Source organism: Magnolia sinica, chromosome 7, assembly GCF_029962835.1.
Source record: "Magnolia sinica isolate HGM2019 chromosome 7, MsV1, whole genome shotgun sequence".
NCBI classification, from domain to species: domain Eukaryota; kingdom Viridiplantae; phylum Streptophyta; class Magnoliopsida; order Magnoliales; family Magnoliaceae; genus Magnolia; species Magnolia sinica.
Genome location: NC_080579.1, coordinates 60,297,726 through 60,441,904, shown reverse-complemented (window position 1 = coordinate 60,441,904; position 144,179 = coordinate 60,297,726). Strand labels below are relative to the sequence as shown.

Genomic DNA, 144,179 nt, shown 5'->3' with positions numbered 1-144,179 from the left:
AGGCCTTTGCTAACCCGTTGGCTGGTGGGTAGTAAGGTGTAGAAAATGAATGATAGATGCCAAATTTCTGGCATAATTTCTCCATGCCCCTCTTTTTGAAAAGAGTACCATTATTAGTGACAATTCTTTTTGGGATGCCATGGCGATATACTATCGCGTGTTAGATGAAATTCATAACATCTTTTTCTTTAACATTTCAAAGTGCAATTGCTTCAGTCCATTTGGAAAAATAATCTGTTGCTGCCAATATATATTATTTTCCTTCAAATGATGGTGGATTTATGGGACCAATGACATCGAGTCCCCAGGCGAAGAAAGGCCAAGAAGCTGTTGACTAATGAAGATCTTCAGGAGGCACATGTATGACATCACCATGGATCTGACATTCATGACAACTTTTCGCATAATCTATAGCATCTTTGAACATTGTGGGCCAATAATATCCCATTCGATGCACCCGATGGAATAGATTTCAACCCACTTGATGTGCTCCGCACTCTCCGGAATGGGCTTCTTGTAACATTTGATTTGCTTCCTGTGTGTCCAAACATCGCAATAACATTTCATTGTAAGATCTTTAATATAATATTTCGCTACATATAATGAATCTCTTCGATCTCTGTTTGATTTGTTGTCTTTATGCTAAATCTTCTGGTAGAATATCATACTTAAGATAATGCACAAAAGGTTAGCGCCAATCGTCTGTCGTAACCTCCAGACACGATATTGAAAGTACTTCAGCTGCTTCATTAATAATTTCTAATGAGGGAAGGAAACTTCTTTCTTTTATTGTTACTTGAAGAGGACTTCGATCCAGACAGGATAAAGCTACTGCCAGGCTAGATAAAGCATCTTCCCTTGCATTCTCACTTTCCAGTGCATGTTTGATTCCAACATGATGGAACTGTTCTAGCAATTGCTACGCTCTTTGACAGGATGGTAAGAGCTTTGGTTTTCTTATTTCAAACTCCGTTGTCAGTTGATTTATGATCAACTTGTAGTCCCCAAAAACATGCAACATTTTTATTTTAATTTCTTGAGCTATCTCGATCTTAATGATGAGAGCCTTGTATTAAGCTTTATTATTTGTGCATGTAGTACCCAATGTGAAAGAGTAAGACAATAAGTCACCCTAAGGAGTAATGAATATCACTCCAGCACCTGTTCCTGACATTCGGGAAGCACCATCGAAGTACATTTACCATGTCTTTGTCGATTCAATCATCATAATTTGTTTGTCAGGAAAGTCATCACTGATAACTTCATTGTCTGTTATTGGATGAGTTGCCAAGAAATCTGTTGTCATGCCCCAATCTCGAAAAACGGGTTCAAAAAATTCTCGATCGGTGAATCCTGCGCCGACAGCCTCCATAGTGCCCCATTGTCGGCTCCTGACACTCATGTGCCAGATTCCGATCCTGGGATCCTACAAGGAGGATTTCATTGTGATTTTTTTTTGTAATGGAGCATAACCACGAGCATAACCAAGTCACAAAACAACATCACTACATATCCACTAATATAAACATTTAAATACAATGCTGAGAGGGAAATACATATATATCGAAATTAAGCTCCAGAAAACCGTTGCACGCTCCACACTCCATTCTGGTGTGACCTAATGCCTACACGCATCTATCGTGCATAAGCTTATAGAAAGTTTAGAGGGTGGTGAAAGTGTGTGCGATGCACGTGCCAAGCATATAAATATCAGAGTAAGTGAAAATATAGGCAATCCATAACTCGTACAATATCAAAGTAATGCAAAAATAAACTGGTAAGTCCATGAGTCCTATAATATCAGAGTATGAAATGCAGATCATAATGAACCAAATATCATATATTACGAATGTAATTTAATATACAGATCTTAGCAAGTCTGATTGTCGAGACCTATATGATGTATATGCGACCCGTAGTTGAGGCCCATTGTGATCCATTTGACGGCCAGGCGATGGAGTCCATTGTCATATATATATATATATATATATATATATATATATATATATATATATATATATATATATATATGAGGCCCATATGATTAGGCTCATCTTGATGTATGAGGCCTGTTGTTGAGGCCCACCTTGATGTATATGAGGCCAACGTGATGCAGCCCATTCGATGTATTTGAGGCCCATGGGTTGAGGACCAATGAGATGTACATAGGGTCCTTTGCAATATGTGCTTCCACCATGTTTTGTGTAATGGTATTTTTGGCAGACCATGCCTTGGGAGCAATGATGGTTTGATGTCCACATTGTAAGAATAATATTGGTTAAACATCCGTATTATAACTCTCCTTAGGGCCCATTGATAGGCCCCTACTTGTTATGTGTAGGCCGTCTAGGCCCATCTTCGTTATGAAGATAGTTCATTACCTTATAACATGCTTAGTGTAACTCAATGACTCATGCCCATACACATCATATGTATGCTTGATATGAGTAGTGACCGATCATTGCATGTGCCATTAGGCAAATTATTCATGGGACTCATTGATAGGAGTTACCCACATGAGCGCATGGTACGCACAAGATTGCTGCATGACTGTATTGTGTGACTCATGCATCTTGTATATATGTGACTTGATCACCGTACGCCCTAACGGCATCAGGGTTGTGGCCTTCACAAGCACATCATGGATGGCCAGATGGGACACCGAAAATACTTGTTTCTAGCATTGTGGGCACTTAGGATATCCTTGGGTGAAAGTCCCAAAACCTCTAAGGCCAGGAGACGCCCTAACATCCAGACCGAGTGGATACATGAGCGCCCAAGTGTCGAATACCAGTAGGCCGCATCTCCTACTGTGTCGTGGTCGGTTGGGAGGGGGTGTGTAACACCCCGTACTTTTAGTACTCGGGTGTCCCCACGTAGATCCAAATTAGCTCACATATATGCATTGACCCACATAATTTGCCTTACACGTCACTATCCAATGACCCTCAATCTATTCATCTTAACCCTTAGATTTTAGACTATAACAACTCACAACATCATAATAAGATTTGAGATCAATCTATCCATTTGACTATCACAAGTTGAACTGTATTTAAATAAATGAAAATCTTATTTTTATAATCTTGACCGTGATGACATCTCATCATACACCTATTTAGTACAGTCGAACCGTATGAAACCAATGTAGGGATCAAAATCACAGGGTCCACCATTCATTGATCTACAATGTCCCGTAGGAAGATCCATCCTATTCAACTCCCAAATTTCACCTAAACGATCATTAAGACCCCTAGAGTTATCGATAATAAAATATTAGGCAATCTAATCGTTATAATGGTCCTAACTCCTAATGACCTACAGTGTGGCCCACATCATGAATTATATATATAGTGTGCAGACAATAATAATAATAAATATAAAAATGATATAAATACATGTATACACATAACAAAATAAATGAAATAAAATAAAATTATAAGTATTATATGGGCAGTAACAAATCTTAAAGAGGTAGACAACCCATAGGGCTACTTTAACTATTGACGATTGATATGGGGTAAATCTGACCACCAGAACAATTATATTCATCTGTTAAGGGTCAAGATCTGGTTGGCATGGCCCACCTGGGTCTCACCATCGACCCAAAATGGGACAGGGTCCCTAATGCGAATGGACGGTATAGATTATGATACTGACATCTCAGCGGGTCCCTACACGGTGCATGTGCACTAAAGACGCTGGTACACGAGTCACACTGGGACCAAGCCCTTTTGCAAACAAGAAATATCTCCCACCTTTCTCTCTATATTTTAAACCGACCTACTTCAACCCTATAAGGGGGCCACCACGATCGCTTTTCGAGCATTGTAAACCGTTCAAATCCTTCATGGGACCCACACAAATAAAACGGTATAGCCGTTCGACCATTCGTAAGCGGAGGAGGGAGATTGAACACCACCGTCCATCTTAGCCTAAAAACCGCCCGACCGAGAACCTACGGTGTGAAGAGAGAGAGAAACCGACTTCCCCTTTGGGAAGGGCTAAGCTCGGCCGTCCACGGTAAGGACAATCACAACCGTCCATCTCTCTCTCACTGACTATAAAATGAGGTCACTGTAGCCCTTGAATTCGCACCAAGTGAGAAGGAGAGTGCGGAGAGGAAACCCACCCCTCTGTTTTAAGCATAGGTAAGACGGGCAGCAACTGCCCCTGGAGAACCGTCTTCTCTTTCATTTTTATATTCATCTTCTTCTTCCTTATAGCTTCATGTCATATGTCTCTAAACCGGAACCATGCCAAGCAAATGGTTGGGTTCGGTCTAGCCACAGTAACGTCGGGACGAGATAAATAATGGCCGTTTTAGACCACATTACAGGCCTCATGACGAGTCTGTTTTGAGCTCTCTGTAGAGTTTCAAAACTAGCTCAGAGGGCAAGCCAATCAGTGGCAAGGAACTGAGCCGATCCATGGCTCTATTTCAGTGGGGAATCCGACCCTATTACAACACCAGTTTCGGCCCGACCTGAGCCAATCAATGGCAGCAGGGTGAGCTGAGAAACTGTTAGGCTGAACCTTTGTTTTAGAGTTTGAAAACTGGCCAACTAATGACCATACTTTCAGGGTGTATCAGTCCAGCAATGGCAGCATTTCTTGGGTTGGAGAACAGTTAAGAGAAGGCCCTGTTTTGAGTTGAAGCTGAGCCAAACGGTTACTCCGTTTGGAGCTGAACACAGGCCGTCCATCAGGTCATCAAACATCCCTATTTCAGGTTCTGTTTAGGCTGGGTACGGGTCCTGATTCGAGCTCTCAGACCGTCCTTGGATCGTCTTCAATCCGGCCTCAGGGCTGATCAGAAGATGGGCCGTGAGTGGGTCCCAAACCAGACCTTAAACCGCAGCAACCAGGCCGAGGGAAGGAGAAGAAGATGCTGCTTGTGGGGGGAGGACTATTCATGTAGGCTGATGGGCTGACTGCTAGCTTGGGCCTGCACAAATGCAGGTGGGTCTCAGTTGTGGGCTGCCCTGACCGTAGGTCCTACATTGACCGTGGGCCCCACCAACTAATAGTGGGTTGCACCATGGTAGGCCACCCCGAGCAGCATGATTTGGACCGTCCATCAGAGACGATGGCCCAGCAGCTGACCATGGGCTGGACGTCCTTCAATGACGTCTAGCGCTGGACGCCCCTTTTTAAGAACACATGTCTACGTGTGTAGCTTGTCCGCATGCACCGTCCGTCCACACAGTGGGATGTAGGTGGGGTACATCCAGGCCGTCCATCCATTCTGGCTTCGGACTTAGGGCCCACCTTGAATTGTATACGTGGAAGGTCCACGTAGAACCCACCTGGGAAAAAGAAAGAGTGGTGTACGTACACACCAGGACGTGTAAACAGTACATACTGTTCACCTGCCAATCAGTTCACGTAAACTGATTGCAAAAAGTTGAGATCTCATCAGCTATGATGAGTCTGGGAAATTTGAATGGTCCACATGAAGCAGCACCTCATAAAATCCCTTGGTTTCAAATTTTACTTTAAACCGAAACTTCGGTGGGCCACGAGGAATGCAAACAGTTTCTTCCTTTAAAATTGAAATTATTCTTGCTATGGCCCACCAGAATCTTGGACCATGGTGAAAACTCACACCCTGAGGTTTCTTGGTATTCTACATCTTATGGACCGTTCGAATTTGACACCCCTATTTACGCGGGACCCACACGTGAAGTAAATTGGCCGTGCATGCATGCACCAGGGAGTGAAGACATAATATGTCAGTTCACGTAAGCCACTGCAAAATTTTAAGATCTCCCCATGGCTGATGAATTTGGAAAATCTGAATGGTCCACTTGGAGCAGAACCTCATAAAACCCCCTGGTTCCCATTTTTACGTTGAACCAAAACTTGGGTGGGCCATGATTAATGCAAACGGTTTCTTCCCTTGAAAGTGCATTTATCTTTACTATGGCCCACCAGAATCTTAGATCAGGATGAAAATTTACCTCCTAGGGTTTCTTGGGATTCCACATCTTATGAACCATTCGGATTTGGCACCCATGTCACAAATATGAAGGTGCGCGGGTGCCTAGGTGCCTAGGTGGGCGTGCCTCATATATTTATGCATGGTGAGTCCTGCACGTGTGGAACCCACTTTTGTGCTCTGGACATAAACTATCCAGGGGCTGGATGTGATGCACCAGGACACTCGATATTTATATACGTACCATATAATATACATACTATAAACATAAATATACTATGTGATATATCTATATGTATATAATATATACATACATACCATATGGTACAAATATAATATGCATGCTTTGTACATAGATATACTGTGTGACGCACCCATATTGTACATAATGTATACATGTATACCGTATGATGCAAATATATTGTACATAATGTATACACAGATATACTATGGGATGTATATAGTGGGCAAGCTCATCTATATGGCAGTGGGCCACATATGGGGGGCCCCTCCATGATATAAATGCTTATCTGCCCATCTTGAAATGGACCTCACCAACCAGGTAACTGTATATTGTGCCCACTTATTGGGACAAGTATTATTAGGCTTGTACCCTCTCAAATAAACACCAAACCATCATGATTTGGGCCATTCGACCAACCATGGCGTCCTAGAATCTTAGAACTTATTAGCTAATGCAAGGGATTTCTTTAGGAATCTGTTCAAGTGACGCAGAAACACTAGCTTCTCGTGAGGGCTCACACCAAAGGATGCCCTACAACTTGTCTGGTGATGATTCTTCCCCTTAAGCTTTCCATCTTCTCATTAGCTTAAGTTATAGTTTTTATTTAAATTCATAATTGATATCTCCCTTTATAATCATATGTGTTAGCTAGTGGAAATTGAATTGATGTATTACATGCTTTATGATTATCCTGTATAATTGTTCATGCTTGTGGATTTCTTTTTTGTGGATTGCTTATGGAACTTAAACTAGTACATTAGTGGGAAATTCCCACATATGAATGTACACCCATACTTGGGATGTAACTTGACTAGTTGTGATCGAAATGGGCCTTCGACTTGGTGGTTATTGAGTGATGGTCTAGGTGGACCATTGATGTGGGCCTACCATCCAGGGTTGTTGTGTCCAATGGCTTTCAAGGATGGTCTTTTATCGACTGGTTTTGATACTCGCCCTATGTGGCCTACTTTGATATTGCCCTATGTGGCTTTGTTCTAGTATTTTTCCTATATGGGTCCGATGTTTTATTCTGTGCAACCATGCAATGGTAAGCCCCATATACAGTAATATGATTGGCCACTAGTCGATGGGTTTCCATTAAACATCCTAAGGTGGTAGTCTCATGAGCCGGGGATGGTGGTAATGGGACCTATGCCTACGCTGGGCCATGTGCTCCCCGTAGTGACCTTTGAGCTTACCTAAATTGGTTGGTTGTAAATAGATTAATAATGACTTGGCTAATCATGCATACATGGCATATTTCGATGACTTAGATCACTCTGCCCTGCGATTACGCTGAATATTGCGCTTATGACCAGTCATTCGATGATGATATTGACTCAGATTATCATGCCCTGCGATTACGCTGAATGTTGCGCTAATGACTAGTCTTATCCCTAGGTGACGACCCCAATGTCCGTCCGGATGTTTTTCCCGGGACATTGCCTATCTGGATGTTTTACCCGGGGCACAGACCGTTTGGATGTTTTACCTGGGTCGATCATTACATTCATGCATTCATGCATCTAACAAGACTGCATTTACTCTGTTTTGGTTGTCTGTATGTTTTATACTATTTCTTACCTAATGCGGCGGTGTGTAATCTTGAGGGGATTTCACACTGAGTTGGCCATTCATCCATCAAATATAAAACCATACAGGTAGTACAGGTGACTTAAGTGATATGCATGTTCAGACTTGATAAGGAGAAGGGTACGATCACCAGGAATGCTTGACTGCATGCTTGGAGGAGCTGTGTTATCTTGCGGCTTATATTTATATACTTTCTATTATTTTCTCATATATTAGATCATGTAATTCTTGTATTTGTAAATTTTGGAGACATTGGTTTGTATAAGTCATTATGGGCATATTTGAATGATAACGAAATTTTTCTTTATGTCGATTTGTATACACTACGCTCATTTGCTTACTCTGATAAAAGAAAAAAATATATGTACTCGATTTTGACCATCCTTTAAGGTTAACAATTAGATTTTTAGGAAACAGGTCGTGTACTCGGGTCTTGAAAAGTCAGGGCGTTACAGGGTGTGGCCTTATCCGCCCGAGTAAGGAGATGTAAGCCAGGCTGAGTTTGACTAGCTCACAAATGAGTCCTCTATTAATGAGCCGGGTAGGTATTAGCAGACTACTGGTCAAGCGGATAATATGGTCTCTTCTACTCGTTGGGCTGTGCGGATAGGGAGGCGACAAACGGTATGGAGTGTAATAGACCCCAGTGATTCTCCAGAGAGGAACCGTACTAATATGTGGACTTAATTTGAGGACTGACGTGATATTATGACACCCCGTCACTGTTGCACATGTGGGCGGGCGCACGTGGGTGGACGCTAATGTGGGCGGGTATGATGTGGGCGAGCCTGAGGCCTGAGCGAGCTACCAATGGTTAGCAAGCTACTGAGCAGGACTTATGTACTCATTCATTCATCCATTCACTATCTATTCGGGCTGGTGGTGCACAAGAATTTATTACGTGTACCTTCACTATGACCAGGATTTCGGTTGGGGCACGCGACTAACCTGAGATCAAGAGTTTACCACATTGTGTTTGACTATCTAAATTTAGGCATGAGACTGGTTTGGATAGAATTCCCTTGTGATGGATCCCATAGCCTGCAATACTGCATACTATCATCCCGACTTCACTCCAGCTTGGTCATTTTATTCGCATCGCATATTGCATTGCATCTACAGCATATGACATTTTGGATTGTTACGCTTCTGCACTTATATGGCTTAGAAGGACTTGGCGGGATCTATATATTGCATTTCATCTATAATATATAATATTTGGTTCATTTTGATCTGCATTGTGTACTTTGATATTATATGACCCATGGACTTACCAGTATATTTTCGCATTACTCTGATATTGTATGATTTATGGATTGCCTATATTTTTACTTACTCTGATATTTATATGCTTGGCACGTGCATCGCACACACTTTCACCACCTTTTAAGCTTTCTATAAGCTTATGCATGATAGATGCGTGCAGGAGGCATTAGGTCACAGCAGATTGGAGCTTGGAGCGTGCAGCGATCTTCTAGAGCTTAATTTCGATATATATGTATTTCCCTCTCTGCATTGTATTCAAATGTTTATATTAGTAGATATGTGGTGATGTTGTTTTGTGACTTGGCCATGCTCATGGTAATGCTCCATTACAAAAAAAAATCACAATAAAAATCCTCCTTGTAGGATCCCATAATCGGAATCTAGCACATGAGTGTCGAGAGCCAACAATGGGGCATTACGGAGGCTGTCGGTGCCAGATTCGGCGATAAGAAATTTTGTGAACCTGTTTTCCGAGTTTGGGGGTGACATAAGTTGGTGTTAGACCATAACTTGTGAATACCTAAGGATAACATTACATATCTTCTGATAGCTACTCTTCACTCTACGATTGCTAAGAACCTAGAATGGTTAGATCCCCGAGTTCGAATAACTTAGCAATTTTTTGATATATCTCCCTACCGTTGAAATTGTTAGGCTGCATAGTATTCCATTTTCAATCATTTTTTATTCGGTATTCGAAGATTATTGGGGTCGTCATAATGCTGAGGAGGCATCTTGGGAGTAAGAGGTTGAGATTCGTTGGCGTTATCCCTATCTCTTAAGTATATGCGTATGTCGATATGTTCTGTTCTGATAGGATTTTCCTCCCTTGGTGAGCCTTGTATTGGTAGTATTATGATTTAAGTTTCGAGGATGAAATTTTTATTAGGTGGAGAGTGTTGTAAGACCCGTATCATAGTTCGTACGTTCCTTCGACTCCCACGATCCTTCCCAATGAATTTCGATAACCTGCGACTGATAATCGATGTTCGCGCATGAACCTAAGTCATATCCTGTAAATTTGAGTCAGCTTAATCTGAGACTTGTACCATTACTCGCGGTTCCAACGCCGTGTCTTGCATACCGATCCGATACCCTGGCCAGGAGATGTGGGCTCGCGTTCAGTTCAAGGAAAATACCGCCCATTTGCAATCCCAGGAGAATTGTTATAATATGTCCCATCAATGAATCAATCACCTTATGTCAAGTACAAGACCAACCCATGCTTTCTTTCCCCACAAGTCAAGCAATCTACCCCAAAAGTCAATAAATCTCTCACCTCACCCATCACTCACCTCACATCCACCACCCATCACTCTCTCTCCTTACAACCCTCTCTCTCATTTCTCAACTAAAAATTCCAAGCAAAGTGGTGGACATCCGTGCATTTCTAAGGAGAGAAAGTGAGTGTGTGTGGCCCACTTCTCACCCAAAAATCATTCATCCTAGCCATTCATTTCTCATCATCTTCAATGAAAGTGAAGCACAAGGAGATTGGCATTCCATCGGACCAAGAAGATCGAATAGTGGGTGCTTTATAGGCTAGATTTTCATATATTTATATGGGTCAAGTGGGGCCTACCGATTTATAGTATGGATCTCATTTTAGACCCTAGGTGTGGCCGATGGCCCACCTTGATTCTCATGATCATTCCATCATGGGGCCATTCTCCATGGACCCTATCATGATATTTACTTTCTAAGTTTGAAAGAGGTCATGTAGACCTTCCATTTTGATGGAGAAAGGATCTCCACTGTTGATTTTGATCGGTGGACCCATATGAAATGGGACCCACTTGATGTATGTTGTAAATCATGCAAGGGAGGGCTCGTAGTGCCAGGGTCCCTCCATCATCACGTCTCTCTCACTCTCCTTCCTTTTTTCATTTTATGGCCCACATGATGAGTGTATGTGGTGTCTAAACCGTCCATCAAGTGGACCCCATGGCCATTTAAGCCATGCGGGCCCTACCCTTGGTGATGGGAAGACATAAATATCAGATTTATCCAAATCAGGTGGGCTACGAAATGAATAAAGGAAGGAGAGAGTGAGAGAGACACGTGATGATGGAGGGACCCTGGCACTACGGGCCCTCCCTTGCATGATTTACAACATACATCAAGTGGGTCCCATTTCATATGGGTCCACCGATCAAAATCAACAGTGGAGATCCTTTCTCCACTGAAATGGAAGGTCTAAATGACCTCTTTCAAACTTAGAAAGTAAATATCATGATAGGGTCCATGGAGAATGGCCCCATGATGGAATGATCATGAGAATCAAGGTGGGCCATCGGCCACACCTAGGGTCCAAAATGAGATCCATACCATCAATCGGTAGGCCCCACTTGGCCCATCATAAATACATAAAAATCTAGCCTATAAAGCACCCATCGTTCAATCTTCTTGGTCCGATGGAATGTCGATCTCCTTGTGCTTCACTTTGATTGAAGATGATGAGAAATGAATGGCTAGGATGAATGATTTTGGGGTGGGAAGTGGGCCGCACACACTCACTTTCTCTCCTTAGAAATGCATGGATGCCCACCACTGTGCTTAGAATTTTTGGTTGAGAAATGAGAGAGAGGGTTGTAAGGAGAGAGAGTGATGGGTGGTGGATGTGAGGTAAGTGATGGATGTGAGGTGAGTAATGGGTGAGGTGAGCGATTTGTTGACTTTTGGGGTAGATTGCTAGACTTGTGGGAAAAGAAAGCATGGGTTGCTCTTATACCTGACATAAGGTGATTGATTGGTTGATTGATTAATTAATAGGACATATTGTATAGATTCTCTTGGGATTGCAAACACGCGGTATTTTCCTTGAACTGAATGCGGGCCCACATCTCCAAGCTAGGGTATCGGATTGGTATGTAAGACGTGACATTGGAATAACGGCGACGGTGTGGTCGCAATGATATAAGTCTCGAATTAAGCCAACTCAAATCTACAGGACACGACTTAGGGTCGTGCGCAAACATTGATTATCAGTCGCAGGTTGCCAAAATTCGTCAAGAATGATCGCGGGAGTCAAAGGAACAGTATAAACTTAGATACAGGTCTTACATCTATCACTGCTTACCCTTTCACTATTTTTGGCCGCTCGTAAGTGATTGCATATTCTGAAAGTAACAACATCCATTTGGTCAATCTTCCTAATAACATCGGCCTTGTCATTAAGAACTTTATGGGATCTACTTGCGAGATTAAAATTATATCATGAAAAAGGTAATAATGTCTCAGCTTCTGTACTGCAAATATATATGCTAGGCATACTTTCTCAATAGGAGAATAATTAAATTCTCCGCCTATTAGAGTTTGAGTCAAATAATAAAGCGTGATTTCCTTATCGTGTTCATTCACCCGTGCCGATAAAGCCCCTAATGAATTCTCAACTGTAGATATGTATAAAATGAGTGGTTTACCCTTCACAGGAGTTGCCGATACTGGAGGCTGTTTCAATAATTCTTTGATTGAATCGAATGCATTCTGACAGGATTCATCCCAAACAAATTCTATTCCTTTCTTCATCAGATGAGAAAATGGCTGACATCTTCCTACTAAGTTTGAGATAAAACGGTGAATATATACTAATTTTCCTTGCAAGCTTTTTAATTCCTCCAATGTTTTTGGTGGTGGCATTTCTTGGATGGCTTTGACTTTTCCCGGATCGATTTTGACTCCTTTGTGCCTAATGATGAAGCTGAGGAATTTTCTTGATGACACTCTAAAGGCACATTTGGCCGGATTCATCTCAACTGCTTCTTTCTGAGCTGATGGAAGAATAAGTCAGATGTTCACGATGTTCTTCATGGTCATTTGATCTAATTACCAAAACATCTACATAACATTCAACATGCTTATGCATCATGTCCTGAAAGATGTTCTGCATTGCTTTTTGATATGTCACATTGGCATTCTTAAGACCAAACGACATAACTTTATAGCAATAAATTCCGAATGAAGTTCTGAATGCCATGGCTTCTTCATCTGCAGGGGCCATTCTTATCTGATTATAGTTAGTATAATCATCCTTGAAGGACATGACAACATATTTTGTCTTATTGTCAATTAATAGTTTTGTTATTGCCAACGAAAAATCATCTTTTGGACAAGCCTCATTTAGATCTCTTAAGTCGACACATACCCTAATCTGTTCGCTTTTCTTTTTTACCGAGACAATATTTGATATCCATTTAGGGTATTTAACCTCTCTAATGAACCCAACTTTTATCAACTTATTTATTTCTTGTTCAATCAGAGGAATTAAATTTGGATGAAATCGCCTCTACACTTGTTTGATCGGTCTCTTATCTTTAGAGATTTCAGACGATGCATTGCTACTGACGATTCTAGGCCTGGTATTTCTGTATATGTCAAGAAAAATACATCTTTGTTCTCTTTCAACATCTTAACATATTGATTGGCTTCTTGTTCAAAGAGGATGGCACTTATGAACGTATTTCACGGCTCTTCTTTCGTTCCCAGATTTATTTATCGCAAACTATCGATTGTCAGTTGCCCCCCGTCTTCCATCTGTTTTGAAGTTGTTTTAGGACGTTTTATTTTTTTAGAATCTATTTCTTTTGTCGAATCACTTGTAATCATATTTCGCACTAAATTTGACATGAAATCTTTTCGGAATGGCTGGAAATGACTTGTTCCTTTTGGCTTATGGCAGTGGCATTATATAGTTTGACTGTAAAATTTTCAGTTGTTTGGGTGACAATAATGTTAATAGAGGTAGTCCTGGTTGTCTCAAGCATTTTGGTATGAAATAAAATTTCCTTTTCTTATTCGTTGTCCCAGACAATTCGGCCCTTGCAGCTTCTTTTACCATCATCTCCATATGAGCATTTCTTGGGGCTTCATTTTCATCGTTCTCCTTTTCTTCCTTTCTGGCGAATCCGTCATAGTAACTAGCATCAGCGAAGAAAGCTTCGGCTTCCGTATACAGCTTTGGATCGGCCATTACTTTATACTGTATTCCATCCTTGCAATATTTGAAACATTGGTGGAGGGTAGATGGTATAATGTCATACTGATGCATCCATAGCCTTCCCAAGAGGAGTTTGTATGTTGTCACTGCATTGATAACATGACAAGCAAAACTTTTAGTTAACTCTCCTATTTCCAGTGTTCTTGTTATCTTACTAAGCACGCGTTTCCCATCTTGATTAAAGCCCTGTATCATCATTCCACTGGGACATAAGTAAGAGCGCGATATCCCAATTCATTTGACATTGTCAATGACAACAAATTCACTATGGACCCATTATCCAGCATTATTTGTTTAGCCTGTTTGCCATGAATATGACCTACAATCATCAACTTATTATGTTCTTTATCAAAGGTTAAATCATCATCAGAGAAGGAAACCACTGGCATGCAATCCTCCTACTCCTTGCGTTCCACATCTTTCATTTCTGTAAGCAATGCTTTTCTAAAATCACTGTCGGAAAGGGCTTAAATCAAGCTTTGTTGGGAGTCTTTCGACAACCTTAATGCATCATAAATGCTCAATCTAGCTGATGAGGGTCAAATATTGCATATTGGACCCTATTTATTGCTTGATTATATGAACATGATAATGCTTAATGTCTTATTTTAATCATGTTTGTCTTAGAAGGTGAATTTAAGATATTAGATTAAAAATGATGCTAAAAGCATGGATTTAATGCTCATGAATCACCAAAGCCAAGGATGGATCCTATAAGACCAAGAATGAAGAATTCACATGCCAAAGATGCAAGAAAACCAAGTGAGGAATGAAGAGCATTGGACACTTAAAGTGAAGAAAAGGAATCCTAAAAATCTGCCTCCTTCAACTAGTCCCTTGACTAGTCGAAGATTCCTCAACTCGAACTCCAGTGACAAAACCCTTAAAAATCCTCGCATCCTCGACCAGTCAAAGGAAACCCTCAACCAGTTGAAGGTTCCCTCGATCAATTGAAGAATTTCCTCGACTCGTCTAAGGTTACGCGGACAGCACACGGACTATGTAAATTTGAGGCAGTTTTCAAAATTTTCTAACTCGATGCGAAAGTTGGAGTTGCAAAACTATAAATAGGAGTCCCTAGGGTGTTCCTAAGCATCTTTTAGGGTTTGAGGAGTAGAGCAAAAGCGTGGAGAAGCCTTCGCCAAGAGTTTTTCTTCCTTAGTTGTTTTTATGCTTTCTTAAGAGATTTGAGTTCAATCATGTCTATGGTTGGCTAAACCTCTTAGCTAGAGCTAAGAGGTGAAGCTTGTAGTGTGATTAGATGTTTCTTTTACTTTGATTCATGTTTAAGTTGAACTATCTTTGATTCTAGTTTGATATTTAATAAATACTTTCAGTTTTTAATGGTTTCTTGTGACTCAAATTACAATAGATCTGCGATAGCTTTGAGTATGTTCTTTTCATGTATTGAGATTGTGAAATTAGGAAATCATGTTGCTCACTATCGTCCCATGGGCATGGTTGAGTGATGGAATCTTGCATAATCTTTCCAATTCTCTTATGATTGGTTGTGGGATTGGTAAATCTTGTTGTTTGCCTTGTCTCCTGGGTATGGTTTTGTGATGAAATCACTTCCAGTTCTCACTCCTCTCATCCATTAAGAATTAGGTCAAAGGAAGTTTAGATTTGGTTTTACTGAGATATCTTTCAATTGGATAAAATGGGACTCTGATTCCAGTTGTGTCCTTGAATCAAGCATAGATCTCCATAATCTCTACAAGTGGATCCTTGGAAACCCTGGTTATCACCTTTGAATTTGTTAGTTTTAATCACTTTAATCATAATTACTCTTTCAATTAATTCAGATCTAGCTTCACATCTTCTTCTAGTTCTAGTTTTACTTACTTTCAGAAGACGCACAAGTTCAGTCCCTGTGGATTCGACCTTGGTCTCACCAAGATTATTAGTACATCGCGACCCTACACTTGGGGTTGTGAACAAGTTTTTGGCACCGTTGCCGGGGATTAACAGCTGTGTTTTTCTGAGATTGATTAGTTTTTGAAATAGATTAAGATTAGGATTTATTTACTTTCTATTTTTAGGATTAGGGTTTCTCTCTCCATATCTCTCTTTCTCTCTCTATATATATATATATATTATAGAAACTAACCTAACTTTCCTATTTTGTAGGAATCTAATATAGAAACTTATAATTTGGTAGTGTCTTTCTAATTTTTCTTTCTTTCTATTTCTAGATTAGGGTTTGTTTTTTACTTTTAGAAACTTTTTAATTCTAAGATTGTTTTTTTTTTTTTTTAAACTAACTCATCTTTCTATTTCTGTTTTTCGGAACTTTCTAATTTTTGAATTTCTGTTTTTACAAACCGATTTCTTTTGTTTTGTTTTGCAAGATCTTAATTTAGGAACTTCTAATTTGGTAACTTCTTTCTAATTCTATCTCTCTTTCTATTTCTATATTTCTATTTCCCTTCTTTCTTTTAGGTTTGGGTTAGAGTCTAAAATTGAGGGCCGAGAGTGTTTTGTGCCCAAGTGAGTCCATAACAACACTTAACGTCTTTTGAGTGAAGGAGGATTTGTTGAGGGGTTATCTATCCATCATAGGATTAGACACCACTCGAGATCCTCAGAGTTAGTTGAAGTGATTGCTCCAATCATCTAGTCAATCAACAGGGTTGAGAAAGTTCAAGATGAGAATGAGGTGGATCAAACACCCCCGCCTCGTACTTTATGAAATTATCTACAACCGGCGGGGGTGAGCACGCCCTCATGCATGGTTTTTTTAGAAAATACGGGACATATGGATATTAAGCCAGGGGTGATCCAACTCCTTCCAAAATTTCATAGTCTTAAATCTGAAAGTCCATATCTGCACTTGAAAGAGTTTGACGAGATTATAGCCACTTTATATTTTCTTAACATGTTTGAGGGCATGGTTAGACTGAAACTCTTTCCCTTTTATTTGAAAGAGAAAGCTAAGACATGGTTGCATTCACTACATCCCCGATCTATTGGCACATGGAATGACATGATAAGGGAGTTCATAAAGAAGTTTTTTCTACACCATAAAATGAACACCCTCAGAAAGTCAATCATGAACTTTGCCCAAAAGAAAGATGAAACATTCTTCCAATGTTGGGAACGATTCAAGGATCTTATCAGTTCATGCCCACAACATGGTTTTGAAACGTGGCGCATTACACACTTTTTCTATGATGGACTGACATCTTTCATGCGCCAATTGGTCGAGACAATGTGCAATGGGGAATTCATAAATAAAAATGTCAATGATGTATAGGACTACTTGGATAGACTTGTTGAAAACATAATCATGGGACACCTCCCCAAAATCAAGCACCACTTCTAGGCCCACTCAATCAAAGGAAATGGGCAGATTATACCTTCTGAAAGAAGATGATGTTATCAATACTAAAGTGGCTAATCTCATAAGAAAATTCGATGCCGTGGAACTAAAGAAGGATAAGGTTAAGGAAACGATTTGCGGTATTTGTGCTTGTAATGTTCACACAACTGAAAATTGTCCAACAATACCTACCTTTCAAGAGGTGCTAAATGAGCAATCTAATGTCGTGAACAATTACCAAAGACCTTTTAATGGACCTACCTCCAATACATATAATCCTAGTTGGAGAAATCATCCAAACTTCAATTGAAGGAATGAATAAATTGCTAGCCCTCAAGGTTTCTTCAATCAAATTCCAAATCAAGGAAAACCTCAAGAAGAACCGGTTTAAAATTTCACACAAACTCAGGAGCTTACTCAAGTAATACGAGAACTTACAAAATTTATGCAAAAGAAGGATTCACGTGTTACGGTTATAAAGAGGAGGATGCTTCCTGGTTAACTTTTCCCCAATCCTAAACCGTAATACGAAATAAGTGATCCAAGCTCTTCAAATCAAATTAAGCAAGCTAAGTTTATCACCACTCTTAGGAGTGAGAAGATAATTGACGAATCTATTCCGATAAGGACTGAGCAGTCTAAGGACTCAGAAGTAGATGAAATTGATAGACCTAAAAACACTCCACTAGAGTTAGAACTAAAACTTCAAGGCAAGCCGATTGCACCAAAACCTCTCTAACTTTCAGGACATTCTAGAGGTGCTGAAGCAAGTGAAGGTCAATATTCCTCTACTAGATGCCGTTAAAAAAATTCCTTCATATGCCAAATTTTTGAAAGACCTATGCATGACTAAGAGGCGACAAATTATACAAAAGAAAATCCTATTAACTAAAAAAGTGAGTGCCATCCTAAACAAGATGTGCCACAAAAGTACAAATATCTCGGTAGCCCAACCATCTCTTGTGTAATTGGGAGCTACCGAATTGAGCATTCACTTCTTAACTTAGGAGGGAGTGTAAATTTGATTCCTCACTCGATCTACGAGTAACTAGGTCTGGGTGAATCGAAACCCACCCAAACCACATTATAACTTACTGATCACTCAGTTCGTTTACTGAGAGGGATAATCGAGGATGTGTTGGTCTAGGTTGACAAATTCTACTACCTGGTAGATTTTATTGTCTTAGATACGCATAACCCATCAATGACATAAGCACTCAAATTCCAGTCATTCTTGGTCGCCCATTCCTTGTTACATTAAAAGCAATCATTAATTACAGGAATCAAGTCATGAATTTGTCTTTTGAAAATATGACATTGGATGTAAATATCTTTTTTAACATAGGCAAACAGCTAGAGGATGAAGACGATTCCCATGATATTAACCTGATTAATTCTTTCGTGGAAGATAGAGCACTTCTAACCTTATCCTCTGACCCTCTAGAGACGTACCTAGCCCACTCCCATGATTTCGATAATGATATGATTAGGGATATGGGAACCATGCTAGATACTGTGCTGTTACTTAAAGTTAATCGGTGGAGGTCACAATTCGAAGAATTTCCCCAAACTGATATAGCGCCTCTACTGTCGAACCTCAAGGCACCAAAGCTTGACCTAAAACCTTTGCCCTCTGATTTGAAATATATTTATTTAGGTCAAGATGAGACATACCCAGTGGTAATTTCTTCCCACCTTGAGCAAGAACAGGAGAGTATGCACATCTCTACTCTCATTGAGCATAAAGGAACCCTTGGATGGTCGATTGCGGACCTCAAGGGAATTGACCATTTGACCTATACTCACCGCATTCATCTTGAGGATAATGCGAAGACCTCACAACAACCACAACGTAGATTAAATTAAAACATTAAGGAAGTGGTTAAGGCCGAGGTTCTTAAGTTATTGGATGTATATATCATATACCCAATATCCAATAGCCAATGGGTGAGTCGAACTCAAGTGGTTCCCATGAAGTCTGAAATCACCATCATAGCCAATGCCAATAATGAATTCGTGCCAATTAGGATCACAACTAGTTGGAGAATGTGCATTGATTATAAGAATTTGAATACCATCACGAGGAAAGACTACTTTTCTTTACCCTTTTTCAATCAAATTTTAGAAATGCTAGCTGGTCACTCTTACTATTGCTTCCTTGATGGTTATGCAGGCTACAATCAGGTCAAGATAGCCCTTGAAGATCAGAAAAAGACCACATTTACATGTCCCTATGGCACCTTTTCTTACCGAAGGATGTCATTCAGGCTATGTAATACCCCTGCCACTTTTCAGAGATGCATGTTGAGTATTTTTTCTGACATGGTGGGGCAATATTTAGAGGTCTTCATGGATGACTTCTTGGTCTTTGGTCCATCCTTTAGTGAATGTTTGAAAAATTTGAAAAATATGCTGAAGCGATGTGAGGAAAAGAACTTGGTATTGAATTGGGAAAAGTGTCACTTCATGGTTCATAAGGGAATTGTCCTTAGACACATCATCTCATCCAAGGGAATTGAGGTAGATAAGGCTAAAACTGATCTTATCTCTGACCTACCTCCACCCAAGAACATACGAGATGTTTGATCCTTCCTATGACATGCTAGGTTTTACAAAAGATTCATAAAGGAATTTAGTCATCTCTCTCGTCCTTTATGTAATCTACTTCAAAAGGATACACCATACGAGTGGACTGAGCAATGCCAGGAAGCTTTTACTAAGCTCAAGGGCATGCTAACTAGTGGCCCTATCATGCAACCACCTAACTAGAGCCTTCCTTTTGAACTTATGTGTGACGCGTCTGACCATGCTCTTAGAGCTATTTTAGGACATAAGAAAGAAAAGAAGCCCTACATTATTCATTACGCAAGTAAAACTCTAAATCCTTCCTAAGTGAACTACTCTACTACGGAAAATGAACTTTTAGCCGTAGTGTTCGCTTTGGACAAATTTAAGTCCTACTTGATCGGATCAAAGATCATCATTTACACAGATCATGCGGTGCTCAATTATCTTCTTTCTAAGAAGGATGCCAAGCCCCGCCTGATAAGATGGATCCTCCTACTCCAAGAATTTGATTTGGAAATAAAAGATAAAAAAGGAGTAGAGAACGTAGTGGCTGACCATCTTTCCTGCCTTAATCTCTCTAATTCCCTTAAGACGACACATATAAATGACATGTTCCCTGACGAACAATTGTTCAAAGTCTCCCATTTACCTTGGTTTGCTGATAGTGTTAATTATCTTGTTATAGGTTTCACACCGACACATTAGACTACGCAAGATAAGAAAAACTTCTTCATCGAGGTTCATAAGTCCCTCTCAATGATCAGTATTTGTCTAAATAAGGCCCAGACCAAATCTTAAGGAGATGTGTGCCAAAAAATGAACACCAAAGTGTCATCTCCTTCTATTACTCTTAGGCATGTGGTGGTCACTTTTCTGCTAAAAAGACCACGGCCAAGATTCAGCAGTGTGGTTTTTAATGACCCACTATGTTCAAGGAAACTCATGAGTTTTGCAAAGCTTATGAGTATTGTCAAAAATTGGGAGCATTATCCCATCGAAATATGATGCCCTTCAACCCCATTCTTATCATAGAAGCATTTGATTGTTGGGGCATCTATTTCATGGGACCATTTCCCCAATCCTTTGAGAATTTATACATTCTACTAGCAGTAGACTGTCACTAAATGGGTCGAAGCGATTCCATGTCGGAAAAATGACCATCAAACGGTCATTAAATTCTTAAAAGAAAACATCCTTTCCCGGTTAGGAGCGCCTCAAGCCATCATTAGTGATGGGGGCTCAGACTTTTGTAATAGGCCATTTGTGAACTTAATGAAGAAATATGGCATCTCTCACAAGGTGAGCACTCCATATCACCCACAAGTAAGTGGGCAAGCTGAGATTTTTAATAGGGAGATCAAACACATTTTGGAGAAAATGGTTAACCCTGATAGAAAGGATTAGTCAATCCGATTGACCGATGCTTTATAGGCTTACCATACTACATTTAAAACTCCTATTGGAATGTCTCCCTTTAGACTTGTCTATGGGAAGGCTTGCCACTTACCTGTGGAGTTAGAACATAGGGCCTATTGGGCGATTAAAAATCTGAACTTCAATTTAGACAATGCTGGCTCACTTACAAACTACAATTGAATGAACTCGAGGAGATCCGGAATAAGGCATATGAGAACTCGAGAATTTACAAGGATAGGATGAAGGTGTTCCATGATAGGAATATCCTTTGGAAATCATTCTTAGTTGGTCAAAAAGTCCATTTGTACAATTCTCGATTACATCTCTTTCCGGGTAAGCACCAATCTCATTGGATTGGTGTGTTGAGGGTCAAATATTGTAGATTAGACCCCATTTATTACTTGGTTTTGTGCACATGATAATGCTTAATGTTCCATTTTATTCATGTTTGTATTGTAGGGCGAATTCAAGAGCTTAGATTGAAAAGGATGCTAGAGGCATGGATTTAACACTCAAGAATCACCAAAGCCAGCGGACAGATCACTAATAAGCCGTTAATCACTAATTTGAGGTCCACCTGATCTATGAATAGGCCTCGATTTTGGACTCAGCCCCTTAAATTAGATGGGAAGACAGATGGACCATCCCTTTCACTGTTACCAATGTTTATCCTCATTGGGCTGTCGAGATTCGGAATCCAACCAATGGCAATGAATTCAAAGTGAATGGACATCAATTAAATCCATTTATTGAGCAATTTGATTCAGAGGACATGTCCATACCTCTGAATGATCCTGTTTATTAGGATTAATCTCCTAATATGATGGAGGTATAGTTAGGTTTTTTTATTTTCCATTATAGGATAGTCGGCTTTATGTTGTTTAGGATAGTTTATTTTCTGTTTGTTTTTGTTTGATAAAATCTTGTACTAACCCACCTTCACATAGAGATCCTTTGAAAAAAGTTGTAAAATCTCTTCATTAGGTATTATCTCTTCTTCACTTTTCTTTTAATTACATTGTCTCTTTTGCAAATCTTGTGTATTTCTTTTACATTGGGGATAATGTAGATTTTAGGTTGGGGATGGGAGATTAGGTTCCCTAATCGGTGTTTTCTCAGTTTTGAGCAAAATTTGCAAAAAATATTTTATTTGTTTAAAAAGTGATAAGTTGTGTATTTAAGACTGTTTTGAGTATGACAATAAGATGGAAATCGAATTTTGAATTGTTGGAGTTGGAACAACCAAGTAATCTATCACTGATGGTTCTTACATTCACTCGGTTAAGAGTATGTTCGAGTATTATTTTATTCAAATTGTTCTCTGTGAATAGTATTAGATTTTCTACTTGTTAGTATGGTGATCATTGAAAGATATTAAGAATCGAGCCTAGAGAATCTTATGCACCTTAAAAGAAGAAAAGAACCAGTTAAAAAATAGGAGATCGACGAAAAGGTCATAAGGAATGAAGAATGGCAACATCTTTGAGGGGAATGAAAAATGTCTTTGAAAAGGCTGTAATGTTTAAAAAAATAAATAAATAAATAAGGGATGAAAAGATTGAATGAATACAAATTACCGTCGATATGAAATCAAAAAACTAGAAAAAGAAGGAAAAGGGGATAAGTTCAGAATCAATACTTGGGTTTTCAACCAATCTTGAAGTGAAGAGCATGGCTAACATTATGAAAAAAATAGTATTTTCACCAAACACATTGGAAAACTTGATATGCGAACTATGCTCTGGCCTAATGGATAAAAGACTTATTTGATCAATTGCTCATGTGGTTCGGCTCCAGGTTTTCAAACACTCACCGTCTCATCTTGAGTATACTCATGCATACTTAATACACGAAAGATTGTTTTCTAAAAAAGGTTGAACATTACGCATTAAACTTATTTTTCGCATACTTTGCTCAGGACTAGCAAAATAATGGTTGGGGATTGTGTTGAGGGTCAAATATTATATATTGGACCCCATTTATTACTTGGTTTTGTGCACATGATAATACTTAATGTTCCATTTTAATTATGTTTGTGTTACATGGCGAATTCAAGAGCTTGGATTGAAAAGGATTCTAGAGGCATGGATTTAACTCTCAAGAATCACCAAAGCCAGTAGACAAATCAACTAATCAACCATTAATCACTAATTTGGGGTCCACCTGATCTATGGATAAGCCTCAATTTTAGAATCAACCCCTTAAATTAGATGGGAAGACGGATGGATGATGTGGATTTACTAAAAACGTCATAGCGAGCCACACCCTGCATTGTGCACGTGCACAGTAGGGGCTACCCACTGTGCACCAAACCAGTAAGATCAGTCAAAAGACCGCTGACCGTAAGAATTCAAAATGAACCGTCCGAGAATAGGGACCTGCAGACGGTCCTTGTGGGCCACCATCTTAATTCATCAGTCCAATCCAGACCATCCAGTAAACTCCAATAGTCCAACTGATTTAGACCTAGAAGAGGAAATTGTAAGAGGACAGTTAGATCTATTTTCAACTGTTCAAACACAGGACGGATGGCTGTAAGAAAAATCCCATGGGCCACACCAAATCCGAGTTGTACCACATCATCTCTAACTGAAATTTCACCACGAATCCAATGGACGAAGTGGATTTCTCCACCAGCACTGATCATGGGCCCACCAATCATCACAGTGTAAGAATTTGTGAAGGGCCTGCGTCCGAGAAAACTAGACAATCCGGCATGATAGGCGATTAAAACAATGATCCAAACCGTCCAAGCTTCGAAACAGTGGATTTAGACCCTTCCTATGTAGTCAGAAATCGCGGACTGGAGGATCTTTCCTCTCAATCTCAGTCCAAATGCAACCAATCTTTGCATTTTCGCTACACAGAAACAAGGGTATGGAAGTCAGTTTTGCGTAAGGTTTTACACACCGCCTTGTTACCTAATGATGGATTGGTAAATTCTATTATTTACTGTCTCATAGGCATGGTTTCGTGATGGAATTAATTCTAGTTCTCATTCATCTCATCCATTGAGAACTAGATCAAAGGAAGTTCAGATTTGATTTTTAATGAAACATCTTCCAATTGGATGAACATGGGACTCTTATTCCAGTTGTGTTCATGAATCAAGCATAGATCTCCCTGATCTCTATAAGTGGATCCTTGGGAACCTTAGTTTCCCACTTTTGAATTTCACAAGTTTTTAAGTTTTTCACAATTATTATCTCACTTATTCCAGATTTAGAAATACATCTTTTTCTAGTTCTAGTTCTAGTTGATTTTAGAATACACACGAGATTAGTTCTTGTGGATTTGACCTCGGTCTCACCGAGATTATTACTATATTGCGACCCTACACTTGGGGTTGTGAACACGGCGCTTTCACTATTACTAATGTTTAACCTTATGGGGCTGTCGAGATTAGGAATCCAAACAATGGCAATGACTTCAAAGTGAATGGACATCGTTTAAAGTCATTTGTTGAAACTGCTGATTCAGAGGACATGTCCTTACCTCTGAACGATCTTGTTTACTAGGATTGACCTCCTAGTCTGGCGGAGGTGTAGTTAGGTTTACCGCTTTCTGCTGTTTAGGATAGTTTTCTTTCCATTATTTTATGATAGTTTGGCAATGCGGATTGACTATGCAAATAAGGAATCATAGAGAGCCAAATATCAGATGTTGATGATGCAATGCAATATGAAAATCCTAAAGAGCCACAAATACCATTAACCTCATCTAGGCCATACATCAAACCTGCACATATTACGCGATCAAGTGGGGATAACTCCGTCTCACAAGGAGTCCCATAAACATCTCAACCCAATGACATTTGCTTTAATCAATCATCCATCACAACATGCATATGAATGATGGGGGTCCACAGAAGGACGGTGGATATCATCCAAATATCAAGATAGGCTCACTGATTTAAAATTGTGTGATGATAGTTAAGGAAAGAATCTAACTTATAGCCACCACAACATTGGACGATTCTCCTGATGTGAGACAAATTTCTACCTTCATTATGTGCACAGTATCCTACCAATCACTGGTAGCTCCCTCAGGTCCTCATAACCCCCATTTAGTGTCTACCAACGTGTGCCCGTCCACATGTGATCACAATGATGGAGCGTCACAATATCCCCCACTGAGGATAGATCCGGGTCTAAGTGCAATAAGTGGGCTTATTTACCCTCTCTATCGCATGCCCCCAAGTACTATTTTAGTTGCTAGAATGCTTACTCGCAGTCTGGAGTCCACTCTGCTTCTTATTACCCTTCAATTATTGGAAAAAGGGGAGGCACTGGTCAATTGCTCTAGAGACAAAGCGGCTATTCTCCCGGTGAGGCATTGAATCTCTTTCAAAGTCTGAGGAGACCTCATGTCCAGTAGGGCCTTGATCTTGTCAGGGTTTGCCTCGATCCCTCTTCAATTAACTTGGAAGCTGAGAAATTTGCTTGAGCCCACACTGAATGCACACTTGATTAGATTTAATTTCATTTGGTATTTCCCCAAGATGGAGAAAGTCTCGCCGAGGTCAGTCAGGTGGTCGGTTACCTTGACACTCTTCACTAGCATATCGTTGACATAGACCTCCATGAATCGTCAGATCTGTTGAGTAAACATTTTGTTTACTAGCCACTGATATGTTAATCCTACGTTCTTCAACCCAAAAGGCATGACTTTATAGCTGTAGAGGCCTTTATCCATGACAAAGGTTGTCTTCTACTTGTCTGAGGAGTGCATTGCTATTTGATTATATCCTGAGTATGCATCCATGAATGTAAGGAGTTCATGCCCGACTGTGCTGTCGACCAGTTAATTGATCCTGGGGAGGGAAAAGTTATCCTTAAGGCAAGCTTTGTTTAAATCAGTGTAGTCAACGCAGACTCCCCATTTCCCATTGGATTTGTTTACCAATACCACATTGGCAATCCAATCGGGATAGTACACTTCCTTGATGAACCCTGCGTCTAAGAGTTTGTCAACCTCTTCGGCGATTGCGGCATACCACTCTGGTTCGAACATTCTTCTTTTTTCTTGATCGGCCTGCAACTTGGTTCCACATTCAACTTGTGAACGATCCTATGGGGACTGATAATTAGGGTCAACCCACTTAGAAAATGATGAGAATGGGCCTAACTAGGCCTAAGGGCAGGTCATAATGAGGACATTTAACCATCATTGCCCATTAATGTGAACATTTAACCAACATTGCTCCCAAGGAGTGGCCCACATAGAGCCTAACATATAGTGGGCCCATGGCCTCACACAAGGGCCTAATATACATCATTTGGGCCTTGTACAAGGACTAACATATACATCACTATGGGCCTCATCACATGGGCCAAATACACACCATAATGGGCCATATCACACAGGCCATATATACATCAAGTGGGCCACATTACACGAGCCTCGAATACATCACAATGGGCCACATCATATGGGCCGAAAATTCATCATAATGGGCCATGTGACATGGGCCATAAATACACCACAATGAGCCTCACCAAATGGGTCATGAATACACAACAATGGGGCCTAATATATATCACAATGGGCCACATCACATAGGCCTTGAATGCATCTCAATGGGCCTCATCACACAGGCCTCAAATACATAATAAGTGGGCCCTGCACATAGCCCTCAAATACATCACAATGGGCCACCTTACATGGGCCAAAAATACGTCCCAATGGGCCACGACATATGGGCTGTAAATACATAATAGATGGGCCCCATCACATGGGCCAGGTATACATCACTTTGGGCCTCAAACATAGGCCTCATGTACATCACAATGGGCCGCATCAATGGGCCGCACCAATAGGCCCTTTTAAACATCAAGAAGGCCGCATACATGGGCTACATATACATCACAAGTAGGCCTCAAATACCCAATAGGTGGGCGTCAAATATACATCACAGGTGGGCCTTGCACATGTAACAAGTGGGCCTACTCATCACAGCTAGGCCTACCAGCGGTCCAGCCAAAGGACAGCCTGGATAACATAGGCATCACAGTGGGTCCCACTATGATGTGGGTTGCCTGAAATCATTTTAATAGTTGCAGGTGCAACATGTGTATCACTGTACACTATTATTCTACTGGGCGCATGGTGCACGGTGACGATTAGCACCTCCCAAACATTGTCCATGCAAATTAGCACTTTCCAAACATCATCCATGAAAAATCAGCACTGTTCAAACATCATCCATCACCGTCCAACACAATCTGGATGGTGTGGATGAAATAAATACATCACGGTGGTCCCATACTGGTAAAACAGATGGACAACTTGAATAGATCACATACATTCGAGGTGGGTCCCAACAAAAATAAATTGATGACGGGGATATAAAACATTTACATCAAGGTGTGGCCATCGTCCAAAAGATATGGACAGTGTAGATATAATAAATAAGTCAATGTGGATCCCACTGACACGTGTGGGCTAGGCCATATCCTAGACGGACAGTGAATAAAATACATACATCATGCTGGCCCCATAGCACTTGCTAACGTAAAAGCAGCAGCAGCTGCGTGTGGGGCCCATAGATGAATGGTGTTGATATAACAAATGCCCATGGTCAGACGGATCCACAGAACATGCTGACATCATACAGTGGGACCCACTGTCCAGACTTGCTAGATGGTGTGGATGACACGCACATCACGGTGGCCTTCATAGCTGCTGGACATTCGTCCAACAGCGTCTAGATGGACGGTTGATGATGAAACACATACTCCATGGTGTGTCCCACTCAGATGGATGGACGGATGAAACATATGCATCAATGGTGGGGTCTACGACCACGTCCAGGTGGCTGGACGGTCAAGATAAAACCCATACATCTTGGTGTACCTCACAGTACCGTCCAACAATGGATGGTGTGGATGCAAAATACACACATTAGGTGGGCTCCACCATCCTAGCTGGACGGCTAGATGAAACACATAAATCAGGTGGGCCACTTGCTAGACAGTGTGGATGCAAAATACACACATCAGGTGGGCTCCACCATCCAAATTGGATGACTGGATGAAACACATAAATCAGGTGGGCCACACGGCATCACAAGAGGGAGAGAGAAAGAGAAAAAGAGAGAGAGAGGGACATCGGATGGTGGAGGGACCCCGCCACTATGGGCCCCTCTATACAATGCATACATCAAGATGGGTCTCACCACAAGTGGGCCCTCAATACACAATAATCAACAGCTGAAAAATAAAAAAATCACCCACTTTTGATCTTCTCGGACTTCTCCTCATCTTTAGCTCCAAAGGAACAAGGTTTAAGGGTTAAGATGAAGCTTGGATGGTGGAGATAAGAGATAGGAAGTGGGCCACACAAAGTTCTCTCATAGAGCTTAGACGGTTGCTTGGGAGGAAATGAGAGAGAGATGAGAGAGAGAGGTGATGTAAGGAGAGAGAGGGATGGTGAGTGATGGACAGAGTGAGTGATGGGTGTACTTGACTAGGTATGGGTTATAAGAGAGAGAGTTAACTTTGGGGTTGTTCTTGTACTTGACATGATGGGATGTGGTGTGATTGATTGATGAGACATGTTCTCTTGGGTTTGCAAATGTGTGGCATTTTTCCTTGAACTGAACGTAGGTCCACATCTCTTGGCCTGGGTATCACCTCGGTGCGTGAGATGCGTCGTCAGAACAGAGGTGATGGTGCGGTCACAAGGATACAATCTCAGGTTGAGCCGACTCTGGAATATGGGATATGACTCAAGGTTGCTCGCAAAATTGATTACAAGTCGCAGGTTCTCGAAATTCGACCGGGTGGACTGTGAAATCTTATGGAACGGTACGGTCTAGGATACGGGCCTTATAGATCATCTAAGTAATTTATTACCTAAGTACTTACGCTCAATTGACACTACCAAAAAAAGGGGCAAAGCCAATGGACTTTGGGGGGTTTTGGATATGGCCAAAATCCGTCGGTATCACCGACGGCTTTTAGCCGTCGGAGAAAATTAATAATCCGTCAGGGAAACCTCAGTTTTGGATGGTGGACGTCCAACCGTCTACCGTTTTCCCATTTTGTGGTCGCCCCGAGACTTATTTAATTATCATTTTTGGTGATCTATCCCAAAATGATGTTGAGAAATGTATAGACGGCGTGGATGAAATATATCCATCATGGTGGGGCCCATAGATCCCTCCCCTTTCCAAAGGTATGTTTACCGTTTTTTGCTTTCTGTAAAAACTGTGAGTTTTAAGCAGAATTTAAAATAGTGGTGATTCCTTTATAAAAATAATGATAATGATATAGAGTTATCCAGACCATTCAAATAATCCTTTTGGTTGTAAGTGATTAATATTTATAATGTTGTTATATAATACAATTTTAGGCATCCAGAAAATGGTCCCTCTTGCATGTACGACTATTAACAGATGTTTTGTTATAAACAATGGTAGACGCACAGAATATCGGATTTGAACTGTTTATCCGATTTAGAAGAGGAATTCTGAAATATCGAGCGCTCATCTGCTCTTTTTGCCATTTTCATCGAGTGGGTCCCTCTTAGAGCTGCTTGCGTTTCTATCTTCCAAATGTGATCCGAATCTCAGCAATGGAAGCGTTAGATCAAATATTGAAGATCTAAACTGGGATCCGTGCGGGAGTTGCCGGGAGATTCACGGACCGATGCGATTCCCCGGCAAGTTTTTGCTTTTCACCCATGGACTTCTTTGATAGGTTTCTAATTTCATCAGGAAGTGGGCTTCCTGACATGGAGGGCTTGTGTTTGAGCTTGTTGGCTGTATTTCTAGCTTAGTGTAGTCTTTTCTCTTTTCAATTGCTTTTGTTTTTTGTTTTTTGTTGTCTTTTGGCTATTGTCTAATAAAATCGTCACCTTTCAAAAAAAAAAAAAACTATCATGTGGGCCAGAATGTTAGAAAGTAGCAGACAGCGTAGAAAAACTTGCCAAGTTTTTTTTCCCCGTGACTTTCCATTTGTTTCATAAACTGTAGCCCACATGATCAATCTAGTAGCCTTGAATTTGGGTGAGGGCATCATATCTTGTGGGATCCACCTGATGGTCGACTTGAAATTGGGTGGTGCACATATACATCAAAAACAGGCTGTTGGTTGGCCCCTTTTAATCGTCCACTGTCTTGTACACATGCTGCTTGATGATCAGTAGGCAAAAATATGAGCTACTAAACATTCATCATGGGGCCGGCATGATGAATAGCGTGGAACTACATGTAGGTGCTGTTGTAGGCATGGGTGGGATAGTTGTGCATATGCCAATCTGCGGCTAGGAATATTTATCCTCAACGACCTGACTTGAGAAACCTGACTGATGTGTTGGTGTTATTTTATTTTGGTTTGCAGGTGAATCTTGCCTTCTGCTAAACTGGAGAACCCTGAACTTGTGGCACGGTCAGAACTAGTTGCCGAGTTGCTTGATTTGGATCTGAAAGAGTGACTTCACTTGTGCTCCTGGATAGTGTTGCTAGCCTTTTGGTGCCATGTACAAAGCAATTTAAATTGCTAAAACCTTCAGAATCTCTCTCAACTTGTTTACGCAGAGGCCAGAGCTTCTATGTGATTAACCAAAACTCTGTGACCTCACCTTTTTGCACCATTGTTTACTTTACTTTTGATTTGATGGAACATGGGCTTTTCCATCTTTGGGAAATTGGGTCTCTCTATAGATGTGGTTGCAACTAGTGAAGTCAGTATTTTGTTGGCATTGGAACCCTCAAAGAATTTGCACAGAGAATAAATTCAGTAGCAAGCAAGCATAGGAGCTTAAGATCGTGACATTTCATTGAGCTGGTTACGTTCTGTCATCACTTATTGCTGTGTCCAGTATTTGGTATATTTATTCTGTGAATAGATTCTGGCACCGATGTTGTAATTCACTAGTATGCAGCCAAGTTTGCTATCATTAGCTAAATATAGCTGTGAGGTTTGTTGAATGAGGAAAATATGCAGGCCTCACCATGGATGGCCCATGGGATAAAAATCCGTACAGATTGGGAGATCCCAGAACTATGTTATTTGGCCCTTTTTGTGGTTGAATGTGAAGGATAGTAGTAATTCTTTCTTGACTGCCTATTTGTTGGCAACTACTACAAGGGTTGGGATTTCTCCAATCTGGGAGATTTGCTGAATGGGGCATCCATAGTGCAGCCCCTGATTTCGACTATTGGGATCAATGAACTAGGGACCACATTTTATCACTCCTACAATCTGAAAACTTGAAACAGTTTTGCAACACTCGGCCTGCCACTTCAGAAATGTTGTAATCTTAATGTTGTTTCAACCATGTGTCTTTTCCTTTGGGATTAGATTGCTACAGTATGAGGATGTATTAGATGTTAAACGCCGAATACGGAATTAGTTATTCAACCTTTAATCACCACACACATGGTAGGCATATAAAAGATTCTGAATCTTGACTGTTCATCTTTTTTAGAATATGTGTAAATTTATTTTTATTTTTATTTTTTTGAGTAGGCAACAACATAGCCATTAGCCAGAGCATGGCATTTGTGTAGGAAGGTGGACAACCATGGAAAAGAAAATGATTTCCCCTGATATGACAGTTTCCCTGTTTGGGAAACCAAAAAAAAGGGGGTAATCAATTTTGTTTCCTAGATTTTCTAAAAAAAATGAGTAAAATCATTTCCACACACAAGCGAAAAAAGAAAAAAAGAAACCATTAAATGTAGATTTTCAAATGTCATATTGACTTAGAGAAACATCAAGGAAACATGGAGAAAATGGTGGAATTTTTCAATGATAGTTTAGGAGATGCTAACATACACATTTGCATATTTAAGAGTTGAATAATAGCAAAAAATAAGTAAATTTGTATATTTAGGGATCAAATGATAAATTTCCCTTTAATGGGGGGACTAAAAGCATGCGTCTTTGATTCGAGGAAACATTGGGGAAACATGGAAAAATTGTTGGATCCATCCATACATCCAACGATGCATGCACATGCATAGATACAAACACACATTCATGATTAATCCATCCATCCATACAATCATTCATCCATGCATGCATACATACAATGACACATACATATATATACACATGCATAATCCATTCATCCATGCATACACACATACACACATCTATACACATGCATGATCCATTCTTTTCTATGGTTAGCATGAATTTTATTTAAAGAAAAAGAAGAAAAATATCATACAACATCCATCAAGTAAATAGAGAAGAATGCCTAGATGAACATAGTTGAGATGCACCTTATTTTGCTACCCTATTTGCCTGATCATTAGCCTCCCAGGGAATGAGGTTAAATTTGGTGCTTACCTAAGCTATCAATTCTCTAATCTTCTTTGGCTGTTCTTCTTTTTTCTTTCATGCTGAGGAAATTGCACTCCTTGAATCACCTTCTACAATCAGTTGATGGTTCTCAATCATTCTCCTGATGTGTTTAATGAATTATCCTTTCTCTTCAACATATTAGTAGAGTTTGACTCTTTTCTTGGCAAAAAAAATTTCTGCTAACAAAACTTCTAGAAATATAATTTTCCAGTGTTAAAGAAAGGGCAACTTGGATGACCAAGCTGCTTTTTTTTCTTTGGGTTCAAATAAGAACCCATATTGAGTTACAAAAAGGAAAAAAGGTAAATCAAGAAAGGAAAATGCAAATATGGTACCCAAAAACCTTTAGGGGTTATAATTATTCTTCGACATCATGGTTTTGTTTGATACTTGGAAATTGTAACAAGGTTTTCCAAATATTTGTTCACATGTTAACACAGATAGCTCTCCTTTTTTTTGGTATATGGTACACATGTATTTGATTATTTCCATTTAACATTCGTCTATAATAAGACTTGGATGATTTGTTAAGTGGACAATTTGAGTTGATCTTTTAACATTTCCATACAAAACAACCAAACAATGGAATTAGTATTGGAAACTGTTAAATGTAAATTTTCACTTGTTATATAATTTGAGTTGACCTTTTGACACTTTCATAGAAAACAACCAAACAATGAAATTATTGATAGATTTTGCAATTTTCTATTTCTTGAAGATTTCATAGGGGTTTTCAACAACCATATTTTGAATTCTCTCTACCTAAACAGGTTTGGATAAACCAATTTTCCCCAGTTGGTATTTAAAATTTTACTTCCTTTTGGAAGGCTGACTTGGGTCCCTTGGGGTCTTTTCCACAGTAGAGGTTTTCAAATCATTGTACCAACAACATGTGATCTTAGAAAAGGCTAGTGTGCCTTTTCCATTTTCCTTCATTAAAGTCCATGTGCATTGGTTGAAATTAAAAGGGAAATGCTTTGCTAGAGGGATTCATACAAACTTTCTCACTGGGTAGGATGGTAAAAGGGAAAAATATCAATGGACCTCATTTAAATGCATGGTTCTTGAATCATAGAGGGACTTTTTGGCATCAAATCTTATTTCAATCATGACATGTACATTTATATTGCTGAAAAACATGTTCATTCAAGAAATTCATGCTAAGGGAGAGAACCCTTCCTCCAAGAGTATTACATCCCATTTTTGTTTGAGGCCTTTTGTTTTAAGGTGTCTAAGATGTAGTGGTTTTCTTTTTTTTCCAGGGGTTGTCGGCTGGATTGCTTAGGCAAGCTACATACACAACAGCACGACTTGGGTCATTAGGTGAAGCTCTTGCACATGAAGTACAAATATGTTAGACTGTGTATGATGTTTTTGAGATAAATATGTTTTCTGTACTTATTTATAGTTATGCTTCAAATAATGTTGAAATAATTGATTGTGTTTCATTATAACCCATTTCTTCTTAGATGTTCCATCATGATACAATTACAATTAGTATTTATGCCACCTAGTGGTATACAATGTATCCCCCCCGTTTAGGAATTTATATTGAACCAGTATATTCATTTGACTGAAAATGCTTGTTTTTTATGGATTCCTAAATTGTCCCATTTTGGACAGTTCGGTACCATACCTTGTACTTAGGTTGTCATCATTTTCAGTTTACATGTAGTTGGAAATTTGGTAGTATCTCCCTATATTTTCTCCGGATATGTGGTTCTTTACTAATCAGTTTTCTCTATCCATGTGTAATGGATTACAGGTGGCAACTAGTTAGTATTGAATTTTACATATATCTAGAGAATATGGGGAGGTGCTGCCGAAATTTTGACTCGCATGTAAACTGTATGAGGACAGTACATGGTATGTTACCAAATGGGATAGAGACAATTAGCACCTATAAATAGAGACAATTAGCTCGTCTAGGTAGAAGCGAGTATGATAAGCAATTTATTGATATTCACAAAAAGATAGGGAGAGTGCAAACTTCTTTTCTAACTTGAGAAGATAACAGAAATATGTATTTTTTTACTCAATGCCCTTATGACTAGTATTTATTCTATGATTGTATTTCCTTTAGCTACAAAAAGAAACCATCCCTACCATTTCTCTTCTTTACCAGGTTGGTTGATCTCGCCAATTCCTAACCTGTGTGTCAAAGGTTCGAGTCTTGGTGCTAACTTCTTTAAAAAAAAGAAATCATCCCTAATTCTTTTCTTTTTAGTGAAGTGGTCAACTTATTTCAAATATTAATGATGCATTTTGACAACGTAATGGATTCTGTGGTGCATTAAATGCTTCCATAGAATGCTAAATGCCTTTTTAATCAAATCAACCATATATCTGTGATGTTTTGATATAGCTTGAATTGAAAGATGGTGATTGTTTTGTTTCAGGAATATAATCTTATTTGTTAGACGTTCACTTCTCTTACTGCAGATAAGAACTTGCTTCATTAGGTATAATTTGTATTAATTCAACTTGTAACTCCTCAGAACCCGCTCTGCTGTAAGATATTACAGTGTATGACGGTTCCCAGTAGGTTAAGTTGTAAGTTGTTACATAAAGTTGGTTGGATATCTTTTATTTTTATAAATGTTGTCAATAGTTAGTTGGATGATGAATTAGGTGTATAAATGTGTGCTTACCTACAGTCTTGCTTAATTTATATTTATATTTCTTCATTTATATTCTTTTGTATTAATTCAACTTATAACTCCTCAGAACCTGCTCTGCCGTAAGATATTACGGTGCATGACGGTTCCTAGTAGGTTAAGTTGCAAGTTGTTACATAAAGTTGGTTGAATATCTTTTATTTTTATAAATGTTGTCAATAGTTAATTGGATGATGAATTAGGTGTATAAATGTGTGCCTACCTACAGGTGATATCTAATGGACTCTAGGGAGTGGATTACTCTACATTACCCGGACCCACAATTTATAGATGGTATGATGAGCTTTGTGAAGTTCGTAAAAGAACATCTTCCTGGTAGAGAAACAATTCATTGTCCATGTACCAGATGCAGATGTTTACGTTTACCCTGCACAATCGATGATGTGGTGATAGATTTGATTAAATATGGATTTAATCCAACATATAGGGTGTGGAACATGCACGGTGAGCCTGAATCACCCAAGTGTACCGAACGCACTTCTCACCAGTATCATAGTGTGGCAGACATAAATAACATTGTCAATGCGGTTGTTGAAGACCTCGATTGTAATAACCTTGACCAAGTTATTCAAGATGAACCCAATGTAGCCCTCAAAGCTGAAGACATTGTCGGAGATGCTTTAACCAATGAGTTTGAAGCAAATGTACAAGATGCGATGACTGAGCTCTATCCTAGTTGTCACAATTTCATTGTGCTAACTTTCATTGTACAACTTTTTAAATTAAAGGTGAACCATGGATGGAGTGAACAAAGCTTTACAGCTCTTCTTCAACTACTCCAGAATGTCTTGCCATCCGGTAATAAGACCCCAACTAATACCTACCAAGCGAAGAAGATCATTACAAAGTTGGGTCTTGATTACCAGAAGATTCATGCATGTCCAAATGACTGCATGTTATACTAGAGAGAGCATGAGACGAAGATTAGTTATCCAAACTGTGGTACTTCTAGGTACAAGACCCATGTTAATTCCAAGTTGAAACGAGCTGAAGTACTTGCTAAGGTGCTAAGGTATTTTCCATTAACACCAAGGCTACAAAGAATGTACAGTGTGCCATGGGTGGCAAAGGAGATGACCTGGCACTCAACCGGAAAAATGAAGAGTGGAAAGATGGGGCATCCAGTGGACTCCAGCACATGGAAGTTTCTTGACAACAAGTATAAGGATTTTTCAGCTGAGTCTCGTAATATTCGATTGGGTCTAGCTACAGATGGGTTTAACCCCTTTCGCACTCTCAGCACGTCGTACAGTTCCTGGCCTGTTATGTGTGTGACATATAACCTTCCACCAAAGTTATGTACGAAACCGCAGTTTGCTATGCTCACTTTGCTCATTGAGGGACCACGACAGCCCGGGAAGGATATCGATGTTTATTTGGAGCCATTGATTGCTGAGTTACAAGACTTGTGGCGGAAAGGGATCACGACATTTGACGCATACCATGGAAACATGTTTAACATGCGTGCCATCTTGCTGTGGATAATTCATGACTTTCCTGCATATGGTAATGTTTCTAGTTGTAGGACTAAGGGTAAGTATGGTTATCCTCCATGTGGTCTCCACACAGATTCCTTACGATTACACCATGGAAAGAAACACGTTTATATGGGTCACAGACGGTGGTTACCTCTAAACGATAAGGCCAGAAAAGATACAAGTGCAGGAACCTTCAATAAGAAGGGGGAGTTGCGACCACAACCGATTCGTCTGACTGGGATTGAGGTGGAAAGCATCATTTTGAAACTAAATGTGCAGTGGGGCAAGATCGGAAAGAGGAAACAAAGTGCTACAGGAGGACGGGAACAAAATGATGATGCAGAATCAACATGCTTCTTGAAGCGATCCATATTATACGATCTAGAGTACTGGAAGGATATTCCCATACGCCATAACCTTGATGTTATGCACAATGAGAAGAATGTATGTGAAATCCTTATTGCATTAATGTTGAACACAATGGGCAAAACCAAGGACGACGCTAATACACGCAGAGACTTGAAGCGGCTAGGAATTAAGAAGCGTTTATGGTTAGAAAATACTGATGGCAAAGTGATTCAAAAACGAGGTCCTTTCTTCCTTCGAAAAGAAGAAAAAAAACATTTCATCCAGACTTTACGTGAGCTTCGTGTTCCGGTTGGTTTTAGTGGGAATTGGAAGAACAACGTAAAGGAAGATAGTGTTGATTTAAAGGGAATGAAGTCTTATGATTACCACGTATTGATGCAACATCTGCTTCCAATTTTGATCCAACATGCATTCAAGGATAGTAAGCCTATGCACACTATAATTAGAAGCTGTAGTACATTTTTCAATGCCATATGCTCGCGAACCATAGATATTGAAATGTTAATGGCTCTCAAGAAGGGCATGGCTAGGACTTTATGTGAGCTCGAGATTACATGTCCTCCTTCAAATTTTGTTGTGATGATGCATCTGCCTATCCACTTGGCTTACGAGGCTCGCGTATGTGGTCCTGTCTACTATCGATGGATGTATCCATTCGAAAGGTATGATATGATTTTAATCTGAATAAACCGATCCAACATCTGCAATTACATTTTCTAATGTGTCGTTAACTCTTTTAGGTTCATGAAAACGTTTAAGGCGTATGTCCACAATAAGACATGACCTGAAGGTTGTATAGCAAAACGATACATTCAAGAGGAGACACTTATATACTGCAACCAGTATAGAGGGAAAAATAACACGAGCCTCTTGGAGAAATTGGAAAAGCGGTTAGACGGATCAATTTCATTCATGCCGAAGTTACAAGATATTGTTGACGACTTCGATGTTGACGTGGTTGGCCCAGTTGGCCCTGGTCAAAGTGTCGTTTTAGAAGGTATTGAGTACGAACAGGCTCGCACCTGGGTACCGAAGAGTCATCCTAACTGTGAGACATGGCAAGCGTACGAACTAGACTTAGCTTGTATGTATGTCTTTTTTTTTCTTTTTTTTTTAATTTCAAATTTGATTCAACAACATTGTAACAACATTTATGAAAAAAATTGTCAATTTTGTAACAACCTTCTTAACTTACAGGAGATATGCAAATTTCTTAAAGCAACGCAATATAGTTGTTGGGACTAGGACTAAGGTAGCGAGTGATGATGAGTTCATACCTTAGTTGAAGAAACAGCTAGACCTGAGTGAATCAAGTAATGAAGTCTTCAGAGATATAGTTAGGGGACCAAAGGCTTTTGCGATGCAGTACAATAAGTATTGTATCAATGGTTTCCTCTTCGTCACCAAGGAATACGTAGAGAATAAAATGAACCAGAATAGTGGTGTTAGCACAAAGAGTATGACCACCTTCCGATCTAGTGTTAAGGATAAGAATCCAGTGGATGAATCCGTACCTTATTACGGAGTCCTCCGCAAAATCATCCAACTAGAGTACCGAGAAGGGTACAAGCCAGTTCTACTAAAGTGCGATTGGGTGAAGGTGACGCACCAAGGTGTTTCTTTCGATGCGGTAGGGAATTTGAGACTGGTGAATTTGTCTAATCTTCTCAGTTTAGACCAAGTGGGTGATGAACCATTTATTCTTGCGGAGCATGCCGTGCAAGTTTTCTATTCTAGAGATCCAAAAAATCCTAATTGGCATGTGGTCTAGGAGGTTCCAAGAAAGATTTTCGTTGAAGATGAGACAAGCATTTTATCAGAAACACGGGTTGTAATTGAGGCTGAAGTAGGACCTGATCTCACCGAAGTAGACATGGGTGGCGAGTTGTTATTCAATGACATTGAAGATATTTGTGTGGTTGTTGAAAAGAAAAAGAAAAGAAAGAGAGCAGGGAAAAAATCCTGATTTGTTGGTTATATTATGCATGTAACGAAACGATTTTGATTTATGCCCTTTTTGATTTTTCCATTATCATATTAATGTGATAGAAAAAATTTATGAATTAATTTACTCGTCTCTTTATTATGCCTGGTACTTTGCTATTTGGATAGAAAATTTTATAGTAATTACGTTACAAATTAGATCTTGAAGATGGATCTAGAGGCAGAGCCGCTCGGGGATGCATCCTATAAAGATGCCAAGGGTAATAACATAGCTCTCGTTATTCGTTTAGATCTAACATTTCTTTTAAAATGATCTTTCACTTAGAGGCACTGTCATTGGGCGCAGAGTCGCTAGGGGATGCAGCCCCTGAAGATGCTAGAGGTAATAAGATAGCCTTTAATAATTGTTTAGATTTAAAATTTCTTCTATATTGGCGATGATGAAACATGTGTGTAGCTATTTTTTTTATGTCAGGGGTAATAACATAGCTCTCGTTAGCTGTTTAGATTTAACAATTCTTTTAAAATGATCTTTCACTTAGAGGCAGAGTCATTCGGCGCAGAGCCGCTAGGGGATGCAGCCCCTGCAGATGCAGACCCTGAAGATGCTAGAGGTAATAAGATAGCTTTCCTTAATTGTCTAGATTTAAAATATCTTTTATATTGGCGATGATGAAACATGTGTAGCTATTTTTCTTTTTATGCTAGGGGTAATAACATAGCTCTCGTTAGTTGTTTAGATTTAACATTTCTTTTAAAATGATCTTTCACTCAGAGGCAGAGTCATTCGGCGCAGAGCCGCTAGGGGATGCAGCCCCTGCAGATGTAGACCCTGAAGATGTTAGAGGTAATAAGATAGCTTTCCTTAATTGTCTAGATTTAAAATATCTTTTATATTGGTGATGATGAAACACGTGTAGCTATTTTTCTTTTTATGCCAGGGGTAATAACATAGCTCTCGTTAGCTGTTTAGATTTAACATTTCTTTTAAAATGATCTTTCGCTCAGAGGCAGAGTCATTCGGCGCAAAGCCGCTAGGGGATGCAGCCCCTGCAGATGCAGACCCTGAAGATGCTAGAGGTAATAAGATATCTTTCCTTAATTGTCTAGATTTAAAATATCTTTTATATTGGCGATGATGAAACATGTGTAGCTATTTTTCTTTTTATGCAGGCAGGTCGTCATCTTCATCTTCTAAGAAGAGAGGTCCTACGCGAGGTTCAGAATTACATGAGAGAACTTCAGTGAAAAGGGTCATTGGAATTAATGAATTTGGGCAACCGAATATAGGGGATGCAAATCAGATCGCATTCAATTCAAGCATTGGTGTTTTCACCCATGCACACATTCCGATCACCTACACAGACTTTCTGTTGGTGCCTCCACAATACATTCAGAGGGTCAGTGATATCCTGGCATGTACTTATGAATTTCAGGATAACCAAGAAGCGTGGTCACCATACGTTCGTGTCACGCCCCAGACTCGGTATCCGGACTCACAAGGAACCCGATGGCCGGTTCTGGCCGCAACAGCCTCCGTAGTACCCCATTCTCGGCTCCTGAGGTAGGTTCCGATCCTGGGATCCTACAAGGAGGATTTTCATAACAATATAATCACTTCCAATGCGAGCATACTCAAGATCACAGCAAGTACATCTGAGAATAACAAAGGCACACATCACAAAATCCACTAAAAATTTAAACTTTTACAATCATCCAAAAGGTCCAAAAGGACATACATGAGAATAAAAGGAAAAGAGAGAGAAATCAGCAACACTGGAGTCCTCACTGCTCAACTCTACTCCATGCTCTGCTGCTACGGCGCCTACCTAGAGTCTCCTGCACGTATCAATCGTGCATAAGCTTATAGAAGCTTAGAGGGTGGTGTAAGTGTGTGACAATGGTGCACAGAAGAATAGTAGGAGGTATAAGGAGAGAAGCATAATCAATGAACATATCACTAGTCTTACCAAGGCTTACCATGAATGCGATGCAATAAGTAATGAGTGTCATACCAAGGCAATGTATGAAAGGGGGGCTTGTACAGCCAATGCTAATGCGATGTAAGTGATGTCAATGCTCATAACCATAAGTCAAGTACATTTTCAATCATAGGAAAATCACCGGGGTCCATTACACTGCTGAATGACTGCCGCTCTGCAGATCCCGCACAGTCAAACGAGCGTAAGAGACCTCACTACCCGCCTGTGGACAACTAATCACCAACAAGGCCTGAAGGTAGCGGACCCATTTACGAGCTGGTCGACTCACCTAGCAATGCCTCCTCACACCAGTCGTAAGGCCACACCCCTATCCAACCGACTACACGACAGTGGGAGTCGCGGCCTAACGGTATAAGGCCCTCGTGCGCTCATGTATTCCACCCGGTCACGGCGTTGGAGCAGATCCTTGGTACCATGGAAGTTTTGGGAATCTCACCCATGGGCATCCTACGCACCCAGTATGCTCAAGTAATATTTCCGGTGTCCACATATGCGGCCATCCACAAATGTCCCTGTGGAGGCAAGGCCCCGATGAAGCAAGGGCGGTATCCTCATGAAATGCGATGCCAATGCATGAGTCGCACACACAAATCATGCACAAGTTTCAGGCACTCAATGTGCAAAAAGGGAAGAAACTCCATCCCTGAATGACCACTATACAATGCAATCAATTCATACAGATGATGCATATGGGTTGCAACGATGTAAGTGTGCTACCTGAGGAATATGAAATCGTCTGTCCCAAGGAGGGTCAAGATCTAGGCACATCGACAAGTATTCTAAGAAGAAGAGAAGTCCTCTAGTGGGAGCCCAGTACTTTGGGATGACCCACAAACTAAGAGAGTCAAAATGCTAAGGAGGAACGGTCCTAGCCAGGCCCAAGGTGGGCCTTTAACCACCTATAAGGGCCTCTATGGGCCTACCTTAGGGCCACCAAGGAGGACATCCAACCTCAACTGGGTCCCAAAAGGTAGCCTACTATATAAGCAAAGAAAGGTCCAAGGCACAATCAACCCATGGCCTAGTGGGCCATACACTAAGCCCAAAAATAAAGGCAACCTGGTGGGCCCTTAAGCAAGGTTAGGGCCCAACCATAAGGGTCATAGGTTCATTCATTGTGGTAGGCCTAATGGGCAGCCCATTATCCCAACATATGGAAAATTCTTAAATTTTTAACACATGTAAGTTGGGCCTCACATCTCGGCCCAAGTATGGATTTATTATAGTGGGCAAACAAGGGCCCAACTACTTGAGTATTTAGCCCATAAGGCCCATTACAATGACATGGTAAATATAGGACCCAAGGGTTCAATGAGCCTATCAAAAGTTCCACCAACCAAGGCTATAAGGCCCTTACTTAACTAAGAGACTAGCCCAAGAAGAATCCTATTTGGGATGGGCCTTTAATCATACACTAATTAAGCCCAAAAAATAAAAATTAAGATGATAAGATACTGACATAAATCCTCCTCAAATCTAGTGGGCCATATTGCCCCAAAGAACATCTATAGGCAACAATTATTGGGCTCAATGCCAAATTCCAGCCCACCCAAATTTCTGGGTTGGTTGGAGTTCAGCATTAGAAGTATTTCTTAGTATAATTAATTCTGGATGACTCACACACATCACTGTGGGCCCCACCAGATGAGAGAGGATATACAATACATATATGAAATGGGCCAGATCGTTAGAATGCAAGCCCAGCAGTAGCCTAAGGCAGGGATGTCCCATGTGTAGGCAATCCTATGGGCCTGGGGTATATGGCCCAAAAATCCACCTAATGTGTTCTAATTGAATAAAAAGGGGGCAAGTATGATCAATCCCCTAAGGACCCTACATGGATGGGTGGTGGGACATTCAACACATCGAGGTGGGCCCTCGAGCAGGCTAGATGCCCCAGCCTGGGCGTCCCTGCCTAGCAGACCACTTCCAGCCATACCACGGGCAACTCAAATGTATTTTGGATCTGAAATTTTACAAAGTGATACTTCCATAGGTGACCTACACCCCCACAAAATTTCAAGATTTTTGGACACTTATAAATATTTTAATTTATTTAAATAAAATAGACTGTCCAGAAAATCGGACTGACCTGGACGTCCCAACGTGGTGGGCTAGTCCGGCCCTTGCCACGGTGTACACAGAGGTCCATTGGCCCTGAAATTTGGTAAGTGGGTCCTAGAATGGGTGGAACATATCTCCACAAAATTTTATAATTTTTAGACATATATAAATATTTTAATTTATTTAAAGAAGTCAATCTGTCCTAAAAATCGGACTGATCTGGACACCGTATTGTAATGGGCCAGTCCAGCCACCACCATGGTGTGTACAGGTGTCCATTGGCCCCAAAATTTTGTAGGTGGGTCCTACTATAAGTGAACCACCTCTCTGTAAAATTTTATGATTTTTGGATACTCATAAATATTTTAATTAAATTAGGAATTTCAATCTGTCCAGGAAGGGATGTTGCTGTCCATGCATTGTTTACCCAATAAGGTGGGCCCAACCTTCATCCAAGAGGGGAAAAATGGAGGTTTAGTATTTTCTTCATAAAATAAAGTAAGGTGGGGTCCATAAAAGTGGCCCATCCTTCAGAGAAACCAAGCTGAAGTGTATGTTTTCCCTCCATACATGTGGGTTGGACAGCCCAACAAGGTGGACCGCCCACCCCTATGGGCCTCCTTTTGGGTACCATATCATGGACCATCTGAGGTATGACCCATCACACCTCATGGTGGGGTCCACACCTTCTCATTATACTCCATACTTGTAAAGAAAATAATGACAATCATGATCCAAAAATCCATGCCAAAGATTGAACATGACAATCCATGCAACAGTCCAAGTTTTTGGACAGCAATACATGGCTGGACACATCAGCTTATATCTCAATAATCCCAGCCATAAAAAGGGTGTGTAGCCTTCCTCAGTGGGCCCCACATAAGTCCACATCACATACTAGAACTAGGACACTTGCATGCATTTGATTAAGGTGTCCGATGATCATGGAGTTAGGTGATAAGAGCATCCCACCTTGCTGGATTTTTATTTTTATTTATTTTGGGACATCCAAGGCCCACTATAAATGGGCCACACACACACTATCATCCATACATCAGAGAAAGAAAAGAAGGAAAGAGAGTAATCCGGCCATGGGGGTAGGGCCCCGCCACTAGTGGGCCCTCCCAAGAGTGAATCATACCCATACAACTACATTGATTTTACATGCAACATAAAATCACTACATGCATGATATATAATTGTTATGGATGGTTGGGATGCCATCCCAACATGATCCTTAGGGTCTAGATGACCTTAAGATGGAGTGGATTATAAAATACATCATGATGGGGTCCATGGAGAATGGCCTCATCATGGATCATGACATGCATGTAGGATGGGCCAAAGGGCCACATCCATGGGATCAAATGGGATCCCCACCATGGATTGGTGGGTCCCATATGATCCATCTAGAAAGAAAAAGATCAAAGGTTAGAAAATAAGATCAACAATTATAATCACCCACCTTGAATCTTCAAGCTACCACCAACACTAGGTACTCCAAGCTCCAAGCTTAAAGGTTCAATGGTCAAGATGAGTTTGTGATGGCTAGATGGAGGAAGAAAGGAAGGGAAAGTTGCTGGAAATTGGGAGAGGGAGGGCTGGAAATTCTTCCATGGAAGAGGAAAATGAGAGAATGAAGGAGGAGAGAGAGGAAGGGAAGGTTGTATGGGAGTCATCATTACTCTCCCTCCTTGGTTAGAGAAAGAAATCATAACCTATGGTGATACAAACAATGCTTGCTAGGGTAGGTTAGGTGTGGGTAGTGTTTAGGATGGGTAGTGTTTATTCCATGAGAATTATAGTGTGTGTGGGTGGTGTGCATGGGAACTTGTGCCTGAGAGTGGTCCATATGCTTTTGTACAAAAAGTGGGCCACATGATGAAATGCTCACAACTTTTGATCTATAAGTCGGATGAATGCACAAGACGCGTCGTTGGAATCGCAACGACGATGCGGTCACAATGGTATAGGTCTCAACTCGATCTGAGTCGGGTCTTCATGAATGGGCTCACGGATGACCGCAAACACTATCCAAGGGTCACGGGTCGCCGGGATTCGACCGGTAGGACCGCGGGATCAAGATGGACGGAATGCATACTCACACACACACATGCACACATGCGAACTCGGGTCGGGTCTCACAACCCTCCCCACCAACAAAGAAATTTCGTCCTCGAAATTAAACAATCTTAGACAAAATAAAAGACAAAACACCACCATCATATAGCAATCATCATATAAGGAAGGCAATACAAACAATCATATATCAATCAATCATCAAACAAATGGGGATAACGCTCTCTAATCTCGGCCTCACGTTCCCAAGACGCCTCGGCCTCGAATGATGACCCCATTACACCTTCCCAAAGGGAATGACCTTGTTCCTAAGGACCTGCTCCTTTCGATCAAGAATGCGAATCGGCTGCTCAATATAAGAAGCATCCTCACAGACCTCAAGTGGTTGCCAATCAATCACAGGAATAGTGTCCGACCCACATCTCCGCAACATAGAAACATGAAACACGTCGTGGATTGCAGACAACTCAGGAGGTAAGGCAAGCCTATAGGCCACAGCGCCCACGCGCTCGGTAATCTCAAAAGGTCCGATGAATCTTGGGGCAAGCTTGCCCTTCACACCAAAGCGAACCACGCCCTTCATAGGCGAGACCTTGAGATACACCATGTCCCTGACTGCGAACTCGAGGGGTCGACGCCGACGATCAGCAAAACTCTTCTGCCGGCTCTGGGCTGTGCGCATCCTCTGCCTGATAACATCAATAACCTCTGACGTCTGCAGCACAAGCTCGGGACCTAAGAGACGACGCTCTCCAACCTCGGTCCAACAACTAGGAGATCTGCACGGTCTGCCATAAAGTGCTTCAAAAGGAGCCATGCCGATAGTCGCCTGATAGCTGTTATTGTGTGAAAACTCGGTGAGGCACATATGCTCATCCCAACTGTCCGCAAAGTCGATCACACAAACCTTAAGCATATCCTCAAGGATCTAGTTGACCCTTTCGGTCTGCCCATCCATCTGCGGATGATAAGCGGTGCTGAGATGCAAAGTGACCCCCAATGCCTGTTGAAAACTCCTCCAAAATCGAGACATAAATCTGGAGTCTCGTGAAACGATCGAAAGTGGGATGCCGTGCGGTCTCACTATCTCCTCAATGAATATCCTCGCTAACCGGTCCATGGACCAGGATGCACTCGAATGAAATGAGCCGACTTCGTTAGATAGTCAACGATAACCCAAATGGTATCGTGACTGCATTGAGTTCTCGGCAAACCTACGATGAAGTCCATCGATATGTGCTCCCACTTCCACTCTAGAACGCTCAATGGCTGCAAGGGACCAGGGGGTCTCTCATGATTGGCCTTTACACACTGGCATGTGTCATACTCGGCTACAAAACTCGTAATCCAACGCTTCATCCCCTGCCAGAAGTACTGCCTCCTCATATCATGATACATCTTCGTGGAGCCCGGTTGGATAGTAAGTCTCGATCGGTGTGCCTCGGTCATCAAATCATGACGCAACTCTGGCACATCCGGGACACACAACCGGCCTCTGAAGCATAATCCACCATCAGAACCAATCTGCCAGTTTGACTGCTCCATGGATGCGGCCTCTGCTCGGTACTCCTTAAGTGACTCGTCCGTCTACTGAGCCTCGATCACCTTGGCCACTAAGGAGGGTTGAATCGACAAGCTCGAAAGCTAAACAATGGAAGACTACAGACTGAACTCAAAGTCAAACTCTGATACATCCTCGAGCATCTACCACTCACGCACCATCATCTGTGCCACCAGGCATCGTGGCGACTGAGCGCATCCGCCACCACATTTGCCTTGCCCGGGTGGTACTGAAGGTCAAAATCATAGTCTTTCAGTAACTCCATCCATCGCCTCTATCACAGGTTCAACTCGGACTGCGAAAATAGATACTTCAAGCTCTTATGATCCGAGAAGAGCTCGAACCTAGCCCCATATAGATAATGCCTCCACACCTTCAGTGCGAAGACGACTGCTGCGAGCTCCAAATCATGAGTGGGGTAGTTAAGCTCATGGACCTTGAGCTGGCGCGAGGCATACGCCACTGGCTTCCCATGCTGCATCAGTACAGCACCCAAGCCAACTCTGGAGGCATCAGTAAAAACAACAAAACCCTCACTCCCATCAGGAATAGTGAGAACAGGAGCGGACGTGAGGCGATCCTTCAATTCTGTAAATGCCTTCTCGCAAGCGTCACTCCAGATGAACTCGACGCCCTTCCGCGTCAACCGGGTTAGCGGTGCTGCAATACGGGAAAAACTCTCGATAAACCGTCGGTAATATCCCGCTAGACCAAGGAAGCTGCGAATCTCGGACGCGTTCTTGGGCTGGCCCCACCGACGCACTGCATCAACCTTCGAGGGGTCCACAGCGACACCCTCCCTCGTCACCACGTGACCGAGGAACTTCATCTCCTCCTGCCAAAACTCACACTTCTCCAGCTTCGCATACAGCTGGTGGGCACGGAGGGTCTCAAGCACAATCCGCAGGTGCTCAGCATGGTCCTCTCGAGTCCTCGAATATACAAGAATATCATCAATGAATACCACCACAAACTGATCAAGGAACGGTCGAAAAACCTCATTCATCAGCTGCATAAAGATAGCGGGCGCGTTGGTCAGTCCAAATGACATGACCAGGAACTCGAAGTGACCATAACGTGTCCGGAAAGCCGTCTTCGGAATGTCCTCCTCTCGGACCCGAATCTGATGGTAACCAGAACGCAAGTCTATCTTAGAAAAATACTGTGCACCCTGCAACTGATCGAACAAGTCATCAATACGGGGAAGCGGGTATCGGTTCTTAATGGTGACTCTATTGAGCTCACGATAATCTACACAGAGTCGCAACGAACCATCCTTCTTCTTCACAAACAATACCGGGGCTCCCCAAGGTGAACTACTAGGACGAATGAAACCTAACTCCCGGAGCTCATCCAACTGCTCCTGCAGTTCCCTTAACTCCAATGGTGCCATCCGGTAGGGGGCCTTCGAGATGGGCGCAGTACCGGGTACCAAATCAATCTGGAACTCCACCTGCCGACGCGGCGGTAACCCCGGTATCTCCTGAAACACATCCGGGTACTCACAAACAACTGGCAACTGCTCAATACTCTCTGCCACAGAATCCTCAATGACCGAGGCTAAGAAACTAGATAATGGCTCTTCTCTGGGCTCGGCGACGAACTGGAACATTGGCAAGCCTGGAATGTGAAACGTAACCTTCCTCGCGGCAGGTCTAAGACGGCACCATACTCTGCAAGCCACCCATACCCGAATCACATCAGAAACTCGACATCGGCATCACGAACAGATGGCAAGAAGGAATATCTCGCCTACTAACACCGGCAAGAAGGACAACTACGGGTCAACATAATAGACTTCCCCATGGGAGTCGAAGCGGTCAAAGCTTCGGACATGGACTCGATGGAATACCGGTCAATCGACAAAACCGCTCATCCATAAAAGAATGGGAGGCACCGAATCAAATAAAACATGAGCAATGCAAGAAGAAACAAGAAGAATACCTCGACTACTCCACCGGCCGATGATCGCGGTCTGGCTGGCGCGCTCGTGCGAATAGAAGCGGCCCCGAGCCGGGTAGGGGAAGCAACCCGGAAGACGAGGGTCCCGAGTCCGTACTGGCCGCGATACATACGGACCCGGGGACCGGACATGCGGATATCCCTCTCTGGTGCTGCGCTGCTGCGTCTCTCTGCTGTCTTTTGCTTCTTGCCGCCGCGAGGAGGTCTGCTGGCCTGCCTCTGCTGCCGAGGAGGAGCCCTAGGAGCGGCGGGTGGAAGCTGAGCTCTCTGCTGCTGAGGAGGACGAGGAGGAGGCAACTGCGGTGGCTGCTGCTGAATGGGGAGAGGACACTCACGCCTCCGATGCCCGACTGTCCACAGTCGAAGCATACACCAGAAAAGGGGCCGGAAGATGAAGCGGCTAACGGTGCTGATGATGATAAAGAAGCTACTAACTAAACCGCGGACTGCTGAAATCCTGATCTGCCCCTCCTCCTCTGCTGACGGAGCTGCCTGGAGCTGCTGGCTGGTGCCCTCCTCTTCCGGTCTCCACCGGAACTCTGCTCTCTCGACCTCTGGGTCATAGCCCAGTCTTCCTCATAAACCAGTGCCCGATGAACGACCTGGTCAAACGTCTCTAAACAATGCCCTACCACACGACTGCGAAGGGCAGGACGTAAACCGGTCACAAAACGACGAGCCCTCATCTTCTCATCGCTGGTGAGATGAGGAGCAAATCTAGATAAGGCTAAGAAACGGGCCTCATACTGAGATACAGTCATATCACCCTGCACTAGGGTCTCAAAATCGATCGCCCACTGGATCTGAACGTGCTTAGGGAAGAACTTCTGGTCGAAACGGACCACGAACTCCTCCCATGTCCAAACAAACTAAGGTCTGACCATCCTAGATACAGATGACCACTAATGACGGGCCTCACCCTGAAGAAGATAGGTCGCAAGGGATACTCTTTGACCCGCAGGACACCGAATAGTGTCAAAAATCCTCGCAACCTCAGTGCGACAAGCCTCAGTGGCAGAAGGGTCTGATTCACCACTAAACCTTGGGAGATCATGCTGCCGGAACTCTTGAGCTATTACACTAGCTCATGGTAAATCAGACTGCCCAGAAACCTCAGCGGTAGCTGGCTGAAAGGTCTGCAATGCGGTGGCAACAAGGTGCATCAACTGCTAAAAATGCTCGGCTCCTATAGGTACTGTTGGAAAGGCAGGGGTGGCACTCGCCTCAGGCGGAGGCACGGGTGCGATCGGCGGAACAGGAGTCTCCGAAGCCAGAACTGCAGGCTGAGGAGGGGGGTGGGGGAACCGAAGTAAACTGGAGGTATGGGCGCTACGGGCTCAATTGGAGGAACAGGCCGATCGGGACCTCATGAATCGGATCCTCAACAACGGGAGCTGGATGTGCTCGAGTAGAAGGGGTAACTCGGGCACCTCGTCCACGTGCACCACGACCACGGGTGCCACGACCACGGGAGCCACGTCCACGCGGCATCGTCTACAAAATAATGACGACTCAAGGAATCAAGACAATTACAGGCTCAATACGGAGCGAAAGGAAGGATCTCGGGACACTACTTGTCCCAAGTTCTTAACAGACATGCGATGTCATCCTTAGTCTTTCCGTACACAACAACATGAAGAGCACGTGTCACGCCCCAAGCTCGATAACCGGACTCACAAGGAACCCGATGGCCGGTTCTGGCCGCAACAGCCTCCGTAGTACCCCATTCTCGGCTCCTGAGGTAGGTTCCGATCCTGGGATCCTACAAGGAGGATTTTCATAACAATATAATCACTTCCAATGCGAGCATACTCAAGATCACAGCAAGTACATCTGAGAATAACAAAGGCACACATCACAAAATCCACTAAAAATTTAAACTTTTACAATCATCCAAAAGGTCCAAAAGGACATACATGAGAATAAAAGGAAAAGAGAGAGAAATCAGCAACACTGGAGTCCTCACTGCTCAACTCTACTCCACGCTCTGCTGCTACGGCGCCTACCTAGAGTCTCCTGCACGTATCAATCGTGCATAAGCTTATAGAAGCTTAGAGGGTGGTGTAAGTGTGTGACAATGGTGCACAAAAGAATAGTAGGAGGTATAAGGAGAGAAGCATAATCAATGAACATATCACTAGTCTTACCAAGGCTTACCATGAATGCGATGCAATAAGTAATGAGTGTCATACCAAGGCAATGTATGAAAGGGGGGCTTGTACAGCCAATGCTAATGCGATGTAAGTGATGTCAATGCTCATAACCATAAGTCAAGTACATTTTCAATCATAGGAAAATCACCGGGGTCCATTACACTGCTGAATGACTGCCGCTCTGCAGATCCCGCACAGTCAAACGAGCGTAAGAGACCTCACTACCTGCCTGTGGACAACTAATCACCAACAAGGCCTGAAGGTAGCGGACCCATTTACGAGCTGGTCAGACTCAGCCTAGCAATGCCTCCTCACACCAGGCAGGTAAGGCCACACCCCTATCCAACCGACTACACGACAGTGGGAGTCGCGGCCTAACGGTATAAGGCCCTCGTGCGCTCATGTATTCCACCCGGTCACGGCGTTGGAGCAGATCCTTGGTACCATGGAAGTTTTGGGAATCTCACCCATGGGCATCCTACGCACCCAGTATGCTCAAGTAATATTTCCGGTGTCCACACATGCGGCCATCCACAAATGTCCCTGTGGAGGCAAGGCCCTGATGAAGCAAGGGCGGTATCCTCATGAAATGCGATGCCAATGCATGAGTCGCACACACAAATCATGCACAAGTTTCAGGCACTCAATGTGCAAAAGGGAAGAAACTCCATCCCTGAATGACCACTATACAATGCAATCAATTCATACAGATGATGCATATGGGTTGCAACGATGTAAGTGTGCTACCTGAGGAATATGAAATCGTCTGTCCCCAGGAGGGTCAAGATCTAGGCACATCGACAGGTATTCTAAGAAGAAGAGAAGTCCTCTAGTGGGAGCCCAGTACTTTGGGATGACCCACAAACTAAGAGAGTCAAAATGCTAAGGAGGAACGGTCCTAGCCAGGCCCAAGGTGGGCCTTTAACCACCTATAAGGGCCTCTATGGGCCTACCTTAGGGCCACCAAGGAGGACATCCAACCTCAACTGGGTCCCAAAAGGTAGCCTACTATATAAGCAAAGAAAGGTCCAAGGCACAATCAACCCATGGCCTAGTGGGCCATACACTAAGCCCAAAAATAAAGGCAACCTGGTGGGCCCTTAAGCAAGGTTAGGGCCCAACCATAAGGGTCATAGGTTCATTCATTGTGGTAGGCCTAATGGGCAGCCCATTATCCCAACATATGGAAAATTCTTAAATTTTTAACACATGTAAGTTGGGCCTCACATCTCGGCCCAAGTATGGATTTATTATAGTGGGCAAACAAGGGCCCAACTACTTGAGTATTTAGCCCATAAGGCCCATTACAATGACATGGTAAATATAGGACCCAAGGGTTCAATGAGCCTATCAAAAGTTCCACCAACCAAGGCTATAAGGCCCTTACTTAACTAAGAGACTAGCCCAAGAAGAATCCTATTTGGGATGGGCCTTTAATCATACACTAATTAAGCCCAAAAAATAAAAATTAAGATGATAAGATACTGACATAAATCCTCCTCAAATCTAGTGGGCCATATTGCCCCAAAGAACATCTATAGGCAACAATTATTGGGCTCAATGCCAAATTCCAGCCCACCCAAATTTCTGGGTTGGTTGGAGTTCAGCATTAGAAGTATTTCTTAGTATAATTAATTCTGGATGACTCACACACATCACTGTGGGCCCCACCAGATGAGAGAGGATATACAATACATATATGAAATGGGCCAGACTGTTATGCAAGCCCAGCAGTAGCCTAAGGTAGGGATGTCCCATGTGTAGGCAGTCCTATGGGCCTGGGGTATATGGCCCAAAAATCCACCTAATGTGTTCTAATTGAATAAAAAGGGGGCAAGTATGATCAATCCCCTAAGGACCCTACATGGATGGGTGGTGGGACATTCAACACATCGAGGTGGGCCCACGAAGCAGGCTAGATGCCCCAGCCTGGGCGTCCCTGCCTAGCAGACCACTTCCAGCCATACCACGGGCAACTCAAATGTATTTTGGATCTGAAATTTTACAAAGTGATACTTCCATAGGTGACCTACACCCCCACAAAATTTCAAGATTTTTGGACACTTATAAATATTTTAATTTATTTAAATAAAATAGACTGTCCAGAAAATCGGACTGACCTGGACGTCCCAACGTGGTGGGCTAGTCCGGCCCTTGCCACGGTGTACACAGAGGTCCATTGGCCCTGAAATTTGGTAAGTGGGTCCTAGAATGGGTGGAACATATCTCCACAAAATTTTATAATTTTTAGACATATATAAATATTTTAATTTATTTAAAGAAATCAATCTGTCCTAAAAATCGGACTGATCTGGACACCGTATTGTAATGGGCCAGTCCAGCCACCACCATGGTGTGTACAGGTGTCCATTGGCCCCAAAATTTTGTAGGTGGGTCCTACTATAAGTGAACCACCTCTCTGTAAAATTTTATGATTTTGGATACTCATAAATATTTTAATTAAATTAGGAATTTCAATCTGTCCAGGAAGGGATGTTGCTGTCCATGCATTGTTTACCCAATAAGGTGGGCCCAACCTTCATCCAAGAGGGGAAAAATGGAGGTTTAGTATTTTCTTCATAAAATAAAGTAAGGTGGGGTCCATAAAAGTGGCCCATCCTTTAGAGAAACCAAGCTGAAGTGTATGTTTTCCCTCCATACATGTGGGTTGGACAGCCCAACAAGGTGGACCGCCCACCCCTATGGGCCTCCTTTTTGGGTACCATATCATGGACCATCTGAGGTATGACCCATCACACCTCATGGTGGGGTCCACACCTTCTCATTATACTCCATACTTGTAAAGAAAATAATGACAATCATGATCCAAAAATCCATGCCAAAGATTGAACATGACAATCCATGCAACAGTCCAAGTTTTTGGACAGCAATACATGGCTGGACACATCAGCTTATATCTCAATAATCCCAGCCATAAAAAGGGTGTGTAGCCTTCCTCAGTGGGCCCCACATAAGTCCACATCACATACTAGAACTAGGACACTTGCATGCATTTGATTAAGGTGTCCGATGATCATGGAGTTAGGTGATAAGAGCATCCCACCTTGCTGGATTTTTATTTTTTATTTATTTTGGGACATCCAAGGCCCACTATAAATGGGCCACACACACACTATCATCCATACATCAGAGAAAGAAAAGAAGGAAAGAGAGTAATCCGGCCATGGGGGTAGGGCCCCGCCACTAGTGGGCCCTCCCAAGAGTGAATCATACCCATACAACTACATTGATTTTACATGCAACATAAAATCACTACATGCATGATATATAATTGTTATGGATGGTTGGGATGCCATCCCAACATGATCCTTAGGGTCTAGATGACCTTAAGATGGAGTGGATTATAAAATACATCATGATGGGGTCCATGGAGAATGGCCTCATCATGGATCATGACATGCATGTAGGATGGGCCAAAGGGCCACATCCATGGGATCAAATGGGATCCCCACCATGGATTGGTGGGTCCCATATGATCCATCTAGAAAGAAAAAGATCAAAGGTTAGAAAATAAGATCAACAATTATAATCACCCACCTTGAATCTTCAAGCTACCACCAACACTAGGTACTCCAAGCTCCAAGCTTAAAGGTTCAATGGTCAAGATGAGTTTGTGATGGCTAGATGGAGGAAGAAAGGAAGGGAAAGTTGCTGGAAATTGGGAGAGGGAGGGCTGGAAATTCTTCCATGGAAGAGGAAAATGAGAGAATGAAGGAGGAGAGAGAGGAAGGGAAGGTTGTAGGGGAGTCATCATTACTCTCCCTCCTTGGTTAGAGAAAGAAATCATAACCTATGGTGATACGAACAATGCTTGCTAGGGTAGGTTAGGTGTGGGTAGTGTTTAGGATGGGTAGTGTTTATTCCATGAGAATTATAGTGTGTGTGGGTGGTGTGCATGGGAACTTGTGCCTGAGAGTGGTCCATATGCTTTTGTACAAAAAGTGGGCCACATGATGAAATGCTCACAACTTTTGATCTATAAGTCGGATGAATGCACAAGACGCGTCGTTGGAATCGCAACGACGATGCGGTCACAATGGTATAGGTCTCAACTCGATCTGAGTCGGGTCTTCATGAATGGGCTCACGGATGACCGCAAACACTATCCAAGGGTCACGGGTCGCCGGGATTCGACCGGTAGGACCGCGGGATCAAGATGGACGGAATGCATACTCACACACACACATGCACACATGCGAATTCGGGTCGGGTCTCACAGTTCGCGATCGATGTAAGGCTGCTTGGAGAAATTTCAAGAACACTTTGCATGCAAAGTATATTAAGGACAAGGATCCTGTAGTTGTGAAATCTTATCCTGCCCCTATTGGTGTCTCTATTGAGGATTGGATGATCTTCATGGATTATTGCAATACTGATAAATTCAAGGAATCAAGTGTAAGAAATGCATCCAATCGGGCCAAACAAGTTGGCCCTTCTACACTTGGTCGGCGTAGCATGGCTGCCACACGTCATGAGATGGTACATGTCCTAAATTAACAAAGTTCTACTTTATTTATGATGATTATTTCAATTTATTAGTCATTTAATTCCATTATTTATGTGTTTTGGCATGGATGTTATGGGGAAAAGGCAATTGAGAGGAATCTTACTACTGATGCCGAGGTTGGTAGGGCTGAGGTGTACATCCGAGCCCATACAACAAAGGATAACAAAGTGCAGTTTCCAGAAACCTTTGTAAGTGCAACCCTCGTACATCCTTTCATTATCCATGTGAATTTTAAATGCTTCTTTCCCGCACTATAATTTTTCTTTTGGATGTTGTCATAGGAAAAAATAAAATCGATTCAAAGTAGTAATCCCGCATCTCGGATGACCAGTGTAAATGATGCCCTTACACAGGTATATATTCATGTCCTTCAAATACTTGAGTTTATTTAGACTTATGCATTCTCTGATAAATCTAATTGCAATTCTGTTTACAGTCAATTGGGAGTGATAGTAGAGGGCGCATGCGGGGGATAGGTGGGAATGTAGGCAAGATTACATTGAAGAAGACAATGCCTATTGTACATAAGCTCGGTGTGGTGTCGCGGGAATGAGATAATTTGGTAGATAAATTAGATGAAATGCAGAAAAGCCTAGGAGATCTCCACCAGAAGTTTCAATGCTTTGTAGATAAGCAAGGGGAACAAGGGGATGTGGCTCCACCGACAATTCCTCCATTTAAATCTAGTCATGCATCGTCGGTATGTATGCATTTCTCTAATACTAATTTAAGCTTATGATTATATGCACTTCCATTTAAAAATACTAACGACATGTTATATGTGTACATGTAGCCTGATTTGGTAAATCTTGGCAAGAGATGCGATCTCTGTGATTGGAAGAAATGGGTAATTGCTCGTGGTGAGGTGCATGCAGTGGATCCAAAAACCCGTGTCCATGGAGCAGAAATGGGCGATGGAAATTTTAGTGTTGTCCTGATGGAGATTATAGCTCCGCAATCAGAGCTATGGAAGGAAGATGGTTATCATGATACGCTTGGAGAGGTCGGTGTAGGAGGATTTGTCGTATGGCCCAAGCTATTTCTAACCATCTATCCATGATGTTTATGAATATTAGACATTACAATAACTAACACAATTAACTTTTGTTTTTAAACTATATCGTAACATAGACAGATGCATGCATATTATGGAATCGAATGAATTTAACACTCACTTCAGATTACACCCACATATATTGAATGGAATGGATTTAACACCCACATTTATACATTGATATATTTGGTTGGCATTTCAATTTTCAGCATCCATTTGAGGAATTGAAAGATTTGTAATAATTTTCACTTCTTTAAGTGTAATTTGCACTTGTGGGAGAGAGAGAGAGAGAGAGAGAGAGAGAGAGAGAGAGAGAGAAGTGTAGGGAATTTTCATCATCCATGGTAGCTGTTGCAGAGAATGCGCCACCAGCAGGTGTACAGAAATTACACCTCAAACAGAGTATCATCTGCTGTAAGTTACTTTAAGGGTAAATGGTTTTACTCTGGATATCTTAAAATCATTTAAATAGCAAGATGTTGATGCTAGAGGTACTCTTATTTGTAGGATCTGGTTTTGAGTGTTGCAGGATCATCTGCTGAAGTTGCACTAGCTGGTTCTCACCCAAAAGGTACTCTTACATTTTTTTGAAGCCTCGATTGCTAAGTACACATTAGGGACTGATCTAGTTTTCGTTGTTGCAGGTTGGTGTAGGCGTCACTTCAGGGGGAGTTAACCAGATAAGTTTATATTTTTCTTTTTGGTTGCATTTAAGTGTCTAATTACCTGCTTGCTTTTTTCTTTTCTTCTTTCTTTCTTTCTTTTAATTGTAATTCTCTTTAAATGTTTTAGATCAATAAGGGACGTCCCTGTATTCAAGGAACGGTTTCAACATGACAATGAAGGTAAACTTAACTCTAAATATCACCTTTATAATCAGAATTTGTGCTCTTTATTGTCTGTTTTTGAATTATAATTTTTTATATAATTGACACCTTTTATCTCGAAATATGATCTATGAAGTAAGATATGAACGCAATCCTTATCAAAATCCACACCTAGGGGAGCGCAAATAAGAGGATTGATCTTAACAGTATGGTCGTCATGCACAAAGGCAGAAAATGCTTGCAAAGAATGTTTATGAGTACTCGGTAATTTTGGAGTCCTTAGTTAGGGTTTGGGCTGAAAGTACGAGTGTTGGAGCCGACGCTTTCGGAGTCCGAGCTCATTCTTTTGAAGAATAGAAAAATGGGAAAATTGGTAAATATGGATTTTCTTGTTAAGAAGAAAATGGAAGATGGATTGAAAAAACATCCAGTAGATTTTTTCTTCTTCTTCTTCTTTTTTGCTTCAAGTGAGAGAGACGGAGAGGTGAGAGTGGGAAAATCGAGGGAGAGAGTGGGGGAATGAAGTGGTCTTATATTTTTTGACAAAACCAGATGGTTATTGGTCTTGTACTTTTAATCTATGTCTTGTTATTGATTGCATTTTCTTTGTTATGTTTTGCTTTGTTTTGCCATTGAAAGTAACTGAATAGTTCTTGTGCCTTGGTCTTTAACCTACACAGAGTATTGGAATACTATCCAGCACATTTTTTAGGGGTACTCTGGAAGGAAGATATTGTAGTTCCTATTTGAAGTAAATTATTTTCCAGCAGGCTTATTACTATATTTATGTTGAATGAAAGTAAATTGATTGGATAATCATTTAGGGGTGGTTATGGGCCAGGTTTGGGCCATGTCAATGTCATCCTGAATCTAACCTATTTACTAATTGAGCCAAAATCAGACTTCACATACATTATTTTAATGCAAGCCGAGGTTAAACATCTTATGCTAGAAGTAAGATTCATTTTTCTCTACTTGTTACTTTATTAAAAGCATGCCACCATTTTTCTCTAGTCCAATCTGTTGATATGATGGACTCCCTGTAGATGGGAGATGCACCAAAAATTTGCCAAATTGGAGGATCCTAACAATTATTCTTAAGAGCAGTAACAACCCATATTCTGAGATTTGTTTTGGGAGATGAGTGTTTGATGATGCAGGGTGAAGTGTATCATTCGTACATGGAAGTGTTACAAAAAAGTTTATGACTCTCTGACTCGATTTGAAACTGGTAAAATTCAAATCTTAAGAGTGGCTAGGCTCTGATACGATTGAGTCGCGGACCTCTGTCACAGGTGCACACTCAACCAGCAAGCTATGCAATTGTTAATTATTAATTGTTAAATCAATAGTCATTTTAGACCTTTTTCCATATAGTAAAAGAAACATCATCAGAACAGGAAAGAGTTGGCTTATTTATCATTTGGATGTAAAACACCAAAACAGTGGTAGGGCCGGACTTCCCACCCAACTGCTATTTTTTGCATTTGGGGTGGTGTGAAAAACTGAACCCATACGAAATGATTTTAAACCCATTTTCTTCATGGTAAAAGAAATGGTATTTCGGCAAAAGTTGATTATTAATCATTTGGATAGTGTCGAAATAGTGATTGGCGGGACTTCTGATCAAACTAGATGCAATTTTTGCATTTGGGGCGGTGTGGAAACTGAACCACATAAAGCATGCTTCTATTTCTTGCCTTTCCAACTCAGAAGTACGAGATGTATGGTTTTGGCTATTGAAGGGAACACGTATGGCCTGCATTTTTAGCTTTTCACGCCATTATGTGATCATATTGCATCCACCAGGCTGCCACTAGAATCTTGGCCCGTCAACTCGTCCGTCTGAGGCAGCAAATCACCAACTTGCAAGGGAGTCGTGCACAGATCAGAGGGGTAGCAACTCATACACAGGTCTGAATTTCTAACAACAACACAGCATGGTTAATTCTCTGTAATTGGCTTTCATTTATCTACTTCTATAAACAGCATTTGATTTTATTTTTATTTTATCTTTTCAGGCCATGTATGTTAGTACTTATCGTAAAGGAATGAAAGGTGCAAGCAAAGCAATGGCAACTATGAATAAAGTATGTACTTTTGCTTACATGTAACGGACCATTAGATGTGATTTAACTTTTATTGTCAATGTCCAAAAATCAAATGTAGAGTTCAGGTGTACAGCTTCCCAAGCTTACCAATGCATGTCATCTGTGTTTATTGCATGATCATTTACCTTGCCTTTTCCTCTCTAAGTAGTGAAGAATACTGTTTCTCCTAGGGTAGTAGAATGTTTCTTATACATTCTCTTATGACCTTCCAAATACATTGGTGTTTTCAGCGAATGGCACCAACAAAGCAGGCCAAAGTGATGCAAGAATTCCAGAAGCAGTCAGCACAAATGGACATGACGGTAATTTTTGTTGATACTAATTCCTACTCAAGCTTTCAATACTCATTATATTTATTAGCTTACCCTGCATTTCGATGCACGTGCAAATTGAATTGTGAATATTTCATTTAGTACTCACAGCGAGGAAACTGCCCTCAAATTTAGAACATGGTACATCCCACATGGATACAACATACACGTCATTTGCACGATGAGTGGAATGATAAAATAGAAAGTATGCATATTGACACAGGTATAAAAAATCTCAATGGATGAAGTGTCCATAAGTTTTTGATGCTTTATAATATATACGCATTATTCTGGAGACATTTTGTGGAAATATAGAAATATGAGAAATATGAAAAGAAACAAATATGTGGGTTATCAGAATCAAAGTGTCCATGAGGTTGTCGAAGTTTAGTAGAAATATTTAAGAAATGAAAATGCATGTATTGTGACACATCACAGCCTAATTGTCCCTAAGGTTTTTGTGATGTCCATGTGGTCATCATATCAATGCTCCAGATCACTTAACCATCTGTCCCACTTGCATAGATCATCAGAGTTGAAGTGCCTGGAAGGTTCTTGTAGTATGCATGGTGGGCCCATCAGATCAACTGCACGTCCCTAAAATTATGGGCCCCCCACTTGTACTCTTTGTATCAGAATTGAAGCGTATGTGAGTTTTTTGTGGCATCCATGTTAGGGCCCATCAGTTGAATGTGGACTGCATTTCTAGATTTAAAGCCAAAGACTTCAAGAAAACCCCCACAGGTGAGGTAGCAAAAAAAATAAAGACTTAAATGATATGTGGTTTCTTTTTTTTAAAGCATATATCCAATCCAAATATTTGGAATTTGGATGATATATTTGATTTTGATTTCTTCCTTTTCTATTATTGTGTAGACTTGCCTTCTCCAATAGGTTGGTTCGTTCAGAGCTTTGGAGAAATGGGTATATTTAGTTTTGGATGTGTGTGTTGATTAATACACATCCATAACTAGATATGCCAATTTCTCCAAAGCAATGAACTAACTTATTTGAGTAGGAAAAGTCTACACAAAAGAAGAAATCAAAATCATATATATCATCCAAAAATTTTATTTTTTTAAATTAATGAGAATCATCGACGGATTTTAGCTGTCGATAACACCGACGGATTCTAGCTGTCGATAACGCCGACGGATTCTAGCCGCCGACAACGTCGACGGATTTTAGCTACCGAAAACGCCAATGGTTTTTATCCGTCGGCGAGCATTGCTGACACACCCTTTACCAACGGACCATGCGACGGCTAAAAACCGTCGGGGAAGGTCATTGCCGACGGCTTTTAGCCGTCGGCATTGCCCTGTTTTTTGGTAGTGTGATTAAAAGGAAGTTTGAATATCTTGTTAAATTACAAAACACATTCAATTTGTCTTCTATAGAATAGTATTAGATCTTCTGATTATTAGTATGATGATTATTGAAAAAATTAAGAATCAAGTCTGGAGAATTTTATCCACCTTAGAAGAAGAAAATGACTAGTTAAAAAAATAGGAGATCGACAAAAAGGTCATGTATGGTGAAAAGATTGAAAAAGTTTGAAAAAAAATGAAAAATACGAAAGTAAAGAGAAAAGATTGAAAAGACTGAATGAATACAAATGGCCGTTGATATAAAATAAAAAACTGAAAAAGAAGGAAAATGGGATAAGTTCAGAATCAATACTTAAGTTTTCAACCAATCTTGAAATGATGAGCATGGCTAAAATTATGAAAAGATAGTATTATTATGAGAAGTAAGTTGATTTTCACTGTGCACGTTGAAAAACTTGATATGGGAACTTTGCTCTAACTTAATAGATAAAGAACTTATTTAATTGATTGCTTATGTGATTTGGCTCTAGGTTTTCAAACTCTCACTTTCTCATCTTGAGTCTACTCATTAATACTTGATTACACAAAATATTATTTTCATAAAAAGGTTTAAACATTGCGCATTAAAGTTCATTTTTCGCGTACTTTGGTCGAGACTAGCAAAATGCCGGTTGGGCATTGTGTTGAAGGTTAAATATTGCATATTGGACCCCATATATTACTTAGTTTGATGAACATGATAATGCTTAATATCCTATTTTAATCATGTTTGTGTTACAAGGTGAATTTAAGAGCTTGGATTGAAAAAGATGCTAAAAGCATGGATTTAACGCTCATGAATTACCTAAGCTAAGGATGGATCTTATGAGATGAAGAATGAAGAACTCACATGCCAAAGATCCAAGAAAACCAAGTGAGGAATGAAGAACATTGAAGACTTAAAGTGAAGAAAAGGAACCCTAAAAATCTACCTCCTTCGACTAGTCCCTTGACTAGTCGAAGATTCCTCGACTTGAACTCCAGCAACAAAACCCTCAAAAATTTGGCATCCTCGACCAATCGAAGGAAACCCTTGACCAGTCAAAGGTGCTCTCGACCAGTTGAAGGATTTCCTACTCATCTAAGGTTACGCGGATAGTGCACATATTGCGTAAATTTGAGGCGGTTTTTGGATTTTTCCAACTCAGTGCAAAACTTGGAGTTGCAAAACTATAAATATGAACCCTTAGGGTGTTCCTATGCATATTTTAGGGTTTGAGGAGTGGAGCAAAAGTGTGGAGAAGTCGTCGCCATGAGTTTTTCTTCCTTTTCCTTATTTATTTTTATGCTTTTCTTGAGAGATTTTAGTTTAATCATGTCTATGGTTGGATAAACCTCTTCGCTAGGGCTAAGAGGCGAAGCTTATTGCATGGTGGGATGTTTCTTTTACTTTGATTCATGTTTAAGTTGAACTATCTTTGATTCTAGTTTTATATTTAATAAATACTTCCAATTTTTAATGGTTTGTTGTGACTCAAATTATAATAGATTTGTGATAGCTTTGAGTATGTTCCTTTCATGTATTAAGATTGTAAAATTAGAAAATCATGTTGTTCACCATCATCCCATGGGCATGGTTAGGTGCTGGAATCCTGCCTAATCTTCTCAATTCTCTTATGATTGGTTGTGGGATTAGTAAATCCAATTGTTTGCCTGTCTCTTGGGCATGGTTTTGTGATGGAATCACTTCAAGTTCTCACACCTCTCATCCATTGATAATTAGGTCAAAGGAAGTTTAGATTTGGTTATACTAAGATATCTTTCAATTGGATAAGATGGGACTCTAATTCCAGTTGTGTCCTTGAATCAAACATATATCTCCCTGATCTCTATAAGTGGATCCATGGAAACCCTAGTTACCACCTTTGAATTTATTAGTTTTAATCACTTTAATCACAATTACTCTCTCAATTAATTCAGATTTCGATTCATATCTTTTTCAAGTTTTAATTCTAGTTACTTTAAGAATACACACAAGAGTAGTCCATGTGGATTCGACATCAATCTCAGCGAGATTATTGCTACATTGCGACCCTACACTTGGGGTTTTAAACATGAGCTGGTATACCTTTTAGACAACTTATCACATCATAAGTCACTTTCTCTGTTTCGTTCTTTTCTTCTCTTATCACTGCCGAGATGATTCTTGGTTACTTCTCCTTTTGCTGTTTCAGCCTTCTGTTTCGGGGGACTCGTTACCCTTTTTCCTGATCGTAACGTGATCATCGCGGCTTTACCCGTCATTTTGTGATACTCTTTCCCTACTCTTCCATAAGTATCTTCCCGAGCAGTTAATACATTCACCGCTGTTATTCCATTTCTCTCATTTTCTTTTTCGATTATTATCTCGCCTCTGTTTATTATTCTTTGTATTATGCATTTTAGTGTGAAGAAATTTTTTATTCAATGACCTATCAGATGATCATAGCGACAAAAGTTTCTTTCTCTTGTTTTTGCTGCTTCTTCAGGACGTTTGTAAGGAGGTAGTTCTATTGTGCCAGCCTTTAGCAATTGATTCATCATAGGGACTACATCTTCTTTTTCAAACGCAAACTCTTTATGGGAATTAAGTGACCTGGGTCTTTTATAATTGAATCTGCCCCTAGGATGACTTGATTTTTCTTTCCTTTCTGTCTTCTTTCCTCTTATTTCCCTCGTGCCATTATTTTTCTTTTCATGATTAGCTAAGTTTGTAATCAGCCTATTAGATCCCTTTCTGGTTGTTTTATAGTGAAATGCTGGTATTTTCTTAGTGATCAGCTTTAAAGTGTGAGCTTTATAGCTAGATCACGAAAAGTTTTTATATCGACGCTGGTGAGACCAAATGCAATTCCTATCTCCATAGAGTTCAAACACATTTTCGCCTGTTCTTTCTCCTCCGGCAACTGTCTACAAGAAGCTCCCAATGTTTTCCACCTGTCTATGAATTTCTCTATGGGCTCTCCCTCTCTTTGTCGTACCGAGGCCAATTCTGTGATTCTAACATCACGCTCTGACTAAAAGAAGTTTGATATGAAGGCATCTTGCATCAGCTCCCAAGTCCACATCGATCCTGGTGATAAACCGGGGTACCATCGAAACGCCTTACCTGTCAAAGAAGAACCAAATAACTGAAGGAAATATTACGGCATTGTAGAGAAATTTTCCATGGTGGTAATGAAGTGCATAAGATTCTCCTCTGGTGATCTGTCTCCATTGAATTTTTTAAAGTCGGGATGCTTGAAATTGGCTGGAAAAGGAATATCTTCTACCTCTCTCGGGTACGACGTTTGATATCTAAATCTTCCGGTATTCTCACACTCTCTTTCCGTTTTGACGGCTTCATCAACTACCTATCATACTTCCTCTTGAATTATTGCCCTTGCTGCAGGAGCAGACCTGAGTGATCCTACTCTCGATGGTTGGGAGCCTTCAAGTTGTTATTCTTGTCAATTCATGGTGCCCATCATCGGAGGAGCCGTCATCTGAGCTACATTGTGCATGAGAGTAGCTAAGGCTTCCCAGAATTCCTACTGCCTCCATCAATTTTCTCTGTGCTTGTGCCATCTTGATCATACTATCCTTTGTAATAGGCGACGGGCCTTGACTTGTTCCGGCCATACATACGGCAGTCTCTATTCCCCGATGAAGCTGCTGTTAGAGTAGAATGGGAATAAATTGAGATAATGGGGCTTACCAAAAGGGGAGTTTCATTCAATTTTCCTATACTTTGACACAGGGATGAACGTGATGAGGTCAAGCATCGTCTTCCTCAAGGATAATTATTCCAAATCCACGGAACTTCTCTAGACTGCTCACAGAGGCTTCTCGAATCCATGAGAAAGAAAGCAAGCAAATTAGAAAAGAAATTCTATAAAATTCAGAATTGATTAATGTATGAAATAAACAAGTTCACAACCCTTTAAATAGGGGTAGCAAGCAATGGGAGAGAAATCAGAAGCAAACTACAACTAAAACTCTTAGAATTGGCAACTTACTATAAATAATAAACTTACTATTCATAGACAGTTGTGATGCCTACTAGTGTGCAAGGTTTATGGCTAAAAATAATAAGTGCCCTATTTGATTGCACCAAGTTGTTCTCCTAATTATTCTAAGCCATTTTCATGATGGACACAACTCCTAAAGCCCAACGGATGAAGAGTTATAATCAAACTAAAACTTACTATTTATAGTAAAAACAAAATTAAAATAAGGAAATGACCGTCGATCCAGGGATATTTTTCCAATATGGCTTGTGCAACCCGGCATAGCAGGGTTGGTTGGCTAAAGTAGCTCGATCTACCCCAAAATCATATATTTTACACCCGATAACTCATTCTGGATTGTGAGATATGCCTGATCTAAGGTCCGACGGTCCGGATCACTTCTGTCATCAACCGAGCCTTTTCTGATCCATCTTGGCCATGAAACAGTCTGCGACCTGCTCTACATCATACTTCCATAGCAATCGATTGATTATGATATAGCTTGAGGTGATGTGGGGACTGGCGGGTTTATCAGTAGTGACTTACCTTTTTGTCTCTCTGTCCATTAAGTTCCAACAGCAGGCAAAGTTGGGAAATCATGTGATGTCAGCGAAGGAATGGATTTCCCGAGGTATATTGCCGGAGGAGTGAGTTCGAGGTTCTTTCTGTCTGCATTTTGTGTCACTGGCCCCCTGATTTTTTACGCTGATGGGCTCATCCTAGCAATCGGGATGTTTTGAGCTCTTGATCTTCGGTGTGATATGACAACCCAATCGTTCTCATCCTCTTGTGCTAACAGTGAGGCGGTTACGACTACGACAGTTGCTTGAGATTCCTTGTGTCTAACTAGCGTAAACTCTTCCTTGCGGTGCAATGTTTGTTTGCCGACATTATTCTATGACAAACCCAGTCGATATAAAATAAAAGACCTTCTCGTTTGTGGTGATTGTCATTAGTTGATTGTAGTTTTTCCTTTCCTAGGTTATTGAAAAAACAATGTAGGTCAGTATTTAAATAAGAACATACTTTACTTTGGAGATGAAATGGAGGATGTTCCCATTGAGAGTCATCATTTTGGCGCCTAAATGACGCCAAACAGTTGTGAAAATTCTCTGTATTGTCCTTAAGTTAACATCAAGTAAAATAAAAGTTCCCTAGTGGAGTCACCATTTTATTTGGGAGAATTATTTTACTCGATAATAACAAAGGAATAATGAAGAGAACAATCACTATATTTTATTTTTTCTAAATTCATTTATATATTTTCTCTCCTTTGATTCCAAATAAAATATTTACGTAATGCAATACAAATATCAAATATTCTAATTGTTAATTTCTAAAGTATTTCAAATTGTATCGTGATCTTCAATATGAAAATGTCATTACGCTAGGATAGTATTTATCCTGATTGATTCCATGCTCTTGAGATACTTTCATTCCTCAACCCAGATTAGGGGAGTCCTTGATCCCTTAAGATCAATAATCTTCATTTGAATTGACTATCTATACAGCGGACCCATTGTGCGAATGGGTCTTTTGTGCGCCACACAACCAAATTGTGCGGACCCTCACTGTGCACCCCATCTCTGTTGTGCGGGCTACTCGTTGTGTGCCCTCACTTCATTGTGCGGTCCACTCATTGTGCACCGCATAACAGGTACTTCCAATACCTTGGTCGTCCTGAAGTCTGGATTCTTCTCTACTACTCTGGTGCTGTTCGAATGAATGAAATATAGAGGATAGTGGGGGGTATATATAACCTTTTGCACATGTGAACCCATCACAAGAGACCCATTGTGCGCACATATTCATTGTGCAGATATACCTTTTGTGCGTCGTACAATGCTATCTTCAATTATCTTCTATTATGTATTGCACAATGATACCTTTGTGACAACTTCTGTTTTGCACCGCACAACACTATTCTTTAATTATCTTTTGTTGTGCGCCACACAACTAAATGGTGTAGAATTTTGTCTTCTTCAGGAATCCCCTTTCTTCTTCTGATCGATTTTTATGCCTCAACAATTGACTAAGCCTAACATATGAAATTGTATGAGCCTGATATGAAATTCACCGATCCTAACATAGAATTGACTGAACTTCACATCTAATGAAATTGTACGAGCCTAGTGTTTTTTTAAACATCGATAACTCCAACAACCGTAGTACTAGTCAAATGCAAGTTGAAGAAGGGTGCTTTGGAGTGAGGGAATATTGTGAACATTTTCAAGGATTGCAGATGCAACCTGTTTGGAGGATTTTACGTAACCCTAGCCATGATGAAAAATAACAAATGTAGAATGATAATATGTAGATGATAAATGGAGATTTTAGTAAGGAAAATGAAAATAAAAATGTGAGTGCGTGGGTTTTTTGTTGCAAGGGAGTGAAAGCTAGGCATTTTGAGAAGGCGGGCGTGGGTTTTTCATTTGAGGGAGTGAAAGCAACGGTAGTGAAAAGCAGGAGTAATTTCAACCTCAAATGCTCTAACCGTACGTGCGATGTCTAATAAGCTTTGGACTGTTCAAAAAAGAAGCTGGATTAAAGGTAACGTCTACAGTGATAATTTTCTCTAAAGCAAAGTCACTAAGAAATTCAAGAGAGTTTTCGTGGGTCCCAAAATTGGTTACAATGGGCCCCTCCCTAATCAAAGTTCTGTTAGCCGCACCATGATGTATGTGATATATACACTGTCCACAAATTTTTTTGAGGTCATTTTAGGGCATAAGCCCAAAAACGAGACACATATAAAGCTCAAATGAACCACACCAAAGAGAGCAGTGGAACAATGAAGCGCACCGTTGAAATAATCTTAGAACCCACTGTGATATTTATTTGCTATCCAACCTCTTGTCCATAAGATCACACAAATTTAGATGATTGGAAAACACAAATAACTGATTGCTCTGCTATGTGTGGCGTGGTCAACTTGAGCTTTGAATCTGCCTTATTCTTAGGCTCACGCCCTTAGAATAATCTGGCAAAGTGGATGGACGGTGTGGATATGATAAATACATCATCGTGGGCCCACAGAACTTTGCAACATCAACGCACCACCACCAAAGTCGGTGCCGTGTGACAAACGCAATCCGCGTCCGTCACGAGTAAGAATTTAAAACATCAATGCACCACTGAGATCGGCTCCCACCAACTTCGCTATTTCAGGTCAACTTCGTCCACACGATTAGATCCAGTGCTTAAGCTACGTAAGAGTAACCATGTGAACGTTCAGTTTTCAATCTGTACAAGTGAGACCCATGGTACAGTGATCTGTACCATCATCTGTTGGGCTCCACCGAGATCGAACATGCCCCAAAAAACTACCTGATTGGAAGAGCCTGGTTACCGATCTTCAGCCCTTTTCTTTCTCGACCATGATTGTATTTCTCTTCCTAAAAGTCTCTTCTCGGACAACATTTGAATAAGTTAAAATAACCTTAAGGAAATTTCTAGGCACAATCCATCTATGTTTGGTCTAAACAAACAAATGGTCATGATTACTGAGTCATGGGCTGCACTTGTATAGGCTGTATGACCTTGGGTCAAGAAACGAAATTTCCAACTCAAGGAATTCAAAGAAACGCGGTGGTATTAAGCATGGAAATAAGCGCATGTGCCAAGAAAAGTAGCTAGCGTTCCTCTGCTCTTCCATATCATTTCCTTCAGCTCTCAATCTTCCTGAAGGGCGCTAGACAAGGCGACTGGTGCGTAGATTCATTCTAAATTCGAGTTCTTCTTTACATTGCATGTATTTCTTTTGTTGAGGCCTTGAGTAAAAAATTTAAAAAAATTAAAAAAAAAGAAGAAAAAACTCTTTTAATTCCCCGTCTTAGCTCTTGGAGGGTGATAATCTCAAGCAGGATTATTTCATACCCTTACTGTTTATGAGTTACGGGCAAATATGTATAAGATCTCAATCTTGATAGCTCGTGAGGTGAGGCCTCAGAATCAGGTATGAATAGTCCACAATCAATTTGAGAAGCAAATTGACGAGTTCACTTCTAGTAGGTGATTTTCGCTAGGGTTTTACCAAAGATGTCATGCTTGTCATACGTGGAATGAAAAAGTAATGATTTGTGATCATTTTCCAAGGTGCATGATCGTGTGCCCCATATGTTCAAAATGGTAAGTGAACGTCTCAAGTTACGAACTTATGAGAAATATAAATTTTGTTTTTCTGAGATGAAAACCTTCTAGCTAGAAATTGGTGAGTTCGAAAAGTAACAGGTTGCCAAACATAGCACGTTTCTGAAAAAAAAAAAATTTAATCATATTTTCTATCATATTATATTCTACCATCGTAATAAAATTTTCATGCTCAAAATTTGACTTACCTAATTTGAAAATGGGCGATGGTATTTCTCTCTCATTTCTTCATCGCGATCCTTGGATGCTTCTTCTTCTCAATGTATGAGGTGTCCGCATGAATCTCCATAGGCCTTCCAACCAATGACGTGAGACACATCCCTCTTCTACTTTGTTAGAATAGATACACAAAACACATTATGTATGGATGATAACTGAGGCAGTCGAGCTAGTTTGTATGCTACAGGTCCAACTCGATCCTGAATCTTAAAGGGTCTAGGTGTTACTTTTTCCTTCTTCCCATTTCTCAGTGCTCTCTTCATCGGAGAAACTTTTAGAAACACATGATCTCAAATTTCAAATTCCAACTTCATGTGAATATCGACGTAACTCTTCTACTTAATATGTGTTACGCACATTTTGTTTCTGATAGCAGTCACTTTTTCTAACAACTCCCGCATTAATTCAAGACCCTTTTGTCCAACAAGTCAATGGTCTACATGGCCTACCATACAATGCTTCTTAAGGAGTTATTCCAATGCTCTTCTGATAACTGTTATTATAAGTGAATTCAATAAGTTACAAGGAACGATCTCAACTTCCTTTAAAATCTAACACATAAGTAAAAAAAGCATGTCTTCCAATATTTGATTAACCCTATCAGTATGTCTGTCCGTCTAAGGATGAAAAGTGGTATTGTAATCCAATAAGACTCCCATAGCTTTCTGAAAACTCTGCGAAAACTACGATGTGAACTTGTAATCTCGATCATATATGGTGGATACGGGTACTCCATTTAACTTCACTATCTAATTGACAGATAATTTAGCAATGTAGAAGTAGCATGTTTAGAAAGGAAATATGTGGACTTGGTCATCTGTCAATAATTATCCAAACGACATCATGACCTTTGCCTATTGGAGGCAATCTTATAATAAAATCCATGGTAATGCATTCCCATTTCCACATTGGAATTTACAAGGATTATAACTCTCCTACGGGTCTTTGATGCTCGGCTTTGATTCGTTGGCACATGAGACATCGAGACATATATTCTGCAATTTCTCTTTCGATGTTTGGAGACCAATATTGCCTCCGCATATCCTAGTACATCTTATTTCCTCTAATATACACTACATACTTGTCCGATGAACTTCATCCATAATTTCATTCTTCACTTCGACGATGTTTGGGACATATAAATGTCTTTGAAATCTTAGTGATTTATCTACACCAATTAGCCATTTTGACTTTTCCTCCTTCAAAGCTTTACCTACTAGTTCTTGGATCCATGGATCCTACCACTAAGCTTTTACAACTTTACTCACCAAGGTCAGTTGTACCATAATACTGGCTAAACATTCATTCATTCCTTATGGTTTATCTCAAATATTGAAATCTTTTAGTTCATTAAGAACCTTCAAAATTTGATTCTTCATCTACGTTGCTACTTCTTATAGCATTTGCCTTAGTGCATATGCCACCACATGCACTTTCTCAGGGTGGTACTACAACTGAAAATCATAGTATTTTAAAATCCACTATCTATTCCTAATATTCAGCTCCTTTTGAGAAAAGAGATACTTCAAACTCTTATAATCTAAGAAAAGATCGAATCACTTTCCATAAAGATAATGCATTCATATCTTAAGCCCAAAAACAACAAATGCTAATACCAAATCATGAGTAGGGGAGTTTTGCTAGTGCACCTTTTGTTGTTGGATGAATAAGCTATAACATTTCCCTATTGCATGAGTACACAACCTAACCCTCTGTGAGAAGCGTAGTTGTAAATTATGAAGCCTTTGGCACAAGAAGTTATGCTAAGATTGGGTGCCGACATCATCCTCTTCATCAACTCTATGAAAGATTTTCGCAGTCCTTGCTCCAAACAAATTTAACATCCTCCCTTATCAAGTGTGTCAATGGTACAACAATCCGAGAGAATCCTTCTATGAACCTCCAATAATATTTTGCTAATCCCATGAAGTTGTGGATTTCTAATACATTAGAGGGTCTTCCCCATTTTGACAACTTCCACTTTCGATGGGAGCACTGTAACCCCATCTTTAGAAATGACATGACCTAAGAATTTCACCTCTTCCTGCCAAAATCCACACTTGCCTTTGCTTAAAGCATGTGCTCTCTTAAGGTCTAAAGTACTATATGAAATTGTTGCTCATGTTTCTCTTCATATTGGAGTAGATAAGGACATCATCAATGAACACTACCACAAATGGTCCAAGTACAGTTTGAACACCTTATTCATTACAGGTGCATTAGTCAAACCAAAAGGCATCAACTCATAGTGCCCATATCTCGTATGAAATGTTATTTTTAGGATGGTTTCTTATTCGATTTGCAGCTAGTGAGAAATTGGCTTTAAGTATATCATAGAAAAATGTCTAGCTTGCTTCAACTGATCCAGCAGATTGTCTATTTTGGGCAGTGGGTACTTGTTTTTTTTTTTTTTCTATTAACTTTATTTAATTTCTTGTAATCAATACATAATCTTAACTATTCATCCTTCTTCTTCACGAACAACACCAGGACTCCCCATGGCAATGTACTATACCAAATAAAGCCTTAATTCAATAGTTCTTGTATCTAGTCCTTCGATTACTTCTGCTCTACACGTGTCATCCGATATGGAGGCATTGATATAGGTGTTGTCCCAAGTACAAATTCATTTCCAAATTCTACCGTTCTTTTATGTCATAATCCAACTATCTCTTGGAAAACATCCTAAAATTCACATACCATTTGAATCTACTCCATGCCCGTTGTAAGACTCGTGTCCCTATAAGACATTTTGTAATTCATGGTCCCACCACACCTGGGACAGACCAAATTGGTGAGCACCGATCATACACCCTGTTTTAGTACCACAATAACCCGAGACCTATACCCAAGCGACCGTACTGACACTGTGATTTCAACGCCAGATGGCATGCCCCATTGCAATACTGGGTTAGTGATATAGGTGTTTATGAAAAGAATCAAGGTGGGATGCATTACGATGCACATACGTGTGACGAGTGGGCCCAATTCCAAGGAATCATAGAGAGAATCTCATAAAGGAAATTTCTGAAAATCCTTAAACTACCCTTGAATCTTTTTCAACCACCACACCCACCCCCATTCAAATGACATCAAATATCTCTACTTTACCCCTACCCACCACATAAACTTCACAAAATACCCCTACTACCCATCCCCTCTCATCCCATGAGTCAAGCAAAGCCATTCCTTCCATCACCTCTCCCATACAACTCCATACCCACTCACATGTTACCCATCTCCCTTCTCTTTAACTCTCAACATTCTGTCCCTCACTGTAATGCCCCGTGTTTTCAAGACCCAAGTAATGCCCCGTGTTTTCCTCTACTCCATATCTATTCCATTTCATTCTATAAACCCCCCCTGTAATGCCCCGTGTTTTCAAGACCCAAGTATATGACTCGTTTCCCCAAAACCCAAGTGTTAACTTATAAAGAACCAAATTTCATATATATATATATATATATATATATATATATATATATATATATATATATATATATATATAGATCTTTCAGATTTAGCAGTTTAACATAGGATGGACAAATCAATCATAAAGGAAATTTTTTATTCACATTTATAATATATAAGAGGTTGCCCATAATGACTTATACAAACCAACGTCTCGATATTAATAAATACAAGATTTACATAATTTAATACATGAGAAATATTAAAATGCATTTAAACGTAAACTACAAGATCGTGCAACTTCTCTTGACAGCTACAACCATGCATCCTTAACAATTATACCCAGATTTTCATCAGTCTGAACCTGAATATCACTTAAGCCACCTATGCTACTTGTACAGTTATATATTTGATGGATGAATGACCAACTCAGTGTGAATTCTCCTCAATATTACACACCGCCGCCTTAGCTAAGTATAGCATGAAAAGCAATAAGGCATACAAAACATACCAAAATGCAGTTTTATTATATGCATGGATGCGTGAATGCATTATCAACCCGGGGATGCTCATCCGTTCGGCAGTTGGGCTCGTCACCCATCCAAAGGCTAGCTATTAGTAAAGCACATCACGTGCGTACATCACGTACCACATAATGATGGCCCATTGTACATCACGTACGTAAATCGATAGCTGATAGTCTGACAAGTAGCAAAACGATACCCCTAATAACCCGAAAGGCACGTCCTACAGTATCCAGAAATATCCACCCATCATCATCAATATACTATGTATGCATGATTAGCCAGACCATTATTAATCCAATTACAACCAGCCAATTTAAGAAAACTCAAAGGTCACTACGGAGGGCTCGTCACCTAGCGTAGGCCGACAGGTCGGGCATAGTGTCCCATGACCACCATCCCCGGCCCATGAGATTTTCTCATCTTAGGATGTTTAATGGATGTCTGTCGACCAGTGGCCAATCAAATTCAGTAAATAGGGATTACCATCGCATGGTTTAGGACATCAAAGCCACGTCGAGAAAACTTCAAAACATGGGACGGATGTCATATCGCAACGGCAAAAAGGGTGCATGGACATCAAATAAAAATGGTAAAAGGGTCAGGTAAGGCTAAATCAGTGTGGTTAAAAGAGATCATTTATAAGTCACTCAAGCCGTATGCCCAATGGATGGTGAATCCCACATTAATGTTCCATATCCCATATAGCATCTAAATCGAGGGCCCACAACCCATCTTGTTACATCCTGAGTATGGGTTCACGTACGCAAGAGGGAGTTACCCACTAATAAGTGTAGTGAATAGAGATTTATAAGTGACTCACAACAATCTATGAGAAAGCATATAGTTATGGCATGGCAGATATATGTTAAGCATAATAATCACAATAGGTCATGATGTGAACTATCAATTAAAAAGAGGGTTATCATGTGAGTAACTATCGCTTGCAAGTATGGTTCACAACTATCACTATAAATCAGTTATAAATCATGTCTTAAGTGTTCAAAACTAGTGTAAGGGGTCGCATGCTATAAGATAACAGTTGTGATGCTAGTAAATACTATTACTTAAACTAATTTGGAAATGGAAAGCTTAAGGAGAAGAAATCATCACCTGATGATGGAATCGCCACTAGTGTTGCTAGGGAATGTGTGTGCCCTTAAAGTTGAATCCTACCACAAATCATGAACTAATACAATTAGATCCAAGTTCTATGCACTACCTATGTTTAAGGTCATAGCCTAGGGTTTGAATTATTTATCTTTAGGGTTTTAATGTATGATAGGATTTTCACCCTAGGGTTTAGTCCTAGGCTTAGATTTTGGGATTTGAACTCTAATTGGTGAACCATTAATTACAATATAAACTTAATAATTAAAAGATAACTATTAGCGTTAGTGTTATGATTTATATTAGCTAACATATTAATAATATTCATTATGATGATAATTAATATTATGATTTACTATTTATGATAATATTTAAGAGTGACAAATCAATACACTAGTATTTAATAATGATATTATTTTATTTCCTTATCTATAATAACTATTATTAGAATAGGTAACTTACTAATGACTAATATTAATAATGATAATAATGGTAACAATGACAATCGAAATTGAAAGAACTTCGGTCTAGAGAGAAAGTGTGGACTCACCTTAGCCAACTCGGTAGTTCAACTCGAACTCCATTCAAACCGTCGACCCACTCCGCAACTCAGCCTGGCTCGACTCAACTGATTTCACCCAACTAGACCTTAGCAAGGCCTAGACTAGGCCCAAGCATTTCTGGCCCAGCTAGACTCGGTCCCAACTGAGTTGACTCAGTTCCAGCCAAGTTGACTCGGTCCTTTCTCTATCTTCTTCTTCTCCTTCCCCATTCTCCCTTTTCTTTCTCTCTTTTCTTTTCCTTCTTTTTTTTTCTTCCTCTTCTCTCTTTCCTTTCTCTCCTTTCTTTCAGCAAGGTATTAGGAAAGGGGTTAAAGCAGCATTCCATAAGGAAGTTGTAGAACCCATAGGTTAAGAAAAGGACAATTAATACTGGATATTTCCATCTTCAAAAATTCAGCAAGCACAAGTTTTCTGAAATAAACTCATTGTCTCTTGAATCTCAAAATCATGCTCCCAGACTATGCAAAATTCCATGGAGGAAGCCAGCAGCCACGATCAAAGGTGTAAAAGATATGAGGCTTGCTGGAAATGGTTTCTTCGACTTCATGAGGTGACAACCCGTGACAGCAAGAAGTGCAGTAGATAGGCCAAGCCCCCAAACTGTTTGACTTAGTGAGTTAGGCCAGTCCAACGACCCAACTCAACACTCCTGCAACAGTCACACCATCGCCACTACTCTCTCTCTCTCTCTCTCTCATTCTCCTTCTTTTTCTTTTCTTCCTCTCACTCTCTTACTGAAATCTCAGCAACAGTGAGACCAAACCCACTGACTCACCCGGCCGGCTTAAACCAAGTTGAGTCGAGCCAATAAGTCCTGACTCGACAGTGAGTCGATGCGGCATGAAGCTACACTCCTTCCCACTATCTTCTCTTACTTTCTCTCCCTTTTTCTCTTCTCACTTTTCTGTTAAGCTAAACGGGACCTAGACTCAGCCCTGACTCGCCCATCTTAGACCGAACTCGGTCGGGTCAGTGTGGTGCGGCACCCACCACTATCAACGTGGTACACACTTCTCCCTCGAACACTCTCTTTCCTTTTCTTCTTCTCCCACTTTTTTCCTCTCTTTTCTGCTTCTCTACTGTTCTAGAGACCTGAGCCCTGACTAGAGATGACTTGGTGCAGCTTCAAACGAGGAACAAGGGCTATCATTAATGGCATTTTCCCTTCCAGTGCCTCTTCCTCCATTTTCTTTCTTCTGGACGGTCCAAATGGACCATATGAAGCTTGTGGCTAAGCTTTCTCAAAGCTTGGGAAAGGTTTGGGCGGTGGGTTCACTGGAGGAAGCTTACGGCTTTTTTTTTCGAGTTGCTATGGGGACGGAAGAGCCCTAGGTTGAGGATACCTTTCGTATGTGGCTTGCCAAGGGGCAGTTGAGATGGATGGATTCGACCTCACATGGATCGCTAAGCTGTCACATGGAGACAGTTTTCATTTTTAGAAATATTGTGTTTGTAGGCCTTGTTTGCTTTGAAATCATATGCCTGTGCACGTGTTGAACCATGTGAAACTCCCTTGGTTTTGGTCAAAGCCATGCTCTGAATCTGATGGATGGTTTGGATCATCCTAAAGGGGCCAGATGGTGGGCCTCCGATCAAAACAGACAGACACTGTCTGTCCATCTGAGTGCGGCAAAAAAGAGAGAGAAATTCTCTTTTTATAAGATGCTCGTGTCATTGGAGCTTGACCAAGCCCCTTGGTCCAGTGTACCACGAGTGCACTCCCATGGTGCACGCATGATGTGATGTGGGGCCTACAAGGATGATTTTGAAGGATCCACTCTGACCTTGACGCTCCATGGGCCCTTCTGGGTCACTCAACTGGAGAAGGGGAAGATCCAACCCACAAGTGGGCCATACAACTTGATTTGAGTCCTGCTTGTGGATTCTCGTCAATCTGACGTTCAGACCGTCTCGAATTTAAGCATCAATGGTTAAAAGGGTCCTAATGGCTGTTTGTATGTCTTTCGAAATGGGTTACTATACAAATACTAATATTAGTGCTAATTTGATTGTTATTACTTTATTATAAACTATATATTGTCATAATTAGTTATTTCACTCTATTACTATTATTTTTTTTTTGTTATTATTATTATTTTCTCCTTCACACATGCATGCATTTTTATTCATGTCATGGGTCCCACTTTGTAGATTAGGACTTTCCATCTCATGACTTTACATTATTAAATATTCAATTATTATTATTACTACCTATACATTGTCATTCATTTACCTTTTATTGTATTATTACTACTCATCCATATTTTCAATATGTGGGACCTACACTTCATGCTACTTACCTTAAGTTTAGGATTACTGAGCGTAAAAGTGGGTCACTCCAATTGATCATCTAATTCCCTATCCTCGACATCCTGATGGTTCAAGTAATTCAATAGTTGGATCACTTGATTTAAAGGTGGAGATTCCTACCGATGGCATTAAGGGTTCTAGGGTGTGTCTATATGAAGATCCATGGTTGGGTTGGTGGCCCAATGGTCTAAGTGAGATGATAAGGTGATAGGCCTTCAAGCTGGACCCTGATGGATGATGTATTTAGACTAGAATGATCACAGATGTTCGAATGAGTTAGGTTTGTACTTATACTAGCTTGGGTTACTTGGTAGCACCTGAGTACGTGGAAGTACGGGGCATTGCAAACTACCCCCCTTAAAGAGAAGTTCGCCTCCGAAATTCAGTACTCCAACTATGATTGCGAACGATAATCGATTTGATGGTGTCTCTGTGCATTCGCTAGTTTTACCACTAGGTTGATTTGTATGTGCAAGTGCCCATGAGTTATCACTAGAACATGGCTCTTTCCATCTACCCCCCTTAAAGAGGGTTTTACCATCGGGATTTGATAATGTTCATCCTGGTTATTAATGTAGGAGAATTATCCTAGTGGCATGTCGTATTCTCGACATGTCTAGGTGTGTTGGCACCACCTGGTCTTTGATAGATTATATCTAGAACTCTCACAACCCTTGTATCTTTTGCCCAGTGGATCGAATGACATTCCTAGGTTCTACAAAATGCTAGAAACCCCTTTCAAGACCTACGAAAACTAGGGGTTTGTTTTAATGTTTAATAGTATCGCGACATCCTATGGTATTTACTAGGATTTTAACTTCCTTTAGGTGACAACTAAAAATTTTATATCTTCCACTTTATTTTCTTCAACTATTAATGATAGTTCCCAACTGTCTAAACTATATTACCAATTTCTATTTTTCAGTGTTCAGGGTAACACGAATAGATGGTTGTAGTAGGTTTGAGCCTGATACCTCGATCCTTTGCCTATGGTGAAAAGAGGATTTTCTATATCAATCCCTAACCCTGGTAAATCTCGATCTTCTGCCTGATCAGGGCATTGAGATCATTAGAATTTGTTAGGATATGGAATTTGGATCAAACAACGCAACCTCGCTTAAATATGGTTCCATCAACTCGTGATCTCGATCATTATGGGCTTTTGAGAAGTATCATGTAATTTTATAAGTCTACATGGCACATTGTACTTTTACTGCGTACCTTAATCATCCAAGCGCTACTTAGAGTTTCAAGATCAGGATTTTTACATGAAACTTGAGTTTCAAAATTTTGCTAAATCTATTTGGGATTTTAAATCTAATTCCAATATGCTTAGTATAGGGTTAAAAATTCACCTAAAATTCTTTTTCTTTTATAGTTAACCTTAAGTGCTGAAATTTATGAGAGTTGTCGTCCCTAATTAAGGGGATGTATTAAGGAATTTTAAATTATGATTCCTAGTGTGATTCTTTGAGTTTAGAGAGCATCCACATTCAATCTAATGTGTATTCTGGTGGGTAAGGAATTTCCTATGATGCCTACATACGTTTCATTCAGTGAACCTTATGACAATGTTATTTCTAATTAAGAAATCATGGAAAAGTTGAAATTCTAGACTTTCTTAAACTTGTTCATTACGAGCTAAGTTTAAGGAATTCTTGTTTGGTCTTACATACATCATAAGGAGAAATTCTCCTCCCACAGTACCTAAGTTTAATTTCTAAGTTTACATGACTAAACCTAAAATGTTCAAAGGCCCTAAGGTTTTAAGTTCTCAAGTTCTCAACCTTCCTTAATTCTAAGGGAATTTCATGTACATTTGAATGGTCATCCTGATAATTCCTAAAGGAACTTTTCTTTCTTTCTTTGTTTTTTTTTTTTTCAAGTTATACGGCCATCCAAATAATTTGTAGGGGACCTAAATTTGGATCTTTATATTCTTGATTTCTTCCAACTCCAAGGGAATTTTACAAAAGTTTGAGTTGAGTGGCTAACTTAATAATTCTTAAGGGATCCTAAGTTTGGGTCTCTACATTCTAAAACCTTCCTAAGTCTAAGGGAAATTCACCTAAGTTCAAATTTCTAATTTCAAACATCCTAACTTGAGACATTTAAGAATTGTATAAGTTCATTTCCCAAGGCCTAGTTTGTTCAAACTATGCTCTAATACCAACTGTAAACTCCCATGTTTTCAGGACCCGAGTATATGACTCGTTTCCCAAAACCCCCAGTGTTAACTTATAGAGAACCAAATTCCATATATATATATATATATATATATATATATATATATATATATAAAATCTTTTAGAGCTAGCAGTTTAGTGTAGGATGGACAAATCAATCATAAAGAGAAATTTACATTGACATTTAGAATATACAAGAGGCTGCCCATAAACCAATATCTCGATATTAATAAATACAAGATTTACATCATTTAATACATGAGAAATATTAAAATGCATTTAAACGTAGGCTGTAAGATCACATAGCTTCTCTTGACAGGTACAACCATGCATCCTTGACAATTATACCTTGCTCTTCATCAGTCTAAACCTGAATATCACTTAAGCCACCTGTGCTACCTGTATGGTTATATAATTAATGGATGAGTAACCAACTCAATGTGAATTCCCCTCATGATTACACACCATCGCCTTATTTAAGCATAGCATGAAAAGCAACAAGGCATATAAAATATAACAAAATGTAGTCTTATTATATGCATGGATGCGTGAATACATCATTGACCCGTGGATGCTCATCCGTTCGGCAGTTGGGCTCATCATCCATGCAAAGGCTGGCTATTAGCGAAGCACATCACGTGCGTACATCATGTACGACATAATGACGGGTTATCGTACATCATGTACGTAAATCGATAATCGATGGTTTGACAGCTAGCGAAACGATACCCCCAATAACTCGAAGGGCACGTGCTACAGCATCCAGAAATATCCACCCGTCATCATCAATATGCCATATATGCATGATTAACTAGACCATTATTAATCCAATTACAACCAGCGAATTTAAGTAAACTTCAAGGTCACTACGAGGGGCTCGTCACCAAGCGTAGGCTGACAGGTTAGGCATAATGTCCCATGACCACCATCCCCAACCCATGAGATTTTCCTATCTTAGGATGTTTAATGGATACCCATCGACCAGTGGCCATTCAAATTCAGTAAGTAGGGATTACCATTGCATGGTTTAGGCCATCGAAGCCACGTCAGGTAAATTTCAAAACATGGGACAGATGTTAAATCGCAACAGCAAAAAGGGTGCACGAACATTAAATCAAAATGGCAAAAGGGTTAGGCAAGGCTAAATTAATGCGATTAAAAGAGATCATTTATAAGCCACTCAAGTCGTATGCCCTATGGATGGTAAATCCCACATTAATGTTCCATATCCCATATAACCACTAAATTGAGGGCCTACAACCCATCTTGTTACATCCTAAGTATGGGTTCACGTACACGAGGGAGTTACCCACTAATAAGTGTAGTGAATAGAGATTCATAAGCAACTCACAACAATCTATGAGAAAGCATATAGTTATGGCATGGCAGACATATGTTAAGCATAATAATCACAATAGGTCATGATGTGGACTATCGATTAAAAAAAGGGTTATCATGTGAGTAACTATCACATGCAAGCATGGTCTACAACTATCACTATAAATCAGTTATAAATCATGTCTTAAGAGGTTAAAACTAGTGTAGGAGGTTGTATACTGTGAGATAACAGTTGTGATGCTAGTAAAGACTATTACTTAAACTAATTTGGAAATGAAAAGCTTAAGGGGAAGAAAGCATCACCTGACGATGGAATTACCACTAGTGTTGTTAGGGAATGCGTGTGCCCTTAAAGTCGAATCTTACCACAAATCATGAACTTATACAATTAGATTCAAGTTCTATTCACTACCTATGTTTAAGGTCATAGCCTAGGGTTTGAATTATTTATCTTTAGGGTTTTAATGTATGATTAGGATTTTCATCTTAGGGTTTAGTCCTTGGCTAAGATTTTGGGTTTTGAACTCTAGTTGGTGTGCCATTAATTACAATATAAACTTAATAATTACAAGATAACTATTAGCATTAGTGTTATGATTTATATTAGCTAACATAATAATAATAATCATTATGATGACAATTAATATTATGATATACTATTTATGATAATATTCAACAGTGACAAATCAATACACTAGTATTTAATAATGATATTATTTTATTTTCTTGTCTATAATAACTATTATTAGAATAGGTAGCTTACTAATGGCTAATATTAATAATGATAATAATGGTAACAATGTCAATTGAAAGTGTGGACTCACCTTAGCCGACTCGGTAGTTCAACTCGACGTCCATTTGAACCATCAACACGCTCTACGACTCAGTCTGACTCGACCCAACTGAGTTCACCCAACTCAACCTTAGCAAGGCCCGGACCAGGCCCAAGCATTTTCCAGCCTAGCTGGACTCGGTCCCAACTTGACTCGATTCCAACCGAGTTGACTCGGTCCTTTCTCTATCTTCTTCTTCTCCTTCCCCATTCTCCCTTTTCTTTCTCCTTTTTCTTTTCCTTCTTATTCTTCTTCCTCTTTTCTCTTTCCTTTCTCTCCTTTCTTCTCTCTTTTTTTTTCTACCGGAGGTCCAGCCAAGTATTAGGAAAGGGGTTAAAGCAGCATTCCATAAGGAAGTTGTAGAACCCATAGATCAAGCAAAGGACAATTAATACCGTATATTTCCATCTTCAAGAATTCAACAAGCACAAGTTTTCAGAACTAAACTCATTGTCTATTGAATCTCAAAATCATGCTCCTAGACAGCGCAAAATTCCATGGAGGTAGCCAGCAGCCATGATCAAAGGTGTAAAAGATATGAGGCCTGCTGGAAATGGTTTCCTCGACTTCATGAGGCGAGAACCTGTGAAAGCAAGAAGTGGAGCAAATAGGCCAAGCCTCAAAACTATTCGACTTAGTGAGTCATGCTAGTCCAATGATCAAACTCAACACTCCTTCAACAGTCACACCATATTCTATACTCTCTCTCTCTCTCTCTCTCTCTCTCTCTCTTATTTGCCTTCTTTTTCTTTCCTTCCTCTAACTCTCTTGCTTGAATCTCAGCAACAGCAATACCAAACCCACCAACTCAACCTGACCGGCTTAAACCAAGTCGAGTCGAGCTAGCCAGTCTCGACTTGATAGTGAGTTGGTGTGGCATGAAGCTACACTCCTTCCCACTCTCTTCTCTTGCTTTCTTTCCCTTTTTCTCTTCTTATTTTCCTGCTAACCTAGACTCGGCCCTGACTCGCCCAGCTTAAATTGAACTCGGTCGGGTCAGTGTGGTGCGGCACCCACCACTATCAGCGTGGTGCACGCTTCTCCCTACACTCCCTCTTTCCTTTTCTTCTTCTCCCACTTTCTTCTTCGCTTTTCTTCTTCTCTACTGTTTTAGAGACCTGATTCTGCCCCGACTCGAGACGACTCGGTGCAGCTCCAAAGAAAGTAGAAGGGTTGTCATTAATGGCATTTTCCCTTCCAGTGCCTCTTCCTCCATTTTCTTTCTTCAAGATGGTCCAAATGGACCGTATGAAGCTTGTGGCTAAGCTTTCTCAAAGCTTGGGAAAGGTTTGGGCGGTAGGTTCACTGGAGGAAGCTTGTGGCTATTTTTATTTATTTTTTAGCTGTTGTGAGGATGGAAGAGCCGTAGCTCGAGGATACCTCTCTTATGTGGCTTGCCCTAACATTTCTAAGCCATTGGATTGAGAGAGGATGGTTGGGATTCCATCTAGGGCTCCTAGCTCTCTAATGATTTTTCTTTTATTCATACAGTTGGAAATCTGCTAGCATTTGACGACCAAGATTTTCCTCCAAGGGGCAGTTGAGATGGACTGATTTGGCCTCACGCAGATCGCCAAGCTGTCGCACGAAGACCGTTTCTGTTTTTGGAAATATGGTGTTTGTAGGCCCTTTTTGCATCGAAATTGTGTGCTTGTACACACGTTGAGCCGTGCAAAACTCCATTGGTTTTAGTTGGAGCCACGCTTTGAATTTAATGAATGGTTTAGATTATCCTAATGGGGCCAGACGGTGGGCCACCAATCAGAATAGATGGAGATTGTTCGTCCATCCAAGGGTGGGAGAAAAGAGAGATTTTTTTATAGGAAGCTCAGGTCAATGGAGCTTGACCAGGCTCCTTGGTCTAATGTACCGCGAGTGCACCTCCCATGGTGCACACATGATGTGATATGGGGCCCACAGGGACAATTTTGAAGGATCCACTCCGACCTTGACGCTTCTTGGGTCCTTCTGGGTCACTCAACTAGAGAAGGGGAAGATCCAATCCACAAGTGGGCCATCCAACTTCATTTGAGTCCTACTTGTGGATTCTTATCAATCTAACGGTCGAACCGTCCCAAGTTTAAACATCAATGGTTAAAAGGGTCCTAATGGCTGTTTGTATGTTTTTCAAAATGGGTTACTATAAAAATACTAATGTTAGAGCTAATTTGATTGTTATTACTTTGTAATAAACTATATATTATTATCATTAGTTATTTCACTCTATTACTATCGTTATTGTTATTATTATTATTATTATTTTCTCCTTCACACATGCATGCATTTTTATTCATGTCATGGGTCCCACTTTGTAGGTTAGGACTTTCCATCTCATGACTTTACATTATTAAATATTCAATTGTTATTATTATTACCTATACATTGTCATTCATTTACCTTTTATTGTATTATTACTACTCATCCATATTTTTAATATGTGGGACCTACACTTCATGCTACTTACCTTAAGTTTAGGATTACTTAGAGTAAAAGTGGGTCACTCCAATTGATCATCTAATTCCCTATCCTCGACATCCTGATGGTTCAAGTAATTCAACGGTTGGATCACTTGATTTAAGGGTGGAGATTCCTACTAATGACATTAAGGGTTCTAGGGTGTGTCTATATGAAGATCCATAGTTGAGTTGGTGGCCCAATGGTCTAAGTGAGACGATGAGGTGATAGGCCTTCAAGTCGGACCCTGATGGATGGTGGATTAGACTAAAATGATCATAGATGTTTGAATGAGTTAGGTTTGTACTTATACTAACTTGGGTTACTTAGTAGCACCTGAGTATGGGGAAGTACGGGGTGTTACACCCCCTCCCCAAAAGCAAAAAGCCTAATACGCATTCTCCATTTGAGCTATAAAAAAAGGACAAAAAATAGAGAAAGATTAAGAGAGAAAGAGAAGAAAAGAAAGACTAAGAAAGAGAGAAAGAAAGAAAGAAAAGGAAATAAAGATCAGGAAGAAAGAGAATAGAGGTTGAGAGAGTTAGAGGGGAGATTAGGGGAAGAAGAGGACATCTGATCGTCTAACCATTGAAAGTGAGTGCAACAAGTCGATCAACCCATTTTCTTTTCCTTCTTGTTTGAAGTGGGCCCACTGTATGAGACCCATCATGATATATGTAAGATATCCATGCCATCCTTCCATTTTGATGGAGATGGGACCCACCTGTCCAGCATGGATAGCGTGTGGTCCACCTTGAGGTATGGGAGGGAAAATGATGGAAATGGGAGGGAATTTAGGGCTTTGTGGTAGAAGTTTTTGGATAGAGAGGGGATTAGGAAAAGGTGGAGGGGTAGAATGGGGAGAGAGAGTAGGAGAGAGGAATGGCTTAGCATGGGAAAGGGCATGGGTTCCGTGAGTAAGGTATGTGCTTCTTTGACTAATGAGGAGAGAGAGGTGATGGGTTGATTGACAGGGTGATTAATTGATTTATGGATTAAACATCCTTGAGATTTGTGCAAGTGGGGGTGTCACATGGTGTTGCAATCATAGCGCTCATGCAATCACTAGGGTACAAGTCCCAGGGTGTTGCGATACTAAAATAAGCTCACGATCAAAACTCGTTGATTTGGTATACTAGGAACATGTTGGTGTCAAAGCTGAAGCATACAGAAGGTCTCACGAAGTTGATGGTCTTACTCTTTATGTCCTTAGCTACCCTCTTGTGTACAGGAGGATAAGATTAAGAGTAGAAACTTTAGTGCATAATGATCAAAGGCCCTTGATTGGCCATACTTGGTTATGTTAGGAAAGTGACTTTATCAATTCCAAATTGCACAACTGCAAGGGGAGGATACCTTGACAGCTACACCAAGTTTTTAGAACTATTAATATGCACTTGAAGACTTATCTACCAGTAGTATCGAGTTTTTGATTAAAAAAATTATAAATGATCTTATTTTCAAAAGTGTTTGTGTGTGTGCATGTGTGTTTGTGTGTGTGTATTAGTATTACTTTAAATAGATTCAAATTGATGTTTATGAAAAATAGAGCTTTCATAATAACTCAATAAGTTAGAGAAGTGCATATGTTAACTTCATCCATTGTGGTCATGTAGACTAGGACATGCATTGAAAAGATTGGGTTATTGAGTGTTAGTTAGGTGATTACTTAGTACTAAAGCACATGTGAGAAGATAACGATGTCTCAGCGGGTCCTACCCCTCTGATTCTTTTGATCGCAACATTTGGTTTTGGTTATTATGTGAAGAGCTAGATGGACAATCTTCTTTATTCATATCCCACAATGTGATTGACTGGGAGATGTCGGACATGGTCCCCTACGGCCCACTTGTAAGTAACCACTAGTGGGTTGGTCCCTTAAGAGATTACCTCCTTTCCTCATATGTGTTTTCTCTTGGTGGTTTGAAGTTGACTTTTAAATTTAAATTTAAATTAAGATTGGATAAGGATGAGAGTGAATGAGACTTGTTAACCTCTAGCCTCATCTAAATTCTCTTATACTTCCTAATAATTTGAGAAGCAATCCTCTTGTGAAAGTCATCTAGAAACTCCCAAATTCCAACAAGGAAATTATTGTAATTCTAAGCCATGATAAACCCAGATCAACCCTAGGTATTAGAATATTAGATCTAATACCTCCGTTAATTTGTGCACTTTATGAAAGCACATTCAACGAAGATAACTAACAAAATAATTAAGCAAACAAACATAGAACACACTAATTTTACATGGAAAACCCCTACTGGAACAAACTACGACACAAAGTGTAGATATCTCCAATATAGTCAAAATCCCTAGAGTTTACACTAACTTTCTCCGATTACAAAATCATCCGATCTCTCCTTGCGATGCACACCTAGAAAAATCCCAGCCCCTTGAAAAAATCACTTCCCAAGCATGAAAAAGTGAAGAAAATCCTCTCGCATTGTAAAACCCCTGCCCTTAGAGAGAAAACACTCGTATTATCAAGCCCTAATCGCAATTAGTCTTGAATACCCTTATTTACACTAAACCACATAACGCCATTGGTCAGGCCACAAAAAATGTTCGTTGGACCGACCTGGACTAGTAGGTCTCCCGATCTTCTATTGTCTCCTGTCTAAAAGTCTCCACACTATCAGTCGGACCGACAGTCAATTGTTTATTATCCCAAACTGTGTAGAATTCAAAGCATCCGCATATATAATCTCCACATCGACCTGTATTCTGCCAAGTCAGCCTAAAGATCTCCCATACACACCTCCATTTTAAGGCAGATTGCTCCATGCATTCTCCGCATAGAACACAACTCCTTTTGCACCCATTATACAAGGATACCCAATCTCATCAATGGTTGGTGAGATTAATTAGGCCCAAGCAGTGCTTGAACTTGTCTGCAGTCACCAGCTTTGTCAACATGTCCGCGAGATTCTTGTCCTATGAATCTTCTCAAACTGAATATCTCTTGAAGTTATGAGTTTCGATATCTTATGGAACCTCATGTCGATGTGTTTGGTTCTCGCATGATATACCCGAGTCAACGCTGATGGATTAAACTTTGACTATCACAATGTAACTGAATTACCTCCTACTTGAACCCGAATTCTCCTATTAGAACCTTTAACCATAATGCCTCATTTTAACACCTATGTTATAGTCATGTATTCCGCCTTAGTTGTAGACAATTCTATAGTAGATTGTAATGTAGATTTCCAACATATCAGTCCGCTTGCTAATGTGAAATTGTATCTGAAAAGGCCAAGTTATATGTCCTTGGGGGTGAATAGGACAATGCCAAATTTAAGCTTTAACAGTGGAATAAAAGAATATGATAGCCAAATAAAGGAAATCAATTCACAATGCAGAAATGACATGTAGCCTCAATAATCAAGTATTGAGAGATTGATACAAATGTTGTTCTAAGGACAACCTTACACCATAAAAACCAAGGGTTTATGGCAGGACAACCTTATTTCTAGAAAGTTCTTTGTATCAAAAACTCAAACTGAAGAGGAATAAATAAATAGCAAGGAATAGAAATATTAAACTATTACAACATTCCCCATAATGCTTGAAATGTAAATATTACAACATTCACATCTCACAAACTTTGAATGATAAAAGATAGAAAATAAATCACACATCCACAGAACATAAAGAGTTATAATGGCTCGCCTGTGTGTTCATCAATTATTAAACAATATCCACACAGCTTGCTACTCCACTCCTGATATCCTCACTCAGTGGATATTAGCGTTCACTATGAAAATAGGTTTCTCAGGTTCACCTAAAACCTTCACAATTGTGTCTTTCAAATGGGCTTACAAAATTTTAAAAAATCCACTTCTGAGTTTTTTGGCTCTCCTCAGATAACCAACAAATTGAGATTTTTCTAGCTTAATCTCAAATAAAGCCAAGAGAATAAAATTTATAATAAAGTAAAATACCTGAATTTCTCCTTTTGTTGTAGCCCGGAAGAACCAAATTAGAGTAGAAGTTCGAATAGACATTCAATGTCCAATACTCACTTAAGAAATGGTTCTAGGTTCTAGATTGATTTTAAATTAAACCAGTTGGGCTAACTATATTTGATTCTGATTCCAAGAAGAAGGAATATCATAATTCCTCTTTTCAATTCAGATTGAAATATAGAAACAAAATCAAATCAATAAAGCTAATAAAAGAGAATATTAAATATGCACAAATTAGCTTAAAATGAACACAAACTTATCTAAAAGTGATGCCTTGATTTTACTTGAATTTAGTTATGAAGCTCTGAAATTCATCGTCTATTTATAGTTTCAGAATTCACATTTATGACTGGTCTTATGGACACTACGACTGGTCATAGGACCAACAACATTTTAAAATTTTGAGCGCGATCGGATCAGACTATTCCACGACTGGTTGTGAGCCCTCTACAACTGGTAATGACATACCCACGACTGGTCGTGAGAAACCAGGAATGGTTACTGGAGTTTGAGTTATAGATGCTAGACTAGTCGTGAACGAATTGTGCACTGTTCACACGACCGGTTGAGCAGAGTCCAGGACTGGCCATTGCTCAACCAAAAAATTCTAAAAAATTACAATAAACCTAGTACTGGTCTTGAAATTTCTTGGACTGGTCGCGATAGTTCTAGGACTAGTCGAATAAGGTCCATGACTAATCTTAAAATAGTTCAAACACTTATAAAAAGAATCAATTTGAATAATGTATACAAAATGACCTACTTTAAGGTCAATTTAAGGTCATTCATACCTTAAATGTGAAGAATGGACATTGAATCTTCATAAGATAGTTGACCTTTTAAGATTGTAAAACTTAAGATCTCTGTACTTGATGTAGCATTGAACTTGAGATCTTCTAGAGCTTGAATTACACTTCATTTCGAGTTGTACACTAACTTGAGTCTTTAAACAAGATCACTTCTTTCGTTGTAGCTTGTACTTGTATTTCTTGAAATGGTTTGAAATAAATCTTCGTTCTTGACTTGAAGCAACGTGTTTAGAGAGGTGATGCAATGTCTTGATCATATATACCAATGAGTTACATAAGACATAGATTGCACAAGACAAAGATTGATGTTTTGGCACCACAAAATTTGACAACCAAAGGAGCATAAAACCATAGCACTTGCAATCCCTCCCTTTGTCAAATTTGTGACAAAACATACTCAACAATAATATCACCAATACACATCTAAAGAATCATATATGACTAGTTATAAGAGAAAACCAGTTACAACCTGGTTAAAGAATCATGCACCAGTTATCATCAACTAGCACATAACATTATGAACTAGGCACAACATAGGCAAAACATCTCCTCACATACTCTCCCTGAGTAGCACACACATATATCCAAAAAAAATTATATGCTACCCACAATGCATATCCATGTTATATGCTACCGACAAACCATATCCATGCCATAAGCAATCAATCCAAATATTTCTCCCCCTTTTTGGCACAATATGACAATGGAAGAAGAAGAAAAAATACAAAAGGATAAGAAACAGGAGTAATAAAGGATTAACTAGACAAGATATAAGCAAATTAAAGTCCACATACCATTAACTAGTTTAAACAAAAGTCAGTAAACCAAATAAAGTGCACAAACCAACACAAGTAGACTTAAAGTTGATGAAGTCACTTAATCAGATCCTAAATAAGGCACGGGAATGGTAGGATCAAGTTGATGAAGTCACTTGTTTAAGCGCCTAAGATACTTGCGCATGTCTTTAAACTGTAAATCATGGGCAACATTCATATTCTCTACCTTCTCCTCTAGAGCACGAAGAGAGCATCAAAATCAGATGGCTCATAGTCAAGATCATTAGCAGAATCAGAATCAATTTCATCAAAAATATCATCCATATTTATATAATCAGAAAGAAGATCACCAGCTTCTTCTTCATTCCTTGCTTCAGCTCCACCACCACCCACATCCACTTGGCCAAGAACCAATTCTAATTTCATCTTGTTAATATTCAAATTGTTAAAAATGGGATGATGGATAGGAGCCTCTCCAACGGGCATATCAACTATCATGTGAGTAGCTAAAACAGTCATAAGATAGGCAAATGGAATATCACTATGACCTAGATGAAGACGAAGTTGAATAATGGAATGACATATCAAAGAAGGAAGACAAACTTTAGTACCAGAGATGATAGAGTGCAAAACCCAAACCATAAAGGATGTAAGCTCTGTTTTATTATTAGAACGTGGATACAGATTTGAAATAAAGATTCTGTGGAGAACCCTATATCTGGGTAACAAGTACTTTGAGAGGAGCGCATTTCCTTTATGAGTTCATTGCACATTCATATTACATAGATCTCTAGTGAGTATGCATCTTTCTGATTCTGAGGGTTTCTCAACTAGAGTATGAATAGGAATACCCTCGTCATTAACAGGTATGCCCATTAGCCCTGAAATCAGATGGCGGTCTATTTCAAATGGACCTTCTCTAGCATCAATTTTAAACGTTAAATTCTCAGTCGAAAAATCAGAGATACATGCAAACATGGACTGAGTAATAGATTCGTATGTAGGTCCACCCCAATGTAAGATGTTATCCCATCCTACAGCTTGAAGAAGTGGGAGAATACCAAAAGGACCAATGTGTTTAAGATTGACAGATCGCTCAATAATAACATTGCGCAAACGCAAATCCCGTACATATGAGGGATCATCTACGAGTGATCGAATGTGGCACCGTGCTATTGGAGTAGATCTAGAAGAAGATGGACCACGAGAAGCTTTCTTTTTTCCTCTAGCATCCATTAGCAACAAGAAAATCAATGTACTAAGGAGTTGCAAAAAATGAGGAATGGGTTTTCTCAAAAAAAGAAATTTGATAAGAAAACCCCAAATAACTCAACAAAGCTTGAAATCAAGCACTCCAATGAAGAAATTGAAGAAAATAGACCATGAATCTTCAAGAATTACTGAAAAAATGCACTTACCTTGACGAATCAAACAGTAGGGTTCGATTAGTCGTGCCACGACTTGTTGGAGAGAAAAGAAGAAATGAGGAAGATGATGGTTTTCCTAAATTAAAGAGACCAACGTGATACACGACCGGTCTTGGGCTATCTTTGACTAGTCATACCACGACTGGTCAAGCACATCCTCGACTGGTCATGTACCAGCATAAACATGCATTTTTCATACAAATTTAAAATTTAAACCAATAATTTATCAAATATATATACATTATGATACAACTATGCATGAATAATAAATTTAAAATGCACATACCAAGATCAAATTTTAATTTATTAAACCTGCTTTTGTCAAGCGGTTTAGTGAAAATGTCAGCAAGTTGAGTCTCGGTAGAAATGTATTCCATCGATATCAGCTTTTCTTCCACTAATTCACGAATGCAATGATACCTATTGTCAATGTGCTTGGCATGTGAATGCTGGATTGAATTTTTTGAAATATTTATAACACTAGAATTATCACAATATAATATCATTGATTCCTGTGTAATTCCATAAGTGCTTAACATACGTTTCATCCAAACAAGCTGAGTACATGCATTTCCTACTGCGATGTATTCAGCCTCAGTAGTTGAGAGTGATATAGAACTTTGCTTCTTGCTAAACTAAGAAACCAAACAATTTTCAATATATAAACAACCACCACTAGTTGATTTCTTGTCATCAATATTACCAGCCCAATCAGCATCTGAGTACCCAGCCAGTTGAACACTAATATCATATAGATACCAGAGACCCAATTTAGTAATACTTGTGACATATCGCATAATCCTCTTAACAGATATTAAATATGACTGTTTAGGATCAGATTGATATCTAGTGCAAATACCAACACTTAAAGCAATATCGGGTCTACTTGCAATTAAATAAAGTAAACTGCCAATCATACTATGATATAATTTATGATCCACATTTTTACCTGTAGAGTCTTTTGAGAGTCTTAAAGTTGTACTCATATGAGTATCAAAATTCTTACCGTTCTCAAATCTGAACTTTTTGATTAAGTTCAGAGCATATTTGGTTTGAGAAATAAAATGTCATCAGATTGTTATTTCTCTTGTAATCCTAAGAAATAATTCAATTCCCCAACCATGCTCATTTCAAACTTAGATTTCATTAAATCTGCAAACTCAACAGTCATGTTAGAACAGGTAAATCCATAAATAATATCATCAACGTAGATCTTCACTATTAAGATGTGATCATTGAGTTTCTTAACAAAGAGAGTCTTATCTACACTCCCCATTTGAAAATCATGACTTAGTAAAACTTAATCAATTTCTCGTACCATGCTCTGGGAGCTTGTTTTAAGCCGTAGAGAGCCTTTTTAAGGTGATAGACATGATCAGTGTTCTTAGGGTCTTTAAAACCCATTGGTTGTTCAACATATGCTTCTTCATGTAGATCACCATTTAAAAAGGCACTCTTCACATCCATTTGATAAATTTTGAATTTTCTAAAGTAAGCAATGGATATAAATCGTCTGATTGACTCAAGACGAGCTACTGGGGCAAAGGTTTCATCATAATCAATACCCTCAATTTGAGTGTACCCTTGTACAACCAGTCTAGCCTTGTTTCGAATTATATTACCAAGTTCATCAAACTTATTTTTAAAAATCCACTTTGTTCTGATAATATGTTTATCTGTAGGTCTAGGAACAAGATACCAAACATCATTTTTAACAAATTGGTTAAGCTCTTCTTGCATCGCAACAATCCAGTTTTTGTCAGTAAGAGCTTCTTTTACATTTTCCGAATCAATCTGGGATGTAAAACATACGTAATTACATATATCTTCTAGTTTTCTATGAGTGCTTACACCAGTGAGAAGATTTCCAAGAATTTGATTGGTTGGATGATCTTTAATAGTCTCCAGTTCTGAATTGTTTTGACTTGATGAAGTATCTGGTTTGTCATTTAAAAGAACTTTAACATTATTTGAACATGGGGCAGGTGTATTCAAGTGATTGTCTATGACCACATTAATAGATTCTTGAATAACACCAGTCCTTTTGTTCAGTACACAATATGCGCAATTGTTTAAAGAATATCCTAAAAAGATTCCTTCATCACTTTTAGTGTCAAACTTTCCCAGATTTTCATGGTCAGGTAAAATATAGCACTTGCTGCCAAAAACTTGAAAGTATTTGATAGTAGGCTTTTTATCGAACCATATTTCATAAGCCATTTTGTTATTAGATTTACTTGTATAAACCTGGTTAATTATATAATAGGCAGTATTTATGGCTTCAGCCCAAAGATTTTTAGATAGCTTCATACTATTCAACATTACATTAGCCATTTCTTGAAGCACTCTATTTTTCCTTTCTACAGTTCCATTTTGTTATGGTGTTTTGGGCGCAAAAAATTCATGCGATATTCTCTGATCGCTATAGAATTTCTCAAAACTGCTATTCATAAATTCAGATCCATGATCACTACGAATCTTAGAGACTTGAGAACATTTTTCTGTTTGAATCCATTTGAGAACTCTTTTTACTTCATCAAGGATTTCTAATTTATCCTTTAAGAAAACTACCCAAGTGAATTTGGTAAAATCATCCACAATTACCAAAATATATTTTTTGCCACCTCGACTCTCTGTCCTGGTAGGTCCTATAAGATCCATATGGAGAAGCTCAAGTGGTCTTGATGTGGCATTAGAGTTCACCTTCTTGTGAGTCTCCTTAATTTCTTGCCAATCTGGCATTCACCACATATTTTTTCTATTTTTTGTAATTTAAGTAGACCTCTTATTAGTTCTCTTTTGCTCATTCTATACAAATTATGATAGTGTACATGTCCAAGACGTTTATGCCACAAATCAGTCTCATCGGTATGGACCTTATAACACGATTGACTAGATAAGCTGGATTCACTAACAATATAGCAGTTTTTAGAAGTTTTGCGACTAGTTAATATTACTGAACCCTTATTATTTAGAATTTCACAACCTTGGTTAGAAAATTTTACACTATGATTGTTATCGCATATTTGAGATATACTTAACAGATTGTACTTGAACCCTTCAACGTATAAGACATTTTTAAGCAAAGGGAGGTTATAGAGTTGAACTGTACCTTGGCCAATAATCTTGCAATTGCTGCCATCACCGAATGTGACTGACCCATCAGCCATGTCTTTGAGATTGGTGAATAAACCTTTATCACCAATCATATGCCTTGAGCATCCACTGTCTAGGTACCATGTTGAATGGCTTGTAGCTTTGAAAGCAGTATAAGCAACCAAGCAGGTAACCTTAGGAACCCATTTCATAACTGCTTTGGGTTTAGGAGTATAGTGGGTCTTCTTTTGTTTGTAGTTGTTGTAAGAGTGACCCACTGAGTTAGATTTTAAGAGCTTCTTAAGTAAATCAACTATTTTTTCATCTAAAGGGTTTCGGTTCTGATTTTTATAATTGATATAGATGTTCTTGGGTTTTTGAAAAGTTTTAGTATTTTTAGAAAAATTTTGATTAGTACTTGTCCCTTTTGAGTTTGAAGTCCATCCTTTTACAAACTTGAGAGGAGTATTCTTTTGTTTAGGAGGAATATTTTTATCGTGGCCCAAACCGGATCAATCACCACATTTTCTTAATCCAGATAAAAGTTTTTCTAACTTTGGATCACCTTGGGCATATCTCCATGTATCCTTTAAACTTAAAAGAGAAGAAACTTCAAGTTTAAGTTTATTGTTTTCAGATTTAAGATTTTCAATCTGGGAACTGTTGAATTCTAAATCGCATTTGCATTTTTCAAAACAATCTAAAATATGAGATTTTTCTAAGACAAGAGAATCAAAGTTTTCTTTAAGTTTTAAATACTTTTCTTTTTAACGTTTTAGTTTTACGGCAATTTTACAACTTTCCTTGGATAGGGCATTGTAAGCATATTGAAGATCTTCTTCATTTTCATGATCACTATTCAGATTTTCTTCACTTGTTAAATCATCGTGATCTAAAAACGTGAACTTTGTTAGAGTCATAAGGGCTTTAACTTCATTGCCTGACTCGGTTTCAGAGTCTTCTGATTCAGAAGAGGCTTAAGGGCCAGAAGATTCATCCCAAGTAGCCAACATACTCTTCTTTTAGGGTTTGTCCTTTTTAGGACACTTGTTTGCTAAATGCCCATATTCTTGGCAGTTGTAACATTGACTATCTTTCAAAGATTTCCAAGTTTTAGATTTAGATTTAGATCTCTTCTTATCATTTGATTTTTGAAAATCAACCCTCTTTTACTTTTGAAAATCTTGTAAATTTTTTTTAGTAAAATAGTCATATCGTCTTCAGATTTTCTAAAATAGAATTGTTATTGTTTTCTTGAGAAACATTTTTAGAAGACTTAAGGGCAATAGATTTACCTTTAGAAGCTTTAAAATTTAACTCTTAGGTTTGTAAAGACCCAACTAATTCTTCTACCCTCATAGTATCCATATCACGAAGTTCTTGGATCGCAATTACCTTAGAATTGAACCGTTCAGGGAGTAAGCGCAGTATCTTTGCACAAACTTTACTTTTAGGGATTTTGTCACCAAGACCCCACATAGAGTTCACAATGTCATTTAATCTAGTATAGAAGTCCATAAAGATTTCATTTTCTTCTATATGTATTTCCTCAAATTTGGTTATGAGGATTTGGACTTTAGATTTCTTGACAATTAATGTACCCTCGTGTGTCATTTCTAATATATCCCAAGGTTGCTTTGCAGTATCGTAGGATATAATTCTTTTGAATTCATCCAATGATAGTGCACAAGTGATTGCATTTAGTGCTTTTGCATTGGCACTACTCTCACTTTTCTGAAGTGTGGTCCAAGTAAAATAGGGTGAGACTTTTATTGATTTTGATCCATCGATACTAGTTTCTTCAGTGGTAGGAGGGGTCCATTCAGTTACCGTGGCTTGCAACACACTTTCATCCATGGATTTAAGGAAAATCCTCATCCTGGCTTTCCAATAGACATAATTGGTGCCATCAAATGGTGGAGGCCTAGTGACTGAAAGGCTATCAAAATTTAACATCTTGTAAATATCTTAGATCGATTAGTTCAGGAAATAAATCCAAATAACAAGAATTAAAACAAGCTATTAGGCTTTAATACCACTTGAAAAGGCCAAGCTATATGTTCTAGAGGATGGGGGGGTGGGGGGGTGAATAAGACTATGCCAAATTTAAGCTTTAACAGCAGAATAAAAGAATATGATAGCTAAATAAAGGAAATCAATTTACAATGCAGAAATGACAAGCAGCCTCAGTAATCAAGTATTGAGAGATTGATACAAATGTTGTTTTAAGGACAACCTTACACCATAAAAACCAAGAGTTTATGGCAGGACAACCTTATTTCTAGAAAGTTCTTTGAATCAAAAACTCAAACTGAAGAGGATTAAATAAATAGTAAGGAATAGAAATATTAAACTATTACAACACTCCCCACAATGCTTGAAATGTAAATATTATAACATTCACATCCACACATACATCCCATAAACTTTGAATGATAAAAGATAAAAAATAAATCACACATCCACAAAACACAAACAGTTATAGTAGTTTGCCTGTGTGTTCACTAATTGTTAAACAATAGCCACATAGCTTGCTACTCCACTCCTAATATCCTCACTCATTGGATATTAGTGTTCACTATGAAAATAGGTTTCTCAGGTTCACCTAAAACCTTCACAATTTTGTCGTTCAAATAGGCTTACATAATTCAAAAAACCCCACTTCTGAGTTTTCTGGCTCTCCTCAAATAACCAACAGATTGAGATTTTATTGGCTTAATCTGAAATAAAACCAAAAGAATGAAATTTACAATAAAGTAAATTTCTCCTTTCATTGTAGCCCGGAAGAACCAAATCAGAGTAGAAGTTTGAATAGAAGTTCAATTTTCAATACTCACTTAAGAAATGGTTCTAGGTTCTAGATTAATTTTAAATTAAACCAGTTGGGCTAACTATATTTGATTTTGATTATAAGAAGAATGAATATCAGAATTCCTCTTTTAAATTCAGATTAGAATATAGAAATAAAATCAAATCAATAAAGCTAACAAAAGGGAATATTAAATATGCACGAATAAGCTTAAAATGAACACAAATTTATCTCAGAGTGATGCCTTGATTTTACTTGAATTCAGTTATGAAACTCTGAAATTTGTCGTTTATTTGTAGTTTCAAAAATTGCATCTACAACTAGTCCTATGGACACTGCGACTGGTCGTAGAACCAACAACATTTTAAAATTTTGAGCGCGATCGGATTAGACTGCTCCACAACTGGCCGTAGGGTGTCCACGACTGGTCGTGCCATACCCATGACTGGTCAAGAGAAACCAGGAATGGTTGCTGGAGTTTGAGTCGTAGATGCTGGACTGGTCGTGAATGAATCGTGCACTGTTCACATGACAGGTCGAGAAGAGTCTAGGGCTGGTCATAGATCAACCAAAAAATTTCAAAAAATTGTAACAAACCTAGGACTAGTCTTGGAATTTCTTGGACTGGTCAAGGCAGTTCTAGGACTAGTCGAATAAGGTCTAGGACTAGTCTTAGAATAGTCCAAACACTTATAAAAAGATTCAATTTGAATTATGTATACAAAATGACCTACCCTAAGGTCAATCTAAGGTCATTCATACCTTAAATGTGAAGAATGGACATTGAATCTTCATAAGATAGTTGACCTTTGAAGATTGTAAAACTTAGGATCTTTATACTTGATGTAACATTAAACTTAAGATCTTCTAGAGCTTGAATTACACTTCATTTCGAGTTGGACACTAACTTGAGTCTTTGAAAAAGATCACTTCTTTCGTTGTAGCTTGTACTTGCATTTCTTAAAATGGTTTGAAGTAAATCTTCGTTCTTAACTTGAAGCAACATGTTTAGAGACGTGATGCAATGTCTTGATCATATATACCAATGAGCTACACAAGACATAGATTGCACCAGACAAAGGTTAATGTTTTGGCACCACAAGATTTGACAACCAAAGGAGCAGAAAACCATAACACTTACAGTATCGCATAGTGGACCTCATATTGTCCTGATCTCCTGCATAATTCGAATCCATGTAACGTACAACTCCACCTCAAGCTTCATGTCCCACGAACATGATCCCAATGTTGATTGTGTCGTTAAGATATTCGAGAATCCACTTAACTGCATTCTAATGCTCTTTTCCCATATTCACCATATATATGCTGACCACACTAAATGCTTGTAGATATCCATCCTCGTGTAAACTATCATATATATGAGACTCCCCACTACACTTGCGTATAACACCCGTGACATGTTTAAAACCTCATCTTCTATGCTTGGACATGACCTGGCTGAAAACTTAAAGTGACATTCTAGAGGCATGTTAACTGGATTAGCATCTTTGATATGGAACGCATCTAGTACTTTCTGCGCATATCCCCTCTAATACAGCCACAACTTCCCATATTCAGTCTCTATGAATCTTAATGTCTAGGATTTTCTTTGCAATACCCAAATCCTTTATGTTGAACTCCTTGCTTAACAAAGACTTAGGCAAGAGTACTTCCTTCTTGTCCTTCACAATAATCAACATATCATCAACATATGACATTAATAAATGTAGGACCCGTCCTCAAGCACCTTCTAACAAACATAGAAATTGTACGTACATCTACTTTAACAAATTTCCACCAAATAGGAATTGAACCGCTTGTACAACTTCCTTGGATAATACTTCAACCCATATAATGACTTCTTCACCCTACAGACATGATCTTCATTACTAAGCTCCTCAAATACTTCTGACTGCTTCATGTAAATAACTTCCTCCAAATTCCCATGAAGGAATGTCATCTTCACATTAAACTACTTTAATTCTAAATTGGATTTCGCTAAAATATCCAGTAACACCCAGATTGATGTATGCTTCACAACCAGAGAGAAAACTATATTATAGTCTGCTCATTCGCTTTGCGAGTATCCCTTTGCTACAAGTTGTGCCTTGAATTTTTTACCATCTTTCTCCATTAATGCTTCATTCCTTCTGAACACCCACTTGCACCCTATAGCCATTTGACCTTTTAAAAGTTTCACCGACTCCCATGTCTGATTCTTATATAGAGATTCCATCTCCTCGGTCATGGTTGACATTCACTTGTCATCGTACTTTCTAGACTTAGCCTCTTGAAAGGTGGAGGGATCTCCAGTACTTGTGCACAATGCGAAAGAAACCATGTCCTCGAACCATGTCAAAATGAAGCTCTAATGATTCTTTTTCCCTGTTCTTGGTTATACTTTCCTTGGTATCTTGTTGATTGTTTCAGTTAATTTCTTGTTCTTGTTAAATTTTACATTCAGTAACTAGCTCAACTAGCTCCACCTGCACTGATAATCTCTTTACATCACCATGTGTTTTTGGCATCATTACAGTGTCTTTGTTACTCTTTAACATCAATACCTCATCAAATATGGCATCTCTGCTAATGGCAACCTTCTAAGAAACTATACCCAATGATGGTAACCCTTAACACATTTCTCATAATCGATAAAGATACACTTTCTAGATTTTGGATTCAATTTCTTCCTTTGTCCTCTCTACTAGTGGGTGTATGATGGACACCTGAAGATCCACAATCCTGAGTAATCAACGTCCTTACCTGTTGAGACTTCCTCTCTAAAACATTGGAGTCCAGTGCTATAGATGGTGACCAATTCACAATATAACATGCCATGTTACTGCTTCTATCTAGAAGCTTTTAGGCAGCCCTACATATAACCGCATACTTCCCACCCTCTCAAATAGAGTTTTGTCCATCCTCTCTACCACCTTATTCTGTTGTGGGGTTCTTAGAGTTGACAAGTGCATTTTGATGCCATATTCCTTTTAGAATTATATAAATTTCTCCTTACCATTATCTGACCTGAGATACTTAACCATTTCCTAGTTTATTTTTCTACTTCCTCATTTCATTCCTTTAACTAAGTGAATACTCAAAATTATGCTTTAAGAAGTATACCCGACCTTTCCTTGAGTAATCATTTGTGAAGCTCATAAAATATCATGCTCTTCCCTTAGATGGTACTCTCACTGGCCTCCAGACATCAGAATGTATGTAGTCGAGCACCTTGCTGTCAGTATGGGTAGCAATCTTAAACCTTACCCTGCACTGCCTCCCATGGATGTAATGCTTGTAAAAATTCAACTTGCACACCTTAACTCCCTTCAATAGTTTTCATTTATAGTGTTTCATCATGCTCCCTTCGCTTATATGCCCTAACCGCATATGCCACAGATTAGCGTCATCTATGTTGGATTCCGCATGTGAGGTGGTAGCAGCCTCACCTATAATTATGTTCCCAACCAACTTGTACAAATCTTTAATCTTATGTCCCTTCATTAAGACCATTGCACCTTTGGTGACTTTGATTATACTACCAGATGTGGTGAATGTGCACCTGTTTGTATGTAAAACGCCCCAAGGATATCTAATTCTTCTTTAGATCTGGTAGTTGCATGATATCACCTAGAGTCAGTACGACTCCATTAAACATCCTTACCTTGATAGTCCCTATTCCAATGGCCATACATGGCGCGTCATTTCCTATTAGAACATTCCCACTATCATTGGACTTATAGGAATCAAATCAAGTCCTATCTGGGCACATATGATACGAACATCCCAAATTGAGTATTCAAGGAAATTTTGGTGCATCTAAAACTCATTTTTTTAAGGGATCATGAACACAACAGTGAAAAAGAGAGTTAGGCGAGGTACCTTTTTTAAAGTAATTCTTAATCTCCCCTAGCTTTCTCAAACATGTCCTTTGTTCCCAATTTAGTTGGACGGAGTAGGGGTGCGACATAGATACCTATGAGGTCCATGGTATTGTTTGCTCAAAATCATCTCATTTATGATTTTCAACAGATCATTGTAAGACTCGATTCTAGATATCAAGCACATCAAAACTTAAGTGGCCCATGTCAATGCAGTTTTCCGATAGACCGTCCCTGGTTGACCCTTTTGGACTTGCACAAGAAAAAAGGAATGAACAAAGGAGACCCTGACTAGTGCAGGGGACCCTCCAATGCTTAAGTCAGACCTCTAGGTCTTTAAAGGAGGATGATCTCTTAGAAAGAGTCACCAGTCAAATGTTAGGGTGAATGTACATATCTTTTAAAGGTTGGGGATACCTCTACTTATAAGGATAGGATGTAGGCATTGTCAAGAATCTTTTCCTAATATTTTGGAGGGGAATTCATTCAGATCCTGGATGTAGATGTATACATAGATTTTTTCTTAATCTCGAAGCTCTTGGGATTTGATCTTATCTCCCGAAGATCTTGGGAGAGATCTTCGGACCATTGGAGATATTTCTGGAATGCTTGATTCGTGTATAGACTGTAATGGGCAATTGGTTTGTCGAGCTATAGCCAAGCTATTACCAAGCTGTAGTCAGGCTATGCTGCCGATCCAGGGTCACGTTCAGGCAAATCTATTGCAAACTTATGGGCTTGGTCGGCCCCTGGCCATATGAGTGATCTTGTAATTGCACTCTCTTTGAGGGTCCTTACAACTGAGTCAACCTCCTTAAAGGTCAACCTATTCTTAGACGTAAAAGCCCTTATTAGCTCAGATTTTGAGGGCCCATGCAGTTTGGTAGAGTTGGTCCATTCCATAAGTCGACCTATTCGTCTTAGCTATTTTTACACCTAACAGCCCACACCATAGAACGATGGGATAGGGGATAGGATGAGAAAGGTCGAAATTGTCCTCGAACCTACCAAATTCTTGGATGAAGATAGATATTTGATTTTTCCCTTCAACCTCGATCTACTCAGCTTAAGATTGCATTGGATGTCATATAAATATTATAGTGAGTTTTAGGAAGATTTTAACGTCTATGGTGTTTTTATTTTTCCCTTTAACCTCGGTGTACTCAACCTAAGATTGCATTAGATGCCATATAGATATTCCAGTGGGTTTCAGGAAGATTTCAACGTCTACGGTGTTAGTTATTTGAGTTTTGGATTAACATGACTTTCGGACGGGCTTACCTCTGAAAATGGGCTTGCTTAAGTAATGGACGGATTCGAATCACCGTACATTGTGGCCGGGGCATGGAAGTTATTGATGTTGCACCCTAGGAGGAGAGGACACATATTGCCATTAAACAGGGAGGGACTCGGATGGTGTATTGTAGTAGACTAAGCCAACATCAGAACTAGTCAGTGATGGAAAAGCTCTGTGGGTCTCACTATGATATGTCTTTTATCCGTGCCATCCATCCATCTTTCTAACTCCTTTTAGGGCATGATCCAAATCTCAAGTAGACCACACAAAAGAAAAAAGTGGTGATTACACGACAAGCATTACAAACTTCCAAGGGCCCACCATAGTAGTTATTTGCCATCCAACCTTTTGATTAGGTCACATAGAAATAGATAAAAAGGAAAAAAAAATATATCGGCTACTTGCCACCTAACCTGTTGATTAGGTCACATAGAAAGAAATCAATGAAAAGGAAAAAAATATATATCAGCTTGATGCAAAACTTTTACAATAGCCCCTGTAAATTTTTAACAGTGGTTGTGATGTGGTTAACCTAAGATTTGGATCTTTTTCATTTTTAAGATGCCTTAAGGTTAGCAGGCAAAATGAGTGTATGATGTGGATAAAACATATACATCACGGTGAGCCCACAGAGCTTTTACAGCACCGACCAATACAATGGCGGTGCTTCTCGCTACCCAATCCAAGTCTGATTGGGAGTTGCTTCCGAGCAAATCCTATAGCATTATGTTGTTTTTCAAGTCTTAAATCATTTACAAACATTAGGTGATTTGTTCCCTATTCTGATTGTGATTCTTCCAAAGGCTATATATTTGGGTGTAATTGGGATTGGGAGAAATTCTAAGGGTTTCTAATTCGTCTAGAGGATTTTAAGGGTGTAGCAAGGGTTGATTCGAGGTTGTTCGATTCATGTAACCTCTTTCCTTTGCAATTTCTGCTTTCATAGTGATATTTGTTGCTTTGTGTCATGGTTTTTTTCCCAAAAGGGTTTTTCCACATTAAATTCTGAGTCTTTGCATTATGCTTTCTTGGTGCGATTGGATTACCCTACTTGATTCATAGAAGAATCAAGTAGGGTAATCCAATCACACCAAGAAAGCACAATCCAAACACTCAAAATTTAATGTGGAAAAACCCTTTCGGGAAAAAAATAAAAGTATAAAGCGACATATATCACTATGAAAGAAGAAATTACGAAGGAAAGAGCTTACCCGATTCAAACAACCTCAGATCAACCTTTGCTACACCCTTGAAATCCTCTAGACGAGTTAGAAAACCTTGAAATTACCTCCCAATCCTAATTACACCCAAATATATAGACTTTGGAAGAATCACAATCAGAATAGGAAATAAATCACGCCATGTTTCTGAATGATTTAAGACTTTAAAAACAACAATCTCCACCTTGTCTTTAATCATCAAAAGGTAGCTTTTTGTCATCTTCTCATTTCTATCTTGCTTCGTAGCTCCACCATCGCTTCTCGTGCACACTGTCCTCTTTTTACGCCTTCACCAAGACCAGAGAAGTCAAACATAACTTGAACTTCTCTATAGGAACCACCATGGTGAGCATGTTCGCCGGATTAACGCTGGAGTGAATCTTCTCTAGAGTAATGCCTCCTTCTTCAAGAACCTATTGGATAAAATGGTAAGGAATATCAATGTGTTTAGTACGTGAATGATAAATAGAGTTTTTAGACAAATTGATAGCGCTCTCACTATCACAATTAATCGATACGACCTCCTATTGAAGTCCCAACTAATTTATCATGCCTTTTAACCAAATACCTTCTTTGAATGCTTCCATCATTGCCATATACTCTGCTTCGGTCATAGAAAGAGCCATCATGGACTAAAGTTTAGGGCCTATTTGATTTTTCACCATAACTATAAATACATGGTAAATGGGTAATTATTGCTTATTGAGCCCGTTTGATAATCTGGATGTATTTCTACTTTGAAAAAATGGTCTAGAAAAATTGACTTAAATTTATAGGCCGCACTGTGATATATTTCACATATTCATGCCGTCAATCCATTTTAACAGAACATTTTGGGGCGTGATTTGAAAAAATAGGCAAATCCAACACTTAATTAGCCCACACCAAAGGTAATAGTGTCTGTAAAACATCCACCATTGAAAGTTGTTTCTTTCACCAGGCCCACATCGAAGTTTTTTTGGGAAAATAAAAATATCAGCCTCATCAAAAGCATCTAGGAGCCTCAAGAAGTATTTAACGGTGGGTGAATGATTTACACAGTTTCTTGTGGTGTGGTCCACTTGAGCTTTAGATATGCCTCATTTATGGGCTCATGCCCTAAATGAGGATGACATATAGGATGAATGGTGTGGATAAGCCACATACATCACAGTGGGCCCTACATTCATTTAGCAGCCATCCTCGATTATAGCGCTCAAAAGTTTAGCTTTCAATATCTATATCAGAAACGATGCCGTAATTACTTGGGTAAGTAATTATTATCCATTTGTAAGGTAATAACCTGTGAGATGAAAAATCAAACCGGCCCTTAAACATCTAACTAATTGCTCCACTTGATAATACAAACGTGTAACATGAAGTCAACTTTATTGAATCCACATTGCCTGCATAATCTAAATCCACATACCCTACCAACTTTGCCACTGTCTTCTCAGAAGATAAGATGTACTCTTTAGTACCTCGAATGTATCGAAGTAGCCATTTCTCCGCTTCCCGATGTTGTTTGCCGAGGTTTGATACATATCTTCTCAAAACACCAACTGCTTGTGAAATATCCAGTCTCATAAAGACCATGACATACATTAAACTACTTACATCATTCAAATAAGGCACGCGAGACATATCCTTTTTTTTCTCATTTGATTTAGGACATTGTTATGAGGAAAGCCTGAAGCGAGTCGCATGGGGAACGTTCAACAGCTTTGTCTTGTCCCTCTCATACTTGATCAACACCTTCTCAATGTATTCTGTCTATGATAACCAAAGCCTATTTGTCCTCTTCCTCTCTCTTTGAATATCTATACCGAGAACCCTCTTTGCAGCCCCCAGATCTTTCATCTCGAATGTCCCTAATAACTAAGTCTTCAGTACATCGATTTCAGACAAGTAATGACTAGCGATCAACATGTCATCAACATACAATACTAGGATGATGAACCCGCCATCACTCAGTGTCTTGTAGTAGACATAGTGATCATATTCACTCCTAGTAAATTTCTGACTTAATATGAAATAATCAATTTTTTTATACCACTGCTTAGGTCACTATTTTAGGCCATATAATGACCTCATTAACTTACAAACCTTGTTCTCTATCCCTTAAACTTCATAGATTTCTGGTTGTTTCACATAATCTTCTCTTCCAGTTCCCCATGCAAGAATGCAGTCTTCACTTCCATCTGTTCCAGCTCAAGATCGTGTTGGGCAACCAGTACCAACACGAATCTGATAGACACTTACTGTACAACCGGTGTGAATATCTCTATGAAGTCAATGCCTTCTCTCTGAGCATAACCCTTTGCTACAAACCTTACTTTCTATCTATCTTATTTCTTATTAAAGATCCACTTGCATCCGATCACTTTTCGGCCCACCGGAAGCTCCACTAACTTCCATGTGTTATTCCTGTACAACAAGTCCATCTCACCGTCCATTGCTGTCTTACACTTTTCTGCATCAGGCTCATCAAGATCCTCCTGAATAGTATACGGACCCTACTCATATGTAATGATGGTATATGCAATATTAGAGTTGTCCCTATATCTTGTCGGTAGCCTGCGATCTTGCAACATATTTTTCCTAGGTGGTTGTTCCACCTCTTCTTGTACCTCTGTCTGTGCATCTTTCTAAGTCTGAGTATCACTTGTGTCAATTTGAGCATCCATGACTAACCTTTCCAGTTCTTGTTGCTCCTCTTGATCATTCTTGAGGAATCGGTAGCCTTCTTCGAATTTGATGTCCATACTAATAACGATTTTTCGTGTGACTCAGTCATACAACCTATATCCCTTCACACCATTACCATAGTCGACAAAGATGTGCTTGTTGGCTTATAGTCTAGCTTGTCTCTTTCAACCGACGGTACATGAGAGTAAGTTTTTAACAAAAAATATACAAATTTGAGTAGTCTACTTTATTGCCACTCCATACTTCCTCTGAAATTTTACATTCAATAGCCGTATACGGAGACTGATTCACCAAATAACATGTCGCGTTAACAGCCTCAGTCCATAGGTCCTTGCCCAATCTGGCATTGCTAATCATGCATCGAGCTCTCTCCAAGAGAGTCCGATTCATCCGCTCAGCTATACCGTTTTGCTTGGGTGTGTGGTGCATTGTGTTGATTCTTTCATCCTTACAAAATTGATTAAATTCACCTAACGTAAACTCACTGTCATTATCTGTCCTTAATATCTTTACCTTTCGCCTTGACTGTGTTTCCACCATGGCCTTCCATTGTTTGAAATAGGTGAAAACCTTAGATTTATATTTCATGAAATAAGTCCAAACTTTCAAGGAGTAGTCGTCAATGAATGTGACAAACCATGATGACCCTCAAGCGGAAACCACGGGTGATAACCCTCATATATCAGAATGCACATAGTCAACCACACTCTTACATATATGTTTTCCATATTTAAAAGATAACCTAGATTGTTTACCATACATATAATGCTCACATGTATATTTAAATCAAGACTTTTAAAACTATGGATTAAACGACGATTGGAAAGTAACTTCATGCCCCGCTCGCTCATATGACCCAGACATGCATGCCACATACTTGTAGACGTAGAATCCGCTACAATAGCTGCAGCTCCACCTGTTGAAGTGCTCCCTATCAACTTGTAAAGATTACCGTGCCTCTGTGCTATCATGACTACAAGCGCCCCTTTTGAAACTTTAAGGACCCCATTAAAATCAGTGAACTTGCACCATATTTCTTTGAGTGCACCAGGAGATATCAAATTCTTTTTCATGTTAGGAACATGTCTCACCTCAGTCAAGGTATGATCCATTCCATCAAACATCTTGATATGGACAGTAGCAATAGTCGCAACGTTACAAGCATTGTCATTGCCCATAAATACCTATCCACCATCACACTCCTTGTAACTGGTTAACCAACTTCAATGAGGAGTCATGTGATATAAAGCCCCTATGTTAAGAATCCACTCGTCTCTACGTTCATCGTATAAGTGTCCAATTATAGACACTAACGACACATCACCTCCGCTTGTCTTTTCATCAAACATGGCAGTATTGGCCTCCCTAGAAGAAGACTTTGTATTCTCTCTTTTTTCTTTAAGATTTGCATAATCCTTCTTTATATGCCTTAGCATCCCACAATTCCAAGACTTTAACTTTCCCCTGTCCTTGCCCTTGAATTTAGATATTAATCTAGAGGATCCTGTGTCCGGCCCGCTTAGTATTTCTACCTCAAAAAAACAAAGCATCGATAGAGGCCCGCATGCTACCGTTTATCTTTCTCATTGACTTTCCCTGAAGGGTTGAGATAATGGTATTAATACTAAGGGTTGTGTTACTGGTGCACAAGGTGTCTTTAAAAGACTCATACGAAACAAGCAGAGAATTCAACAAGATACATGCCTGATCTTCTTCATCAACTGTTACCTCCACATCCAGCAATTTACAGATCATCTTTTTAAAATTGTTAATGTCAACTTCAACATCTCCTCCCTCTTCCATCTCGAAGTTGAATAGCTTCAGCTTCAATTGTATGCGATTTTGAAGGGACTTCTTAGCATAGATGTCCTCTAACTTCACCCACAAACTTGCTACGATTTTCTCCCTCAAGACATTATAGAGAACCTCATCCGTTAAGGACAAGTAGCTTGGCGATTTCGCTTTCTTATTCAGTTTCTTCCATTCATCATCATCCAATCAACGTGCTAGCCATATTGACCTTACATAATTCAAATTTATTTTTCCCGGAGTATTTCTCAAAATTATTTTTTCTGGAGTATTTCTCAAAAGTATTTCTCAACATCAAAATTAGGATTGACAGCCATTAATACTCACTTTCAGATTCACGCTTGCGCCCCAATGATAGCTCTGATACCACTTCTTGGGGGACCATAGAAGCATACAAAGATGAATCAAGTAGGGTAATCCAATCACACTAATTAAGTACAATGCAAACACTCATAATTTTATGTGGAAAGACCCTTTCGGGAAAAGACCATGACACAAAGTGACAAATATCACTATGAAAGTAAAAAATTACAAAGGAAAGAGTTTACCCTATTCGAATAACCTCGAATAAACCCTTGCTACACCCTTGAAATCCTCAAGACGAATTAAAAACCTTTGGAATTAACTCCCAATCCCAATTAAACCCAAATATATAGCCTTTGGAAGAATCACAGTCAAAACAGGAAACAAATCACGCCATGTTTACCAATGATTTAAGACTTAAAAACAACACATTACTCGTTGTTTATATGCCACGAGAAACCATTTTCAGGAGCTTTGTTAATCTTCACACACGTGTATCATGCAGCCCCTGACACAGTTTTATATGTGGCATGTGGAACATCAGAGTCGTCAATTAGGCGAACAGGACCCTATAGGTCCCCTAGCCTAGAAATCAAGCTGACCCATTCATCAGGTGGGCTGCAATGTAAGAAACAGATGGACGGCGAGGAAAACTTGGTTCAGCCATCCATCTTCTTCTATGCATTGCATACCACCGGTGGGTGGAGGCTGTCTTTCGGCTAAGGAAGACTTACTTTTAAAAACTTTTAAATGCTCGGATGCTCCATATGTGTGCAACGTGCTATGTCTGCGTAAGTGAAGAGGTGCAAGCGAAAGGGCTGTGAGTTCGTTTTGGGTTTGCTTCCCTCAGTTGTCTCCATTTGATTTTGTGTAACAGAGAAATGACTACCTGTAAGGTGTTTGTGTTCATGGTGACCCTTTTAGTTGTGGCCATGCTGCTGTTCTCATCTGTGGTGACTGCCGCAAATCCAGGGGAAGCCATATCATCTGTAATCTGTAAGTATGAAGAATTGCTTCTTTTTTTCTTTTTCTTTATTTTTTTATTTTTTATTTGTTTTTATTATTATTATTTAAGACCTGTGGAATTGGATTGTCTCAACTCCTTCCGGTACAAAGAAAAAGAAAAACTTCGATATCCCAGCTGAGTGATGGATTAAACGCTCGTTCTTAAAATTATATAGAAACTCGACGAATACAAATAATTCAAATTAAACTATTCAAAAAATACTTTAGATTTACTTGAGGTATACGATAGGTGTGGATGCCTTTCCTTTTTGTGGGGCCCTCCTGAATGTCTGTAAATTCAGTTGATCAATGAATTTCCAAGGCTTCGGCCTTTTTCCAAAACAAAAAAAGATAGATATGCTTGCACTCTGCAACTCTATTTTTTCTAGGAATCTGCGGACAACAACGTCCAAACGTACATTCCTCACTTTTATTTGGAAAGAATAGAAAAAACTTTTTTTTTTTTGTTCTTTTGATATCTCCCTAATAATGAACCTCATTTTTAGAAATTTGGTGGGGAAAGGCCCGATGTCATGCGACTCTACTTGGTAAACGGGTTGATTATTCAGGACATTCAGTTATCTCGAGGCTCTTAGCTGAGTAGCAGGAGCAACTTTTAGTTTGTTACGAGCCCAAACGAACTACTTTGATATCTCGTGTTTAGTTCCTATTAATGGAGTCTTTGTAAATCCATACGTTAAATCAACTTTGTTGAAACTTTTATTGTGACTAACAGTTGCTGCTGTAGAATAAACCAATTTTATTAGAAAGGCTCTCAGTGAATAATTTCTTTCTTATTTCTACCTTTCTTTCCCATGACCACTGGGAACAGGCAAATTAAAATTTTCACTTCAAATTCTGGACGTCAACATCCTAGTGCTCATGGTGTTTATTCCATAGTTATTCAAAAATAATTTCATTTTAAAAGAAACTACACGACACGATTCTTATTACTATTACTTTACTCACGAGTTGCTGACCGAATCTATTAATTCAAAATCTCATCAATTTAAATAAGAAAATTGGATTTACTTTTGCAAACTCTTTTATTATTTTTTTAATAAATAGAACTGTTTTGAGAATCCGTCTTTCCTTTTTTTTTTTTTTTTTTTGGTATTTCTTTATCTTAGAAACCACTTTGACTAATGGATAGAAATATTCCAACACTGCACCTTTGTCAGATATTCCATATATTACACTAGATAGCTTGGTAAGCAAGCTACCTTCAGCATTGGTCAAATCCCTATCAATAATATGTTGAAATGGTGGGGAAGGAGGCCATCCCTACTTCAATTGAAAAGGGGGAATCCCCATTTCACAGTGAACAATTATCCATTATCTACCCTCTGTAACACGTTAGAATTATTTAGCTACTATGTTCATAAAGGCAATAACAATGAATGCACCAGAACAATTAGGAAATATTCAAGTACCTTAAAGAGCCCTATTAGATAGATGGAAAAGAAAAAATACAATTCAAGAAACAAGTATCCACCAAAAGAGTTCTTTATTTTGGAAATAATCTAATTCTCAGACTTGGATTCATGTGATAATGACTTCCACAATTTAATCAATTTCATTTGAGTTAATGCATGCCCCGTGTACAATTCTGACTACCTCCATATCAAACATCCTAAGCTGCTGGAACATGGAATGATAACCTGACACAGGGGAGGACATGAGGTCGAGCACCATATTCCTTAAGTGGATAACTATTCCGAATCCACAGAACTTCTTTGGACTCCTCACAGAGACTTCTCGAATCCAAGAGGAAAGAAAGCAGGAAATGGAAAGAAATTCTAATAAATTCGAATTTGATTAATGAATCATTAATAATCCTCTAATGCGTCTCCTTACACCATTAATAAAGAAAAAATAAACTAGAATTTGTAATTACCAAAAATAGCAAAATTCTAACTCTAATAAAAATCCTAATTCTAATAAAACTCTTATAAGGCCTAATTTCTAAAAATAAAAATTGCAAATAAACTTTCTCTAGAAAAGTCCTAGTATAACTAAAAGTTATTTCTAAAAGGAAAGAAAATCTAAAACTCTAAAAATATCTAAAAAATTGAAATTACTAAAAATAGTAAAATTTTCCTAAAAATTCGTTTTTGAGCTGAAAGCGCGTGTTTTCTGACGACATGGACAGATGTGACCCATTTTGTGGGTCGGTTCACCTCGGATGGCCCATTTCAGTAAAGATTGATAGGTTGTGCACCCTATAACGATACCCAGATCAAAAGTTATGGTCAAATTACGGTCCATCTTCTTTTGACCCAACCATGCTAGGAACGTATCTGTGACACGTTCTACATCAGACCCCTCCACTTGAAAAAAACTCGTCCTCGAGTTACGCAAGGGACTTGGCACATGATTTTGAGATAACTTTTAGCGTCGATGTTTATTACCACTTTTCTTGTACCTGACATTAGGCTCTTTAAATAATACAATACATGTCCTCATACTTTTCTTGACTTGACTAAAATCGATCAGTTCCTTCACATCTGCCTTCAAGATCTCATATTCTTTCTGATAATGTGGGCAATTAGGCGGACTTGCCCCTGAGATGGGGTCAACGTGATTTTGTATATCTCGTATGGGAGGTAATTTATTGGGTAGTTCATCAAGTACAACCCCCTTGAACTCCTGGGATACTGATTCTAAATCTTCTAGGATATTCACAGGATCTACATATTTTTTCTTTTCAACCAATGGATATATATCTCTCATTTCTTCAGATTTTTTAATAAAGGCACGTTCAGTTATGAGATATTGCCCCTCCACTTTAGAAGTCTTAGGTTTGTTCTCCGTTCCCATAGGGGCCATATGTTTTCCACTAATGAATCCTGTGCCTTGTCGCGATTTCGTTTCAATGAGGTGGTTTCTCGTGGACAAATAATATGATTTTTCTACAAACCTTTTACTGATTGGCTATCCTGGTAATAATTTTGATTTTGTGGGAATAATAACTAATCGTAATCTCGCGGGAGAAATCGCATGCATAATAACTGCTTCATCTGCGACCACATGTGGATTAGCATCTTCATCTGTCTCATCCGCTCGAGTTGAAGTTGTTGCCACCAATCTGAAGCTTTGCCCGTCAACTTGTAGGTAACGAGTTTAACTTTCTTTTCTTCTACGATGTTCATATAGTCGAAGAAACATTCGACTTTAAGCAACCAGTCGAGGAAGTCCTTGAAGTAGAGTTGACCATTAAAACTACGAAGATCGACTTTCATCTTGAATTCTTGACCCATCCGATCTATCTGATCAATGCCTCGTCTAGGATGTTGTGAAATCATGTCGCTAGATCCCACCTTCTCAGGAGTGATCTTCTGGTTCACTAATAGTGTCGCCCTACGATCAGTATAATTACGAATTCCAGCAATTGCTGGTTGTGGATTACCACCATGAACACAGAGCTGCCCTAAGGCCTTCGCCAAATGATCCACCATGCGATCGATGGAAGCCTGCAGCCTTTGCATGGCTTGTCGATTCTCTCGCTGGGCCGATTCGAAAGCTGCCGTCGTTAAAGGTAAATTCCCTGGAGCACTGCCCATGGGATTGTTGCCCAACCCGTCGTTAGAAGCCATCGATCCGAGGAGAAACCCCGCTCTAATACCAAACTGACTTAGGGGACGACGTGAGGTCGAGCACCATCTTCCTCAAGAGGATAACTCTTCTGAATCCACGGAACTTCTCTGGACTCCTCACAGAGACTTCTCGAATCCACGAGGAAAGAAAGCAGAAAATATAAATAAATTCTAATAAATTCGAAATTGATCAATGTAAATAGTAAACTTACTATTTATAGACGGTCGTGATGTCTACTAGTGCGGAAGGTTTTCGGCCAAAAATAGTAAGTGTCCTATTTGGCTTCACCAAAATGTTCTCCTAATTATTCTAAGCTCTTTTCACATTAGGCGCAACTCCTAGAGCCCGACGGATGAAGAGTTATAATCAAACTAAAACTTACTATTTATAGTAAAAACGAAATTAAAATGGGGAAATGACCGTCGATCAAGAGGTTTTTCACAATTATGGGTTGTACAACCGGGCATAGCTAAGTTGGTTGGCTAAAGTAGCTCGTTCTACCCTAAAATCATATATTTTACATCAGACAACTCATTCCAGATTGCGAGATATGCCCGATCTAAGGTCCGATGGTCCGGATCACTTTTGTCGTCGACCGGGCCTTTTCTGATCCATCTTGGCCATGAAACTGTCCGCGACCCGCTCTACATCATAACCTGTCTTGAAAATATCAGACCCGGATTGTGTAATGCACAATTCTACTGCATGTCCTGTGTACAATTCTTAATTTCTTTCTTTTTCACCCTTTAAAAAAAAATATTGATAATTTTTTAGTATTGCTTTCCCTTTTCCTTTTTGCGATTGCTTCTTCTTCTTTCTTCTTCTTTTTCTAAAAGAGATTTTCCTGTCTATTATACAACACAACATAGTTGTCGAGTATGACTAAATCCCTACTTGGGAAGATATGCCAAGTCAACTCCACACAACCCGATATGAGTCACTTGGTGGGAGACAACATTATTAATAATAGAAACCAAATGAGGGTGATGTAATCCAACGAACCTACAAAGGTGGAGATTTTCTGCACACTTAACCCAAGTTCTAATCAACAATTTTATGATATGATGTTAGTTTTTAGATTAACATAATTTTAATTATTTTTAATAATTATATGGGCAAGCCTAGTATTTTTAGGTCTAATTATTAAATATTGAGTTGAGTTGCATTTTTTAGGTTTTTGAACTATGGTACAAATTAAATTTTCATGCTTTTGAACTAGGTACAAACTTATTTTCATGCATATGAAATTCTCACGTTGAAATCCCATGTGAAAGAGGAAAGGGCTTTGTTAGGTTTACCCAACTTACTAAGTTTGGTCGTTCAGTCGGAAGCATGAAGATGCATTAATTAGGATTCTAGAAACCTCGCCTTGTTGTTTTGATGTTTTGATGGGGGCAACTGTTGATGTAAAAATCTGGCTGCTCCAATCTAGTATTGGTGGCTGACTCCAAGTCCTGTGAACTTATACAAGAAAGAGACAAAGGAGACCCTGGCTAGAGCAGGGGACCCTCCGATGCCTAAGTTAGGCCAGGAAACTAGGTCTAAGTCAAGTAGCTAGGGGTTTTGGGAGCCAAATGTTATATACCTATTCTAATGTATTCATCCCCTATTTATACCTATTGATCGAAGGGACCATATCCGTCAATCTCGGCTAGATCCTTGCGGCACGATCTTGGTTGTTGAACAAGGATAGAAGGTGTATCAATATGAGCTATTAACGGTAGATCGTGCTTCGGATATCACTCTAGTTGCACGATACCGGGGTTGATTCCCGTGAGTAGCTATCAAAAATTCCTCTGCTCGGGCCGATCCCTACGGTCTGACCCCATGTTTCGTCCGAGTTGTACTCTACAGACGTTTAACTCCATGATCGGGTCGACTTTAGATAGTCCGACCCTGTAATTTGATCGGTTCTAACCATTCTGACCCTGTGATCGAGTCAGGTGAGGTATGCAGTGATTCCTTCATGATTCTTGGTTAGTACAGTTGGACTGTCCCGAGTCCGATACCTTACTCGGCTCGTCGACCTGTACTAAGCTCGGCTCGGGTTTGCCGCACACACAATCCTCCGAGCCTCTAGTCGGAGGTAACGGGTCAGACGCACGATCTAGGGCCATAGTTCTTCGGATGAGAGTTCCAGACTTGGTCTAGGGCCGTAGTTCTTCAGATGAGAGTTCTAGACTCAGTCCAGGGCCATAGTTCTTTAGATGAAGTTCCAGACTCGATCCAGGGCCGTAGTTTGAAAGTGTGGTCGGCTCGGATATAGTGTTATTTTACTGAGGCTCTACTCATTGATTTTTCCAATTCGGCCTCAGTTGCGCTCGGTTTATATTTTCCCATAACAAAAGCCCCCTACTCTCTGAGTTTGAGCTCGAACTCAGGGAGTAAATGTCTAGGAAAATGAACCACCCTTCCCTCATGATGGCGAGTCAGCGAGATCAAAGTGACCAGCCGTAGTAAGTGGCTAGGAAAATGAACAACCTTTCCCCTCATGATGATGAGTCATTGATAGTGATCCGAATAGCCGTAATCATGGCTTCTTGACATTAATGCACTGTACCACAACGGCAGGCTTTTCCTAGTACGAACCACTGAATGGTTGACATGTGGCGACGGTTGAGGATTTGAATCGGCTGGGTGAGTAAGACACTGTCATATGGTCATCGAGAAGTGAAGATCCATCTACGTGTTGAATATCGTCTAAGCGTGTCAATGTGAAGCTCGGAGGATACTAGCTCAGACGAATAGCCCGCTGCCACGTACACGACTTGGATCGAATCCGAGCCACTTTAGCTTTGGCGACAGCTGTCTATCATGATTGTAATCGGTTGAAGGAGTCTATAAAAGACACCCTTCACTCTCATTTACATCCTCCTGTATCCTCATTTACATTTCATGTGTTTTTGATTTCTCTGAGAGCGTGCGTAGCGAGGATCCTACTGGAAGACCGTTCTCTGTGAGTTTTTTTTCTTCCTAAACTCCTTTTCCATTTCTCTTTAGAGCATTATGTCGAACGGCTTGGATGATGACCAAGAGGTCCAACTGATGAATGAGGAGTCCAAACCGGAGACCACGGACTCAGAGTGCACCGACTTCGAAGGTCCCTTGGAAGCGGTACTACTCTACGCTCTGATCAAGAAGATTACGGACCCGAAGGCCAAAAGCCAAGGCAAGGGACCAAAGAGGGCACCTTAGATTCAGCGGGGAGGGCTAAGGCCGGACCTTCGGGGGGCAGATCTGAGGCGATAGTTCCTAGGGGCTCGGTTCTTATCAAGTATCAGATGGCTCAACTCCATGCCGAGTACCACATTCCAGACTTGGTACATATCCAAGCTCCTGCTCCCTTTGACGCTCCAGGCGTCCCTGTCGATGGGGACATCGCAATATTTGTCTACGCGCTTCAGTGCGGGCTTCAATTCCCCATCCATCCGTTCATGCGCTTGGTGATAATGCATTTGAGGCTGGCTCTGGGCCAGTTGGTTCCAAACGCCTAGTGGATTCTGGTCTCTTCCTTCATCCTCTAGCACCAAGTGAAGAACCAGCACTTGACTTTGGACAAGTTCTTGGCTATGTACCAGGCCAAGCACGACAACTTTGACTCGTCTTGGTACTCCTTCTCGGTCCAGAACTAGTATACCTCAGGCCTGGTAACCAGACTTCCTACTTCCAACCAAGATTGGAAGGGTAGGTGGTTCTGGGCCTCGGGGGAGTGGGAAGCACTTGCTGATGAACTCGGTAACCTACGAGTCCGAGTTCCCACCAAATTCTCCAATCCAAGTTGGGTCATCTTGGATTTGCACTGTATCTTATGCCTCTGACTTCTCTTTCGTTCTAAACCTTTTTTATATATAGTTATCGCAAAAGGGGGTCCTGATCTTACTCTCTTCTTCCGAATCCAGATCGTCGGGGCTTGGTTACTCAAGGAAGACCAGTGCGCCTGACACGATATTATCAGCTTAGAGAACCTTCTGTCATCCAGATTCTGTAGATTTAGACCTCTCCCCTTTGCTCTGGGTAAGCATCATGAAGTTTTTCTCAATTATCTTCTCGTAGTTGTATTTGAGCCGACATCTTCTTGGACAGGTATGGCAGTGGCGTCGGGCTCTAAAAGAAAGAGGTCGGTGATGTCACGTCCTCCTATGGACGTGGTAATGTCTCCTGGGCCGAGGGTCAAGATCATGACCTCAAAGAAAAAGACTACTCCCACCGTGGAGGTTGTCTCTGTTGCGGCTGAGCCCGCCATAACCCCGGCGTTAGCCCCCAAGGCTCGAACAGCTGTTTCGTCTCAACCTCCTGGGATTGAGAAGGAGGTAGTCGGAGAAACAGTCGATGCGGGCCTCTCCCATTGTAGGGAGGCCTCTTACGAACTTATCCCCCTCCACCTCAACTTTACTTCTACTGAGGTTAATTTCTTGATCGGTGAGATGGACACCATGGTCCGAGATGCCGTCGAGCTTGAGGCCGAGCTCGAGCCTCACAAGCTAGCGGCGTGGGGAGATCAGTTGCTCCACCTCCTTTGGGATCCGAGGTGTTCTCGTCCGACTATCATATGTCACTGCTGAACAAGTGGGTAGCCAAACATGTAACCGAGGTGTCCATCGTTAACACCCTTTCTTGAACACCCGAGTCATTTGTTAACAACTATGCCTCGGTCAGCTACATGGTAAGTCCTCGTGGCGACCCACCGGTTTTGATCGTTGCCTGTCATTTTCTGATTTCCCTTTATTCCAAGCAATACCTATGTGGATTGTGGTCCGGGATAGGCTGAGGATGATGACTTGGCACGAGGAGGAGAAGGTCGAATTGGAAGGGCTCCTGAAGCCCTCGAGTAACGAGCAAGAGAGGCTGAAAGGTCTCGTAGGGGAGGGCTAGTTGAAGGAGTTGATGCTTCAAGGCGAGATAACGGGCTTCAGACCCGTGCGGACGCTGCAAAGTTTGAGTTGGTGCGCTTAAAGGCTCTCTTCGAGCACGTGGAGGCAGACAATGCACCCCTCTCAAATAAAGTCGGGGTGGCTAAGCATGAAGCTGCCGAGGAGTTGACTAAGCAGCGGGTTGAACTTGAAGCCTCGATCGCCTTGCAAGCCACCAATCTACGGGCCTAACTTAAGGCCTTGGCCACATCACAGGCTATCGCTGTTGTAGAAGAGTTTAAGGTGTCATCAGAGAGAGCCAAGGAGCTGGATAGGCTATACTAGTATGCCCACAATGCATGCTTGGCTAATGTTCAGGGGCAATATAATTAAAAACAAGGCTAGACTAGTGGTATAAGGTTACACTCAAATTGAAGGTATTGGCTATGATGAAACATTTCCACCAGTAGCACATCTTGAATCAATCAGATTCTTTATATCCATTGCGTGTTTTAAAAAGTTTAAGATTTACCAAATGGATGTGAAAAGTGCATTTTTAAATGGTGATCGGCATGAGGAAGTTTATATTGAACAACCAATGGGTTTTGAAGACCCTAAAAATACTGATCATGTGTATCGTCTTAAAAAGACACTCTACGGTTTAAAAAATAAGCTCTTAAGGTATGGTGCGAGAAACTAACAAAGTTTCTATTAAGCCATAATTTTCAAATGAGATGTGTTGATAAAACTCTGTTTATTAAAAAACATAAGGATCACATCTTATTAGTTCAAATCTATGTTGATGATATCATTTATGGATCTACCTGTACTGACATGACTATTGAGCTTGTAGATTTGATGAAATCTCAGTTTGAAATGAGCTTGGTTAGGGAATTGAATTATTTCCTCGAGTTGCAAGTAAAACAAAAACCTGATAGAGTGTTCATTTCTCTATCTAAATATTCTATGAACTTGATTAAGAGATTTGGATTTGAGAATGGTAAGAAATTTGATACTCCTATGAGTACAACCTTGAAACTCTTAAAAGATTCTGCAGGTAAAAATGTGGATCCAAAATTATATCGGAGTATGATTGGTAGTCTATTGTATTTAACTACTAGTAGACCTGATATCACTTTAAGTGTTAGTATTTGCGCTAGATATCAGTTTGAACCTCAAGAGTCACGCTTGACTGCTGTCAAGCGGATTATAAGATATGTCGTAAGTATTGTTAATCTCGATCTCTGGTATCCACATGAGACTAGTGTTCAATTAGCTAGGTACTCGGATGCTGACTGGGCTGGTAATCTTGATGATCGAAAATCAACCAGTGGTGTTTGTTTTTATATCAGAAACTGTTTAGTTTCTTGGTTTAGCAAGAAACAAAGTTCTATATCACTTTCAACAGCTGAAGCTGAATATATCGCAGCTGATAATGCATGTACTTAGCTTGTTTGGATGAAACGTATACTAAGTGATTATGGAATTAAACAGGATTCTATGTTATTATATTGTGATAATTCCAGTGCTATAAATATTTCAAAAAATCCAATTCAGCATTCTCGTACTAAGCACATTGATATTAAATTTCATTATATTCGGGAATTAGTTGAAGAAAAGGTTATATCTTTGGAATATATCCCTACCGAGAATCAACGTGCTGATATTTTCACTAAACCTCTTGATAAAAGTAGGTTTAACAAAATGAAATTTGATCTTGGCATGTGCATTTTAAAATGAGTATTTATGCCTATTTGTATTATAGTGTATATATTTGCTAGTTTAGTTTTCAAATCTTGAAAAATATGCAAAAATCAGATTTTTTGGCCTGTACTCGACTAGTCGTGAGTATCCACGACCAGTCATGAATCGCATGGATTCACTTAAAATTTGGGAGAAATCATCTTCTTCTTCATTTCAACTTCACTCTCAAACGAGCCGACACACGACTTGTCGAACCTATCTTCCAAAATCTTCAAGAGAAGGGCCATTTGAAGTTGATCATCACTTGATTTCAGCCCTTATGGATATTTCAGTGAATGATGAGGGTATTCCCATCCATACTTTATCTTATAAACCCTCTGTCGCTGAAAAACGTATGCTGAGTAAGGACTTATGCAATTTGGATGTACAATGGACGCATAAAGGGAATGCACTTCCTTCAAAATATCTATTACCCAAATACAGAATTCTTCACAAAATCTTTATGTCTAATTTGTATCCTCGGTCTAGTAATAAATCTAAATTAACGTCCTTCATGGTTCGTATTCTTCATTCTATTGTCAGTGGTGTTAAGATTTGTTTACCATCCTTGATTTGTCACTTCATCATTCAGTTTTGACTCCATCCTGGTCACAGTGACATTCCTTTTAGATATTTGATGAGTGTGTTGGCTACATATGTCAGTCGATATGCCAGTTGGAGAGGTCCCTATCCATCATCTGATATTTAACAATTCCAATATCAATAAGTTGAAGCTGGATTTCCTTCCTGGCCAAGGTGATGGTGTTGGCAGTGCTGAAGCTGAACATGAAGAAAAAGTTGGTGATCTTCCTCCTGATGATATTAACATGGATGATATTTTTAAAGAACTTGAGTCTGATTCTACAAATGATCCAGATTATGAGCCTTCTTCATTTGATGCACGTCTGAGTGCATTAGAAGATAAAGTTGAGAATCTAAATGTTAAGATGGAAAACATGTCTGTTGCCCATGATTTATGGTTCAAATATAAATCAGATATTTTGTGTTATGTAACATATCTTGAAAGTGTGTTTTATTACTAATTTGACAAAGGGGGAGATTGTAAGTGCCATAGTTTATAGCCCTTTATGTTGTTAAATTTGTGATGGCAAAGACACTATTATGAAGCTTGCATCTGTGAAGAACAATGCTCTACTCAAGATCAACTTAGGTTGACAAGCACTGTTCACAAGTCAAGAATCTCAAGAACCTTTCAAGTTCAACCTCGAGATCTTAAGAAGCTTTCAAGTTCAATCTCAAGATCTCAAAAAGCTCTTAAGTTTAAACGACATCAAGACTTCAAGCTCTATTACTTTTAAAGGTCACTCATCTCTAAAGTTTCAATGTCTTTACTTCACTACTGAGGTATAACTGACCTTAGGTTGACCTTTAGAGTAGGCCATTTTGGTTACATAATTCATATGCTTTATATAAGTGAGTTTGGTCTATTCTAAGACTAGTCCTAGTACTGCTTCAACCTATCTAAACATTTCCTAGATCAGTTGTAAGTTTGTTACAAAAATCAAAAATTTACTTCATAGGAACAGTGTCGACTGCAACTTCAACCAGTCATATACCTACGACTCTAAGAACAACGTTGAAATTTAGCCACCTACGACTAGTCGAAGGGATCCTACGACTAGTCGAAGGAGATCTACGACCAGTCGTGAAACTGTAAAATCTTATCGCGCCCGAATTTTCAAATATTTGTTGGTTCTACGACCAGTCATAGAGGTCCTTAGACCAGTCGAAGACATGATTTGCTCACATATAAATAGAGCACGAATCTCTGAATAAATAAAGCAATTCAAGTTAATTTAATTCGGTCTTGTGAGAGATAAGTCAGTGCTCCATTTAAGCAAAGTGTGCATATTTAATACTCTTTCTTTAGCTTTGTTAATTAGTTTTTTTTCTTACATTCCAATCTAATCTGAAAAGAGGAATTGTTTGTTTCCTTTTTCTGAAATCAAAATCAATTAGAGCTAGCCCTTTTGTTTTGATTTAAAATCTATAAGAACATAGAACCATTATAAAGTGAGTATTGGACATTAAACTTTGACATTCAAATCTCTACTCTGACTTGGTTCTTCTGGGCTCCTACAAAGAAGGAGAAAATCAGGTATTTTACAATTTGTGTAATTTACATTGTTTAGTTTTATTTGAGGTTAAGCCAGAAAATATCAAAGTTGTTGGTTATCTGAGGAGAGCTAGAAAACTCAGAAGTGAGGGTTTTTGAATTGTGTAAGCCCTTTGAAAAAGACACAATTGTGAAGGTTTTGGGTGAACCTGTGAAAACCTATTTGATAGTGAATGCTAATATCCCCTGTGTGAGGATATTAGGAGTGGATTAGCATTCTGTGTGGCTATTGTTTAACATTTGGTGAATACACAGGCGAACCACTATAATTCTTTGTGTTGTGGATGTGTGATTTATATTTCCTATCTTTTATCATTCAGAATTGTGGAATGTATGTGTGGATGAGAATGTTGTAAATTTTACATTTTAAGCTCACTGTGAATGTTGTAATAATTTAGATTTACATTTCAGCATTATATTTTTTCTATCTCTTTATTACGTTGAGCTTCAGTTTCTGTATTTGTTCTAGTAAGGTTGCCCTGTCATTTTTATGGTGCATGGTTATCCTTAGAACAATCAATATTTTGACCTAGCATTCAGCAGTGTGAATTGATTTATTTATTCAGCTCTATCTTTCTATATTTTCACTGTATTTATTTTAAAATTTGGCATAGTCCTATTCACCCCCCTCTAGGACATATAGCTTGGCCATTTCAATTTCAATAATAAAAATGGGAACTAGGGTTCTAAGGATCCACTTGTAGCAATCAGGATGTTTCCTTGTTTAACTCAAGGAACACAATTGAAATTGGAGTCCTATCTTATCCAATTGGAAGATATATCAATAAAATCAAATTTGAACTTTCATTAACCTAATTCTCAATGAAGGAGAGTTGTGAGGGTTGGAAGGGATTCCATCACCAAACCATGTCATGGAGACGATGGCTAACAATAGGATTTACCAATCCCACAATCTTAAATTAAGAAAATAGAAGATACTCAAAGCTATTGCAGATCTATTGTAATTTGAGTCACAACAAACCATTAAAAACTAAAAGTATTCCTTAAATATCAAATTAGAATCAAAGAAGTTCAACAACAATAAGAATTAAAATAAGAAAAATATTCCAACATGCTATAAGCTTCACCTCTTAGCCCTAGCTAAGAGATTTAGCCAACCATAGACATGATTGGATCTAAAACCTTAGAAGAAAACATTAAAAACAAACTAGGAAAGAAGAAAAACTCTTGGGAGGCTCCTCCACCCCTTGGCTCTGGTCCTTAAAACCTTAGATATCCTAAAAAGTCCGTAGGAATCCCATATTTATAGCCTAGTCCGGTCGGTTTCTCAAAACCACCTCAATTAACGTAATCTACGTAACTCTCCGTAATGCGTTCGGTGACATCGAGCGCAAGTTGAATTCTGGAAGTCGCACCTTTATGCACTATGTAAGTTCTTATGTCATCGAACCTTCATTCAATATCACTGAGAAGTCCTTTGATGGCATCGAAGGGTCTTCGATCCATCGAGAATGTGTCCAAAATAGTCGATCGAGTTACTTCAAAATTCTTTAGAAATTTCGATGTCATCGAACAGGATTCGATGTCATCGAGCTTGTCTTCGATATCATTGAGAGAGTCTTCGAGTAATCGAAAATTGCACCCAATATGTCCGGCGACCAACTCGATTTTCCTGTAAAAAATTTGATGTCATCGAACAATGGCTTCGATGTCATCCAACTGTGGTCGATGACATAGACAATGAAGTGAATTTTAGCACTTTATTCTTTCGGTTTCCTTCATTCTCCACTTGGTTTTCTTGAATCTCGGGGTCTTAAAATCTTCAATCTTGGTCTTCAAAGATCCATTCTATGCCTTAGTGTTTCTTGAGTATCAAATTCATGCTTTTAACATTCTTTTCAATCCAAGCTCTTAGATTCACCTTACAACATAAACATGCACAAAATATCCCTTTAAGCATTATCACGTTCATAAAACTAAGATATAATTAGGGGAAAATATGCAATATTTGGCACTCAACAAGCTTCCTCGGAGTTTATAATAACCGGGCCATCAAAATTGATCTCATCCCTCGAGTTTTGAAACCACTTGTTGATTGGGTTTCTAACCTAACCTTTCCATTGTGGGTCGGTCCATTTTCTCCATAACAGTAGCCATTCTCGAGATCATGGGAAGGTAGCAGGATAAGCAAGACTTATTTAAGAATAATGGCACAAGTTCTAAAATGGCAAAATATTGTGTCCATGATCAAAAGTACGAAACATGCACCACATGAGTTTAATGAAGATACATAATCAATACAAGTGGGTTTCTTTATTTTATCTTTAGGATAGATATGTTCATCGTGACAATTACCAATTTGTTCATTAAACGAGCTAAGGTATGAGAGAATTCGTTGTGAATATTGTGCCCTTATTATTGTAAGGAAAATATAAAATATCGCGTATGATCGATAACAAACATTTTATTTGACTTTGCTGGTTTTGAACTGTATAATTACATAAGATTGGAAAACTTCTCTATTGGTATGGACCATATAAGGGACAAGGCCGATGCATTACATAATGAGGGGTTAAGAAAGAAGAGGATGGAGGGGAGTCGTTGATGAAGAATATCATCAAAATTACGATCTTATGTCCTCTCTCAGCCGAATGCTTCCGTGTCCATGTGATGTTTCCTCACATGTAGTTTTATCCGGGACCCTATACATTACATTCTACTGACTCATCTCTCGATAGATTGATAAGGCCCTATATATCTTAAGACCGCAAGCTCCTATTCAGTCAATACATGATCAGTCTCATTAGAGATTGAACAGTTATGCCCAAGAGTTGCTGAGGATTTGGTCAATGCAGCTAACCCTCAATGTTCAGTTAGATCTGGTTAGGTTAAAGTAGGTGGATTTTAGTCAAGCCATCTGTCAATGGTAATGGAAAGTCCCATCGACCGTGGCCTGTCATTAAAAGAGTAATATTCATGAGTTCCATGTGTTACATTTTGCCGAACCGTCTCTTGGCTAAGTCTTATATCTGAGGACAAGGAAGAAAATGATGAACTGGCCGAGTTCAGCCACTGGATCATCATTTCAAGTCGTCGAATTGCTAGGGAAGTCTCTATGACCATCCGAGCATATTGATTCTTTAGGGAAAGATTAAGGACACTTGGAATGAAGATGGGAACATTAGGTGTGAAGGAATTTGAGAAGGATTCTAAGCCCAATGGTGATCTCTCCTCTGTGGTTTGGGAGCTTAGGGGAGAAAGTTCACTATAGGAATGGCTAAGGTTACTGGGATTGTGAGAGGTTTTGAGCTTAAGGCTTTCCTTTTATAGACAAAATGAAGCAAAAGAGAAATTAATGTACATAAAGTAATGGCATTGAACGAGTTTTCCAAGACAAATACATATATTTTTGAGGCGTTGAATACCGTGTGATTAATTCCTCTTGACGTGACATGTCACTGTAAGTGAAGATACAATATCTACAATTTGCGGTGGTTGAGTACTAAAGTTTTGTATTATTTTACTGAGGCCAAGTGAGGTACGTAAATAGTCATTGATCCTATGCACACATGGCTGGAATGTAAAGATTGCAATGATTGAATGTTGAATAAGAGCTTTAAAATTCTATTCATTACTTTGCTGGTCATTGACCGCACTACTGCATAAAGAAAGACAATAATTTAAAAGTAATTAAGACTTATTAAACTAGGCCTTTAGATTTTTGAATTCGTCCTAGAGATCTTACATCTCTGCCTCATCTTTTTCCTTGGCAGGACCCAATCAGTCCCTGTCCTCGATGAAGCATGGCAGGAAATGAAGAAATTGATTGACACGAACATCGGTCGAGGGAACCTCTAGTTCGTCCGTCCGTTTTACAGTATAATTCACTATCGATTGGATTTGATTCAAAGTAACCTATTCATTCAAGAATTCCAAGTTTGTTGGAGTGGCCATTTCTTTTATGTAGAAAGCGCTCTCTCATTCTCGCAGTTCATTTAGCATACTGGAATGATATGATTATGGTAATATGAGTATCGCTCGATTGAACTGATGGCTTGAGTGCGGTGTAGCTGGGCATGCCACGCTACTTCATATTTACCACTGATATCAAATGAATCTTTTACAGTCATTTCTTGTTGGTCGAGGTAGCATCAATTTACATCATGGAGGTAAAAGTCTCTCTCATAACAATTTACCATGGTGGCTAGCCATTTTAACTTCTTAAGTAGTCCTTCCAACTAATTGTTCAGCTCGACCAAAGGGTGACAGTCGAGTGAGCAGGAGGCATCAATGACAAACCTTCTAATGTCGAATGGTAAAAAAGGAAAAAGAAAAATATTTCAACCCTTCCTCAAAGATTTCTTTGAGAAAGGACTCTGTACCTGCAATAATGGAAGGTAATTTGATAGCCATTTATCAAAATTAATTTAGAAAAGTAATGAAGGAGTCATGGGTTGGATGTCATTTAAATAGTGGGATATAGAGGCCCACTATATACTGAAAGTATGGTAGAAGAGTAGATACACATCGTAATTCATGCGGAATGTGGGTAGTTAAAGCATGAAACTTGGGAGTAACCAACATTCTACGAAAGTCCCCGAAACAACTTTAGAAGATATGCTCACAATAGTTATTCAAAGGAGTTAGGTTGCAAAAGATGATCGATGGCCATTCATTTATGCGTGAAAGATTACAAATAAGAAGACAAGAAGTTTTGTAAGAATATTTCGGCTATCTCTTGTCATCTCTTGGCAGTACACAGTGATGCTTCCTCTTTCATGCTTGATCAGGAGAATCAACCGATGCCCTCTGCTTGAATGCACATTGCAGGAACTAGTCCTTAGATTTCTTCAATGATCTTAACATGTTCTACATGTTTTTTCAACCATACGTTGTTGTAGTGTGAGTATGCCAGGCTTTAGAGCACCAGTTCTAAATCCTAAACTCTCGACTTCCATCTCAGTGGCTTTCGCAGCAACATTCTTGATCGTGAGCTCTTGAGCCACCTCTTATGCATTAGCATTTTCAATATCGGCCATTTGTTTCTTTGCCTCGAGATCGGCAACAGCTACCTTAACTTGGCAATACATGTCAAGTATTCCCTTAAGCTCTAGGAGAGGTGGTATTCTGGCCTCAAAGATGGGTTTGATTGGGACACCACGTATGTCAAATCGACCAATCATCCGACCTTGGTTATCAATCTAGCATCAAAGGTCTTAGCTAATCCTTTCTGTAGGAGTTCGTGCAATTCAACTTGTAAGCTCTGGAGATTGTCATGATGAAGAGGAGATGTTGCTATAGATTCTTGATCAGAGAGGAGATGACTTCATCAATAGGAATGGTAGAAGTCGAAGTAGTGCTCTCGTGAATAGTTGTAGAAGAAGATGGGAGAGGACCTACATCAGTGACTTCCACCTCTGTTGGCTCTATAGGTGTATGGCCGGAAATAACCTCGAGCCGGTCGCCAACATCAACTGGTGATTACTCTAAAGTTTAAACCAAAACTTGGTTGACCACTTCTACAAGGGTATTAACAATCACTTCTTCTTTAGTTGAGATCTTGTCAGTCTCGACCAATCCTTCGGGGGCTACTGTCATATCGACCACTGCAGACTGTGTTGCAGTCATAATCTCTCCGACTGTTGTAGGCGATGAAGAAAGCGGTGGAGCCATGATTAATTTGAAAGGTCAGGTAGGAGAGATCAAAATCCTTCGCCACATGACTAGCATGGATGAGGAATGAGTCTGTTACGTGTGTTCCAAATCAACAAGAGCATTATCAACTCTAGGTGACCTGTCAGACGGAGTGTCCTCTGTACCAATGGTCATTTCTAAATACAAAGGCACTGCTGTTGTAGTTGCTGGAATAGAATTATTGAATATCATAGGAGTACTTGTTGTCATTGTCATTATGACTGTCATTTCTGAGATCAATGGTATAATCGCAGTTACAGGGATTGCCAGTATTTGCTGTGTGACTTGTTCTTGAAGGCACACCGCTATTGTCTTGTGTAATTCCCAGGTCATCGAAAAGAATTAGACTGAGATGGTTGGTGTGTGAGTGAGAATGTCAATTTCAACAAAAGCATGAGTAAATGATCTCCACCTAAGTTAGATCGAACTGCTTGTCTGATCAGTAGACCCTTGACTGATTCAGGATTTCTTATTATAGTCATTAATGGCTTAGCAGAGGTAGGGAATGGTGGGGGTTGAGGATGATAAGGTTTTAGATATTTTTAAATGGAAGGTCGAGATCATTCAATCTCTCTTTGTCCTTCGTCCATTTGTTCTAGTGTTTATTAAAATTAGCCTCTTCATGCCGTTTTATGCTTTCAACCATCTGTTCGAAATAATATGCCATGCTTAAGTTAGGCCGGTAATTTATTTTAAAATATTTTTCAAAAGTTGTCATGGCCTTTACCGAAGAAGTGTTAGATGATTTTTTGGGTCTCAACAATGATCGATGTTTTATTATGGAGTAAGTCTGGAAGGAGTTTTTGACTAGAAAGAAAAGACAGGAGATTTCAGAGGAGGATTGATACCTCCCAAATCAAAATCTTCCTCAGGGCCATCTTTTATGGTCGAGCAGTTGCAAGAATATCAAGATGTTCTTGACTAATTTGTGGGACTTCTAGGTAAGGAGCTTTGGTTGCTGGTACGGGAAGGGTTGTTGATGTTATCGTTATCATTCTTACTGTATGCTTCGCAGTAGGTGCCGATGGCATAGGGGTAATTCTTTTTCTACTATTGACCAAACCTAATTGTGAGAAGAATTGAGATGTAAGTTCTTCAGTACTTCAACCATTCAAAAGTTTGGCATATTGTTGCTCCCACCATGATACAAAATTATTTATAGATCCTAAGTATTATGGGTAAGTTGGTATTTACAAAGCTGTCGAGTCCTTACGATAAGTGTTTTCAAGGGAAGTATACAATGCTTTGTTGGTCACTATTACACGATAGTAAGGAGGTTGGTTGAATGTCTTATAAGGGGACATGGAATACACTGTACCAAACTAAGTTGATGAGTAAACAAAGAAGAATGGTATTGTTCGACACTAGCCTTTGCGTTCTTGCCTTTCTTGATCGAACTGTCATAAGCCAAATCATGGCCAATCACATAGAAAGTACAAGTATAATTCAATCAACCTTTCGAAAGTTCGTCATCGGAGGAAAATTGTCTTATGAGCCTTTATGCTCATAGTCCTTTTCTGCCGTAAAGAATTGATCATCTCAAGAATTTTCAAGAGAAAAAAATTCGAGGATTATTCTTTAACCATGTTATTCTTCAGGGACGTGTGGAGAAGTTAGTCGCCATGAGAGGTAAACAGTCAATTGTCATGTAGTTGTTCGAATAGATGAGAGTGGAAGTATGTGACAAACCAAGCTAGATTGGTCCTCCTGCCGAATACAATCCTTTGTGATTGATTTTGTAAAGACTTCTGTATATATGGATGAGGACGAAAGGTACTAGAGCTACGCATTGTTGTTTGATAAGACAGTTAGCCAGAGCAACATATTCGGCTGTAATTTGTTGAGTGTTGACACATAGAAAATGTCGGCAAATCCAAAGGAGAATGAAGGAAAGGTGCTCATCTTCTTCAACTAGTCCTTTAAATTTTACGTGATACATCATGAAGGTAGTATAACCTTTAATGGATTAGCCAGGGAAGTTCTTGTGTTGCCCTGTTCTAACCTTTTCATGGTAAATTCTTTCGAAAGGTAATAACTTGGTCACATTATAGATGTCTTTTATGGTGATACTCATCGGACTGCATCCGAACATAAATGCATTGGTGGAGGTGCTTCAAAATAAAGATAAAGTAAGGAGGAGAGATGCATTGGGGGCGTATTCCTAGAGAGATAGTTTGATGCATTCATAGATGCCCAATTCTTTCCACACATCTGTGTATTAGTCTAATACTCATGTGAACCAATTTTTCCAATCTGGAAGAGGTTTCAGCCATAACCTTGGTGTCTTCAACGCATTGACCGTGTTAGGTATGGTTCCAGATTGAATTAGTACATTGTCATTGGTGAAAATAGGAAAGAAGGGATCTAAAGGTAATAACTCATCGGCTGGAATCTTAGTCGAAAATGTTGAAGCGATACAGAAAGCTTTGTCATTCAAAGGAGATTTGAAATGAGTTCTTTTGTATAGTAATCAGTGAATATATCCATCACGGCCATTATATCTCTTTAATCAAAAGGTAGGAGTAGATGATGAAGAAGCCATTGCTAATGGTAGAAGGGTAAGTAAAAATCTTCGGGTGAGTTATTGAAGAAGAGAGAAGATTGGAAGCGTAAGGAAAGCGAATGAGAAGATGACGTGTATGTAAGCAAGAATGAACAGATGCATTTATTGAGGAATCATGCCTATTCTGGCAGAACAACTCTTTGGGACACATGTTAGCTTGAAATTCATCTTAGCATTTCAAATCGACACAACTGAGATAGATTATTGTGGTTGAAAATTGTTTGTGTGAGTATTAATGAAATTCCAAACGTCACTATCACTTTCTCTGAAAGGACAACAATGAGGGGGGGGGGGGGGGGGGATGGGCAATGTTTTTACCCTATCTAGCCAATTCCTATTTTGACTATTCAAGATTGAACATGTGTAAACTGCATGTGCGCGTGTTCAACAGTCGCGGGATTTTCTGTGGATATGTATGGTTGTGTATTAGAAAATAGAGCCATAATGTATCAAATGCATTAAAGCCGTTGAGGAAAGTGCGATCGACTCTGGGTGACTAAACAGCAAGTAACCAACCATTAAGTTCATATGATCGTTGGACGGTTGTCTAAAGAATATGGAGACCAAGAACATGAGAGCATTTTAAAACAGATTGAGGAAAGAAACGATTACAATAACCATCAGAACGTGGGAAGGATCTAGAATGAATGAATTAAAGCTTATAAATAGAAGAAGATTGCAACAAAATAATTCATCTCACACCAACCCAAAAAAATCAGCAAATCAATTATTTTTCAATTAACTCATCAACTTTATATTCCATGGTGTAATTGTTGCATTTATCAAGTAAATTTCTTTTCTTAACGTAATTACTTTACTTTGTACATTTACTACTTACATGTACTAGCTCAATTCAAATCGTAAGTACTATAGATGATAATTGTTGTCGTGCCTAGAACTATCTGTAGGAGTCGATCTTAAATCGTGTCCGTTATTCCATTTCATCTACATTGAGAAAGTCCTTTCAAGTGAAAGGCAAGAAGAAACCCAATATCAGAGGATGAACCCCGACCCTCTGACTATCGCTTAATCCAATTATACTTTGAGCGAGTGGCTGAATAGGGGACCGATCTCCTCAGAACTCAGTCATACCTAGTGTCTGCCTACTTCGGTGCTCAGGGTCATTGTTGTTCGGTTTTAATTGGAACCGCAGTCCTAATTCTAGCATGCTCGCGGGCTACTCATGTTGGAGAAGAGGATCGTAAAAATCACAACAAACATAACTAAGATCAGTGTTATGGACAATCAATGCTTGATTTCAGCAAAGCTCTTATCAACCTTATCGGTCCACTCAAAAGGGATTTTTTTCATGCAAGCTGTAATGAGTGAGACTATAGTGTTGAAATTCGGCATGAATCGACCGTCAATCTGATGGAATCTCACAAATCTGATGTGGGAAACCTGGTATATCGGGTTGGTTGGCTAAAGTAGCTTCTCCTACCCTAAAATCATAATTGGAATCAATGCCTAATTTGAACAAAGCTTTTGCCAACCTCATTGGTCCACTGAAATGGGATTTTTCATGCAATCTATAATGGGTACGACTATAGTGTTGAAATTCCGCATGAATTGACTATTGATCGGATGGAATCTCACATATCAGATATGGGCAACCCAGCATAGCAGGTTGGTTGGCTAAAGTAGATTCTCCTACCTCAAAATCATATATGATATGTCAAAAAATTCATTCTGGTTTGTGAGATAAGACTGTTTTAAGGTTAAGATGGTGTTGATCACTTCCACCTGTGATTGGGCCTTCTATGGTCCATCTTGTGCATGAAAGTGTCCGCAAATTGCTCTACATCATGGACCAAACATGGAAGATTTAAAGGGCTAAGAAAGAAATACAATAGTAATAATCAATCAATTAAAAATATAACCATGGTGGTGCTCATCATATGAATATATTTCATCATTAAAGCATGGGCCATATCTTTACAAATGAAAAATGCACTCTTGGCATGAGCAAATAAATATTTTGCACCTATATCAAGGTGAACCTCTAAGCTCATCTAAAATATGGAGACTTACGATGTACTTGATTTTTTTATAGACCTTATAACTCATGGGGCTCATATCATAGGCTTTAGGTACAACACAGGTCTCATCAAAAGCACACTGGGCTTGTAGGCCACTTTAAACCATGAAACACAATATTTTTCTTCCTTCATATTGTGTAATTTTAATTAATTTTTATTCTCTTAAAGTTTCAGGAAGGAGGATTCTTAGTGCAGGTGATAACGGATCGGGCGGTGGGTCAGTGAAGTCTCCAATAGTACCAATTCGTCCGTAAAGGCTCCAAAAGTGCCAGTTTGATGCTGATAATGTGTTTCTTGAAAAGTAAATGAATTTATTAACTGTTATATGTACATATCATTATTAGCAATGTTTAAAATCCTCAAATAGATCTACCACTTATAACAGTCCAAGGCGATAAAATCTATATATATAGTTAACCAACCCTGGTTATATGTTTAACGTTTCCCTTTTATTTTTAAAATTTAGCAATTGAGTAGAAATAAATATAACAGTTATTGATGGAGGTTTCTGAAGGTGGGGGTTCAACTCTCACTTCTTCCTATTTATCTTCTTGTTTTGCTCTAACTATGTTTCCTTTACTGCCTGCAATTACATTTGAATTTTGCTATTATCATACACTGCATTGCTACATGATATGGTGGACCTATATTTGTTATATACGAGATCATGTTTCAATGATCTAAGCCCTTTAAATGAGCTTTACATATGTTGGATATGTGCCCATATGTTGATATGTTGTAACTACAAGATATGTCGAAACTCTTTAAATATAATAGTTATTGATTATATGCCAATATGGGAAATATAATTATAATTAGTATATTGCAGTTATCTATGGATGAAAAGATATGGAGGTTTATGGATGTGGGGTTTAACTCCCTTTCTTCATCTTGATCTTCTTGTTTTACTCTAACCATGTTTCTTTTATTTCTTGCAATTACATTTGTGCAATTATTATACACTGCATTACTACATGATATGTCAAACCGACAACTGTTAGATATGAGATCATGTTTCAATGATCCAAACTCTTAAATGAGCTTTACTATATGTTGTATATGTGCCCATATATTAATATGTCGAAACTACATGATATGTTGTAACTCTTTAAATATAATAGTTATTAATTATATGGCAATATGGGAAATATAATTATAATTAATATATTGCAGTTACCTAGGGATGAAAAGGTGATGGAGGTATATGGAGGTGGGGTTCAACTCCCCCTTCTTCCTCTTAATCTTCTTGTTTGACTTTTACAATTATCATACATTGCATTACTACATGATATGTCAGAAGTACATCCATTAGATATGAGATCATATTTGAATGATCCAAAATCTTTAAATGAGCTTTACCATATGTTGGATATGTGCCCATGGGGTCTATTTGTGGGAAAATACTCGCAGGTGGTCCCTCATAACTTTCCCCGAGAGTATCTATGTAGTTTTCTTTCTCCTTAGATAACACCTTTTCAATATTTTTCCCTCGAAACTGGAATCAATTGAGAGGAGAGAAGGATGAGGTCGGATGTGACAGGGCTTATTTTTATCATAACCAATTTCTCCTAATTCTCTCGATTCGCCTCTTTATAAAAAGGTAGGCACTCCCTTGATTAGAGACATGAAACTCCATAGAGAGAAAATTAAGAGTAATTAGAGAATATTTGATTATCCATTAGGTTCCCTTTATATGATCTAAATCGTTGATCGTATCTAGTGGCCATCCTAATCATAAAGGTTATCAGTTTCTTTCTAATCCCATAGTCGTTAGGTGAATTTTTATAGTAGAGTCATCTATCATTGCTTTACAAAGAACCTAAAAATTGTGTAGATTTCAACAAATCTAGAGGAGCTACCAAATTAGACCTTTCAAAGTAGTAATGGAGCACATTTGATGGATCTCTGATTCATGAGAATAAAAAATGAGATTATTGCTCTTTTCATAACATAAAACCTTATTTAATTTAATGCATCTTATTTTTTTTCACATATCGACTGTTATAATTATTGTGGCAATGGAGTGGAAACATGGAGACATCTCCTCTAGGATTTTGCCACCTGCTCTCTCACCTCTTTTGTTTTATAAATAAGGGAAGCATGCGTATAGAGGGGTATTATATTCTATTAATTCATCTTTGAGGTATTTCTTAGTGTGGGATTTCTTGTATGGGTAGGAGAAAGGTAAGCCTTATATTTTTATTTCTCTTATTTTTAGTGAAGAAAAAACCTTCGTGTTATTGCCCCATGGAGTAGGCATCTTACTAAACTATGTAAATCCCTGTGCTTCTTGTCTCTCATGTTAGTTTAGCACTTTTGACCTTTTGTTTGGCCATTTCCTTTTGTGTTTTGGCTTTGCCTTTATTGATCACGTGTGTGTGTTTTCTACAACAATTAGTAACAAAGCCAAAGGTTGAGAAGCATTTTTTTACAAGATTAGTGTTGTGTTAGGCAACCCCAAGTGCAAGGTTGCGATGCAATAATAACTTTGGAGTCCGATGTCGATCCATAGGAAGTTAGTGAGAACACAATTGGAACTAATTAGGTTGTTAGCATTTTTAATCCAGTGAAGTAGAAATGCTTTAAAACAAATAATGAAAATGATGAAGGATATAAGAATCCACTTATAACAATCACAATATCTAATTTACTAATTCAATTCTTGTAACTCAATTAGAATTGAAATTCTATCATATCTAATCAGAAGATTATTCTATTAAACAATCTTCAACACCAATAAAACATGAATTCAACTGACCAATTCTCTCATGAAGCACATGGATCTCACTCACAGAGAATCACGAGCATTTGCTATAATAAAGGCATACAATAGATCAATCAATTATAGAGATTGATTCATTCTCTAATTAAGCAATTACCAAATCAAATAATCCGATGTAACTGAAAAACCCCACATGAATTTATTATTTCACACCAAAATTTAAAGCAATAATTTAAGGAAAAATGGAAAAATTCGGAGATTATAATTAAGAGAAAACAATCATAAAATAATCTTAGATTTCTAGACAAAGAACATAAAAAACTAAGCTAGTATTGAATCTAAGCTTCAAGGGATTCTCACATTTGTCTAAATCGAAACCCTATCTGAATTTCTTCGAGGGAGACAACATCTACATGAAACAGGGAGACCACATGACATATGGACGAACTGCCTGCACATTGGATGACTTGGATGAATGGCTAGATGAAGGTGGGCATCCTTGAGATGGTGGATGGTCCTCTCTCTCTCTCTCTTGTAGTGAATAGAGATGATGTCACGTCCCAAACTTAGAAACTGAGCTCACAAAATTCCCAAACGCCAAATCCGATGCCGACAACCTCTGTAGTAGCCCATTCTTAGCTCCTAGTGCCCGTACGCCAGATTTCGATCCTGGGATCCTACAATGAGAATTTTCTAACGTACATTTATCTCGTAAGAAGCATAACCACAAGTTTACCCAAATCACAAAGGCAACATCATCATCACATATCCACCAATGTAAATAGTTGAATATAGTGTTGAAAGGGAAAATACATATATTAAAAATCAAAGCTCCAGAAGACAACTGTACGCTTTAAGCTCAACGCTGCTATGACCTAGCGCCACCTACACGCATCTATCATGCATAAGCGTATAGAAAGCTTAGAGAGTGATGTAAGTGTGTGCACAAGGTAAGTGTCAACTATGCAATATCAAAGCAATATAGAAACATGCTGGTATTTTCATAAATACCATCAGCCTTATCCAGACTATGTGATGCAAAAACATAATAAGCCAGTGTCATATACCAAGGAAAGAATGCAATATGCAAATCCTGACGAGTCTACGAATACCGTCAACCTCATATAGGTCATATAAATGTAGAAACATAGTAAATCAAAATGTTATATACTGCGGATGTAATGTAATGTGCGGTGTGAATGAAATGACCATGCTGAAGTATGAAGTCGGGATCATAATACGTAGTATCGCAGGCTATGGGGTTCATTACAAGGGACTTCTATCCAAACCAGTCACATACCTAAATTTAGATAGTCAGAGTCAATGTGGTAGACTCCTAATCTCAGGTTAGTCATGCGCCCCAACCAAAATCCTGGCCATTGGGAAGGTATACAACAATTAGTTACGCACCACCAGCCTGGATGGATAGTGAATGAATGAATGAATGAGTAAAATGCTGAGTATGCAACTCCTGCTTAATAATTCCACATATCAGTACTGTACATCTCTAAGATCATCACCGAATTTTAGTACACTCCACGCTGACTGCCACCTCCCTAACCGCACAATGCAGTGAGTGAAAGAGACCACACTATTCGCCTTCCAAAAGTATACCAGGCTCGTCAATAGCGGACCCATTTGCAAGCTGGTCAATCTTTGCCATGCCCCAAACTCAAAAACCGAGCTCACAAAATTTCTGATTGTCGAATCCGGTGCCAATAGCCTCCACAGTACCCCATTCTCGGCTCCCAGCACCTATATGCCAGATTTTATTCCTAGGATCCTATAAGGAGGATTTTTCAACGTACTTTATCCTGTAAGAAGCATAACTACAAGTATACCCAAATCATAGAGACAACATCATCATCACATGTCTACTAATATAAATGTTTGAATATAATGCTGAAAGGGAAATACATATGTCAAAACTAAAGCTCCAAAAGTCCGTTGCATGCTCTAAACCCAACGTTGCTGTAACCTAACGCCACCTGTATGCATCTATCGTGCATAAGCTTATAAAAATCTTAGAGGGTGGTGAAAGTGTGTGCACAAGATAAGTGTCAAGTATGCAATACAACGTCATAAATCATACAATATCAGAATAAGTGGAAATACTGACAAGATCGTGAATCATACGATATCAGAGTAAAAGGAAATATACTGGTAAGTTCATGAGTGTCATCGGCCGTACCAAGGCTATGTGATGCAAGACGTGAATGCTAATGGCCATATCAAGGTTATGCAATACAAAAACGTAATAAGACAATATCAGATGTCGAGGATGCAATGAAATATGTGGTGCGAATAGAAGAAGTCGGGATGATAGTACGTAGTATCATAAGCTATGGGGTCTATCATAAAGGACTTCCATCCAAACCAGTACCATACCTAAATTTGGATAGTCAAACTTAATGTGGTAAACTCCTGATCTCTGGTTAGTCACACGCCCAACCGAAATCCTGGCCATGTGAAGGTACATAATAACTAGTTGCTCACCACCAGCTCGAGTGGATAGTGAATAAATGAATGAATGAATATGCAACTCCTACTCAATAAGTTTATATACCAGTACGGTTCCTCTCTAGGAAATCAACGGGGTCTAGTACACTCCGAACCAAATTGTCGCCCCATCGCACGTAAAAAGGTGAGTGGAAGAGACCTCACTATCCACCTCCAATATCAGACTCGGCTCGTCGATAGCGGACCCATTCCTCGTGCTAGTTAAACTCAGCCTAGCTTTGCCCCCTCCTCTCGGGCGAGTAAGGTCCCACCCCATTCCAACCGACCATGATACAATGAGAGATGTGACCTAATGGTATACGTCCCTCATGTGCTCATCATCCACTCGGTCTAGACGTCGGAGAAATCTAGAACCAAGAGGGTTTAAAGAATTTCACCCAGGGATATCTATAGCACCCCATGTAGAATAGATTTCTGGTGTCCTGTTTGGCCATCCATGATATGCCTATGGAGGCTACAGCCCTGATGTCGCTAGGCCGTATGGTGATCATAATCACACAATGCGAGATGCATGAGTCACACAGTCCAATCATGCATCAATCTTATGCATACTGTGCACTCATGTAGGGCAACAACGCCTATCAAGGAGTCTCGTGAGCAACCTATCATATGCAATGACCAACCATATCTCACAATCAAACATGCAGATAATGCGTATGGGCATGTATCATGATGTTATGCTGTCACTTACTCGTAAACGACATCGATAATCGGCCTCGATAATCGGTCGGCCTCGACAATCAGCCTAACTTGATAATTGGCCTAAAAAATCGGCCATGGTAATTACCCTTGATAATGGGCATAACAAGGACATAAGGGAGGTCACAATGTGGACATCTAACCATCATTGCCTGTTAATGTGGACATTTAACCAACATTGCTCCCAAGGAGTAGCTCATTTAGAGATAAACGTATTGTGGGCCCATGGCCTCGAATAAAGGCCTAATAGACATCGCAATGGGACTTATAACAATGGGCCTAACCAAATGGGTCAGAAATACATCACAATGGTCCTTAACGCATGGCCCAAAAAAACATCGTAATGGGCCACTTGTACGGGCCTAATATACATCACCATGGGCCTCATGTACATCCAGTTAGGGATCATCATATGGGCTTCAAATACAAAACAGGTGGGCCCCATCGCATACGCCAAAAATACAAACAGGTGAGCCCTGAACATGGACCAAAAATACAAATAGGTGGGCCACGCACATGGGCCAAAAATACATTAGGCCACGAATACATCACAATGGGCCTCGAATACATCACAATGGGCCTTGTCTATAGGCCTCTGATTCAAGCAAGTGGGCCCCATCATATGGACCTTAAATACAAGGCAAGTGGGCCTATCATATGGGCCTCAAATATACATCATGATGGGCCTCATGGATGGGCCGCACCAATTGGCCTTAAGTGTGAAATTACAGTAATGACCGCTTTAGTTTGAAGTAGGAATATGCCAAGATGTCCTAGAGGGGGGTGAATAGGACTTTTTAGTATTTTATGATAATTTAAAACCTATCAAACCTATCCTGAATAAATATGCAAGTATCAAGATTTCTTCAAAATAAGTTTAATGGCTACTAAGCCAAATAGAGGATTCAAAAATAAAACTTTTCAAAAGATGATAAGATGCATAACATAGTTCATGATGGATGTGACTGTGTGTGAGGTGTGATTCTACTTAGTTCCAAAAAGACATGTGCATATGTAATATGAAGACAATTAGAGAAATCACACTAATAGTAAAAGTAAATGGCAATCTCAAACACAGTCATTTTTTTAGTGGTTCGACTACGTGTCTATTCCACTTCCGGCAGACGCACTTAACCCTTAAGTGTACCAGATCTCACTAACTGAGGTTTCAAATCAGGTTCACATCAAACTAGTACAACCTACTCTGGGCTTACTCTAACGTGTCTACATGACACAAGTTTATACCCCACACAGGAGCAAGGGTCAACACACAACACCTAAGTTTTAGGCCACACAGGCCAAGGATCCACACAAGGAACCTACCAGTTTATGCTCCATGAGCAAGGGTCAACACACAACACCCAAGTTTTAGAGCACATAGGTCAAGGTCCTACACAAGGACCTAACATTTTATGCTCTTCATAAAGCAAGGGTCAACACAAAGCACCCACCATGTACACTCCCGTCAGAGGCCTCCTATGAGGCCTTTATAAGGGTGAGACGCACCTTTGACCCAATCCTACAAAAGGAATGGTCACAAGGGTTCTCTAGACTCTAATGACTTACAGATAAGTTGATGAGCCTCGTTCAGCACGTTGATGAAGATCTCCTCTTTTGATAATGAAGAATCTTCAGCAACCTTGAATCGCAACTTAGATGATGTACCAATGTAAGGCAACGGGTTGGGTCAAGGTTATGATGGAATCCTACTCTATTAAATGTTTTCCTATAAAGGAGACAAAGCGTTTCTAATCATCTATGCATTCAAGGCATCCCCGCTCAATGATTTTTCCTTAAGATGATAGCTGTAGGATCCTTTAACGTGGAAGTTCATTCCCCAATCCACTCTACTGAATGTCATTGATGAGGGTGGATTGGAAGATGAACTTCTATGAGAGAAAAGGCTTAAAATATATGATATAGATTTAAACACTTAAAAGCACTCTCTATTTTCTCTACAAACAACCAAAGGCAAGCTCTCATTAAATCGACAAAAGGTTGCAATGGATATAAAATGGTTATAGTTTTGATAGAGTTCGATATCATCGAGCAGGGTTCGATATCATCGAGCATATACTCTCGATAGCATCGAATGACCGCTCGATGATACGAACTCAAACTGTCAAACATTTTAAAAACTTTTTAACAACTGGTGGAGAGGATTGAACATGCTTTGATGTCATTAGATTTCAAACTCTGATTTCATTAACACGATGTTCGATTCCTCGACATTTGAAAATGAGAGAGTAGATACCTTTAAGACTTATCAGGTATATGATATGATCGAGCACCATTAGATATCATTAGAATTTGAATATCGATGATATCGAAGATCGTGTTGATTCATCGATAATTGTAAGAAATTTTCATATAAGCTTCCTGAACAGTTTATGTTCAATTTCGATGACATCGACCGCACCTTGATATGATCAATATTTGAATATTAATTTTATCGAGTGATCCCCGATACAAGAAAGTTTTAACCTAAAAACTTGCTAGATAAATTTGTGTCCCAATCGATATCATCAAAGGTCTACCGATATCATCGAGATTTGAATTTCGAGGATATCGAGGATCCCTTCGATATATCAAGAATCACATGTTTCGCCTTAGCAGTATACTGGACACAACTAACCAGATGTTAATTTTATCGAGTCGACTCGATGGACTCGAGATTCAAAATTCGATGATATCAAACAGTTAATTGATTCATCGATAATTCAGTCCAGAGTTCTTTGTAGTTACTGGACATTTGAAGTCCTCAATTCGATATTATCAAGTGAGTTTCGAGGACATCGATTATAGGGATCGATCTCATCGAACCCAGAGTCGATAAATCAACATAGGTGAAAAACTTAAGGATTTCCTGATTTTGTAAATTAGTTTTCTTACCAAAAACCCTAGGATGTTTTATGCAATTTTAAGGGTTTTTATATACTTGGTGTTTTAGGAAATGGGATGTGAGGCTAAGGTTTACTTTTAACGAGTTCGAGCACACATCCAGTTGAGGCAGACACTTGAACAGTCTTCCTATGGGGCTCATTTGTCTTGCTAACTCAATGCTCATGCTAATTGACAAACTAGGGCAGTTTCGATCTCCCCCTTTGTCAATTACATGACAAAACACCTTAGAACAACTTTTAGACCAAACACCCTAAATTGTGTGTACATGAACTTTACACAATTTTACAAAGCTATTTAGTTCACACACACATACGATTGTATCATTCAGTGGCTGCTACCCCTGTCTTCTTGCAGCTGCTCCCCTTATCACCTGTACCATTATTAACAAATAGATACACAAAATTTTTCTTCGAGTTTGAATTTGTTCTTCCCCTTTTTGTCAGTCATTAGCAAAGGGCAATATAGCAATAGATGTTGACTGAAGTTGAAGCATATGGGAGAACCAAAACTCAGATGGTAGAGCAAAAGAGAATCAAAACATTTCTTGTATAGAAAACATTTATACATATCAGGTCAAGGGAAAATAGTGAATGGAACAAATAAGAGTATGACAGACATAAAGCACAAAATCAATTCTCAAGTAATAGGGAATATGCATAAGAAGATAATCATAATGGATATCATCATTTCACAGACATAGGCACATCATTGATAGCAGAGAGATATGACAACAATTATATATATATATATATATATATATATATATATATGAATCATCAATATATATATGTATGTGTGTGTGTGTGTGTGTGTGTGTGTGTATGTATCATCAACCAGCCATCAAAAAGAAATATCCAAAAGAAGAACTGCCCAAGCTTAGCAGTCTTGCAACATCCATCCCAGAAAAAAAAAAAGAAGCTAGTCTATCCAAAACATGAGCACAGCAAAATGAAGTGTTTCCCTCTTCCAGTCCATAAACAACCCCAAAATGTTTCAATCACAAATTACCGATTTAACCAGGTCAGCAGTTTATCTCTCTCTCTCACACACACACACACACACACACACACACACTTAGGCCATCCAAAAAGATATTTATGCCATAAGCACGTCATGGATAATCGAGGTATGTGATGAGGAAGGAGAAACACTACATGTTGTGAAAGCTTAGGTGTGCTTAGTGCTAAGGTAGGGAATCTAGAATGTGTTCTGTAGTACGTTGCAGAGCCATCATCATGTGCTTAATCTCTGAAAGATAGGCTTCACAGTTGTCAAGTCATTTCATCATGTGAGATTGTCCATTTAAAAGATGTTACACACTATCCTGTTCTGTGAAAGCCTTAATCATATTGACGGAGTCCGGGCTGTGCACAAGATTTCCCTTACCTAAGGTTTGATTGGTTGGACACCCACGAAACATGTTGCCAATGATATTCAAATTACAATTGTCTTCGTAGTTGAACCAGGCACAAGGGTGTGGGGAATCATTTGCAGGAGGCAACCCAATCTGTCAGGAAAGCTTGGACATAAGACATGGGAACAGAAGGGTAGTAATGTATTCCTCTGTAGTCATAAGAATTAACTATTATAGAAGAAGAGTGGGTAGACACACTTGAATACCTTGATGAACATCATACAGGATATTGAGAATTTATGGAGAAAGCTTATTGTCAGAAACTTCACAGGGATAGACATTTATACTGAAGATGTTGTGAAGTATTTTATAGATGGGATCAAGGTGCTTGACATGAAGGATGTTCCTCACATTTCTGGGTATTGTAGCACCGTTACATAATGCTCGAGTAACTTCTCACCATACTCCAAGACCGTTCCTATTCCGTTCAGTTACAAGTATCCCAGTGACTTCTACCCCTGCCAGATGACTTATTAGACTAGGGGTGATGTGCTCAGTCTGATTTATGATAACGACTGACATGAGTGGAGGATTATTCTCAACGTTGTAGATTAAGTTCATAAACTGATGTATAAGATCATACTGAAATTCCCCTCCAAAATTCATGATATTGCCCCACCCAATCATTTCCAGGAGATTAATGATCTCAAAGGGTTCAACGCATTTATTATGAACAACTCGTTCTGGCATGATTTCTAAGTCTGAAAATGAAGATGAGATAGTTGTATTTTCCTAACCTTTCTTACGATCAGTTGAGTCACTTTGTTGGAGAACCAAACCCTTGTCTTTAGGCATTGTTGCTTTGAATGAGAGGAGACTCAGATTCTAGATATAGACAACTAACCAAGATAAGGAAAAATGATGCGGAAGATGAAACGCCAAAATGAGATAGAGAAGGAAGACAAGCGAAACCCTTTTCCTGCTCGCCGGACTTTTATTTAGAGGTAAACTTTGATATCATCAAACATGGTTTCGATGATATCGATATACTCTAATCGATGTTACCAATGATGAGTTCGAGGGCAGACCAATTGACCTGACGTTTCAGATTCTTGAGAGGTCGTCGAAGGGATCAATTCTATGCCAATGAATCGATGATTCGTTTGATTCAACGATTCACTTATCGAGGGAAAGATGGGACAAGTTATCTCCAGTCTTCAATAATCTTTCATATATGCATATCTTTAAATACTTTCATGTCAGCTTCAGTATACATATCAAAATTTGTACAAAAGTTGTATCATCCAAAATTATAAACATTAGAATGTTTATACAAAAAAAATAAAATTTTTGAGGTGCAAAGACCTCAGATATATCATGAGAATCATCAAAATTGCATCATTTCAACAACCATCCAGATCTAGATGCATGACCTGGATATGCTTTTCAGGCTCAATTGTTGTTATGCATATGGATCAACCTTTCCAATGCTATGGATGATGTAACAGTGATCACTAGTGTGAAGACTTTCCATAATTGATTTTCTTGATAGATCCAGAATCTTGTACTTTTGTTTGTCAAAGGTAACCACATGTTTGTTGTCACATATTTGAGAGATGCTTAAAAGATCATGAGTCAATCCTTTTATGCAAAAAACATTGTCATTTTTTAGCAGTTCCATTCCTTTTATGGTTCCACATCCTATTACCTTAGCAGTGCTTCCATCTCCATAGGTGACTATCCCATCATCAAGATTTGAATAATTTGTGAGGAGAGATTTGTCACCTGTGACATGTCTAGAGCATCTGCTATCTAAGTACCACTTAGCCTCATTGCATGTTATATGATTTGAGTGAGTAACAAGATAATTTTTCTTTTCTTTCACTACCTATTTTGTGACAAGATTTTTTACTATGGCAGTTTTTACTTCATTAATCAAGTTGGATAAATGAATCATGTTTCCTTGTCTCACCAATCTATTAGGTTTTTGATTTAATTCAGCTACTTGATTTGATAACTCCTTCATTCTGGGTGGTGATGGATGTGTATTACTTATAGCCATATTCTTGGGTGGACTCCTGACATTT

General features: G+C 39.4%; 1 protein-coding gene, 1 long non-coding RNA gene and 1 other non-coding gene across 3 annotated transcripts; 2 read left to right on the top strand and 1 right to left on the bottom strand.

Annotated features, from left to right (window-relative positions):
• Nucleotides 1–17,074: 17,074 nt before the first annotated feature.
• LOC131252472 (small nucleolar RNA R71) lies at nt 17,075–17,181 on the bottom strand. The gene has a single exon (XR_009174492.1). It is a non-coding gene; the product is annotated as a small nucleolar RNA R71 (small nucleolar RNA).
• A 22,444-nt stretch (nt 17,182–39,625) lies between these two features.
• LOC131250642 (uncharacterized) lies at nt 39,626–56,673 on the top strand. Its single transcript, XM_058250927.1, has 8 exons — nt 39,626–39,747; nt 40,307–40,596; nt 49,995–50,111; nt 55,252–55,455; nt 55,567–55,671; nt 55,765–55,836; nt 55,920–56,183; nt 56,277–56,673. Exons 1-7 carry the CDS (start codon nt 39,660–39,662, stop codon nt 56,034–56,036), a joined length of 993 nt encoding a protein of 330 aa, XP_058106910.1. The 5' UTR covers nt 39,626–39,659; the 3' UTR covers nt 56,037–56,183; nt 56,277–56,673.
• Nucleotides 56,674–68,671: 11,998 nt separating this feature from the next.
• On the top strand, nt 68,672–132,437 carry LOC131252091 (uncharacterized). The gene is made up of 3 exons (XR_009174171.1): nt 68,672–68,828; nt 109,182–109,300; nt 132,062–132,437. It is a non-coding gene; the product is annotated as an uncharacterized LOC131252091 (long non-coding RNA).
• The last annotated feature ends 11,742 nt before the right edge of the window (nt 132,438–144,179 follow it).

Excerpts from the sequence above, each read along its gene's own strand:
- LOC131250642 (XM_058250927.1), top strand. The coding sequence starts at position 39,660 with ATGATCTTTCACTTAGAGGCAGAGTCATTCGGCGCAGAGCCGCTAGGG. Across the intron at positions 40,597-49,994 it reads AAGAAGCGTGGTCACCATAC|GTACTGTTGGAAAGGCAGGG; the intron begins GTTCGTGTCACG and ends CGGCTCCTATAG. Across the intron at positions 55,672-55,764 it reads TGCAGTTTCCAGAAACCTTT|GAAAAAATAAAATCGATTCA; the intron begins GTAAGTGCAACC and ends ATGTTGTCATAG.